Source organism: Melospiza melodia, chromosome 25 (genome assembly GCF_035770615.1).
Source record: "Melospiza melodia melodia isolate bMelMel2 chromosome 25, bMelMel2.pri, whole genome shotgun sequence".
Lineage (NCBI taxonomy): Eukaryota > Metazoa > Chordata > Aves > Passeriformes > Passerellidae > Melospiza > Melospiza melodia.
Window position 1 is genome coordinate 5157048 of NC_086218.1, and position 142612 is coordinate 5299659.

Sequence of the window (142612 nt, forward strand, 5' to 3'; positions counted from 1 at the left end):
GAGTCCCCCCAGGTATGGAGACGCCCATTCCAATGGCACCCCCATTGCCGGATATTCCCCCTCCTCAGGACCCCATTTACCAGTGACCCCATTCCTGCCTCCCCAAAACCACCGAGTTCCCAACTCCTGGGAACCCCATGACACATTTTGTCCCACCCACCCATGTCCCCAGCCTGTGGCCACCCTGCCCCCACCAAGGGCCACCTACGCATGAGGTCAAGACCTCACCTCGCTTCCTTCCCCTTCATCCAAAAAGCTGCCAGCCAGGGGAGCAGTGGCCACAGCAGCGAGTGACAGCCTGTGCACATGGCTGGGGACACCGGGATGGCCGGGAAGGTGGTGCTGCTCCTGTGGGGTGAGTGCCCCAGGCACAGGCATGATACCCCAGGGATGGGGAGGGAAGGGGTCACAGGGGGGCTGTGGGGTCCCCTGAGGTCCCCAATGCCAGCAGAGCCAGTCCATGTTACCCACAGTGGACTTGGGTAGGGCTGGGGATGTAGAGTGGCTTTGGGGACAGGAAGAAGGGGGCAGGTATTTGGTGATGGGGATGTGGGGACAGGAATGTGGGGACTGGCACCTTTGGGCTCAGGGAGCTCTGAGCATAGGGAGAAGGGAACTGGGATGCACGGACAAGAACCATGAGGATGTGGCCATGGGGATGGGATAATGAGCTGGTGGGGGTGACCTGGGCCAGCATGGGCTGTGTCCGTGGTGTCCTTGTGCCCGGGGTGTTCTCAGTGTCCCCATGTTCTGCCTTGTTGTATTCATATTGCTGTATAATTATATTTCCTGAGTCTCATCCCTTCTTGGTGGTTTTCTCATGGCAGATCTTCACAGCAGTGGTGTTGTTGCTTCTCGGTCAGGGCTCCTCTCCCAGGCTCTCCCTGACCACCCCACCCCCTTTTATCTCAGTTACCTCCATGGGCTACAGCTGCTGCCCAATCAAGGACATCACAGCTGCAGCCCATTTACAATAACTAGAATCAGGGCAGGGTCACTAATACAATACAAAGAACTTTTACTGCCATTCATATATTTACAATGCATACAATTACTCAACCCCCTACACTGCCTCAACCCGGGGTGGCCTCCGCGTCCCAGTTCCCAAAGTGTCTGTGCCAGAGGGATGTGGTACACGGGTGGCTGTGACACAGTGTCCCCCTGCCTGTCCAGACTTTTGGGTACCACCCACACACTTTCCCACAAGAGCATCTGTCCCCACGGGGACACTTTGGGGACAGCCACCACACCCCATACCCCATGTGCCTCTGTCCCCATGGTGACACCCCCACTGAGCCCTGTCCCTTCTCCCTTCCAGCCCAGACCCTCGGCCTTGCTGGTGAGTCCTCAGGGGATGCCATGTCCCCACCTCGCTGTCCCCAGCCCAAAGCTGGCCCTGGCAGCCTGGTGTCCCCTGTCACCCACAGGTGCCCAGACCACCCAGATCCTGGTTGAGCCCCCCTGGAGGCCAGCGGTGCTTTGGGACCGGGTGACACTGACCTGCCAGGGCTTGGGGACTGCCGGTGCCACCACCTGGTACAAGGACAGGCAGCGTTGGTGGCAGAAGGGACAGGACCGCCTCAGTGTCACCGAGAGTGGCACCTACACATGTGACAGACCCAGCACTGGGCGCAGCCCCCCCGTGACAGTCTTAGATGGTGAGGGGGGTTCTTTAATGATCATGGGGGCCCCAGAGCATTAAGGGTGGGCTCCATTCCGTGGATGGCCTCACACCCCTCGTGTGACAAGAGCCAGTCCCCTGCACACAGGGACATCCCAGTGCACCCCAGAGCACCCCAGAGCACCCACATGTCCCTAGTGCTATGGGCACCCACCTCAGAACAGTCTCATCAGTGAGATGTGACCTTCCTGTCCCACAGACCAGCTGGTGCTGCAGGTGCCAGCGCGGGCACTGCTGGAGGGGGACACCTTGACACTGCGCTGCCGGTGCCGGCAGGACAACCATCTCACCAGGGTGTGATTTTACCGGGAGGAGAAGGATCTCAGGAGGTCCCTCAAGGGGACCAAGCTGTCCCTTTCACCTCTGCAGCTGCAACACAGCGGCCGCTACCGATGTGAGGGCTTGGTGGGGTCCTGGCAGTCACAGTCAGCAGCAGTGACAGTGACAGTGCATGGTGAGCACCCACACGGCTGGAACTCCAATATCTTGACAACCCCAAAGCCACTTCCCAGTGCTCTCAGACTCACAGTCCTCACCTCTCCTCTCCTTCCCAGAGCTCTTCTCGGTCCCAGTGCTGGAGGGTCCCCGTGAGCTCACTGAGGGGTCCCCCCTGACTCTCAGCTGCCTCAGCACCCCCAGGCCCCTGCGGCCCTGAGCGCCCCTGCTACACGTGTTCTACCGGGACGGGCAGGTGATGGGGGGCCCCCAGGCTTCCCCGCAGCTGCTGGTGCCCACTGTGAGGGTCTTCCACTCGGGGCATTATGGCTGTGAGGTGCACTCCCAGGAGGGGTCAGTGCAGAAGAGCAGCAACCGGCTCCTCGTCACGGTGTGCAGTGAGTGCGGGGATGGGCACGGGGAGCCCCCAAAGATGCCTCGGGTCCCCCACACTGCCTGGCATCTCCCAGCCCTCCCTCACGCCTGCTCTAGGGCACCCAACCTTTTCCAGATCCCTCCCTGCCCCCCCCGTCCTTTCTCGGGTCTCTCCCCGGGAACCCCAGTCCGTACATGGGTACCCTCATCCTTCTCTGGTGCATTTTCTGTGTCCTGCCATCGCTGCCCCGGGTTGCTCCTAAGCTCCCCCCATTCCTGGCTTGTGTTTCCCTCCATCCTTCGTTGGGTCCCCTCCCCCATCCCTGGGCCCCTCCACCCCTCTCTGAGGTCTCTGCACATTGCCCAAGTCTCACCATCCCCTCCCATGGCCCCCGTACCCTTCCTGGTATTGCCCACCTCCCCCTCCAGCTGTTCCCTCCCTGACCCCCTTATCATCCCTCGGGGTTCCTTTCTAAGCCCCCCTCCCCCAATCTCTGCACCCCATCTCCCTCACTGGAATTCCCCTGCCCCTCCTTGACACCCCCCCCCAGGTCCCTCACTGTTGCCTGGTGTCCCACTCTCCCGCAGGGGTCCCGCCCTCGGGGGTGTCCCTGTCAGCACAGCCCCCTGGGGGACAGGTGGCACTCGGGGACCGACTGGTGCTGAGCTGTGCAGTGGCCATAGGGACAGGTCCCCTGTCCTTCTCCTGGCACCGGGAGGGCTCGGGGGCACTGCTGGGCACTGGCCCCCACCTGGAGGTGCACCACGTTGGGGACAATGACAGCGGCCAGTACCGGTGCCGGGTCAGTGACGGGGAAAGCGTGGCCGAGAGTGACCCTCTGAATGTCACCGTCCTGGGTGAGCAGGACCCTCGGGCTGGTGATGACCCCACCCACAGCACCCCATTCCAACTCACCAGGTACAAGTACCGTCTCTGTCCCCGCAGTGCCCGTGGCCAATGCCACCATCAGCCATCATCCCGTGTCACACCAGGTTCATGCGGGTGACAACGTGACCCTGCACTGCTCAGTGCAGGTGGGCTCAGCCCCTGTCACCTTCACCTGGCTGCACAACAGGCAGGAGGTGGCCCGGGGTCCCCTCCTGCAGCTCAGGGACATCGATGTGGGACATTCGGACACCTACCAGTGCGTGGCCACCAACCAGCTGGGACAGGACGAGCACCGCGTGTTCCGGGCACTCAGCCCAGAGCTGGCCCTGGAGGTGACACCTGGCTCATCGTGGGTCACAGGTGGGGTCTCAGGGGGTCACCAGGGTGTTCAGGACTCCTGCAGTTCAGGGTGACCCCAATGTGTCCCCTCTGTCCCCAGCAGTGGCTGTGAATGTCGGCAGGACCCTCCTGTTCCTGCTCCTGCTCCTGGCTGTCATCGGGGGCTGTCACTGGTGGCACCACCGGGGTGGGTGACAATGCGAGGGGTACAAGGTCCTACAGGAACTGGGGGGAAGCCCTACACACTGGGGGGGCCATTGGGGCATCACCCAAATCCCCTGAGCTGGAGGAAGCTGAGCCCCCAGTGACCTTTGCTTGGGGGTCTTTTGAAGGGTCCTGGGCTGTCCCAGGAAGGGCCTTGAGGAATATTGGGGTGACACTGGGATCTCCTGGGGGCTTTTAGGGAGGTGTTGGAGAGTTGTGCAGGGATGTTAAGAGCTCCTCAGGGATTCTGAAGCAGTTTGGAGGCTTCTCTGCATTCCATTCTTGGGGTTCCTGGAGGCTTCAGGGGTGCTCAGGGGTTCAGGGTTCCTGGGGAGGGGGTTGGAGTACCTGGGTGGCTCAGGTGTTCTGGGGCTCCTCAGGGGTGCTTTGGGGTGCAGGGGCCTGGGAGTCCAAAAGAAATCAAGTGTCTGGTGGGGGCTCAGGGGTCCAGAGGGCATTTAAAGGTCCCAGGTGGGGTTGGGGCCCAGGGGACACCACGATCACCCAATCTTCTTTTTCTTGCATCTCTCAGGAAATCCCAGGACAGGAGAGTGGGGAGTTCCAGCCATGACTCTCCCTGACCCCCTCCCCAGACACCCCTCAGACCCCCCTATCCCCACAGGAGCCCCTAGAACCCCCTTATCCCCTGGAGGTGGGGGAGGGGCTGGACATGAGGGGGCAGCGGGTGAGTATGGGGGATGGGTGGGGACACGGACATGTCACCTATGGATGTCACCCCAAGCCAGGTGTCTCTTCCTGTCCCCCCCAAAGGACCCCCAGGTGACCCACACAGAGCTGCCAGGACCACATTGGTGACTGCAGGACACCAGTGACATCCATGGAACGTGCTGTGACAATATGGGACACTGGGAGTCCCCATCCCATGGCTCCCATGGTGGCCCATCCTGCCTGGGGTGATGACCACAAGTCAGGGGGGGCTGCACAGGGCCCCCAGTGCTCCCCTTTCCCCGTCCCAGTGCTCCCAGTACACCCATGGCTCCCCAGGCTCCTCCCAGTGCCAGGGGACACTGGACCCATTTCCTTCTAATTTAGTCCAAAATGCAGCTTTTTGGTTAAACTGGCAGCGATGGTGTTTGTTCAGCTTTGTGGGGCTTTAGGAATGGGATTCTCCAGTTCTGTGTTGCCACTAAAACCAAGGGCTGCTGCCCCTTTCCCTACCGCTCCCCATGGAGGCACAAAGATCCCAAAAGTCTGAGAGAAGAAAAATTTCCTGAATCAGCAATGAAAGAACAAAACCAACAGAAACAGCAACAGGGTTCAGAGTCCAAATTGTCACACAAGAAACGATTCCCAGGGGAAGCCACCAACAAAGAACAATCCCCGAACACTTCCTCCCCCATCACGTTTCCTCCATCAGAGGAATCTGGCAGGGTCCTGGACCTTCCTTGCTCTGATGGCCAAAGTGGCCTTCAGGAGGCTCTGGATTCTCTTGTCCCCTGTCCAAAACCCCTCCTCTGCCATGTTCCTCACACCAGGATGTCACAAAGGCACTGAGGAGGTTCCTGAGCCTCCCCCTTTCCCGGGCAGTCAGAATCAGGCCATGGCACAGGGTGGGGTGTCAAAGACAGGAAAAATTTGAAGTCTGGAGACATTTTGGAACAGATGTGTGTGGCAGGGGTGGGCCAGACCTGGCTTTTGCTGAGACAGGGCCCCGTCTGTCCATCATCTGTCAGCCATGGCACACTGGGGACAGTGTGACACTTTGCCAAAGTCAGGTCCTGAGTAACCAGGTGACCAGAAGTTCCAGCTGGGGAGAGGACCCTTGGTGACACAACTGGCTTAAAAGGCAGAGCATGAGATGGGCAAGTCCCTGACCCTATCTGCTCTTGGGGTGTCTGTCCCCTTCACACTGGAACCCAGAAGTTGGCAACTCATTTAAATGAGAAATATCAGCCAAGGAAACTGGAGAAAATTCCTGGAATGGAAAGAAACCCATCTCAGAAAAGTTTTTTAATTTCAAAGATGATCTGGCTTCCAGGCTAAAGTGTAGGAAAAGGAATAACACCTCTTTGCTAGGAATATGATAAACCAGAACAGAACAAACAACACAAATCCAGAACTTTCCCTCCCGCTCAGCCCTGTTGGTTTTTGTGGCAGTTATAACCGCGGCCAGCAGGGGGCGCTGCAGGGAGCACTCCCGGCCACCGCAACAACATCAGCCACCCCACAATACTTTTCACTATCTGAACAACATGGCAATATTTAATCAACAGTATAATCAATAATGTTATATCAATTCATATAATATCCAGTGAAAGTCAACTTCCATCAACTTGTTTCTGTCAATATATACCAGTAAAGAACAGTTACTCGTATTCCCACCTAAAAGCCCTGTAATTTCAAAGTTATAATAGTTCAGAGAGAAGGGGGTCGTATATTCCACCCCAAGGGAGGTTACCACCTTGTTCAGCTTCATTCACAGAGCTGAACAAAGAAACACCATTTCTGCCAGTTTAACCAAAAAGCTGCATTTTTGTCCCAGGAGCAGGGAACCAGGTCCTGTGTCCCCTTGGAACTGGGATGGGCACCAGTAAGCCACCTCATTGGGAGCACTGGGAGGGGAACTGCAGAGCCACTAAGCACACTGGGCTTAAGAGGATCAAATCTGATTTTGATTTATGTCTCAACATATGCTACACATGAGGTGAAAAATAACTGTGTGGGTTTTACATGTGCTGGGAACCCTGTCCCTGGCGAGGCTTAACACAACAGAGAATCAGGGGAGAGAAAGCTTCAGTGATCGGGCTATGAGTGACCCCCACTGGCTGGTGGGACAGATGCCCGAGGAAATATATCTATGAAAAAATGCCCAGGAAATCAGGCTGTGGGAGGAGCCTTTGCAAATAAAAGCAGATAACTGTGACAAAACAGGAGTGTTTTCCTTTGGGTTTCTTGCAGGGATCAGGGGCTCACTCGGAGGGTCAGTTTGGCCCTCCTCCCCTGTGGGATTCACATTATCTGAACCTGGGAGAAGCAGTGAAAGAGGCAAAGAATGATCCAAACCATTCTTATCTCATTTTCTGCTCCTGTGTTGTTCACACGTGGAATGCATTGTGGAAGATTGCTTACCTGAAGGGAATTTGTGATTGGATTCTGGTGTGAGTGTTTTGATTCACTGACCAGTTGAATCCAGATGTGGGGCGGGGCGGGGGACGACTGTTGGCTGACAGTCATGAGATTGTGTGCAGTGGAGTGCAGCTGAGTGCTTGGCAGATTCAGTTTAGATGTAATGTAATATAATACACAATAATATAGTATAATAAAGTCATTAATTAGCCTTCTGAAAAGATGGGGTCAGATGCATAATTCCTCTTGGTCGTTGGGCAAAAATACCACTGATACTGCCCCCACACCGCCTTTTCCTCACGGTAGTCCTTCTTCCCTGTCCGCATCTGTTCTTCCCTGCTTTGCTGCTTCCCCGAGGCAGCTCATTCCTGCTCGTCCGGGACGTTCCTTCATTGCTTTCCCCAATGGAGCGGATGCTGCCTGCACCCACCCACTGCCTCTGCCGCATTTCCCATGCTGCCCACAGCCCCGAGCCTGCTGCACCTGCCCACCGCAGCCCCAGCCCGCGGCAGCCAGCCCAGAGCCACCAGTGCCGCAGCACCAGCCCGCAGCCAGCCCGCAGCAGCCAGCCTGCAGCCATCGCTCGCCCATGCCAGAGACACGCAGGTGCCGTCCTTGGAATTCACGCCCAGCCACTCACAAAGGCCGTGTGGGCTCGCCCTGGCTTGCAGCACACACACTCCATCTGCCCAGCTGATGCCCACAGAGCGCTCGGGCTCCTTGTGGTAACGCTGTCCCTGTCTTCTGTTTCTGTCTCTATCCTTGTCCCTTTCTACTCCCTTCTCTCCACATTCAGTAAGAACACTTACCCTCCTTTATCAATAAACAGTTCTCTGATATAATGTTGCCACTTTTGTGCTTCATTTTCACCTTAGAAACCTTTCAGCAAGAATCTTCCCCGACTCCCCCATTTACAGCGGGATGGGACAGGGGAAGTGGGAGGGGGAATGGGGAAGCCCTGGGTGCACTGCAAACACTGTGGGCAGAGAATGGGGCAGTCCCTGAGGGTACTTGGGCACTTGGATGGGGCTGGGGAGCCCCTGCAGGTACAAGGAAAGGAATGGGGGAGCCCTTGGGGGTACTGGGAGAGGAAATGGGGAGCACAGGGTGCCCTGTGTAGCCTCCCCCTGAGCCATGACCAACTCCCTTGGAAGGATGGGCAACCACAGGAGCCATGGAGGGACCACCCCCAGTGTCACCCAGTGCCTCCCATTTCCCAGAGCATCACAACATTTTGTGTAGATTGTCATAGATGTTACTGGGTTCCCACAGTTGCCTTTGCAGCTCCATGTACGTCACCTGAGGATCCTCCACCGAGGGTGCCAGGGGGTCTGGGTGGGCCCTGTGGGAATAAGGGGGTGCATGGAAGGGGATGAGAGGTGCTGGGGGTTTGGGTAAAAGGCGTATCATGGCTGTAGGCTGCACTCACCTTTCCTGGTGCTTCCTGGCATCTGCAAAGGAAAACTGGAGGGGTGACTTTGGAGACCCAGGGGCCCCCATCCACCCTTGGGAATGCAGAACCACCACCAGACACACAATTCTCCCCAGGCACCCCAGTATCCCTGATGCCCCCCAACTATCCCTGAACCACCCCACTTGCACCAACACCCTGAGCCCCCAGAACCCCGACCCTAGCATGGAGGGACGCTGACAGAACCCCCAACACCCCTGCAGGAACCTCCAACAGCTCCCAGGGCTCTGAGCCATGGTCACTGGGGGCTCAGCTCCTCCCAAGTCAGGGTCCGTGGGTGCCGCCCTATGGCCCCCCTTTTCTGAGGGCCTTCCCACCTCTCTCCTCGACCATCATCCCCCCATTGTCACCCACCCACATGGTGCCACTGGTACCAGGCCACTATGACACCCACGAGCAGGAGCAGGAACAAAAGGGCCCCACCGACCCCTGCGGCCACTGCAAGAAACAGAGGGGGACACATATGGGTCACCCATCACCCCAGGGGTCCTGCACTCCCTGGTGACCCTGAGTGACCCCACCTGTGTCCCTGTGTGTCCCTGTCTCTGGCAGTGTCACCTCCAGGACACTGGGGATGATGGTGGCATTGTTCACGGGCACTGCGGGGACACAGACAGGGCTGAGGCCGCAGGGAGGGCAGCAAGTGTGAGGGGATAGGGACGGGAGGATCGGTGTCGTGGTAGATGTTGTAGATGGGGTTACACCACAGAGGGGTGAGGGCACCCAGGGCAGATGTGGGGAGACAAAAGAATTATTTCTGGGGGCCATGCATGTGCCCAACCAGGGAAAATGGGGGGTCTCTGGGTGCTCCCCGTGCCCATCCCCACAGTCACTGGGCCCCGTAATGCAAAGCCGAGCAGTGCTGTTCCGCATGGCCCCGTCCTCGGAGATGGAATTCTTCGAGGAGAAGCCCCCCATAGTGGGCACCAGCAGCTGCAGGGACCCCTGCGGGCCTCCCAACACCTGCCCGTCCCGGTAGAACACGTGACGGAAGGGTGCTCGGGGCCGCAGGGGGCTGGGGGTGCTGAGGCAGCTGAGAGTCAGGGGGGACCCGATGGTGGGATCAGGGAGACCCTCCAGCACCGGCACCGAGAAGAGCTCTGGGAAGGAGAGGAGAGGGGAATTTGAGAACCCGAGTGTCTGAGGAGGGGCTGTGGGGGTGTTGGGTTGGGGGCTGTAGGGTGCTCTCCGTGCACTGTCACTGTCACTGGTGCTGACTCCTGCCACCCCCAGGATCCCACCCAGCCCCTGCACCTTTAGTGGCCACTGTGGTGCAGCTGCAAAGGGAACAGGGACAGCTTGGTCCCACCGCAGAGGACCCTCCCAGTTCCATCTCCTCTCGGTGGAAGGACGTCGAGGAAAACGTGCTGTACCACCAGCCCCGGCAGCACACTGTCACCGTGTCCCCCTCCAGTAGTGCCTGTGCTGGCACCTGCAGCACCAGCCAGTCTGGGGGAGAGCACCACAACACCCCATTGGGTCACACACTGTGAACCAGGCTCCCCGATTCCAAAATGAGTTCCACCCACACTTGGATGCTCTGGGATGTCCCCAGACCAGGGGACAGGATCTGGTGACACATGAGGTGACCCATGGAGCGAAGCCCACTCAGAGCCCTCGGGGTCCTTGCGTGTGCCAGCCTGGAGACACCCAAACATCCCCTCATTGTTTGAGACTCTCACGGGGAGGCTGAGCCCACTGCCGGGTCTGTCAAACTTGTAGTTGACACCCTAGTGACACGGACAGTGTTGTGTCCCTGCCATAAATGCTGCCTGTACCTTGTACCAGGTGGTGGCACCGGCGCTCCCCAAGCCCTGGCAGGTCAGTGTCACCCAGTCCCACAGCACCGCTGGCATCCAGGGGGGCTCCACCAGGAGCTGGGTGGTCTGGGTGCCTGTGGGTAACAGGCGACACCAGTCTGCCAGGGCCAGTGTGGGGCTGGGGACAGAGGGGTGGGCCAGGCATTCCCCGAAAACTCACCAGTGAGGCCGAGGGTCTGGGCTGGAAGGGAGAAGGGTCAGGGCTGTGTGAGGGTGGAACCAGGGAGACAGCAGCACAGGGGTACAGGGTGTGAGGACAGTCCCCAAACTGTCCCCATGAAGAAAGAGGTTCTTGTTGGAAAGTGCATGGTGGTGCTCTCCTAAAGACTTAGTGAGGCAGGGGGACATGTCTGCTTCACAGCCACCCATGCATGTCCATGTGGTACAGGCACCTTGGGAGCAGGGACACTGAGGCCACTCTGGGCTGAGGCAGAACATGGGGACACTGTGGACACCCTGGGCATGAGGACACCATGGACACAGCCCATGCTGACCCAGGTCACCCCCACCAGCTCATGATCCCATCCCCATGATCCCATCCCCATGGCCACATCCTCACTGTTTTTGTCCCCTCAAGTCCCTGCATTCCCATTCACTTCTCCCTATCCGCCGAGCTACCTGAGCCCAAAAGTGCCAGTCCCCACATTCCTGTCCCCATATCCCCATCCCCAAATTCCTGCCTCCCTGTTCCTGTCCCCAAAGCCACCCTCCATCCCTGTTCCCACTCAGGTCCACTGTGGGTAACATGGACTGGCACTGCTGGCATTGGGGACCTCAGGGGACCGCTAAGCCACTCTGTGCCCCCTCTCCTCCCCATCCCTGGGGTGTCATGTCTGTGCCCGGGGCACTCACCTCACAGGAGTAGTGCCACCTTCCCAGCCATCGGGGTGTCCCCAGCCATGTGGACTGGCTGTCACACACTGCCAGGAGTGGCTGTCCCCTGGGTGGTGGCTCTTTGGCCAAAGGGGAAGGAAGCAAGGTCACATCATGCGTAGGTGGCCCTTGGTGGGGGCAGGGTGGCCACAAGCTGGGAACAGGCTGTGGGCAGGGAGGCGAGAGGATGGGGACAAACCTGGAGGTGACACAGTGGGACATGGGGTTCCCAGGAGGGTGGGGCTCAGGGGGTTTGGGGTCCCAGAAATGGGTGTCCAGGGGAATGGGGGGTCCCTAAGGAATTGTTGTCCTTGGAAATGGGAGAGCTGAGGAGGAGGAGTCACTGGGGATGGGGTTGCCATGGCTTAGGGGACTCAGGGATGGGAGTCCCAGGGGAACGTGGGCTCCAGGGATTTGGGGTCATGGGATGGAGATGCTGGGGGAATGGGAGTTCCCGTGGGAATGGGAGGTTCCGGAGAGAATCAAGGTCCTGGGGAAAGGAGGATTTCAGGGGATGGAATGAGTAGGAGAGGGTTCCTTGGGAATGAGGGCTCCTGGGCCATGGAGTTCCTGGGGAATATCTCTACTGGGATATGGGTTTCAGAGAGGGTGGGGACATAAGAAATGGAGTACTCATGATTTGATTTCAAGGAGAATGGTGGTGCCAGGGATGAGCAGTGGTTGGATGGGCCCATAGGTCCGAGCTTCATCCCAGACTGCCTTAGATTTTGGGGTGACCCAGGGCCCAGCACAGCCCACACAAGGTGCTCGTTGCCTGGGGGTCACCCCAGACAGATACCTAGGGGGTCTGGGTGTGTGGAGCTGCTGCAGAGGTGAGAATTCTGTGGGGCAAAAAGGCCTGCCTGTGGTTGGCTGAGCCCTGCAAGAAGCACAAAACCCAAAGGGAGCCCAAGCAGTGGCTCTGTGAGGGCCTTTGATGGTTTTCAGAGCAAGGCTGGCTGAAATCGCCCCCCTGCAGGTGCAGCTTTGAGGGAACCAGTCTGGAAATGCAGCAATTGATCATTTGCTCCTCTTGAAAAGGGACTAAGAGAACCACAAAACAACTGCAAATCCCACAGCAATCTGCTCAACATCCTGACCTGGACCCTCCTCCTCCTCCCTGCCTTGCTGTCGATGGACAGTGGCCGGATGCCCTGCACCCACCACAGCCGCTCTCTCACTGCCCTCCACACCTGGATGGGGGGAGAAAATTGAGCAAAGGGTTCCTGGGTTGAGACAAGGACCAGGAGAGATCACTCATCAAATCCTGTCACGGGCAAAACTGCCTCGGAATTAGAGATATTAATTGAATTTATTGCTGACAACATCAGAGCAGGATAAGGAGAAGTCAGATAAACCCTTCAATACACCTTCTGCCTGTTGTGAATAACAATGTAGTCATTGGCTTTCCCTATTCTATTGGTTTTTCCAAATTATTTTGATATAATACAGATTGTAATCAGTTTTTCACTGCTTTTGATTTGACAATTTGTCAGCCTGTTTACCCTAATCCCTGTGTAGAACATATATTTTAGTGTGATAAATACATTATAGTTTAGGCTCTCCCAAAATATCAAGATAGAGACAATGCGCATTGCAACATTAACTGTTGCATAAGTAGTTAATGCCTTTTTTTGTGTAACTAAGTGACAACGGTGAGAATAACTCAGATAATTTTTGAAATAGATATTGTTCATTTAAGGTACTGCTGGAGTATCTCATTTGTATGAGAAGAACACATTGAAAAGTAGCAAATAAATAAACATCCAAAAAGAGAATGCAAAGAGGAACTTACCACTGACTCTTGGGCTATCAAGAACTGTCAAACCACAGAACAGGGGAGCCTTGTGAGGACATGAAATATATAAATTTAATCTGCACTTAGGCATGTACTTCATGAAAATGAATCAAAGATCAAACCAAGCATAAGAATTCCCAGAACATGTGAACTGGAAAGTATGTTTGAATATGTATAACACTCCTGAGTATGTATTTCACCAATACAATGAAAAGGTATGTAAGAAGAATTGCTGTAGTTATCCCTGTGCCTCTGGCAGCTGCCAAGCACCCAGCACGCTGTTTACTGACCCTTTTATCCCTTATTAAACATTTAAGAAATTTACAGAGTGAGCCTTGTTTCTCACACAGTTTGACCAAAAAATTTTGAGTACAATAAGACGGAAAAATGTTGTGTGCTCGTTCAAAACTGGGAGGGGGAATGAGGAGCTCCATGGGGTGCAGTGAAAAGGAAGAAGAGACCCCTGAGGGGAAACGATGCCCCCAATGACCCCCAGTACCCTCCAGTTCCCCCCAGTGCCCCCAGTGTCACAGCATGGTCCTGAAGCCCCCGGAACTTCTGCACCACCGCAGGGCCCAAACCCCCTGGTGCACCCAACTCTCTTTGTCCCCAGAACCCCAAGCCTGGCAGGGAGGGGCATCCCCAAACTCCCCCAGGATCCCAAAAGATCCTCCAACTTTCCTGCACAGCCCTACAGGAGCTTCTCAAACCCTCCAGGAGCTCCCAGTGCACCACAATTTCCTCAAAGCCCAGCCAGGGATGGCCCTGGAGCCCAACCAAGACTCTCCAAATATGCCCCAAATTCCCCAGGACCCCCAGCCAAGGTCACTGCAGGCTCAGTGTCCCCCAGCTCAGGGGCTCTGGGTGCTGCTGATTTCTGCCCCCACTCTTGGAGCTCCCCATCACTCCAGGGCTCCCATCACCCCCATTATCACCCACTCCGGTGATGCCACCAGTGACAGCCCCCGATGACAGCCAGGAGCAGGAGCAGGAACAGGAGGGTCCTGCTGACATTCACAGCCACTGCTGGGGACAGAGGGGGACACACTGTGGTCACCCTGAACTACAGGGGCCCTGAACACCCTAGCAACCTTGTGTGACCCCACCTGTGACCCAGGGTGACCCACGTGTCACCTCTAGGGCCTGCTCATGACTGAGTGCCCGGAACACGCGGTGCCCATCCTGTCCCAGCTGGTTGGTGGCCATGCACTGGTAAGTGCCCAAATGTCCCACATTGATGTCCCTGAGGTTCAGGAGGGGACCCTGGGCCACCTCCTGCCCGTTGTGCAGCCAGGTGAAGGTGACAGGGGCTGAGCCCACCTGCACTGAGCAGTGCAGGGTCACGTTGTCACCTGCATGCACCTGGTGTGCCAGGGGTATGGGTGCGATGATGGTATTGTCCACGGGCACTGTGGGGACAGAGACAGGGCTGATGCCGCAGGAAGGGGCTGGCAGCCGGTGTGGGGGGATAGGGGTGGGGGGGATGGGTGTGATGGGGGATGTTGGGGATGGGGTGAGGGGACACAGGGTAGAGGTGGAGGGACCCCAAAAAGTGTCAGGGGGACATGGAGGTGCCCAAGCAGGGGATCCAGCGTGCTTATCGGAGCTCCCCGTGCCCATCCCTGCTCTCACTGCACACCGTGACACAGAGCCGGGCGCTGCTCTTCCACACGGCCCCCCCCTCGGAGCGCACCTGGCAGCTGTAATTCCCTGAGTGGGAGACCCCCACGGCGGGCACCAGCAGATGCGGGGACCCCTGCGGTACCCCCACCACCTGCCCGTCCTGGTGGAACATGTGCAGGAGGGGGGCTCGGGGCCACAGTTGGCTGGGGCTTCTGAGGCAGCTGAGAGTCAGGGGGGACCCATTGGTGGGCTCAGAGGGACCCTCCAGCACCGACACTGAGAAGAGCTCTGGGAAGGAGAGGGGAGGTGAGGACTCTGACTTTGAATCTGCTGGGAAGTGGCTTTTGGGGTTGTCAGGAGATTGGAGTTCCAGCCGTGGGGGTGCTCACCATGCACTGTCACTGTCACTGGTGCCGACTGTGCCCATGGTGACATTTCAGAGTCCACCAAGCCCCCTGAAGCTGTAGCACCGCTGTGGTGCAGCTGCAGGTGGGATAGTGACAGCTCATTCCCATTGAGGGACCACCCCACCTCCTTGTTCCCACTGTAGAATCGCATTCCAGTGACCAACATGTCCTGCCAGCGCTGGCAGCGCAGTGTCACCGTGTCCCCCTCCAGCAGCTCCCACAACAACATCTGCAGCACCAACCAGACTGTGGGACATGGGTGTCCTGTCACACTGGGGATCCCATTTTCATGGGGATCCCCGCATTGGGTCACATGCAGCACACCAGAGATCCCCAATTCCAACACGAGTCCTCCACACTGAGATGCTCTGGGATGCTCACCCTGCATTGTCACTGTCACCGGCACTGAACCTCCCAGAACCAGGACCTCACCCAGCCCCTGCAGCGATAGTGGCCATTGTGGTTCAGCTGCAAACGTGACAGAGACAGCTTGGTCCCATCGCCGAGCCCCTTCCAGTTTCTTCCCCTCGTGGTAGAAGACATCAATTTGACCGTGCGGTTCTGCCAACACTGGCAGTGCAGTGTCACCATGTCCCCCTCCAGCAGCGCCTCCAACAGCACCTGCAGTACCAGCGAGTCTGGGGGACAGAGGGATGACACACCTGATGGCACCAGGACTCCCCATTGGGTCACACCCAGAGCACCAGGGATCCCCAAATCCAACAAGGGGATCACCCCCACTGGGATGCTCTGGGCTGTCCCCAGAGCAGTGGATGGGCTCTGGTCACACAGGAGGTGACCCATGCAGAGGAGCCCACCTAGAACCCTCAGGGTCCCCACAGTTTCCAGGTTGGAGACACCCAAACATCCTCTCAACATATAAAATGCTCACGGGGGAGCTGTGCCCTGTGCCAGGTCTGTCATACTTGTACGTGCCACTCTCGGTGACAGTGACGTTGTCATGTCCCTGCCCCCAGTGCTGCCCGTCCTTGTACCAGGTGGTGGCACTGGTGGTCCCCGAGAACTGGCAGGTCAGCGTCACCCGGTCCCACAGAACCGCCGGCCTCCAGGGGGGCTCCACCAGGAGCTGGGTGATCTGGGAACCTGTTGGTGACAGGGGAAAACTGCCATGTCCCACCTTGCTGTCCCCAGCCCCACGCTGGGGACTACCAGGACCAGAGTGGGGCTGGGGACAGCGAGGTGGGGACATGGCATCCCCTGAGGACTCACCAGCAAGGCTGAGGGTCTGGGCTGGAAGGGAGAAGGGACAGTGATCAGTGGGGGTACCTCCGTGGGGATAGAGACACATGGGGCACAGGGGGTGGGGGCTGTCCCCAAACTGTCCCCGTGGGGACAGCAGTTCTTATGGGAAAATGTGTGTGAGTGGACCCCAAAACATTTTGAGAGGCAGGGGGACATGTTTGTGTCACAGCCACCCGTGCACCACATCCCTGTGCCACAGACACTTTGGGAACAGGGACACCAAGGCCACCCTTGGCTGAGGCAGAACATGGGGACACTGTGGATACCCCGGGCACGAGGACACCACGGACACAGCCCATGCTGGCCCAGGTCACCCCCACCAGCTCATGATCCCATCTCTATGGCCACATCTTCACCGTTCTTGTCCCGTTCTGTCCCTGCATCCCAATTCCCTTGTCCCTATGTCCACAGCTCCCTAAGTCCAAAAGTGCTAGTCCCCAAATTCCTGTCCCCAGATCCCCATTCCCAAATTCCTGCCCCTTCTTCCGGTCCCCAAAGCCACCCTACATACCCAGCCCCACCAAGGTCCACTGTGGGTACCATGAACTGGCTCTGCTGGTATTGGGGACCTCAGGGGACCCCACAGCCTCCCTGTGCCCCCTCTCCTCCCCATCCTTGGGCTGTCAGACCCTGGGGCACTCACCCCAGAGGAGCAGTGCCACCTTCCCGGCCATCCCAGTGTCCCCAGCCATGTGCACTGGCTGTGACTTGCTGCTGGGTGTGGCTGTCCCCTGGGTGGTGGCTCTTTGGCCAAAGGGGAAGGAAACGAGGTCAGGTCTCATCCTCATGTGTAGGTGGCCTGTGTTGGGGGCAGGGTGGCCACAAGCTGGGCACAGTCTGTGGGCAGGGCAGGAACAGGATGGGGACAAGGTTGGATGTGACACAGTGGGACATGGGGTTCTCAGGAGTGGGGGGCTCAGAGAGTTTTGGGAGCCAGGGCTGGGTGTCCAGGGGAATGAGGGGTCCCAGGGATGGGGGCCCTGGGAATGGGGATCCTGAAGAGGGGGAATCACCAGGGACAGGGGGTGCCATGGGAATGGGGATACCCAGGGCTGGGAGGACTCAGAGATGGAAGTCCCAGGGGAATGTGGGCTCCAGGGATTTGGGGTTCATGCAATTGGGATGGTGGGGGAATGTGGGGTCCCATAGGAACTGGGGTCCTTGGAGAATCAAGGTCCTGGGGAAAGGAGGATTTCAGGGGATGAAATTAATAGGAGAGGGTTCTTTTGGAATGGGATACTGGGCCATAGAGATCCTGGGGAATGGGGTAGAGGTCCCATGCAATGCAGAACATATAGGAATGGGACACCCATGATTTGATTTCCAAGGGAATGGAAGTCCCAGGGATGGGCAGTGGCTGGGTGGACCCATGGGTCTCAGGGTCCTTCCCTGGGTGCCTCAGATTTTTGGGAGACTCGTGGCCCAGCACAGCCTCCACAAGGTGCCGGCAGTCAGGGCGTCACCACAGACAGATTCCAAGGGGCTCTGAATCTGTGGAGCTGCTGCAGAGGTGAGAATTCTGTGGGGGAAAAAGGCCTGTCTGTGGTTTGCTCAACCCTGCAAGAAACACAAAACCCAAAGGGAGCCCAAGCAGCAGTTCTGCGAGGGCCTCTGATGGTTTTCAGAGCAGGCCTGGCTGGAAACTGCCGCTGCAGGGGCACCTGCAGGAGAACCAGTCCAGAAATGCAGCAATTGATCATTTTCTCCCTTTGCCCAAGGTTCTGAGAGAGCCCCAAATACCCTTCAAAGGCAACAACAATCTGTTCAAAAACCTGATCAGGTCTATTATCCTTCCTGTCTCAAACCTGCAGCCCTTTGTAACAGCCTGAGAAGAATTTTTGGGTTCTGACCATGGCTGCTAGACATGAGGGAACAGTGTGGAAATATCGAACAGGGGCTCACCCACAGCAATGGTGGGGCTGTGGGGAGTGACCCTGTCTGGATTCCAGGTGGTCCCAAAGCTGCTCCATCCATGCCCTCCTCACCTGAGTGAAAGGCTGAGGGTTTGCAGGAATTGTGGTGTAAAGCCACCAGAGGTGCTGCTGTGGACCTGAGACCTGCCTGGGGTCAGGTGCTGCCTTCCTTCCATTCAGGATCATAGAGAGTGGTTGTGGGTGTTGTGCAGGGTGTGTGCCTGCCCCAGGACACTGTTACACTGCCCGTGGGCACTGGGATCCAACCTGTTGCCTTGGCGGTTTCTGCCCGCTGCCGGTGGTGGTGCCGGGACCGATTGGTGGCCGCGAGTTTGCAAAAGGAGCGATTTCCCCTCCTGCCTCCCTTCCGAGGCCACCATGGCCCCTGAGGGGATGGAGCTGGACCGGGGCGCCCCCTGCTGGCCGGGAGTGCTCCTTGCAGCGCCCCCTGCTGGCCGCGGTTATAACTGCCACAAAAACCAACAGCGCTGAGCGGGAGGGAAAGTTCTGGGTTTGTGGTTTTTGTTCTGTTCTGGTTTATAAATTTCCCAGTAAAGAGCTGTTATTCCTTTTTCTACAATTTGGCCTGGAAGCCCCATCATTTTTGTAATCAATAAAAGTTTTAGCATGGGTCTTCTTTGTATTCCAGGACAGTTCCCACTTTCTTTGGCAGACATTTCTCATTTAAATGAGTTGCCAACTCCGGGTATGAGACAGACATTCCAAGAAAGACAGGGTCTGGGATTTGGCAACCTCATGCTCTGCGTTGTAAGCCAGTTTAGCTATCAAGGGCCCTCTCTCCAGGTTGCACTTCTGGTCACCCGGCCACTCAGGAGCTGGCTTTGGCAGAGCCTCACACTGTCCCCAGTGTGCCACGGCTGACAGACTGATGGACAGACGGGGCCCTATCTCACTAAAAGCAAAGTCTGACCCATCCCTGCCACACACAGCTGTTCCACAATGTCTCCAGACATCAAACTTTTCTTGTCTCTGACATCCCACCCTGTGCCATGGCCGGATCCTGACCTGCTCTGAAGAAGGGGGAGGCTCTGGAACCCCCACAGGGCTTTGTGACATCCTCGTGGGTGCAACAAGGCAGAGGAGGAGTTTGGGACAGGGCACAAGAGAATCCAGAGCCTCCTGAAGCCCACTTTGGCCATCAGAGCAAGGAAGTTGCAAGTTGCAGGGCCCTCTGGTGGAGGAATTGTGAAGGGGAGAGTTTTCACAGTTTGTTCCTTTTGGGGACTTCCCAAGGAAATTGATCTTTTTGTGAAAATTTGGAATCTAAACATTGTTACTGTAGCTTTTGGTTTTATTCTCTCTCTTTGCTGTTTCAGGAAATTGTTCTTCTCTCAGCCCTTTGGGATCTTTGTGCCTCCACAGGGAGGGGCAGTTTTTAGTGGCAGCACACACACGAGTGGGTGCCCATGGGTGGGGACACCCAGTGCCCCCCAGTTGCCCCCAGTGTCACAGCACAACCTCAATGATGTCACTGGGACTTCTTGGTCGCCCTTGTGATCCCCGCAGCTCCATGTAGGCCACTCAGGGTTACTGGTGGTCGGTGATGCCTGAGGGCCCTGCAGGACAGAACAGTTGGGGGGACCAAAGGGGAAAGGGTGTCACCACTGTCACTGTCCCCCCAGTCCACAGTACTCACGCTGCACATGTTTGGTGCTCACAACGTGGGTGTACACAACCTCTCCCTCCTCTGGGAGGGCCAGGGGATCAGGGGGTTGCTGTGAGGAAAAAGACAATGTGTGGGAGGTGATGGAGACTTGGGACATGCGGGAAAAAGGGGACTCATGGTTGAAGACCCCACTCACCTTTTCTGCTGCTTCCTGGCAGCTGCAAAGGAAAGAGGGTAATGGTGACTGTGAGGTCCCAGGGCCCTGCCCCCTCTCAGGATTCCTGAACCCCCACAGGACCCGCAATTCCTCTCACGACCCCCAAGCATTTCTAAAGCCCCCCAGCTTATGAGCCTCCCCAGTGCCCTGGGCCAACTCAGCCTCAAGAATTCAAAGCCCAGCAGGGACAGACATGCTCCAAACACTGCCAGGGCCCCTGAAAGAACCCCCAACATCCTTGCAGGACCCTCCAGCACCTCCCCAAACCCTACAGGACGCTCAGGCAAGGTGAGTTCTGGGGCTGTGGGTGCTGCCCTATCATGCCCACACTCTGGGGCCCTCTACAGCTCCCTAGGACCCCCTGTCCCCCCATTGTCACCCACCCACATGGTGCCACCGGTGCCAGGCCAAAATGACACCCACGAGCAGCAGCAGGAAGAAAAGGGCCCAACCGACCCCTGCGGCCACTGCAAGAAATAGAAGGGGACACATCAGGGTCACCCAGAACCTCAAGGATCCTTCGACCCCGAATGACCCTGTGTGACCTTACCTTTGTCCCTATGTCCCCACGGTGTCACCAACAGGGCCAGCTCTGGGCTGAGTGCCTGGAACACACGGTGTCCGTCCTGTCCCAGCTCGTTGGTGGCTATGCACTGGTAGGTGCCCGAATGTCCCACATCGACTGCCCTGAGCTCCAGGAGGGGACACCGGGCCACCTGATGCCCATTGTGCAGCCAGGTGAAGGCAACAGGGGCTGAGCCCACCTGCACCAAGCAGCGCAGGGTCACGGGGTCACCTGCACACACCTGGTGTGATAGGCTGCCAAGGGTGATGGTGGCATTGGCCACGGGCACTGTGGGGACAGAGACAGGGCTGAGAGCACAGGGAGGGGCTGGCAGCTGATGTGGGTGGGTAGGGACAAGGGGGGTGGGTGTGATGGGGGATGTTGGGGACAAGGTCACACCACAGAGGGGTGAGGGGACACAGAGCAGAGGCGGAGGACACAAGCATGGTGTCTGAGGGACATGGAGATGCCCAGGAAAGGAGACTGGAGGAGGCTGTGAGGGCTCCCCATGCCCATCCCCGCACTCACTGCGGACCGTGATGCGGAGCTGGGCGCTGCTTTTCTGCATGGCCCCCCTGGGAGCGCACCTGGCAGCTGCAATTCCCTGAGAGGGAGACCCCCACAACGGGCACCAGCAGCTGCGGGGACCCCTGCAGGCCCCCCACGACCTGCCCATCCCAGTAGAACACGTGCAGGAGGGGGGCTCGGGGCCGCAGGGGGCTGGGGGTGCTGAGGCAGTTGAGAGTGAGGGGGGACCCCTGGGTGGGCTCGGGGGGACCCTCCAGCACTGGTCCCCGGACAAGCTCAGGGCAGGAAATGGGGGGCTTTGGGAACGGTGACCCCGAGTCCCTGGTGAGGCACTATGGGGCTGTAAGGGTGGCGTCTGTGAGGTGCTCACCATGCACTGTCACTGTCACAGGCACTGACTCCTGCCATCCCTGTGATACCCCATTGTTCACCCAGGCCTTGCAGTGGTAGCGGCCACTGTGGTTCCGCTGCAGAGGGGACAGGGACAGCTCGGTCCCATTGTGGAGCACTCTCAGTTCCGTCTCCTCGCGGTAGAACACCGGAGTGGCTGACTTTTCCTGCCTGTACCAGCAGCGCAGTGTCAACATTTCTCCCTCCAGCAGTGTCCGCGCTGGCACCTGCAGCACCACCTGGTCTGGGGGGCAGAGGGGTGCTGTCGCATCACAGGTGTCTGGAGGGTCCTGATATCATCAGGACCCCCATATTGGATCAAAGCCAGCACACCAGGTTTCCCCAATTTCAACACGAGTGTCCCCCCATAGTGGGATGCTCTGGGATGTCCCCCTCTATAGGGGACAGGCTCTGGTCACACCCGAGGGTGACCCATGGAATAGAGCTCATCCAGCATCCCCGGGGTTCCCGTGGGTGCCAAGCTCAGGACACAAACAACCCTCACCGTCTGAGACAATCACGGGTGGGCTGCACCCACTTCCAGGTCTCTCACACGTATAGGTGCCATTCTCAGTGACAGTGAAGTTGTTGCCTCCCTCCTGCCCCCAGCGCTGCCCATCCTTGTACCAGGTGGTGTCACCAGCAGTCCCTGAGCCCTGGCAGGTCAGTGTCACCTGGTCCCACAGCACCGCCGGCCTCCAGGGGGGATCCACCAGCAGCTGGGTGGTCTGGGCACCTGTGAGTGACAGGGGACACCAGCCTGCCAGGGCTGTTGCAGGGTTCGGGACAGCAGGGTGGGGACCTGGCATCCCTTGAGGACTCACCAGCGAGGCTGAGGATCTGGGCTGGAAGGGAGAAGGGACAGGGCTGGTGAGGGTCATGGGGCCATTGTGGACACCCTATGTTTGCACTGCCCACCTCCACCAGCCCTACAGCACCTGTCCCCACAGCCAAGTCCTATGGTCCTGTGCCCATGATCCCATTCCAATGGCACCTTTCCCCATGGCCAGGTGACATCTGCATTGTTATATGGCCCCATTCCATGTCCCAGTATCCCTGTTCCCCTGTCCCAATCCCCACAGTCCCCAAGCCCCAAGGCTTCTTCTGCCACATACTTGTCCCCACATCTCTATCCCCCTCTTCCTGTCTCCACATCCCAGTTCCCCTATTTCTGTCCCTAAAGCCAACCTAAATCTCTGCTCACACTGAGCTCCATGCCCTGCTCTGCCTCTGCTGCCATTGGGGACCTCAGGGGACCACACAGCCCCCCTGTGCCCCCTCCCCACCGCTCTCTGCCTCACCACAGCCCATCCCACGGGTGTCAGGCCCGTGCCCGGGGCACTCACCCCACAGGAGCAGCGCCACCTTCCCCGCCATCCCGGTGTCCCCAGCCATGTGTACTGGCTGTCACTCGCTGCTGTGGCCACCGCTCCCCTGGCTGGCGGCTCTTCGGATGAAGGGGAAGGAAGCGAGGTCACGTCTGTCCCCACGTGTAGGTGGCCCTTGGTGGGGGCAGGGTGGCTACAAGCTGGGGACAGGCTGGAGACAAGGCTGCATAGTCTGGGGACATGGTGGGGGATGGTGGGACATGGTGGGGACATTGTATTGTCAGAATTTGGAGTCTAAGGCTGTGTAGGGAGCCTGGGCTGTTTCTAGTAGAATGGGGTACCCAAGGATGGGGTCCCAGGTAAATGGGTGTCCCAAGGGTTGGGTAGACGCAGACTTGGGGATGAGCGTCCCAGAACAATGTGGCCTCCTGGGATTTGTCATCATGAAATGGGGGTGCCAGGGGAAAGGGGGACCTTGTGAGAATGATGTTCCTGGGGGAATCAAGGTCCCCAAGGGCAGTGGTGTCCCAGGGACTGGAATTACTGGGATGGTGTTCCTTGGTGTTGGAGATCCTGGGGAATTGCAGTCCAGGGATGGGGGTCTCAGGGAAGGGGTGGCAGAAGGAAATTGGGTTCCAAGGTTGGGGTCCCAGAGGAATGGGGGTGCCAGGGTTGGGCAGTGTGGGAGGGAACATGGGGGTCACAGCTCCTTCCCTGGGTGCCTCAGATTTTGGGGTGAGGCTAGGCCCTGCATAATCACCCCTGGGGTGTTCGTTTCCTGGCCAGGCATTGCATGGGGGTCCTGGGTAGTTCGGCCTCTGTGTCCTCGCCTGACCCTGACTTTTTCCTCTCTTTATTTCTCTTTCTTCCTTATTCTTCTTACTTTTTGCCATATCCCTTCACCCCCGGTTCCTGACTCAGAAATCCTGGGGTGCACCTGAGCAGGGAACGGGTTGGGGGACCCAGGAGAGGGGGGAAATAGGGAGCAGGGGGTGCAGGGAAGGGTGAGGAGGCTTTGGGGGATGGAGTTGCTAGGCTGTGCCTGCTCAACACTTTCACTTTCTTTGTCCTGGAGGAGAGGGAAGAGGCTGTTTGTGCTGAGAGTCAGATGGGAAAAGGGGTCATTCTCCGTTTCTAGGGGGGCACATACAGGGGGCATCTGTCCTCAAAGGTCTCTCCTCTGGAGTTCAGCTGGGGGATCCTGACCCAGGGGTGACACATCCTGGCATGGGAGTCCTGTCCCGGGGGTGGCAGTTCCAGAAATTTCCCTGCACATTCCTGGCTATGTGCCTGTCCCAGGGGGTGGCACATCCTGGGGACCCCTGTCAATGCAAGGGTGGGGCCCTGCCATGGCCCAGCCCCACTGCACAGGGATGGCCATTGCCCAGCTCTGCTCTGGCCAGCCCCAGGTGGCAGCCAGCACCTGAGGGTCCCCCTTGCCCCCTTGGCGTTGATTCTGGCAGCTTTAGAGCTGCTGCAGAGGTGAGAACTCTGTGGGTGGAAAAAGGCCCCCCCACAGGATGAGCTGAGCTGTGGTTTAGCCAGCCCTGCAAGAAGCACAAAACCCCAAAGAGAGCCCAAGCAGTGGCTCTGTGAGGGCCTTTGATGGTTTTCAGAGCAGGGCTGGCTGGAAAAACCCTTGCAGGGGCACCTGTGAGGGAACCAGTCCAGAAATGCAGCAATTGATCATTTGGACCCTGAGGCACACACAGGCATTTCCACAGATTCCTGTGCACTGTCCCAGGGATGGACAGAGCTTTTCCCCTTCCTACAAGGGAAGTCAATCAAGTTTCAGGGTGGGAATGAGCAAAATGGGGAGAGTTCCTAAAGATGGCCCAAGAAAAGGCTTCCTTCAGGGCTGGGTTGCTACCCAACAGACAGGGAACAATCCCATGGAGCTGTTGGACACTCAGGGAGATTCCCCACTTTGTGTTATCCACAAGCAAACGCTGCTTTGGTATGTACCAATGGCTCCTAAAGAGAACTGAAATCTCTCATTTCATTGTGATTTGTTTGCGGTTTTTTTGTGAGTGATTATTGGGAAAGCAATGGATTCTATAAAGCAGAGCATTTATACCTTGCCAGTTGTATTTTCACTGAGTATTTACATATTGGGAAAATAATGGTGTGGGAAAGATTTTTGGTTGTATTCTATGGCTTTGGTCTGAACCAACTGGTCTTCAAGTGTTGCCTGGGATTGCTGAGCCAGGAAATGGGGGGACCTGACCTGGCGGTGTGTGAGGCAGAGACACAGAGACTCCCAGGACAGCCCTGGAGTGCTTCAGGGATAGCGCTTTGCTGGGCTCTGAGTCACCCCAAAATCTGAGACATCCAGGGCTTGAGCTGTGACCCCCATGCCCACCCAGACACTGCCCATCCCTGAAACCCCGATTCCCATGGGAACCCAACCATGGGACCCCCATTGCCTTGGTCTCTTCTCTGCGGAGACCCCCATCCCAGGACAGCCATTGCCCAGCACCACCATTGCCTTGATCCCATCCCATGGGCTGCTTCTTCCCCCAGAACCCTTATTCCCGAGGTCCCCTTTATTCCCCCTGCACCCCCAACCCTGGCACCCACATTCCATGACCCCAAATCCCTCAGTGGGCATGTTCCCACAGCACTCCCATCCCTGAATGTCCCCAGGCATGGAGACCCCAATTCCCCTGGACCCCCATTCTCCTGGACACCCATCCTTGGTTCCCCACATCCCCTGAGCCCCTTACTCCTGGCAACATCATCCCCACCATGTCCCCATATTATGCAGCCTTGTCCCCAGCCTGTCGCCAGCTTGTGGCCACCCTGCCCCCACCAAGGGCCATCTACACATGGGGACAAGATGTGACCTCTCTTCCTTCCCCTTCATCCGAAGAGCCGCCAGCCAGGGGAGCGGTGGCCACAGCAGCAAATGACAGCCAGTGCACATGGCTGGGGACACCGGGATGGCGGGGAAGGTGGCGCTGCTCCTGTGGGGTGAGTGCCCTGGGCACAGACCTGACACCCCTGGGATGGGGAGGGGAGGGGGCACAGGGGGGCTCTGGGGTCCCCTGAGGTCCCCAATGCCAGCAGTGCCAGTCCATGTTACCCACAGTGGACCTTGGTGGGACTGGGGATGTAGGGTGTCTTTGGGGACCGGAACAGGGGCAGGAGTTTGGGGATGGGGATGTGGGGACAGGAATGTGGGGACTGGCACCTTTGGGCTCAGGGAGCTCTGAGCATAGGGAGAAGGGAACTGGGATGCAGGGACAGAAGGAGACAACAACGGTGAGGATGTGGCCATGGGGATGGGATCATGGGGATGGGATCATGAGCTGGTGGGGGTGACATGGGCCAGCATGGGATGTGTCCAAGGTGTCCTCATGCCCAGGGTGTCCATAGTGTCCCCATGTTCTGCCTCAGCCCAGGGTGGCCTCGGCGTCCCTGTTCCCAAGGTGTCTCTGCCACAGGGATGTGGTGCACAGGTGGCGGTGACACAGATGTGTCTCTGCCTCTCCAAATCTTTTCGAGACCACCCAGACACACTTTCTCAAAAGAACTGCAGTCCCTATGGAGACAGTTTGGGGACAGCCCCCACACCCCATGTTCCAGTGCTGCTATCCCTGCAGTGCCACCCCCAACCAGCCCTGTCCCTTCTCCCTTCCAGCCCAGACCCTCGGCCTTGCTGGTGAGTCCTCAGGGGATGCCATGGCCCCACCCTGCTGTCCTCAGCCCCACAGTGGCCCTGGCAGGCTGGTGTCCCCTGTCACCCGCAGGTGCCCAGACCACCCAGCTCCTGGTGGAGCCCCCCTGAAGGCCAGCGGTGCTGTGGGACCGGGTGACACTGACCTGCCAGGGCTTGGGGACAACCAAGCCACCACCTGGTACAAGGCCGGGCAGCGTTGGTGGCAGGAGGGACATGAGCGCTTTACTGTCACCAAGAGTGGCACCTACACATGTGACAGACCTGGCACTGGCCGCAGCCCCCCCTTGACAGTCTCAAATGGTGAGGGGAGTTCTTTAATGATTCGAGTGGCCCCTGACAAGTCTGGGTCGGCTCCAGTTGGTGGGTGGCCTCACACCCCATGGCTCTGAGGAAAAGAGCCTGTCCCCAGGACACCTGGATATCCCAGTGCATCCCAGCTCATCCCAGTGTACCCAGATGTCCCTGCTGCCAGGGGCACCCACCTCGGAGCTGTCTTGAGCCTCTCAGTGAGATGGGACCCTCCTGTCCCACAGATGATCTGGTGCTGCAGGTGCCGGCACAGGCACTGCTGGAGGGGGACATGGTGACACTGCGCTGCCGGAGCTGGTTTAACAACATGGTCACTCACGTGCGATTTTACCAGGATGAGAAGGATCTGAGGGGGCCCGTCAATGGGACGGAGCTGTCAGTTCCCGTCTGCAGCTGAACCACAGCGGCAGCTACAGCTGCAGGGGCTTGGTGAGGTCCTTTATGTCTCAGTCAGCAGCAGTGACAGTGACAGTGCATGGTGAGCACCCACACGGCTGGAACTCCAATCTCCTCACATCCCAAAGCCCCTTCCCAGTGCACTCAGACTGACAGTCCTCACCTCCCCTCTCCTCCCCTGAGCTCTTCTCAGTGCTGGTGCTGGAGGGTCCCCCCAAGCCCATCGAGGGGTCCCCCCTGACTCTCAGCTGCCTCAGCACCCCCAGCCCCCTGCGGCCCCGAGCCCCCCTCCTGCACGTGTTCTACCGGGATGGGCAGGTGGTGGGGGGCCCGCAGGGGTCCCTGCAGCTGCTGGTGCCCGCTGTTATGATCTCCCACTCGGGGCATTATGGCTGTGATGTGCACTCGGTTCCTCGTCATGGTGAGCAGTGAGTGCGGGGATGGGCACGGAGAGCCCCCACAGATGCCTCGGGGCCCCCACACTGCCTGGCATCTCCCAGCCCTCCCTCACGCCTGCTCTGGGGCACCCAACCTTTTCCAGATCCCTCCCTGCCCCCCCCATCCTTTCTCGGGTCTCTCCCCGGGACCCCCAGTCCGTACATGTGTACCCTCATCCTTCCCTGGTGCATTTTATGTGTCCTGCCATCGCTGCCCAGGGCCTCTCCTAAGCTCCCCCCATTCCTGGCTTGTGTTTCCCTCCATCCTTCGTTGGGTCCCCTCCCCCATCCCTGGGTCCCTCCACCCCTCTCTGAGGTCTCTGCACATTGCCCAAGTCTCACCATCCCCTCCCATGGTCCCCGTACCCTTTCTGGTGTTGCCCACCTCCCTCTCCAGGTGTTCCCTCCCTGACCCCCTTATCATCTCTCGGGGTTCCTTTCTAAGCCTCCCTCCCCCAATCTCGGCACCCCCTCTCCCTCACTGGAATTCCCCTGCCCCTCCTTGACACCCCCCCGGGTCCCTCACTGTCCCCTGGTGTCCCACTCTCCAGCAGGGGTCCCGCCCTCGGGGGTGTCCCTGTCAGCGCAGCCCCCTGGGGGACAGGTGGCACTCGGGGACAGCCTGGTTCTGAGCTGTGCAGTGGCCATAGGGACAGGTCCCCTGTCCTTCTCCTGGCACCGGGAGGGCTCGGGGGCACTGCTGGGCACCGGCCCCCACCTGGAGCTGCGCCACATTGGGGACAATGACAGCGGCCAGTACCGGTGCCGAGTCAGTGACGGGGACAGCGTGGCCGAGAGTGACCCCCTGAATGCCACCGTCCTGGGTGAGTGGGACCCTCGGGCAGGGGATGACCCCACCCACGGTACCCCATTCCAACTCACCAGGTGCCAGCCCTGTCTGTGTCCCCACAGTGCCTGTGGCCGATGCCACCATCGCTCCCAGCTCCCTGGCACACCAGGTGTGTGCAGGTGACAACGTGACCCTGCACTGCTCAGTGCTGGTGGGCTCAGCCCCCGTCACCTTCACCTGCCTGCACAACGGGCAGGAGGTGGCCCAGGGTCCCCTCCTGGAGCTCAGGGACATCGATGTTGGACATTCAGGCACCTACCAGTGCGTGGCCGCCAACCAGCTGGGACAGGACGGGCACCGCGTGTTCCGGGCACTCAGCCCAGAGCTGGCCCTGGAGGTGACACCTGGCTCACCCTGGGTCCCTGGTGGGGTCACAGGGGGTCACCAGGGTGTTCAGGACTCCTGCAGTTCAGGATGACCCCAATGTGTCCCCTCTGTCCCCAGCAGTGGCTGTGAATGTCGGCAGGACCCTCCTGTTCCTGCTCCTGCTCCTGGCTGTCATCGGGGGCTGTCACTGCTGGCACCGCTGGGGTGGGTGACAATGGGGGGGGGACAAGGTCTGACAGGAACTGGGGGGAAGCCCCACACACCGAGGGTACATTGGGGCATCACCCAAAGCCTCAGATATGGAGGAAACTGAGCCCCCAGTGACCTTTGCTTGGGGGTCTTTTGGAGGATCCTGGGCTGTCCCAGGAAGAGCCTTGAGGAATATTGGAGTTACACTGGGATCTCCTGGGGGCTTTTAGGGAGATGTTGGAGAGTTGTGCAGGGATGTTGAGAGCTCCTCAGGGATTCTGGAGCAGTTTGGAGGCTTTCCTGCATTCCATTCTTGGGGTTCCTTGAGGCTTGAGGGGTGCTCAGGGGTTCAGGGTTCCTGGGGAGGGTGTTCGAGTACCTGGGTGCCTCAGGTGTTCGGGGGCTGCTCAGGGGTGCTTTGGGTGCAGGGGCCTGGCAGTCCAGTAGAAATCAGTGTCCGGTGGAGGCTCAGGGGTCCAGTGGGCATTTAAAGGTCCCAGGTGGGGTTGGGGCCCAGGGGACCCTATGATCACCCCATCCTCATTTTCTTGCAGCTCTCAGGAAATCCCAGGACAGGAGAGTGGGGAGTTCCAGCCATGACTCTGCCTGACCCCCTGCCCAGACACCCCTCAGACCCCCCTTATCCCCACAGGGCCCCCCAGAAAACCCCCTTAACCCTGCAGGTGAGGGAGGGGCTGGACATGAGGGGGCAGGGGGTGAGTATGGGGGATGGGTGGGGACACGGACATGTCACCCATGGGTGTCACCCCAAGCCAGGTGTCTCTTACTGTCCCCCCCAAGGACCCCCAGGTGACCCACGCAGAGCTGCCAGGACCACATGGGCGACTGCAGGACACCAGTGACATCCATGGGAACGTGCTGTGACAATGTGGGACACTGGGAGTCCCTGTCCCATGGCTCCCATGGTGGCCCATCCTGCCTGGGGTGATGGCCACAAGTCAGGGGGGCTGCACAGGGCCCCCAGTGCTCCTCTTTCCCCGTCCCAGTGCTCCCAGTACACCCATGGATCGCCTGGCTCCTCCCTGTGCCAGAGGACACAGGACCCATTTCCTTCTTATTTAGTCCAAAATGAGGCTGCTTGGTTAAATTGGCAGAGATGGTGTTTGTTCAGCTTTGTTGAGTTTTAGGAATGGGATTCTCCAGTTCTGGGTTGCCACTATAAACCCAGGGGCTGCTGCCCTTTCCCTACCGCTCCCCATGGAGGCACAAAGATCCCAAAAGTCTGAGAGAAGAAAAATTTCCTGAATCAGCAATGAAAGAACAAAACCAACAGAAACAGCAACAAGGTTCAGAGTCCAAATTGTCACACAAGAAACGATTCCCAGGGGAAGCCTCCGACAAAGAAGAATCCCCGAACACTTCCTCCCCCATCACGTTTCCTCCACCAGAGGAATCTGGCAGGGTCCTGGACCTTCCTTGCTCTGATGGCCAAAGTGGCCTTCAGGAGGCTCTGGATTCTCTTGTCCCCTGTCCCAAACCCCTCCTCTGCCATGTTCCCCACACCAGGATCTCACAAAGGCACTGAGGATGTTCCTGAGCCTCCCCCTTTCCCGGGCAGTCAGAATCAGGCCATGGCACAGGGTGGGGTGTCAAAGACAGGAAAAATTTGAAGTCTGGAGACATTTTGGAACAGCTGTGTGTGGCAGGGGTGGGCCAGACCTGGCTTTTTCTGAGACAGAGCCCCGTCTGTCCATCATCTGTCAGCCATGGCACACTGGGGACAGTGTGACGCTTTGCCAAAGTCAGGTCCTGAGTAACCAGGTGACCAGGAGTTCCAGCTGGGGAGAGGGCCCTTGGTGACCCAACTGGCTTAAAAGGCAGAGCATGAGGTAGCCAAGTCCCTGGCCCTATCTGCTCATGGGGTGTCTGTTCCACGCTGGAACCCAGAAGTTGGCAACTCATATAAATGAGAAATATCAGCCAAGGAAACTGGGGAAAATTCCTGGAATGGAAAGAAACCCATCTCAGAAAAGTTTTTTAATTTCAAAGATGATCTGGCTTCCAGGCGAAAGTGTAGGAAAAGGAATAACACCTCTTTGCTGGGAATATGATAAACCAGAACAGAACAAACAACACAAACCCAGAACTTTCCCTCCCACTCAGCGCTGTTGGTTTTTGTGGCAGTTATACCCGTGGCCAGCAGGGGGCGCTGCAGGGAGCACTCCCGGCCGCCACAACAACATAAGCCGCTCCACAATACTTTTCACTATCTGAGCAACATCGCAATATTTATTCAACAGTATAATCAATAATATAATATCAATTCATATAATATCCAGTGAAAGTCAACTTCCATCAACTTGTTTCTGTCAATATATACCAGTAAAGAACAGTTACTCGTATTCCCACCTAAAAGCCCTGTAATTTCAATGTTATAATAGTTCAGAGAGAAGGGGATCGTATATTCCACTCCAAGGGAGGTTCCCACCTTGTTCAGCTTCCTTGACAGAGTTGATCAAAGAAACACCATTTCTGCCAGTTTAATCAAAGAGCTGCATTTTTGTCCCAGGAGCAGGGAACCAGGTCCAGTGCCTCCTTGGAACTGGGATGGGCACCAGGAAGCCACCTTAGTGGGAGCACTGGGATGGGGACTGCAGAGCCACTAAGCACATCGGGGTAAAGAGGATCAAATCTGATTTTGATTTATGTCTCAACATATGCTACACATGAGGTGAAAAATGACTCTGTGGGTTGTACATATGCTGGGAACCCTGTCCCTGGCGAGGCTTCACACAACCAAGAATCAGGGGAGAGAAAGCTTCAGTGATCGGGATGTGAGTGACCCCCACTGGCTGGTGGGACAGATGCCTGAGGAAAAATATCTGTGAAAAAACACCCGGGAAATCAGGCAGTGGGAGGAGACCTTGCAAACAAAAGCAGATAACTGTGACAAAACACAAGTGTTTTGCTTTAGGTTTCTTGCAGGGATCAGGGGCTCGCTCAGAGGGTCAGTTTGGCTCTCCTCCCCTGTGGGATTCACATTATCTGAACCTGAGAGAAGTAGTGGGAGAGGCAAAGAATGATCAAAACAATTCTTATCTCATTTTCTGCTCCTGTGTTGTTCACGTGTGGAATGCATTGTGGAAGATTGTTTACCTGAAGGGAATCGGTGATTGGATTCTGATGTGAGAGTTTTGATTCACTGACCATTTGAATCCAGGTGTGTGTGTGTTGGGACTGTGGGCTGACAGTCATGAGATTGTGTTCAGTGGAGTGCAGCTGAGTGCTTGGCAGATTCAGTTTAGATGTAATGTTATATAATATAGAATAATATAGTATTAAAAAGTACTTAATAAGCCTTCTGATAAGATGGGGTCGGATGCATCATTCCGCCTGGACATCCGGTAAAAATACCATCGACAATCCCCTCCCTTGCCTTTTCTTTCAGTGGTCCTTCTCCCCTGCCTCTATCCATTCTTTCCTGTAGTGCTGCTTCCATGAGGCAGCTCATTCCTGCTCATCCTGCACGTTCCCTCATTTCTTCCCCGATGGAGCAGATGCTGCCTGCACCCACCCACTGCCTCTGCCGCATTTCCCATGCTGCCCACAGCCCTGAGCTTGCTGCACCTGCCCACCACAGCCCCAGCCCGCAGCAGCCAGCCCAGAGCCACCAGTGCCGCAGCACCAGCCTGCAGCCAGCCCGCAGCAGCCAGCCTGCAGCCATCGCTTGCCCATGCCAGAGACACGCAGGTGCCGTCCTTGGAAATCACGCCCAGCCACTCACAAAAGCCATGTGGGCTCGCCCTGGCTTGCAGCACACACACTCCATCTGCCAAGCTGATGCCCACAGAGCACCCAGGCTCCTTGTGGTAACGCTGTCCCTGTCTTCTGTTTCTCTCTCTATCCTTTTCCCTTTCTACTCCCTCCTCCCCACATTCAGTAACCACACTTACCCTCCTTTATCAATAAAGAGTTCTAAGATATAATATTGCCACTTTTGTGCTTCATTTTCATCTTAGAAACCTTTCAGCAAGAATCCTCCTCGACTCCCCCATTTACAGCGGGATGGGACAGGGGTAGTGGGAGAGGGAATGAGGAAGCCCTGGGTGTACTGCAAGCACTGTGGGGAGAGAATGGGGCAGTCCCTGAGGGTACTTGGGCACTTGGATGGGGCTGGGGAGCCCCTACAGGTACAAGGAAAGGGATGGGGGAGCCCTTGGGGGTACTGGGAGAGGAAATGGGGAGCACAGGGTGCCCTGCGAAGCCTCCCCCTGACCCATGACCACCTCCCTTGGAAGGATGGGCAACCACAGGAGCCATGGAGGGAGCACACCCAGTGTCATCCAGTGCCTCCTGCTTCCCAGAGCATCACAACTTTTGGTGTAGATTGTCATAGATGTCACTGGGTTCCCATGGGTGCCTTTGCAGCTCCATGTACGTCGCCTGAGGATCCTCCACCAAGGGTGTCAGGGGGTCTTGTGGGGCCCTGTGGGAATAAGGGGGTGTGTGGAAGGGGATGGGAGGTGCTGGGGATTTGGGTAAAAGGTGTATCATGGCTGGAGGCTGCACTCACCTTTCCTGGTGCTTCCTGGCATCTGCTAAGGAAAACTGGAGGGGTGACTTTGGAGACCCAGGGGCTCCCATCCACCCTTGGCAATGCTGAACCACCACCAGACACACAATTCTCCCCAGGCACCCCAGTACCCCTGATGCCCCTCCAGTATCCCTGACCCACCCCACTTACACCAACACCCTGAGCCCCAAGATCCCCGAGTCTGGCATGGAGGTGGACCCCTGACAGAACCCCCAACACCCCTGCAGGAGCCTCCAACAGCTCCCAGGGCTCTGATCCAGGGTCACTGGGGGCTGAGCCCTGCCCAATTCAGGGGCTGTGGGTGCCCCCCTATGGCCCCCCTTCTCTGGGAGCCTTCCCACCTCTCTCCCTGACCCCCATCCTCTCATTGTCACCCACCCACACGGTGCCTCCAGTGCCAGGCCACAATGACACCCACAAGCAGGAGTAGGAACAAAAGGGCCCCACTGACCCCTGCGGCCACTGCAAGAAACAGAGGGGTACACATCAGGGTCTGTCATCACCCCAAGGGTCCTGCACTCCCTGGTAACGCTGAGTGACCCCACCTGTGTCCCTCTGTGTCCCTGTCTCCGGCGGTGTCACCTCCAGGACACTGGGGGTGATGGTGGCATTGTCCACGGGCACTGCGGGGACACAGACAGGGCTGAGGCCACAGGGAGGGACTTGCAGCAAATGTGAGGGGATAGGGACGGGGGGGATGGGTGTGGGGGTGGATGTTGGAGATGAGGTCACACCACAGAGGGGTGAAGGGACCCAGGGCAGATGTGGGGGGACAAAAGAAATATTTCAGGGTGACATGGAGGTTCCCAACCAGGGGACCTGGGGTGTCTCTGGGTGCTCCCCATGCCCATCCCCACACTCACTGGGCACCGTGATGCAGAGCCGGGCGCTGCTGTTCGGCATGGCCACGCCCTCGGAGCTGTCAGGCTTCGAGATGCGGTCCCCCATAGCGGGCACCAGCAGCTGCAGGGACCCCTGAGGGCCGCCCACTACCTGCCCGTCCCGGTAGAACACGTGCAGCAGGTGGACTCGGGGCCGCAGGGGGCTGGGGGTGCTGAGGCAGCTGAGAGTCGGGGGGACCCGACGGTGGGCTCGGGGGGACCCTCCAGCACTGGGACCGAGAAGAACTCTGGGAAGGGGAGGAGAGGGGAATTTGAGAACCCGAGTGTCTGTGGAGGGGCTGTGGGGGTGTTGGGTTGGGGGCTGTAAGGTGCTCTCCGTGCACTGTCACTGTCACTGGCGCTGACTCCTGCCACCCCCAGGATCCCACCCAGCCCCTGCACCTTTAGTGGCCACTGTGGTGCAGCTGCAAAGGGAACAGGGACAGCTTGGTCCCACCGCAGAGGACCCCCCCAGTTCCATCTCCTCTCGGTGGAAGGACGCCGAGGAAAACGTGCTGTCCCACCAGCCCCGGCAGCACACTGTCACCGTGTCCCCTTCCAGTAGTGCCTGTGCTGGCACCTCCAGCACCAGCCAGTCTGGGGGAGAGCACCACAACACCCCCATTGGGTCACACGCCGTGAACCAGGCTCCCCGATCCCAAAATGAGTTCCACCCACACTTGGATGCTCTGGGATGTCCCCAGACCAGGGGACAGGATCTGGTGACACATGAGGTGACCCATGGAGCGAAGCCCACTCAGAGCCCTCGGGGTCCTTGCGTGTGCCAGCCTGGGGACACCCAAACATCCCCTCATTGTTTGAGACTCTCACGGGGAGGCTGAGCCCACTGCCGGGTCTGTCAAACTTGTAGTTGACACTCTAGTGACACGGACAGTGTTGTGTCCCTGCCATAAATGCTGCCTGTACCTTGTACCAGGTGGTGGCACCAGCGCTCCCCAAGCCCTGGCAGGTCAGTGTCACCCAGTCCCACAGCACCGCTGGCATCCAGGGGGGCTCCACCAGGAGCTGGGTGGTCTGGGTGCCTGTGGGTAACAGGCGACACCAATCTGCCAGGGCCAGTGTGGGGCTGGGGACAGCGGGGTGGGCCAGGCATTCCCCAAAAACTCACCAGTGAGGCTGAGGGTCTGGGCTGGAAGGGAGAAGGGTCAGGGCTGTGTGAGGGTGGAACCAGGGAGACAGCAGCACAGGGGTACAGGGTGTGAGGACAGTCCCCAAACTGTCCCCGTGAAGAAAGAGGTTCTTGTGGGAAAGTGCATGGTGGTGCTCTCCTAAAGAGTTAGTGAGGCAAGGGGACATGTCTGCTTCACAGCCGCCCGTGCATGTCCATGTGGTACAGGCACCTTGGGAGCAGGGACACTGAGGCCACCCAGGGCTGAGACAGAAGATGGGGACACTGTGGACACCCTGGGCATGAGGACACCACGGACACAGCCCATGCTGGCCCATGTCACCCCCACCAGCTCATGATCCCATCCCCATGATCCCATCCCCATGGCCACATCCTCACTGTTTTTGTCCCCTCAAGTCCCTGCATTCCCATTCACTTCTCCCTATCCGCCGAGCTACCTGAGCCCAAAGGTGCCAGTCCCTACATTCCTGTCCCCACATCCCCATCCCCAAATTCCTGCCTCCCTGTTCCTGTCTCCAAAGCCACCCTCCATCCCTGTTCCCACTCAGGTCCACTGTGGGTAACATGGACTGGCACTGCTGGCATTGGGGACCTCAGGGGACCGCTAAGCCACTCTGTGCCCCCTCTCCTCCCCATCCCTGGGGTGTCATGTCTGTGCCCGGGGCACTCACCTCACAGGAGTAGTGCCACCTTCCCAGCCATCCGGGTGTCCCCAGCCATGTGGACTGGCTGTCACACACTGCCAGGAGTGGCTGTTCCACTGGGTGGTGGCTCTTTGGCCAAAGTGGAAGGAAGCGAGGTCATGTCATGCGTAGGTGGCCCTTGGTGGGGGCAGGGTGGCCACAAGCTGGGAACAGGCTGTGGGCAGGGAGGGGAGAGGAAGGGGACAAAGCTGGAGGTGACACAGTGGGACATGGGGTTCCCAGGAGGGTGGGGCTCAGGGGGTTTGGGGTCCCAGAAATGGGTGTCCAGGGGAATGGGGGGTCCCTAAGGAATTGTGGTCCTTGGAAATGGGGGAGCTGAGGAGGAGGAGTCACTGGGGATGGGGTTGCCATGGCTGAGGGGACTCAGGGATGGGAGTCCCAGGGGGACGTGGGCTCCAGGTATTTGGGGTCATGGGATGGGGATGCTTGGGGAATGGGAGTTCCCGTGGGAATGGGAGGTTCCGGAGAGAATCAAGGTCCTGGGGAAAGGAGGATTTCAGGGGATGGAATGAGTAGGAGAGGGTTCCTTGGGAATGAGGGCTCCTGGGCCATGGAGTTCCTGGGGAATATCTCTACTGGGATATGGGTTTCAGAGAGGGTGGGGACATAAGAAATGGAGTACTCATGATTTGATTTCAAGGAGAATGGTGGTGCCAGGGATGAGCAGTGGCTGGGTGGACCCATAGGTCCCAGCTCCTTCCCTGAGTGCCTCAGATTTTGGGTTGACCCAGGGCTGAGCACAGCCTCCACCAGGTGCTGGTGGCCTGGGGGTCACCCCAGACATATTCTGAGGGGCTCTGGGTGTGTGGAGCTGCTGCAGAGGTGAGAATTCTGTGGGTGGAAAAAGGCCTGCCTGTGGTTTGCTCAGCCCTGCAAGAAGCACAAACCCCAAAGGGAGCCCAAGCAGTGGCTCTGCCAGGACCTTTGATGGTTTTCAGAGCAAGGATGGCTGGAAACCTCCCCTGCAGGTGCAGCTGTGAGGGAACCAGTCTGGAAATGCAGCAATTGATCATTTGCTCCTCTTGGTAGAGGACTAAGTGTACCACAAAACTACTGCAAATCCCACACCAATCTGCTCAACATCTTGACCTGGACCCTCCTCCTCCTCCCTGCCTTGCCATGGATGGACAGAGGCCGCATGCCCCACACCCCCCACAGCCGCTCTCTCACTGCCCTCCACACCTGGATGGGGAGAGAAAATTGAGCAAAGGGTTCCTGGGTTGAGACAAGGACCAGGAGAGATCACTCATCAAATCCTGTCACGGGTAAAACTGCCTCGGAATTAGAGATATGAATTGAATTTATTGCTGACAAAATCAGAGCGGGATAAGTCAGATAAACCCTTCAATACACCTTCTGCCTGTTGTGAATAACAATGTAGTCATTGGCTTTCCCGATTCTATTGGTTTTTCCAAATTATTTTGATATAATACAGATTGTAATCAGTTTTTCACTGCTTTTGATTTGACAATTTGTCAGCCTGTTTACCCTAATCCCTGTGTAGAACATATATTTTAGTGTGATAAACACATTATAGTTTAGGCTCTCCCAAAATATCAAGATAGAGACAATGTGCCTTGAAACATTAACTGTTGCATAAGTAGCTAATGCCTTTATTTGTGTAACTAAGTGACAATGGTGAGAATAAGTAAAATAATTTTGTGAAATAGCTAATGTTGATTTAATGTACTGGTGGAGTATCTCATCTGTATGAGAAGAACACATTGAAAAGTATGAAATAAATAAACATCAAAAAAGAGAATGCAAAGAGGAACTTACCACTGACTCTTGGGCTATCAAGAACTGTCAAACAGCAGAACAGGGGGGCCTTGTGAGGACATGAAATATATAAATTTAATCTGCAGTTTGGCATGTACTTTTTGAAAATGAATCAAGGCTCAAACCAAGCATAAGGATTCCTGGAACATGTGAACTGAAAAGAATGTTTGAATATGTATAACACTCCTGAGTATGTATTTCACCAATACAATGAAAAGGTATGTAAGAAGAATTGCAGTAGTTATCCATGTGCCTCTGGCAGTTGCCAAGCACCCAGCACGCTGTTTACTGACCCTTTTATCCCTCATTAACCATTTAAGAAATGTACAGAGTGAGCCTTGTTTCTCACACAGTTTGACCAAAAAACTGAATTTTGAGTACAATAAGACGGAAAAACGTTGTGTGCTCCTCCAAAACTGGTAGAGGGAATGAGGAGCCCCATGGGGTGCAGTGAAAAGGAAGAAGAGACCCCTGAGGGGAATCGATGCCCCCAATGGCCCCCAGTGCCCCCAGTGTCACAGCACGCTCTCGTAGTCACAGGGGTCCCGCTGTCCCTCCTGGGGTCCCGACAGCTCTATGTTAGTCACTTGTGGATCCCGAGGTGGGGCAGGGCTGGGGGACACCTGTGGGGGCCCTGAGAGTGACACTGGTTGTGGGGACCTGGTAGGGGGGGTGACACATGTTGGTGATGTGTCCCTGTACCCCCCTGGAATTCTCCCACTGCCCACTCAGTGCCCATGATGTGGGTGCTGAGCACAGCCCCCTGCTCCAGGGGGATCCTGTGGGGATGGGGGGGTCTGGGTGGTGTTTGGGGAGGGGGAAAGGGGAGTCCCACCCCGAGTCCGCCACTCACCTGTCCTGGGGCTTCCTGGCGGCAGAAAGGGAAAGGGGAGGGGGTGACTGTGGGGACACTGGGACCCCTGAACCTTCCTGGGACATCAGCAGCTCCAACCACTCACGAGATCCCCAAATCCCCACTGCAGCCCTGGTTCCCACCAGATCCCTATTTCTGCCTCCACTCTGGGGGCTCCCTCTCACTCTAGGACCCCCATCCCCCCCATTGTCAACCACCCTGGTGGTGGCACCAGTGACAGCCCCCGATGACAGCCAGGAGCAGGAGCAGGAAAAGGAGGGTCCTGCCGACATTCACAGCCACTGCTGGGGACAGAAGGGGACACATTGGGGTTACCCTGTACTCTGGGGGACCTGAACACCCCGGAGACCCTGTGTGACCCCACCTGTGACCCAGGGTGAACCAGGTGTCACCTCCAGGACTGGCTCTAGGCTGAGTGCCCGGAACACGCGGTGCCTGTCCTGTCCCAGCTGGTTGGTGGCCATGCACTGGTAGGTGCCCGAATGTCCCACATCGATGTCCCCGAGCTCCAGGAGGGGACCCCGGGCCACCTCCTGCCCGTTGTGCAGCCAGATGAAAGTGACAGGGGCTAAGCCCACCTGCACTGAGCAGCGCAGGGTCACGTTGTCACCTGCACAAACCTGGTGTGCCAGGGGACCGGAGATGATGGTGGCATTGGCCACAGGCTCTGTGGGGACAGAGACAGGGCTGAGGCCACAGGGAGGGTCTGGCAGCCAGTGTGGAGGGATAAGGATGGGGGAGATGGGTGTGATGGGGGATATTGGGGATGGGGTCACACCATGGAGGGGTGAGGGTACACAGGGCAGAGATGGAGGTACTCAAGAAAGGGGTGTGGAGGACATTGATGTCCCCAGGCAGAGACAAGGAGGCTCTAGGGTGTCCCCATGCCCATCCACACACTCACTGCGTGCTGTTACGCGGAGCCAAGCACTGCTCTTCTACACAACTCCACCCTCGTAGCACACCTGGCAGCTGTAATTCCCTGAGTAGGAGACCCCCACAGCGGGCACCAGCAGCTGTGGGGACCCCTGTGGGCCCCCCACCACCTGCACATCCTGATAGAACACGTGCAGGAGGGGGGCTCGGGGCTGCAGGGGGCTGGGGGTGCTGAGGCAGCTGAGAGTCAGGGTGGACCCCTGGGTGGGCTCTGGGAGGACCCTCCAGCACCAGCACCGAGAAGAGCTACGGGAAGGGGAGGGGAGGTGAGGACTGTGACTCTGAATCTGCTGGGAAGTGGCTTTGGGAGTGTCAGGAGATTGGAGTTCCAGCCGTGGGGGTGCTCACTCTGCACTGTCACTGTCACTGGCGCCGAGAGCACTCACAATGACACGTTGGAGCTCACCAAGCCCCCGCAGCTGTAGCGGCCACTGTGGTTCAGCTGCAGAGGGGACAGGGACAGCTCTGTCCCAGCGAGGGACCTCTCCACCTCCTTGTCTTCATGGTAGAATCGCACCTCAGTGACCAACATGTCCTGCCAGCTCTGGCAGCGTAGTGTCACCGTGTCCCCCTCCAGCAGCTCCTCTGCCAGCACATGCAGCACCAAGTGGGCTGTGGGAGAGAGGGGTCCTGTCACACCGGAATATCCCCTTTTGCTGGGGATCCCTCCATTGGGTCTCACCCAGCGCACCAGGGATCCCCAATTCCAGCACAGTTTCCCCCACACTGGGATGCTCTGGGACATCCCCAAAGCAGGGGACAGGCTCTGGTCACACAGGAGGTGACCCATGGAGTGGAGCCCACCCAGAGCCATCAGGGTCCCCACAGTGCCAGGCTGGGGACACCCAAAACCCCCTCACCATTTAAGACTCCCATGGGGAAGCTGAGCCCGGTGCCAGGTCTGTCACACATGTAGGTGCCACCCTCAGTGACAGTGAAGTTGGCAGGTCCCTCCTGCTACCACAGCTGCCCATTCTGGTACCAGGTTGTGGCACCAGTGGTCGCCGAGCCCTGGCAGGTCAGTGTCACCCGGTCCCACAGCACTGCTGGCCTCCAGGGGGGCTCCACCAGGAGCTGGGTGGTCTGGGCACCTGTGGGTGACAGGGGACACCAGCCTGCCAGGGCCAGCCCTGGGCTGGGGACAGTGGGGTGGGGCCATGGCATCCCCCGAGGACTCACCAGCGAGGCCGAGGGTCTGGGCTGGAAGGGAGAAGGGACAGGGCTGGGTGGAGGTGTCACTGCAGGGACAGCACCACCCAGGGGACAAGGTGAGATGTTTGTCCCCAAACTGTCCCCACAGGAACAGTGCTGTGGCACAGACACCTTGAGCACAGAGACATCTTGGTCACCATGGGCTGACAGAGGAAATGGGGACACTGTGGACACCCCATGTTTGTACAGGTCACCTCCACCAGACTTAAAGCACCTGTCATCATGGCCACATCCCCATGGCCCTGTGCCCATGACCCCATCTCGATGGCACCTGTCCCCATGGCCCATTACATGATATGTGGCCCTTGTCCCTGTCCCTGCATCCCTGTGTCCCTGTCCTCACAGCTGCCCCGGCCCCAAGGTTCCTTTTGCCACTTCCTTGTCCCCACATCTCTATTCCCCTCTTTCTGTCCCCACATCCAAGTTCCCCTGTTCCTGGCCCCGTAGCCATCCCACAAGTCTGGTCACACTGGAGTCCATGCCCTGCTGACACTGGGGACACAGGGGACCCTGCAATCCCCCTATGCCCCCTCCCCACTGGTCTCTGCCTCACTGGGGTCAATCCCCAGGGTGTCAGGCCCGTGCCTGGGGCACTCCCCCCACAGAAGCAGCGCCACCTTCCCAGCCATCCCGGTGTCCCCAGCCATGTGCACTGGCTGTCACTCGCTGCCAGGGGTGGCTGTCCCCTGGGTGGTGGCTCTTTGGCCAGAGGGGAAGGAAGCGAGGCCAGGTCTCATCCTCATGCATAGGTGGCACCTGGTGGGGGCAGGGTGGTCCCAAGCCAGGCACAGGCTGTGGGAGGGTGGGGACAGGCTGGGGACAAGACTGGGTGGGACACAGTGGGACATGGGGTTCCCAGGAGTGCGGGGCACAGGGTGTTTGGAGAGCCAGGGATGGGTCCCAGGGATGGGGTCCCTGGGAATGGGGGTCCTGAAGAGGGGGAGTCACCAGGGATGGAGGTGCCATGGGAAGTGGGGTGCCCAGGGCTGGGGGAACTCAAAGATGGTAGTCCCAGAACAATGAGGGTTCCAGGGATTTGGGGTCAGGTGATGGTTCTCCTAGGGATGAGGGTACCAGTGGAATGGGGCATCCCGTGGGCATGAGGGGTCCTGGGAGAATCAAGGTTCTGGGGGAAGGAGGATTTAAGGGGATGTAATGAATGGGAGAGTGTTCCTGGAGAATGAGGTCCTGGGCCATGGAGATCCTGGGGAATGCAAATACTGGGACGGGGGTCCCCGGGACAGGGGGACCGAAGGAATGGGGGTCCCATGGTTGGATTCCCAGGGGAATGTGGTGCCAGGGATGGGCAGTGGCTGGATGGGTGCATGGGCTGGAGCCACTTTCGCTGAGGGCCTCAGATCTTTAGGTGACCCACAGCCCAGCACAGCTCCCAAAGTGTTCCGATGGCCTGGGGATCACCCCAGGGAGAGTCCAAATTGCTCTGGGTGTGTGCCCTCAGCTCCCAGGGGCTTTTTCATCTCTTCATTTCCATTTCCTTCCTTTGATCCCTCAATTTCAAAACACCCCAATTTGTTCCTTGATGATTCTGGGAAAAAACTGAGCAGGGAATGGGCTGGGGGAAGCCCAGGGTGAGGCAAGCAAGGATGAGGGGTCTGCAGGGAGGGCTGGGGAGGTTGTGGGGGATGGGGGTGTCTGGCTGTGCCCCCCCAACACTTTCTCTCTCCTGCAGAAGAAGAAAGAGGCTGTTTGTGCTGTGTGTCACACGGGGATTGGGGGGGGGGGGGGGTTGGGCTCTGTTCTGGGGGGGCACATCCAGGGGGCTCCTGTCCTGGGGGGATCCTGTCCCAGGGCAGACACATGCTGGGGAAGAGGGTCCTGTCCTGGAGCTTGGCAGTTCTGGGCAGGTCCAGACTTCTCCATTCCTGCTCATCCCCTGCAGGATCTGAGCCAGAAAGAGCTGCTGGGGAATGGAGCCTTGGAATGGAGGTCCCAAACTCCTGCTCCTTGAAACAGTGGCCATCCAAGGGTGGGGCCCAGCCATGGCCCAGCCCCACTGCACAGGGATGGCCATTGCCCAGCCTTGCTCTGCCCAGCCCCAGGTGGCAGCCAGTACCTGAGGATCCCCCCTGTCCCCTTGGCTTTGATTCTGGCAGCTTTAGAGCTGCAGCAGAGGTGAGAATTCTGTGGATGGAAAAAGGCCTGCCTGTGGTTTGCTCAGCCCTGCAAGAAGCACAAAGCTCAAAGGGAGCCCAGGCAGTGGCTCTGTGAGGGTCTTTGATGGTTTTCAGATCAGGGCTGGCTGGAAGCTGCCTCTGCAGTGGAAGCTGTGGGGGACCCACTCTAGAAATACAGCAGTTGATTATCTTGTCCCTTTTCCCAAGGGGCTGAGTGAAATCCAGGACTACTGCAAATCCCACAGTGATCTCCTCAAAAACCTGACCTGGACCTCCTTCGTGAACAAAACCAGCAGCCTTTTGGAACATCCCAGAAAGAATGTTTCAGCTCTGTTGTAGCTTGGGTCCCTGCCAATTAATAATTACCACTGACTCCATGATTCCAGAAGGCTGATCAATCACTTTAATGTAATATACTTATTAAGAAACTCATTGCCCTTGCAGACAGTCCAATACAGCTTTAACCTAATTGGTCATTGTTATTAAAACACCATCACCAGGGGCCAATTAAGAAATCACCTGTTGGTAAACAAATCTCCATAACACATTTCACATGTTCAAAACAACAGGTGCAGCAAGTGAAGATAAGAATTGTTTCTCATTCTTTTCACTGATCTTCTCATGGCCTTCACCAGGACAAGGCCTGGGAAAGTTGTGCTTGCTGCTCTCTGTGACCAGAGAGTGGCTGCCACAGAGTTCTGGGTCAGCTGCCAGACAAGAGGGAAAAGTGTGGAAATATCCAGCAGTGGTTGTGCCCTGCTGCTGCTGTGGAGCTGTGGGGAGTGACTGTGTCTTGATTCCAGGTGTTCCCAAAGCTGCTCCATCCCTGCCCTCCTCACCTGCACACACGGAGAATAGACAGGGCACTGCCCCACCCCGGCTGCACTCCTTTCAGGGTACCCCTCCACTTCCCAGAGCTGTGAGGGCCTTACCCTGGCAATGCTCAGTCCCGACACGTCGCGACAGTGGCTTCGGACACCCTGCCACAGTCGATTCAGACACCCCGTGACCGTCCCGGCACTCGCAGCGCGATGGCAGCTGGACCCCTTCCTGGTGCTCCAGGACCACCATTGCTGTCCCCCCTTTCCACAGACCCGACCGCAGGGTCTCTGCTCCCCCCTGTCCCGGGGTCTCCCCTCCACCGTTTCCCTCCCTCCATGCTCGGGGCTTCCCAGTGGGGTCCCGGTCCCTCCATCCCGGCCCCTCCCACCCACTGCCCCCTGGCCCCTCCCGCCGCACCCCCTGACAGCCCCGGGGCCAGCACCGGCAGAGGCTGCCGAGCCCCTGCAGGATGAGATATTCCTGGGACAGCGCCAGCTGAGCGGGGCCCGGCTCCCTCACACCACAGCACTCGGGCTCCAGCCGCCCCGGGCTGCTCCTTCGGGATGTGCCCACTGCTCCTGGAGCGCTGCCCTTTGTTGGGAACAATCCCTGGAGCACCCAAATCATCCCCAAGGCCTGGCCGGGACCTCCTGTGAGGTTGTGCCCAAGCCCGGAGGGGTTTGGGAGCCAGATGGGTGTCACTGCTCTGTCCCAAAATCTGGGGGAAGCAGGCATGGCAAGCGGTGCCCTTTGGCCCTCTTCTGAGCACCCTGTGGAATTCCCGGCACTCCTGCTCCTCTCCATGGCCAGGTGCTGTTCCAGTGGCCCACTTGCTCCAGATGCTGCTGCCTCAGCTACAGGATCCCAAAATCCCTGGGAGAGGCAGCAGAACCCTGTGTTTGTGCACAGGGATGTTTTAGAAGCCTGGCTGAACTTGAGGAACCCCAGCACCAATTATAGCACCTCCTTAATGGCCTGCAGGTCCCAGAGCAGAACAGGGGCATTAGCGCAACCAGCTCCAGTTTTCTTCCCATTTTTCCCTCCCAAGGCACAGCTCCCGGCCAAGGGTGTCCCTGCACTCCAGCGGCTGCAGCAGAGCCCTTGGAGCTGCGGCTCTGCTCTCCATCTCCTCTTCCTCCCTCTGCAGATGCTGTGTGGGGACCAGCAGTGGCCCAGGATGAGCAGGAATGCCAAATGCGCTCTGGAGGCCACTGAGGAGCCCGGGCAGAGCCAGCACTGAGCACCAGCTTTCCTCAATATTCCAGGGCAATTCAACATTTCCAGAGTGGATGTGACAGGGCTGAAAAAGGAAAAGGGGGTGAAAGGCTGAGGATTTGCAGGAATAGTGGTGTAAAGCCTCCAGAGGTTCTGCTGTGGACCCAAGACCTGCCTGGGGTCAGGTGTTTCCTTCCTTCCATTCGGGATCATAGACAGTGGTTGCGGGCTGTTTTGCAGGGCATGTGCCTGGCCCCGGGACACGGCTACACTGCCAGTGGGCACTGGGATCCAACCGGCTGCCTTGGCGGTTCCTGCCCGCTGCCCGTGGTGGTGCCGGGACTGATTGGTGCCCATGAGTTTGCAAAAGGAGCGATTTCCCCTCCTGCCTCCCGTCCGAGGCCGCCATGGTCCCTGAGGGGATGGAGCTGGACCGGGGCGCCCCCTGCTGGCCGGGAGTGCTCCCTGCAGCGCCCCCTGCTGGCTGGGAGCGCTCCCTTCAGCGCTCCCTGCTGGCTGCGGTTTTAACTGCCACAAAAACCAACAGTGCTGAGAGAGAGGGAAAGTTCTGGGTTTGTGTTGTTTGCTCTGTTCTGGTTTATAAATTTCCCTGTGAAGAGCTGGTAGTCCTTTTCCTACACTTTTGGTCTGAAAGCCAAATAATTTTTGAAATGAAAAAAAAATTTAGAGATGGGTGTTCTATCCATTCCAGGAACGTTCCCACTTTCCTTGGTAGATATTTCTCATTTAAACGAGTTGCCAAAACCTGAGTTCCAGGTCCGACCCCTCAAGAGAAGACAGGGTCAGGGACTTGGTCACCTCACACTCTGCCTTTTAAGCCAGTTGGGCCACCAAGAGCCCTCTCCACAGGTGGCACTTTTGGTCACACGGCCACTCAGGGGCTGGCTTTGGCAGAGCGTCACACTGTCCCCAGTGTGTCATGGCTGACAGACTGATGGACGGACAGGGCCCTGTCTCACCGAAAGTAAAGCCTGACCCACCCCTGCCACACACAGCTGTTCCAAAATGTCTTCAGACATCAAACTTTTCTTGTCTCTGGCAGCCCACCCTGTGCCATGGCCTGATCCCGACTGCCCTGGGAAAAGGGCAAGGCTCCGCAACCCCCGCAGGACCTTTGTGGCATCATCGTGTAGGGGAACATGGCAGAGGAGGGGTTTGGGACAGGGAACAAGAGAATCCAGACCCTCCTAAAGGCCACTTTGGCCCTCAGAGCAAGGAAGGTCCAGGCCATGCTGAGGGAAATATCTGGGGTTTGTTCCTTGTTGTGGCTTTCCCTGGAAATCATTCCTTGTGTGACCACTTGGACTCGGAACCTTGTTGCTGTTGGTGTTGGTTTTATTCTCTCTTGTTTCTGTTTCAGGAAATTGTTCTTCTCTCAGCCCTTTGGGATCCTTGTGCTTCCACAAGGAGGGAGAGGGGCAGTTTTGGTGGCAGCACAGACACGAGTGGGTGCCCATGGGTGGGGACCCTCAGTGCCCCCCAGTTCCCCCTCAGTGTCACAGCACATTCCCGTAGATGTCACTGGGTTCCAGCGGTGGCCCCTGGGGTCTCTGCAGCTCTGTGTAGGTCACCTGGGGATCCTGGAGGGTGGTGGCACGGGGGGACGCTGCGAGAGACACGGGCTGTGGGATATGGGTGGGGTGACACTCGTGGGTGACGTGTCCCTCCGTGTGTGTCCCCCCTGTACTCACCCCCTGCTCTCTTGGTGACCACGACATGGGTGTACAGCACCTCCCCCTCCTCTGGGGGGGCCAGGGGATCCAGGGGGGCCCTGAGGGAATAAATGGAATGTGGGGGAGGGAATGAGAGTCTTGGGGATTGGGGTAAAATGGAAGACTGTTGTTTGAGCTCCCCACTCACCTTTCTTGGTTCTTCCTGGCAGCTTCAAAGGAAGGAGTGGACAGGTGTCTGTGGGGTCCCAGGACCCTGAACCCTCTCAGGATTCCTGAACTCCCATGGGACCCGCAATCATCTCCAAAGCCTCCCAGAAATCATGGACCTCTCCAAACCCCCACCCAAGTCAGCCTCAAGAACGCGAGGCTGTTCAGGGACAGGAAAACCCATCATCCTTAGGGTCCCTGAAAAAACCCCAACATCCATGCAGGACTCTCCAGCACCTAACCATACTCTACAGGATGCCCAGACAAGGTCACAATTTTTAGGCTGTGAGTGCTTCCCTATCGCTCCCCAACTCTGGGGGCTGCTACTGCTCCCTGGGACCCCCTGTCCCCCCATTGTCACCCACCCACACGGTGCCTCCGGTGCCAGGTCACAATGACAGCCACGAGCGGGAGCAGGAACAAAAGAGCCCCACCGACCCCTGCGGCCACTGCAAGAAACAGAGGGGGACACATCAGGATCACCCATCACCCCAGGGGTCCTGCACTCCCTGGTGACCCTGTGTGAACCCACCTGTTACCCAGGGTGAGCCAGGTGTCACCTCCAGGGCCAGCTCAGGGCTGAAGGCCTGGAACACGTGGTGCCTGTCCTGTCCCAGCTGGTTGGTGGCCACACACTGGTAGGTGCCTGAATGTCCCACATCGATGTCCCTGAGCTCCAGGAGGGGACCCCAGGCCACATCCTGCCCGTTGTGCAGCCAGGTGAAGGTGACAGGGGCTGAGCCCACCTGCACCAAGCAGTGCAGGGTCACGTTGTCACCTGCATGTATCTGGTGTGACAGGTGACCGGTGGTGATGGTGGCATTGGCCACAGGCACTGCAGGGACAAAGACAGGGCTGAGGCCACAGGGAGGGGCTGGCACCTGGTATGGGGGGATAGGGACAAGGGGATGGGGGATGTTGGGGATGGGGTCACATCAGGGAGGGGTGAAGGGCACAGGAGAGAGGTGGCGGGACCCAAGAAAGGTGTCAGGGAGACCTGGAGGTCTCCAACCAAGGCACTCAGGGCGTCTCTGGGGGCTTCCTGTGCCCATCCCCACACTCACTGCGCACTGTGATGTGGATCCAGGCGCTGCTCTTTCGCACGGCCCCCCCCTCAGAGTGCACCTGGCAGCTATAATTCCCTGAGTGGGAGACCCCCACGGTGGGCACCAGCAGCTGTGGAGACCCCTGAGGGCCCCCCACCACCTGCCCATCTTGGTAGAACACGTGCAGGAGGGGGGCTCGGGGCCGCAGGAGGCTGGGGGTGCTGAGGCAGCTGAGAGTCAGGGGGGACCCCACAATGGGCTCGAGGGGACCCTCCAGCACCGGCACTGAGAAGAGCTCTGGGTAGGAGAGGGAAGGTGAGGACTGTGACTCTGAGTGTGCTGGGAAGTGGCTTTGGGGGCGTCAGGAGGTTGGAGTTCCAGCCATGGGGGTTCTCACCATGCACTGTCACTGTCACTGGTGCCGACTGTGCCCACGATGACATTTCGGAATCCACCAAGCCCCTGCAGCTGTAGTTTCCACTGCGGTGCAGCTGCAGAAGGGACAACAACAGCTCGGTCCCACTACGGGACCCCTCCACCTCCTTGTCTCCATGGAAGAATCGCACCTTGGTGACAGGATAGTCCCGCCAGCGCTGACAGCGCAGTGTCACCGTGTCCCCCTCCAGCAGCTCCCGTGCTGACACCCACAACTCTAACCGGGCTGCAGGACAGGGGGGTCCTGTCACAACAGGGTCCCGTTTGCATGGGGATCCTCCCATTGGGTCACACCCAGTGTAAAAGGGGTCCCCAATTCCAACACGGGTTCCCCCACACTGGGATGCTCTGGGATGCTCACCTTGTACTGTCACTGTCACCTGCGGTGACTCCTGCTGCCCCCAGAATCCCACCCAGCCCCTGCAGCTGTACTTGCCGCTTTGGCTCAGCTGCAGGGGGGACAGGGACAGCTTTATACTATCACGGAGTCCCCTCAGCTTCTTCCCTTCGTGGTAGAAGGACACCGAGGTGACCGTGTTGTTCCACCGGCCCCGGCAGCGTAGTATCAGTGTGTCCCTCTCCAGCAGCGCCCACGCCGGCACCTGCAGCACCAGCGGGTCTGGGGGATAGAGGGGTCCTGTCACACCCAGAGCACCAGGGGTCCCCAGTTCCAACATGGGGGTCCCTCTACACTGGGATGCTCTGGGATTTCCCAAGAGCAGGGGATGGGCTCTGGTCACACAGCAGGTGACCCATGGAGCACAGACCACGCCGAGCCCTCAGACTACCCCTGGGTGCCAGGCTTGGGACACCCAAATCCCCCTCACCGTCTGAGACTCTCATGGGAGAACTGAGCCCGGTGCCGGGTCCTTCACACGTGTAGATGCCAATCTCAGTGACAGTGAAGTGATCGCGCCTTTCCTGCCCCCACTACTGCCCATCCTTGTACCAGATGGTGGCACCAGCAGTCCCTGAGCCCTGGCAGGTCAGTGTCACCCTGTCCCACAGCACCGCCGGCCTCCAGGGGGGGTCCACGACAAGCTGGGTGGTCTGGCCACCTGCGGGTGACGGGACATCAGCCTGCCTGGGCCAGTGTGGGGCTCGGCAGAGCGGGGTGGGGACATGGCATCCCCCGAGGACTCACCAGTGAGGCCAAGGGTCTGGGCTGGAAGGGAGAAGGGACAGGGCTGGGTGGGGATGGCACTGCAGGGAGAGAGGCACAGGGGCATGGGGTTTAGGGGCTGTTGCCAAACAGTCTGTGTGGGGGCACTGGTGTGGCACAGATGTCTCAAGGACAGGGACACAGCAGTCAAGCCATGCTCATGCATGGGGCCCCACGCTGGCACAGGTTACCCCTGCCAGCCCCATCCCCACATCCCCATGGCCCTGTGCCCATCGTTGCGTTCCAATGGCACCTGGACTCATGGCCCAAGCACATGGTACCGGTCCTGTTGTCCCTGTCCCGACATCTTTGTGTCCCTGTCCCCACAGCTGCTCAAGCCCCAAGGTTCCTTCTGCCACATCCTCGTCCCCACATTCCATCCCGCTGTCCCCACATCTGAGTTCTTTGTTCCTGTTCTGTGTTCCTGTCCCCAAAGCCGCCCCACAACTCTGGTCACACTGGGCTCTGTGCCCTGCTGGCATTGGGGACCTCAGGAGACCCCACAGCTCCCTTGTGCCCCCTCCCCTCCCCATCCCCAGAGTGTCAGGCCCATTCCCAGGGCACTCACCCCACAGGAGCAGCGCCACCCTTCCGGCCATCCCGGTGTCCCCAGCCATGTGCACTGGCTGTCACTCGCTGCTGTGGCCACCGCTCCCCTGGCTGGCGGCTCTTCGGATGAAGGGGAAGGAAGCGAGGTCATGTCCGTCCCCACGTGTAGGTGGCCCTTGGTGGGGGAAGGGTGGCCCCAAGCTGGGGACAGGATGGGGACAAGGCTGGGTGGGGCAAGGTGCGATATGGGTTCCCAGGAGTGGGGGGCTTGATGGGTTTGAGGACGTGGTGATGGGTGTCCTGGAGAATGGAGGTCCTGAGGAGGGGGAATCACTGGGGATGGCGGGGCCAAGAGAATGGGGGTGCCCAGGGCTGGGGGGACTCAGGGATGGGAGTCCTGGGGGAACGTGGGCTCCAGGGATTTGGGGCCATGGGACGGGGACTTTGGGGGAATGGGAGTTCCGTGGGAATGGGGATCCAGGGAGAATCAAGGTCCTGGAGGAAAGAGGATTTTGGGGAATGGAAAGAAGTGGAGATGGTTCCTTGGAAATGGGGTGCTGGGCCATGGAGATCCTGGGGAATGTCAGTACTGGGATGGGGGTCCCCGGCACGGTGGGACTTAAGGAATGGGGCGCCCATGGTTGGTATCCAGGACAATGGGGGCTGCCAGGGATGAGCAGTTTCTGGATGGGCACAGGGGTCTCAGCTCCTTCCCTGAATCCCTCAGATTTTGGGGTGACCGAAGGCCAAGCACTGCCCCTCCTGGGGTACTCCTTTTCTGAGCAGGCATCACATGGGGGTCTTGGGTACCTCTGCTTCTGCGCCCTCCCCTGCCTTTGAATTTTCCTCTCTTTATTTCTCTTTTTTCCTTTTTTTCTTCACTTTTGTGCCATGTCCCCTCGCCCCCGGTTCCTGGCTCAGCAATCTCGGGGAGCACCTGAGCAAGGAAGGGGTTGGGGGCACCCAGGGGAGAGGGAAAATGTGGAGCAGGGGCTTCGGGGAGGGAGGGGGAGATTTTGGGGATGGAGGTATTGGGCTGTGCCCTCTCTACACTTTATTTTTCCTGGACAAGAAGGAAGAGGCCGTTTGTGCTGAGAGTCTGATGGGAAACGGGGGAGTTTCTGTCCTGGGGGGCACATCCAGGAGTGTCCTGTCCTGGGGAGATCCTGTCCCAGGGGCTGGAACATCCTGGCATGGGAGGGTCGTGTCCCAAGGGGTTGCTGTTCCAGAAATGTCCCTGCACATTCCTGGCCGGGTGCCTGTCCCAGGGGTGGCACATCCTGGGGACCCCTGTCAATGCAAGGCTGGGGCCCAGCCATGGCCCAGCCGCACTGCACAGGGATGGTCATTGCCCAGCCCTGCTCTGGCCAGCCCCAGGGGGCAGCCAGAACCTGAGGGTCCCCCCTGCCCCCTTGGCTTTGATTCTGGCAGCTTTAGAGCTGCTGCAGAGGTGAGAATTCTGTGGGTGGAAAAGGCCCTGCCTGTGGTTTCCTCACCCCTTAAAGCAGCACAATAACACAAAAGGAGCCCAATTGTTGTTGCCTTTGCAGTAGTTATGGGACTCTCTCAGTCCCTTGGGCAAAGGCACAAAATGATCAATTGCTGCATTTCCAGACTGGTTCCCCCACAGCTGCCCCTGCAGGGGCAGTTTCCAGCCAGCCCTGCTCTGAAAACCATCAAAGGCCCTCACAGAGACACTGCTTGGGCTCCCTTTGGCGTTGGTGCTTCTTGCAGGGTTGAGCAAACCACAGACAGGCCTTTCCCCCCACAGAATTCTCACCTCTGCAGCAGCTCTAAAGCTGCCAGAATCAAAACAAAAGGGACAATGGGGACCCTCAGGTGCTGGCTGCCACCTGGGGCTGGGCAGAGCAGGGCTGGGCAATGGCCATCCCTGTGCAGTGGGGCTGGGCCATGGCTGGGCCCCACCCTTGGATGGCCACTGGCTTCAAGGAGCAGGAGTTTGGGACCTCCTTCCGTCTCAGGGTTCCATTCCCCAGCTGCTCTTGCTGGCTCAGATCCAGCAGGGGATAAGCAAGAATGTAGAAGTCTGGACCCCTCTGAAGCTGCCAAGCTCCAGGACAGGACCCTCTTCCCCAGCATGTGTCCCCCCTGGGACAGGATCCCCCCGGGACAGGAGCCCCCTGGATGTGCCCCCTAAGGACAGAACCCTCCCCCCCATGTGAGAAAGGTGTCAAATGGCCTTTTCCTTCTTCTGCAGGAGACAGAAAGTGAAAGTGTTGGGGGGTAAAAGCTGCACTCCCCCATCCCCCACAGCCTCCCCAGCCCTCCCTGAAGACCCCTCACCCCTGGGCTTCCCCCACCCTGGGCTTCCCCCACCCTGGGCTTTCCCCACCCTGGGCTTCCCCCAGCCTGTTCCCTGCTCCAGGTGCCCCCAAGGACCATCAAGGCACGAACTGGGGGCTTGTGAAATTGAGGGGCAAAATGATGGAAATGGAATAAAGAGAGGGAAAAATCACAGGGGGCTGGCGGACACAGACCCAGAGCAGCTCAGAATCTGTCTGGGGTGACACCCTGGACACCGGCATCATGTGGGGTTGGTGCTGGCTCTGGGTCACCCCAAAATCTGAAGCACCCAGGGAAGGAGCTGCAACCCATGGGCTCACGCAGCCACTGCCTATCCCTGGCACCCCCATTCCCCCAGGAATGGAAACATGGGACCTCCATTCCTTATGTCCCACTCTCTCTGCAGCCCCCATCCCAACACTGACATTCCCTGGGATCGCCATGGCCCAGCACCACATTCCCAAGGAACCCCTTCCCGTTCATTCCATCCCCTGAAATCTTCCTAGCACCCACCATTCTCCCATCCCATGAACTCAAATCCTTGGAGCCCAAATTCCCCCGGGACTCCCATCCCTTAGTCCCCCCAGGTATGGAGACGCCCATTCCAGTGGCACCCCCATTGCTGGATATCCCCCCTCCTCAGGACCCCATTTACCAGTGACCCCATTCCTGCCTCCCCAAAACCACCAAATTCCCAACTCCTGGGAACCCCATGACACATTTTGTCCCACCCACCCATGTCCCCCGCCTGTCCCCAGCCTGTCCCCACCCTGCCCCCACAAAGGGCCACCTACGCACGAGGTCGAGATGTGACCTCGCTTCCTTCCCCTTCATCCAAAGAGCCGCCACCCAGGGGAGCGGTGGCCACAGCAGCGAGTGACAGCCAGTGCACATGGCTGGGGACACCGGGATGGCTGGGAAGGTGGCGCTGCTCCTGTGGGGTGAGTGCCCCAGGCACAGGCCTGACACCCTGGGGATGGGGAGGGGAGGGGGCACAGGGGGGCTGTGGGGTCCCCTGAGGTCCCCAATGCCAGAAGAGCCAGTCAATGTTACCCACAGTGGAACTGGGTGTGACTGGGGATGTAGAGTGGCTTTCGGGACAGGAAGACAGGGCAGGAATTGGGGGATGGGGATGTGGGGACAGGAATGTGGGGACTGGCACCTTTGGGCTCAGGCAGCTTCAGGGATAGGGACAAGGGTACTGGGATGCCGGGACAAGAATGGTGAGGATGTGGCCATGGGGATGGGATCACGGGGATGGGATCATGAGCTGGTGAGGGTGACCTGGGCCAGCATGGGCTGTGTCCATGGTGTCCTCATGCCCGGGGTCTTCTCAGTGTCCCCATGTTCTGCCTCAGCCCTGGGTGGCCTCGGCGTCCCTGTTCCCAGGGTGTCTGTGCCGCATGGATGTGGTGCACGGGTGGCTGTGACACAGACGTGTCCCCCTGCCTGTCCAGACTTCTGGGGACCACCCAAACACTTTCCCACAAGAGCATCTGTCCCCACGGGGACACTTTGGGGACAGCCACCACACCCTGTAACCCATGTGCCGCTGTCCCCATGGTGACACCCCCACTGAGCCCTGTCCCTTCTCCCTTCCAGCCCAGACCCTCGGCCTTGCTGGTGAGTCCTCAGGGGATGCCATGTCCCCACCCTGCTGTCCACAGCCCCACACTGGTCCTGGCAGGCTGATGTCCCCTGTCACCCACAGGTGCCCAGACCACCCAGCTCCTGGTGGAGCCTCCCTGGAGGCCAGCAGTGCTGTGGAGCCAGGTGACACTGACCTGCCAGGGCTTGGGGACTGCCGGTGCCACCACCTGGTACAAGGACAGTCAGCGTTGGTGGCAGGAGGGACAGGACCGCCTCAGTGTCACTGAGAGTGGCACCTACACATGTGACAGACCCGGCACTGGGCGCAGCCCCCCCGTGACAGTCTTAGATGGTGAGGGGAGACCTTTAATGATCATGGGGGCCCCAGAGTGGTAAGGGTGGGCTCCATTCCCTAGGTGGGCTCACACCCCTCGTGTGACAAGAGCCAGTGCCCTGCACACAGGGACATCCCAGTGCTCCCCAGAGCACCCCAGGGCACCCACACGTCCCCGGTGCTATGGGCACCCACCCCAGACCAGTCTCATCAGTGAGATGTGACCTTCCTGTCCCACAGACCCACTGGTGCTGCAGGTGCCAGCGCGGGCACTGCTGGAGGGGGACACCTTGACACTGCGCTGCCGGTGCCGGCAGGACAACCATCTCACCAGGATGCGATTTTACCGGGATGAGAAGGAAATCAGGGGGTCCCTCAAGGGGACCAAGCTGTCCCTTTCACCTCTGCAGCTGCACCACAGCGGCCGCTACAGATGTGAGGGCGTGGTGGGGTTCTGGCAGTCATGGTCAGCAGCAGTGACAGTGACAGTGCAAGGTGAGCACCCACACGGCTGGAACTCCAATATCTTGACAACCCCAAAGCCACTTCCCAGTGCTCTCAGACTCACAGTCCTCACCTCTCCTCTCCTTCCCAGAGCTCTTCTCAGTCCCAGTGCTGGAGGGTCCCCGTGAGCTCACTGAGGGGTCCCCCCTGGATCTCAGATGCCTCAGCACCCCCAGCCCCCTGCGGCCCCGAGCCCCCCTCCTGCACGTGTTCTACCAAGATGGGCAGGTGGTGGGGGGCCCACAGGGGTCTCCGCAGCTGCTGGTGCCCGCTGTGAGGGTCTCCCACTCGGGGAATTATGGCTGTGAGGTGCGCTCCCAGGAGGGGTCAGTGCAGAAGAGCAGCAACCTGCTCCGCATCACGGTGTGCAGTGAGTGTGGGGATGGGCACGGGGAGCCCCCCCAGATGCCTCGGGTCCCCCACACTGCCTGGCACCCTCCAGCCCTCCCTAACGCCTGCTCTGGGGCACCCAACCTTTTCCAGATCCCTCCCTGCCCCCCCCATCCTTTCTCGGGTCTCTCCTCGGGACCCCCAGCCTGTACATGGGTACCCTCATCCTTCCCTGGTGCATTTTCTGTGTCCTTTCATCGCTGCCCCGGGCCTCTCCTAAGGTCCCCCCATTCCTGGCTTGTGTTTCCCTCCATCTTTGTTGGGTCCCCTCCCCCATCCCTGGGCCCCTCCACCCCTCTCTGAGGTCTCTGCACATTGCCCAAGTCTCACCATCCCCTCCCATGGCCCCCGTACCATTCCTGGTGTTGCCCACCTCCCTCTCCAGGTGTTCCCTCCCTGACCCCCTTATCATCCCTCGGGGTTCCTTTCTAAGCCCCCCTCCCCCAATCTCTGCACCCCTCTCCCTCACTGGAATTCCTCTGCCCCTCCTTGACACCCCCGGGTCCCTCACTGTCCCCTGGTGTCCCACTCTCCAGCAGGGGTCCCACCCTCGGCGGTGTCCCTGTCAGCGCAGCCCCCTGGGGGACAGGTGGCACTCGGGGACAGCCTGGTGCTGAGCTGTGCGGTGGCCATAGGGACAGGTCCCCTGTCCTTCTACTGGCACCGGGAGGGCTCGGGAACACTGGTGGGCACCGGCCCCCGCCTGGAGCTGCGCCACGTTGGGGACAATGACAGCGGCCAGTACCAGTGCCGGGTCAGTGACGGGAACAGCGTTGTTGAGAGTGACCCCCTGAATGTCACCGTCCTTGGTGAGTGGGACCCTCGGGCTGGGGATGACCTCACCCACAGCGCCCCATCCCACCTCGCCAGGTGCCAGCCCTGTCTCTGTCCCTGCAGTGCCCGTGGACAATGCCACCATCACCCCTGGCATGCTGCCACACCAGGTGTGTGCAGGTGACAACGTGACCCTGCGCTGCTCAGTGCAGGTGGGCTCAGCCCCTGTCACCTTCACCTGGCTGCACAATGGGCAGGAGGTGGCCCGGGGTCCCCTCCTGGAGCTCAGGGACATCGATGTGGGACATTCGGGCACCTACCAGTGCGTGGCCACCAACCAGCTGGGACAGGACGGGCACCGCGTGTTCCGGGCACTCAGCCCAGAGCTGGCCCTGGAGGTGACACCTGGCTCACCCTGGGTCACAGGTGGGCTCACATGGGGTCACCAGGGTGTTCAGGACTCCTGCAGTTCAGGATGACCCCAATGTGTCCCCTCTGTCCCCAGCAGTGGCTGTGAATGTCGGCAGGACCCTCCTGTTCCTGCTCCTGCTCCTGGCTGTCATCGGGGGCTGTCACTGGTGGCACCTCCGGGGTGAGTGACAATGGGGGGGCACAAGGTCCTACAGGAACTGGGGGGAAGCCCTACACACTGGGGGGTCCATTGGGGCATCACCCAAAGCCCCTGAGCTGGAGGAAGCTGAGCCCCCAGTGACCTTTGCTTGGGGGTCTTTTGGAGGGTCCTGGGCTGTCCCAGGAAGGGCCTTGAGGAATATTGGGGTGACACTGGGATCTCCTGGGGGCTTTTAGGGAGGTGTTGCAGAGTTGTGCAGGGATGTTAAGAGCTCCTCAGGGATTTTGAAGCAGTTTGGAGGCTTCCCTGCATTCCATTCTTGGGGTTCCTTGAGGCTTGAGGGGTGCTCAGGGGTTCAGGGTTCCTGGGGAGGGGGTTCGAGTACCTGGGTGGCGCAGGTGTTCTGGGGCTCCACAGGGGTGCTTTGGGGTGCAGGGGCCTGGGAGTCCAGTAGAAATCAGTGTCTGGTGGGGGCTCAGGGCTCCAGTGGGCATTTAAAGGTCCCAGGTGGGGTTGGGGCCCAGGGGACCACATGATCACCCCATCCTCTTTTTCTTGCAGCTCTCAGGAAATCCCAGGACAGGAGAGTGGGGAGTTCCAGCCATGACTCTACCTGAACCCCTGCCCAGACACCTCTCAGACCCCCCCTTATCCCCACAGGGCCCCCCGAACCCCCTTATCCCCTGCAGCTGAGGGAGGGGCTGGACATTAGGGGGCAGGGAGTGAGTATGGGGGATGGGTGGGGACACGAACATGTCACCCATGGATGTCACCCCAAGCCAGGTGTCTCTTACTGTCCCCCCCAAGGACCCCCAGGTGACCCACACAGAGCTGCCAGGACCACATGGGCGACTGCAGGACACCAGTGACATCCATGGGAACCTGCTGTGACAATATGGGACACTGGGACTCCCTGTCCCATGGCTCCCGTGTTGGCCCATCCTGCCTGGGGTGATGGCCACAAGTCAGGGGGGGCTGCACAGGGCAACCAGTGCTCCCCTTTCCCCGTCCCAGTGCTCCCAGTACACCCATGGCTCCCCAGGCTCCTCCCATAGCCAGGGGACACAGGATCCATTTCCTTCTTATTTAGTCCAAAATGCAGCTTTTTGGTTAAACTGGCAGAGATGGTGTTTTTCAGCTTTGTGGGGCTTTAGGAATGGGATTCTCCAGTTCTGCGCTGCCACTAGAAACCACAGGCTGCTGCCTCTTTCGCTACCGCTCCCATGGAGGCACAAAGATCCCTAAAGTCTGACAATTCCTGAATCAGTAAGGAAAGAACAAAACCAACAGCAACAGCAACAAGGTTCAGAGTCCAAATGGTCACACAAGGAACGATTTCCAGGGAAAGCCACCAACAAAGAACAAACCCCGAACACTTCCCCTGCATCACGTTTCCTCCACCAGAGGAATTTGGCAGAGCCCTGGACCTTCCTTGATCTGATGGCAAAAGTGGCCTTCAGGAGGCTCTGGATTCTCTTGTCCCCTGTCCCAAACCCCTCCTCTGCCATGTTCCCCACACCAGGATGTCACAAAAGCCCTGAGGATGTTCCTGACCCTCCAATTTGCCCAGGGCATTTGGGATCAGGCCATGGCACAGGGTGAGGTGTCAAAGACAGGAAAAATTTGAAGTCTGGAGACATTTTGGAACAGCTGTGTGTGGCAGGGGTCGGTCAGACCTTGCTTTCGATGAGACAGGGCCCCGTCTGTCCATCATCTGTCAGCCATGGCACACTGGGGAAAGTGTGACACTTTGAAAAAGCAAGCTCCTGAGTAGCCAGGTGACCAGAAGTGCCAGCTGGGGAGAGGACCCTTGGTGACACAACTGGCTTAAAAGGCAGAGCATGAGGTAGCCAAGTCCCTGACCCTATCTGCTCATGGGGCAACTGTCACCTCCACGCTGGAACCCAGTATTTGGCAACTCATTTAAATGAGAAATATCGACCAAGGAAACTGGGAAAAATTCCTGGAATGGAAAGAAACCCATCTCAGAAACTTTTTTTTATTTCAAATATGTTCTAGCTTCCCGGCCAAAGTGAAGGAAAAGGAATACCAGCTCTTTCCTGGGAAATTGATAAACCAGAACAGAACAAACAACAAAAACCCAGAACTTTCCCTCCCGCTCAGCGCTGTTGGTTTTCGTGGCAGTTATAACCGCGGCCAGCAGGGGGCGCTGCAGGGAGCACTCCCGGCCAGCAGGGGGCGCCCCGGTCCAGCTCCATCCCCTCAGGGGCCATGGCGGCCTCGGACGGGAGGCAGGAGGGGAAATCGCTCCTTTTGCAAACTCACGGGCACCAATCGCTCCCGGCACCACCACCGGCAGCGGGCAGAAGCCGCCAAGGCAGCAGGTTGGATCGCAGTACCCACTGGCAGCGTAGCAGTGTCCCGGGGCCAGGCACGCGCCCTGCACAGGCACCCGCGACCGCTCTCCATGATCCTGAATGGAAGGAAGGCAGCGCCTGATCTCAGGCTCATCTCGGGTCCACAGCAGCACCTGTGGTAGCTTTGCACCACAATTCCTGCACACACTCAGCCTCTCGCTCAGGTGAGGAGAGCATGGATGGAGCAGCTTTGGGGAAACCTGGAATCCACACAGGATCACTCCCCACAGCCCCACCACAGCTGCAGACAGAGCCACAGATGCATATTTCCACACTTTTCCCTCTTGTCTGGCAGCCACGGCCAGAATCCAAACATTCTTCCCAGGCCATGCTAAAGGGCTGCAGGTTTGAGGCAGGAAGGAGCAGGGACCCGGCCAGGTTGTTGAGCAGATTGTTGCGGGATATGCAAGGCTTTTGGGGCTATCTCAGACCCTTGCTGCAGGGGACAAAATTATCAATTGCTGCATTTGTGGACTGGTTTCTTGCACAGCTGCCCCTGCAGGGGAGGATTTCCAGCCAGCCCTGCTCTGAAAACCACCAAAGGCCCTCACAGAGCCACTGCTTGGCCTCTCTTAGGGTTTTGTGCTTCTTGCAGGGCTGGGCAAACCACAGGCAGGCCTTTTTCCCCCACAGAATCCTCACCTTCGCAGCAGCTCTTAAGCTGCCAGAATGAAAGCCAAGGGGGCAGGGGGGACCCTCAGGTGCTGGCTGCCACCTGGGGCTGGCCAGAGCAGGGCTGGGCAATGGCCATCCCTGTGCAGTGGGGCTGGGCCATGGCTGGGCCCCACCCTTGGATGGCCACAACAACAACATCAGCCACTCCACAATACTTTTCACTATCTGAACAACATTGCAGTATTTAATCAACAGTATAATCAATAATGTAATATCAATTCATATAATATCCAGTAAAAGTCAACTTCCATTAACTTGTTTCTGTCAATATATGCCAGTAAAGAACTGTTATTCCTGTTCCCACATCTTTACCGAAAAGCCCTATAATTTCAAAATTATAATAGTTCAGAGAGAAGGGGGTGGTATTTTCCATTCCAAGGGAGGTTCCCCCCTTGTTCAGCTTCCTTGACAGAGCTGAACAAAGAAACACCATTTCTGCCAATTTAACCAAAGAGCTGCATTTTTGTCCCAGGAGCAGGGAACCAGGTCCTGTGCCCCCTTGGAACTGGGATGGGCACCAGTAAGCCGTCTCATTGGGAGCACTGGGAGGGGGATTGCAGAGCCACTAGGCACACTGGGGTTAAGAGGATCAAATCTGATTTTGATTTATGTCTCAACGTATGCTACATCTGAGGTGAAAAATGACTCTGTGGGTTGTACATGTGCTGGGAACCCTGTCCCTGGCAAGGCTTCACACAACAGACAATCAGGGGAGAGAAAGCTGGTCAGGCTATGAGTGACCCCCACTGGCTAGTGGGACAGATGCCCGAGAAAAAATATCTATGAAAAAATGCCCAGAAAATTAGGCTGTGGGAGGAGCCTTTGCAAATAAAAGCAGCAAACTGTGACACAACAGGAGCGTTTTGCTTTGGGTTTCTTGCAGGGATCAAAGGCTTGCACAGAGGGTCAGTTTGGCCCTCTTTCCCTGTGGGATGCACATTCTCTGAACCTGGGAGAAGCAGTGAGAGAAGCAAAGACTACTCCAATAAATTCTCATCTCATTTTCTGTGCCTGTGTTTTTCACACAGGGAATGCATTGTGGAAGATTGTTTACCTGAAGGGAATTGGTAATTGGATTGTGGTGTGAGTGTTTTGATTCACTGACCAATTGAATCCAGGTGTGTGTGTGTGGAAACTGTGGGCTGAGTCATGAGATTGTGCGCAGTGGAGTGCAGCTGAGTGCTTGGCAGATTCAGTTTAGATGTAATGGAATATAATATAGACTAATATGGTATAATAAAGTACTTAATTAGCCTTCTGAAAAGATGAAGTCAGATGCACCATTCCTCCCAGTCATCCGGCAAAAATATCACAGACACTCCCCACCCACCGCCTTTTCCTCCCGGTGTTCCTTCTTCCCTATCCGCATCTGTTCTTCCCTGCTTTGCTGCTTCCCCGAGGCAGCTCATTCCTGCTCATCCCGGACGTTCCTTCATTGCTCCCCAATGGAGCAGATGCTGCCTGCACACACCCGCCGCCTCTGCCGCGTTTCCCGTGCTGCCCACAGCAGTGAGCCTGCTACGCCTGCCCACCACAGCCCCAGCCCGCGGCAGCCAGCCTAGAGCCACCAGTGCCACAGCACCAGCCCGCAGCCAGCCCGCAGCAGCCAGCCTGCAGCCATCACTCGCCCATGCCAGAGACACGCAGGTGCCGTCCTTGGAAATCATGCCCAGCCACTCACAAAAGCCATGTGGGCTCACCCTGGCTTGCAGCACACACACTCCATCTGCCCAGCTGATGGCCACAGAGCACCCAGGCTTCTTTTGGTAACGCTGTCCCTGACTTCTGTTTCTCTCTCTATCCTTTTCCCTTTCTATTCCTTTCTCTCCCCCTCTGGTAAGAACCATTACCCTCCTTTTTCAATAAACAGTTCTCTCATGTAATACTGCCACGTGTGTGCTTCATTTTCATCCAAGAAACCTTTCAGCAAGAATCCTCCCCAATTCCCCATTTTATAGCGGGATGGGACTGGGCTAGTGGGAGGGGGAATGGGGAAGTCCTGTGTGTACTGCAAGCACTGTGGGGAGAGAATGGGGCAGTCCCTGAGGGTACTTGGGCACTTGGATGGGGCTGGGGAGCCCCTGCAGGTACGAGCAAAGGGATGGAGGAGCCCTTGGGGGTACTGGGAGAGGAAATGGGGAGCACAGGGTGCCCTGTGTAGCCTCCCCCTGAGCCATGACCACCTCCCTTGGAAGGATGGGCAACCACAGGAGCCATGGAGGGAGCACCCCCAGTGTCATCCAGTGCCTCCCGCTTCCCAGAGTATCACAACTTTTGGTGTAGATTGTCATAGATGTCGCTGCATTCCCATGGGTGCCTTTGCAGCTCCGTGTACCTCGCCTGAAGATCCCCCACTGGGGGTGCCAGGGGGTCTGGGTGGGTCCTGTGGGAATAAGGGGGTGTGTGGAAAAGGATGGGAGGTGCTGGGAGTTTGGATAAAAGGTGTATCATGGCTGGAGGCTGCACTCACCTTTCCTGGTGCTTCCTGGCATCTGCATAGGAAAACTGGAGGGGTGACTTTGCAGACCCAGGGGCTCCCATCCACCCTTGGGAATGCTGAACCACCACCAGACACACAATTCTCCCCAGGCACCCCAGTATCCCTGATGCCCCCCCAGTATCCCTAACCCACCCCACTTACACCAACACCCTGAATCCCCAGAACCCCGAGCCCAGCAGGGAGGGGGACCCCTGATAGAATCCCCAATATCCCTGCAGGACCCTCCAACAGCTCCACAGGTCTCTGAGCCATGGTCACTGGGGGCTGAGCCCTGCCCCAGTCAGGGGCTGTGGGTGCTGCCCTTTGGCCCCCCTTCTCTGGGGGCTTTCCCACCTCTCTCCATGATCCCTGTCCTCTCATTGTCACCTACCCACACGGTGCCACCGGTGCCATGACACAATGACCCCTATGAACAGGAGCAGGAACAAAAGGGCCCCTCCGACCCCTGCAGCCACTGCAAGAACAGAGGGGGACACATCAGGGTCACCCATCACCCCAGGGGTCCTGCACACCCTGGTGACCCTGTGTGACCTTACCTGTGTCCCTGTGTGTTGCAGTCTCCGGCAGTGTCACCTCCAGGACACCAGGTGTTACTATGGCATTGTCCACAGGCACTGCAGGGACACAGACAGGGCTGATGCCACAAGGAGGGACTGGCAGCCAGGAATGGGATAATAGTGAACGGGGGATGGGTGTGGTGGGGATGTCCGGGATGGCGTCACACCATGGAGGAGCGAGGGGACACAAGGAGTGATGGCAGGACCTGGTAAAGGTGTCTGGGGGACATGGAGGTGCCCAGGCAGGGCACTCAAGGAGGCTTGTCGGAGCTCTCTGTGCCCAGTCCTGCACTCTCAGCACACCACAACGTAGAGCCGGCTGATGTTCTTCCACAGAGCCCCACCCTCGGAGCGCACCTGGCAGCTGTAATTCCCTGAGGGGGAGACCCACACGGTGGGCACCAGCAGCTGCGGGGACCCCCGCAGGCCTCCCACCACCTGCCCATCCTGATAGAACACGTGCAGGAGGGGGGCTCAGGGCCGCAGGGGACTGGGGGTGCTGAGGCAGCTGAGATTAAGACGGGGACCACTGAGAGGGGTTGGGAGGACCCTCCAGCACCAGGAAGAGCTCAGGGCAGGAGAGGGGAGGGGGATTGATGATCCCGAGTGCCTGAGGAGGGGCTCTGGGGGTGTCGGGGGGGGGGGTGTGGGGTGCTCACCCTGAACTGTCACTGTCACTGGTGCTGACTCCTGCCACCACCAGGGATTCACCCAGCCCTTGCAGTGGTAGCGGCCGCTGTGGTTCAGCTGCGGAGGGGACAGGGACAGCTCAGTCCCATTGGAGACCACCCGCAGTTCCTTCTCCTCATGATAGAAGGACATTGAGGTGATTGGGTTGTTTCGCCAGCCCCGGAAGCGCAGTGTCACCGTGTCCCCCTCCAGCAGTGTCCGTGCTGGCACCTGCAGCACCAGCCAGTCTGGGGGACAGAGGGGTCCTCTCACACTTCTTGGCACTGGGACGCCCCCATTAGGTCACACAGGGGACCCCAGTTCCCACATGGTTTTCCCCACACTGGGAAGCTCTGCAATGTCCTCAGGGCAGGGGACGGGCTCTGGTAACTCCAGGAGGTGATCCATGGAGTGGTGCCCATCCAGGGCCCTCGGGGTCCCCGTGGGTGCCAGGCTGGGGACACCCAAACACCCTCACCATCTGAGATGTTCACAGGGGGGCTGAGCGCACTGCCGGGTCTGTCACAAGTGTAGGTGCCACTCAGGGTGACAGTGAGGCGGTCGAGTCCTGGTTCCCACCAGCGCTTCCCGTTCCTGTTCCAGGTGGTGGCACTGGCAGTCCCTGAGCCATGGCAGGTCAGTGTCACCTGGTCCCACAGCACAGGTGGTGTCCAGGGGGGCTCCACGAGGATCTTGGTGTTCTGAGTGCCTGTGGGTGACAGGGGACACCAGCCTGCCAGGGCCAGTGCAGGGCTGGGGACAGTGGGATGGGACCATGGCTTCCCCCGAGGACTCACCAGCAAGGCCAAGGGTCTGGGCTGGAAGGGAGAAGGGACAAGGCTCAGTGGGGGTGGCACTGCAGAGACAGCAGCATGGGGAACCTGGCCATGGGGGCTGCCCCTGAAAGGTCTCAGTGGGGGCACTGGTGTGGCACAGATGTCTCAAGGACAGGGACACAGCAGCCAACCCATACTAAGGCACGGGTTCCCCATGCTCACAAACGTTATCCCAACCAGTGCCACAGCCACACACCCATGGCCTTGTGCCCATGGTCCAATTCCATTGGCACCTGTCCCATGGTAAAAACACACGGTATTTGTCCCCTTGTCCCTGCCCCTGCATGCCTGTCCCAGTCCCTGTCCCCGCAGCTGCCCCAGCCCCAAGGTTCCTTCTGCCCCATCCTTGTCCTCACAACTCCATCCTCCTCTCCCTGTCCTCACATCTCGGTTCCACTCTTCCTGTTGCTCTTCGGCCACCCCACAACTCTGGTCATACTGGTCTCCATGCTCTGCTGGCATTGGGGATTTCAGGGGACCCCACAGCCCCCCTGTGCCCTCTCCCCTCCCCATCTCAGGGGTGTCAGACCCGTTCACCAGGCACTCACCCCACAGGAGCAACGCCACCTTCCCGGCCATCCCGGTGTCCCCAGCCATGTGCACTGGCTGTCACTCACTGCTGTGGCCACCGCTCCCCTGGCTGGCAGCTCTTCAGATGAAAAGGAAGGAAGCAAGGTCACGTCCGTCCCCACGTGACGGTGGCCCTTGGTGGGGGCAGGGTGTCCACAAGCTGGGTACAGGCTGGGGACATGGGTTGGCATAGTCAGGGGACATGGTTGGGGTTGGTGCAACCAGGAGTAGGGGTCTCAGGGATTGAGGGGAACCAAGGATTGGTGTCCAGGAGAATAGTGGTCCAGGGGAATTGTGTTCTCCATACCTGGGGACATTCAGGGATGGGGGTGCTGTGGGAACATGGTCCCCAGGGATTTGGGGTCATGGCAGGTGGGTGCCAGGGTTGGGAGTGCAGGGGGAAAAAGAGGACCTTAGGGAATAGGGGTTGTGGGGGAAGAACCAGCCCATGGGATGGGATCAAGGCAATGGTGGTAGTGGGGAATGGCAGTCCTGGGATAGGGGTGTCCAGGGAGGAGAGACCAAGGCAATGGGGGTCCCAAGTTGAGTTCCCAGGAGAATGGGGGTGCCAGGGATGGGCAATGGCTGGGTGGGCACAGGGGTCACAGCTCTTTCATGGGATGCCTCAAATTTTGGGATGACCCAGAGCCCAGCACAGTCCCCAGACTAGGGCACCCCAGGGCTGCCCTGGGAGTCTCTGTGTTCCTGCCCCACACACCTCTGGGTAAGGTCCCCTCATTTCCTGAGTCAGCCATCCCATGAAACATTGGATGCCCAATTGCTTGACACAAAATTACACATCCATAGAATAAAAGCAAAAATGTTTCCCTCACCATTATTTTCCCAATAAAGAACAAACTCAGCAAAAATAAAACTGACAAGGTATAAAATGCTCTGGTTTAGAGAATCCATTACTTTCCTGACCAATCTAGCACAATATACACAAAAACAAATCCCAAAAAAATGAGTCTTTCTTGTTCCCTTTAGGAGCCCATTGGTACATCCCACAGCAGTGTTTGCTTGTGGATAACACAGAGTGTGGAATCTCCCTGAGTGTCCAACAGCCCCATGGGATTGTTCCCTGCCTGCTTGGCAGTAACCCAGCCTTAAAGGAAGCTTTTTCTTGGGCCCACATTTAGGAACTCTTCCCATTTTTCTCATTCCCACCCTGAAACTTGACTGAATTCCCATGGAGGAAGGGAGAAAGGGAGGCACTGTCCATCCTTGGGACAGTACACAGGAATCTGTGGAAATGCCCCTGTGTGCCTCAGGGTCTGATTCCCTGGTAAATCCACTCCAGCCTGCCCTGAATTCCCCTGCCTGGGCACTCCCTGCTCCTGCTGTGACACCCCTGTTTCCCAGCCACTCATGAGCAGCCCCTTTTCCCTCTCTTCTGGTGTGCGCATGCAGGACACCAACATTCTCTCTGGGAGTTTCCCTCAAGAAAGACGGTCCAGGTCAGGTTGTTGAGCAGATTGTTGTTAAATTTGTAGAAGTTTTATGGTTTTCTCAGTCCTTTGGGTAAAGGCACAAAATGATCAATTGATGCATTTCTAGACTGGTTCCCTCACAGCTGCCATTGCAGAGGGGATTTCCAGCCAGCCCTGCTCTGAAAACCATCAAAGGCCCTCACAGAGACACTGCTTGGGCTCCCTTTGGGCTTTGTGCTTCTTGCAGGGCTGACCAAACCACAGGCAGGACTTTTTCCCCCACAGAATTCTCACCTCTGCAGCAGATCTAGAGCTGCCAGAATCAAAGCCAAGGGGGCAGGGGGGACCCTCAGGTGCTGGCTGCCACCTGGGGCTGGCCAGAGCAGGGCTGGGCAATGGCCATCCCTGTGCAGTGGAGCTGGGCCATGGCTGGGCCCCACCCTTGCATTGACAGAGGTCCCCATGATGTGCCAATCCCTGGAACAGGTACCCAGCCAGGAATGTGCAGGAACATTTCTGGAACCGTCCCCCTCTTGGATAGGACTCCCCATGCCAGGATGTGTCACCCCCTGGCACAGGTTCCTCCCAGGACAGGACCCCTCTGGATGTGCCTCCCCAGGACAGAACCCTCCCTTTCCCATCTGACTCTCAGCACAAACAGCCTCTTACTTCCTGTTCAGGAAAAGGAAAGTGAAAGGGTTGAGGGGGCACAGCCCAACACCTCCTTCCCCCACAGCCTCCCCACCCTTCCCATCCTGCTCCCCATTTTCCCCCTGCCCTGGCTCCCCCCAATCCATTCCCTGCTCAGGTGCTCTCCAGGACTGCTTATCCAGGAACTAGGAGTGAGGGGAACTGGCTCAAAGTGAGAAAAATAAGGAAAAAAAAAGAAATAAAGAGTGGAAAATTTCAAGGGCAGGGGAGAGCACAGAGGCAGATCTATCCAGGACCCCCATGTGATGCCTACCAATGAAATGAGTACCCCAGGGGGACAGTCTTTTGTGGTGGTGTGCTGTGATGTCCCATTTTGGCCTTCCAGGTCACTTTCCCAGGTGTGCCTATACTCTTTCCCTTCCCCCTTACCCCCATGCTGAGTGAGTCCTGTCACTCAGACTTAGCATTCCAGAAAGGCGTCGTGTGGTTGGTCAAGTTCCAAGGATGCCCCTATGCCCAGAGGTCATTGGCCTGTCTGGGTGTCATCTTCCCCTGAGACCCTGCCCCTCTCACCTGGTTGGTGGCTCACCTGTACCTCCCCTCCCCCTAAACCTGAGCTAAAAAGGTGATCAGACCATGCGGCCGATATTCTGTTGGAGCAGTTGCTCATGTTCAGACCTCTGTAACCATGGAATAAACCTCTGGACATTAAACCCTCCAGCAGAATCCATCTCCTTTTTCTCTTCGCCATCACCTGAAGCTATTCCTCCTGAGGTAAACAGGGTTCCTAACAAGCCTGGACTTGTACAGTGCCCAGCTGCAATCTCCAGCAAGCCAAGGTATCTCTGGGGTGATACACCGCAGTTGCTGCCTTTGGCCCAGCAGCAAGGGTCAGACTGGCCCAGGCACAATCTAACTGATAATATTGGGAGCATTTTTCCAATATTTGGCGTCCTTGAGGTGGGCAAAGCGACTCTGCAGCCCGAGACGGACCCGCAGCACCTCGGAGAACCTTCTGGCAGCCGTGCATCCAGCTGAAAGGGGGTTTGGTTTCATCGCCCTCGGCTAGAGACTTTGGGAATATTCCCAGAAGAAGTTTCCTGGACTGTTCGGCGCCTCTGGAAAGCCCAGCTCCTTTCTGGTGAGCAGATTTTCCAGAGGGAGGACAGGGTAGCCTCTCTCGCCCAAGAGAGGTCCTGTTCCAGTGAAGAGACCTGCCTGTTCCCAGCCAGCTACACCTTCCATTTCGGGTGAGTATCTCTGCTCTCGGTAGGGCAGGAGCTCAAAAACAGACTCTGCCGTGAGTTCTGTTCCTTTTTGCATTTGTATTTTTGGCTGCGCAGCCCCACAGACGGGAATTCATTGATTTCTAGCTATTAGCTTTCTGCCGCGTGTTTTGCTGTCTTTTGGAATTCGCGCGGGAGCTCTCTGCCCTTCCCCCCGGCTCTGCAAGCTCGGCTCTGTCCACGTGGTCGGGAGATCTTTCTCTCTCTCTCTGTGCGGGGGAGGGGGGGCTGTCGGCTCTCTTGCCGCGGGGGACTCTCTCTCTCTCTCTCTCTGTGCGGGGGAGGGGGGGTTCTCTCCACACGCGGCGCGGGGGGCCTCGGTTTCGGCTTGCCACTGGCGGGGCTGCTCTCTCTGCTCCGCGGGGGGCTGCATTCCACAGCGGGGGAGGCTTTGTTTCTGCCTCGGCTCGGAAGGGCGTGCCCTGCTGCTGCTGCCCGGGAATTTTAAAAGCAGTATATACAGCTGCATTGTGAAGCTTTTGTCGGCTCGTTATCGCTTTCCTATTTGTGGTTTTTTTTTAGAAATCGGTAGCTGATTTTGGCTTTATTTTTGGTCAGGCGAGATTTAGTACTTTGCTTTTTACATCTAGCATGGGTTTGAAACTCAGCATTGTACAAAAAGGAGTGTATTATAATTTTGTAAGCATTTTGGACAGTGGTAATGTTAAGTTCTCTAAAGGAAAATTGAAACAGTTTGTAAGATGGCTTTTCCTCCACTTCCCACAAATCTCCCCTGAAGAAATCCACAATATTCAATTCTGGGATAAAGTTGGGAATGAATTGATTACCTTAGGACAATCTGGCAATGCACCCTCAGCTAAATTTGTGTTTTGGAGTTTACAAATTCGTACAGCATTGCTCAAACAAAAGGAAATGGAGAAAAAGCTAAATGTAAAGCCATGTACCTCTGCTCTCCCTGTTTCTCCCTCTCCTAGTTCTAAAACCCCTAAACCTCTTTCTCCAAAACTTAGTATTTTAAACAGATCAAACTCATTGGGAAGTCGACACCCAAAGTCTGTTGAAATGCCTGAGTTGCCCTGTCCACAAGGCCCTGGCCAGGCTGCGTGGAACCTTTCCCAATCCCCTGTGTCCCCTCCTCAGAAACCCACAGCACGTGTTAGCTTTGCAGAGAGTAGTGTTACCCAAAATGGCCCCCAGTCCCTAGGGTGTCCACAAGATGGTGGATGCCACGTGGCATCTTCCCAAACCTGGTCTTCTTCTTCCCAAAATCCCCTTAAGCATCCCAAAACTCCAGCCCCATCCCCCTCTCCTCCTGTTCCTCGTGACACCTTCCCCCCGCCCCCTCCCTTTCCTGCAGTACTCTCGGCTCCACCCCTCTATTCCTCCCAGGGGGCGTCTGCTGACATGATGTCACCAGGTGTCCCCGCCCCCTGCCTGCCCCTGACCCCGCCCATTGTTCCCATGTTTTCCCCGCCCCTTGCCGGCCCCCTGTCCCCGCCCCCTGTCCCCGTTGCGTCCCCGCCCCCTCCCCGGGTTCCAACGGTGGGGACACACCCACTGCCATCCCCCAAACCTGTAGCTGTGATCCCAATGCTTCTGTTTCAAAGGATACAGAGCAGGGAACAGCAGAATCAATCCATAGTCCCATGTTGTCACTGGCTCCTGTTACCTTTCAGCCTGCTGCTCAGGGGGGAGCAGCTCCAACTGCTAATTGGAGTTCTTTTGGACGACAATTGATTAAAGAGATCTGTAAATCTCATAAAGAATATGGTCCACACAGTCCATATTTCCGTGGCCTTTTAAATTTTGAACTGAGTAGGACTGTAGTGATTCCACATGATTTAAAACAGCTTTTTTCCTGTCTCATGACCTCCACGGAATTTAAATTATGGGAAATAGCATGGAAACAAATGCTGAATGATGCTCTCCCAGGCTTGCATGCTGATCCAAACACAGCCAAAGACAACAGTGGTAACCCTATCACCATTGAGCACCTCTGTGGTGAGGGCCAATGGTCTTCTCCCTCAATCCAAGCTACTGCAATTCCTGCAGAAACACTCGAGAAAAGCAGCTGAAAAAGCATTCTTTTCCCTACAACCTGAGGGGCCTTTTGAGCCCTATAGTAAAATTAAACAGCTACCATCAGAGCCTTTTTTGAAATTTGTAGAAAGGTTAACTAGAGCTATTGAAATACAAGTTAAAAAAGAGAATGCTAGGGAAGCAATTTTAGAAGAAACGGCGTTTACAAATGCAAATGAACAGTGTCAAGCGGCAATCCTCAGCCTTCCTCTCGAACCTACCCCTACGTTAAAGGACATGCTTCTAGTGTGTAACAGGAAAGTGCCTCTGATGAGTATGGCTGAAGACACCAGACCAAGGCTGCTGCCAAGACCACCTCAGCGTGTCGCCGTTGCCAGCCCTGCGCCTTTCCCCTCAACACAGCAGTACCCTGGGCAGCAGCGGAGACCAGCAATGGTTGAGCTCACAAAACCATGCCTGCTTTGTAACAACCTAGGGCACTGGAGTAACCAGTGCCCCCTGAAAAGGGAATTTGATGAATTTAGAAATGGCAGGGGAGGAGAACTACAAGCCCTCCCTGGGGGTCAACAACAACAAAAAAACTGAAGAGCCAGCCCTGGCCTGCCAGGCGCGCAGACACAAAAAGAGCAGGTCAAGGGAAGAAGGGTAGCAAAACAAATCAAGCGCGCGATAATATTAATGTTTGTGTAAGTGAAGCACGTGCTTCAAAGACTGTGTATGATTTAGGTGATCCTGTGTTAACCACGTCTTCTGTCAATGAGCCTTACAGGTTGCAGCTGACTGAGTCACTCCATCTGGAGGACACTGATTGGCATTTTGTGTCTGTAAATCCTGAACAGAAAGGTACTTGGAACCGAATTCGTTGTAAGTACATCGTCATTGGGGACACCAAACACACACCACAAGAGATCAAAATTGCTCCAGGAATGACAACATCAGATCCTGAGCAATTAGTTCTCGGCCTGCATTGTTTCCACCCACCCCTATTTCTTCCCAAGGGACAAATTGTTGCACAAGCTATCCCTGTGCCATCTTTACTTCAAAATATTAAAAAACAAGGGCCCACAGTCGCCCGAGTACAAGTTATTGGGAAAGACAAACCCAAATTATGGTGTAATGTCAGTGGGGGTGGGGAGTCTAAACACATTGAGATGCTTGTAGACACAGGTGCAGACTGCACAGTAATTCCAGTACAAGACTGGCCAGCACATTGGCGTTTGCAAAATGTTGCCGGTCACCTTCAAGGTGTAGGAGGTCTGCAATTGGCAAGACAATCCAAAAGCATTATTCAATTTGAGGGACCAAACGGACAATTAGCAAATATCCATCCATTTGTGTTAGATTATTCGGAACCTTTGTTAGGGAGAGATTTAATGGCCCAGTGGGGTGTCACAATTGATATTCCAGACTCTCCACAGCATATCTGTGCAGCAGTCATTGAACAACAGCGCCCCACCCAAAAACTGAAGTGGAAAACAGACAAACCAGTTCAGGTGAAACAGTGGCCGCTCAGTAAACAAAAAATAAAGGTGCTTGAGGAACTAGTGGAAGAGCAACTAAAAAAGGGCCACATTGTAGAGACCATGTCCCCATGGAACTCTCCAGTGTTTGTCATCCAAAAAGCTGTCAAAAAGAGATGGCGGCTCCTCTGCGACCTCCGACAACTTAATAATGTAATTGAAGATATGGGTTCTCCCCAACCTGGTATGCCATCCCCAACAATGCTTCCCCAAGATTGGAAATTAGCTGTTATTGATATTAAGGATTGTTTTTTCCAAATCCCCTTGCACCATGACGATGCACCGCGTTTTGCATTCTCAGTTCCTTCTATTAATATGGAATCTCCTATGAAAAGGTACCATTGGACCGTTCTTCCTCAGGGATTAAAGGTATCTCCAGCTATCTGCCAGTGGTATGTGTCTTCCCTGCTTTCCCCAGTACGTGCAGCTGCAGAGAAGGCCATCATCTATCATTATATGGATGATATCCTTGTGTGTGCCCCCAATGATGATTTACTCACACATGCGCTTGACCTAACGATCGATGCATTGATTGTTGCAGGGTTCGAGCTCCAGGAAAAGAAAATTCAAAAGATGCCACCTTGGAAGTATTTGGGCTTAGAAATTGGAAATAGGACCATTGTTCCTCAAAAACTAGAAATCAATCCAAAGATCAAGACACTTGCGGATGTCCACAAGTTGTGTGGGTCTTTGAATTGGGTAAGACCATGGCTCGGTCTGACTAATGAAGACCTTGCCCCTCTTTTCAATGTATTGAAAGGGGGAGAGGACCCAGGTGCTCCTAGGTCTGTTACCCCAGAGGCAGGGAAAGCTCTAGAAAAGGTTCAGATTGCAATGTCCACAAGACAGGCCAACCAATGCCAGCCTGACCTGCCATTCAAATTTATCATTCTAGGTAAGTTGCCACGCCTCCATGGAATTATTTTCCAGTGGGAGGAAAAACAAACACCTAAGGCAAAGAACACACCAAAAAAGGACCGGGACCAGAAGGACCCTCTCTTGATCATAGAATGGGTTTTCCTCAGTCACAAAAGGTCCAAGAGACTGACAAAGCCTCAGGAGCTGGTAGCAGAACTGATCCGAAAAGCAAGGACTTGGATCAGGGCATTAGCAGGATGTGATTTTAAGTGCATTCACATTCCAGTTGAGACAAAATCAGGTCAAAATACTGTGAAAATCCTGGAACAATTGTTTCAAGAAAATGAAGTGTTGCAGTTTGCTCTGGATTCCTACTCAGGACAAATTTCAGTAGCGCGGCCCGCTCACAAATTGTTCGAACAAGATGTTCAATTTACCTTAAAATTGAGAAGTGCTCTAAGTAGGAGACCTTTAAAAAGGGCTCTAACTGTCTTCACAGATGCATCCGGGAGGTTCCACAAGTCCGTTATGACTTGGAAGGATTCTCAAACCCAGCAGTGGGAGACAGACATTGCTGAGGTGGAAGGTTCACCTCAGGTTGCTGAATTGGCTGCGGTTGTTAGGGCCTTTGAAAGGTTCTCAGAACCATTTAATCTGATTACAGACTCTGCATATGTGGCAGGAGTAGTATCCAGGGCAGATCAAGCAATACTGCAAGATGTCTAACATCGCACTTTTCGAATTGCTCTCAAAGCTGGTAAAGTTAGTCACTCACCGAGAGCAACCTTTTTATGTGATGCATGTCAGGTCACACACTGACTTGCCAGGGTTTATTGCTGAAGGCAACAGAAGGGCAGATGCTCTTGCTGCACCTGCAGTGATGGCCACTCTCCCAAATGTTTTTGAACAGGCAAAAATCAGCCACCAGCTTTTCCACCAAAATGCACCTGGCCTGGTTCATCAGTTTAACATCACTCGAGAACAGGCCAAAGCGATTGTGGCCACATGCCCAAATTGCCAACAACATGCACTCCCTACAGTGAGTACGGGAGCAAACCCAAGGGGACTGAACAGTTGTGAACTGTGGCAAACAGATGTAACACACATACAGTCTTTTGGACGGCAGAAATATGTTCATGTTAGTGTAGATACCTTTTCTGGAGTGGTCTATGCTTCTGCCCACACAGGAGAATCATCTATCGATGCTATTAAGCACCTCTTACAGGCTTTTTCTTTCATGGGCATCCCCAAGGAGCTGAAAACTGATAATGGGCCTGCTTACAAATCCAAGGAATTTGGGAGCTTCCTGCAGCAATGGGGAGTAGAGCACAAAACTGGCATCCCCTACTCCCCTACAGGTCAAGCCATTGTAGAAAGAACTCACTGTGATATTAAAAGGGTCCTGGACCAGCAACAACAGGTTCTGAAGGTAGAACCTCCCCACATCCGGTTATCCAGGGCGCTATTCACAATCAATTTTCTGAACTGTTCTTTTGACAGCCTGAACCCACCCATCCTACGCCACTTTGGGGGGAGCAATCATAAGTTAATGAAAGAAAAACCTCCAGTTTTAGTAAAGGACCCTGAGATTTGGAAAATGGTGGGACCCTACAAATTGGTTACTTGGGGACGTGGATATGCCTGTGTGTCCACCCCCTCTGGTTTAAGGTGGGTTCCTTCCAAATGGGTAAAGCCCTATGTTCCCAAGTTCTCAGAGACATCTACAGAAGCACCCCAGGTTGCTCATGCTGGCTGGAGAAGAAAACGCCGCACTCGTTCTCTGGAGGAAATTCCATTTAAGCCTCCTATCTGGAATAGTTTATAATATATATTTGTTTCAAGTTTTTGTGCCAGTTTAGATCCCACTGTTCGTGTGTAGCCTCTAGACACCATGAGACCGAGCCTCCTTCTCGTCCTACTCGTGATCATCCCACCTGTGACCTCCTGCATAGTTCCTCGGCCCAGACCACATATGGACTACCTTGACAAAGGCTCTCAGACATCAACAGAGAAACTGACAACGGGCTGAATGGACTGTTCAAAGGCTGGGGACTCTCGGGCTGGTTGGGATCTATTCTGAAAACTGTGTTTTTAGTGCTGTTTATTTGAGTTATAGTTATTGTAGTTGTTAGCATTGTTTGGACTAATCAAACGCATGGTTCTCAAGTTAATTTCAAGCTCATCTCCCCCTCCTGAGGTCTACCATTTGGAAGCCCTCAGTGCTACAATGGATGACCTGGAAGCCTCAGTAGAAAACACGGACCCTCCTGTAGAGGAAGAACTGATTTACCAACCATGGTTTGGCAATCATTCTGCACCACAAACATAGTCCTCTTCTTTTTAAACAAAACTAGGGGGAGATGTTGTGGTGTGCTGTGATGTCCCATTTTGGCCTTCCAGGTCACTTTCCCAGGTGTGCCTATACTCTTTCCCTTCCCTCTTACCCCCATGCTGAGTGAGTCCTGTCACTCAGACTTAGCATTCCAGCAAGGCGTCGTGTGGTTGGTCAAGTTCCAAGGATGCCCCTATGCCCAGAGGTCATTGGCCTGTCTGGGTGTCATCTTCCCCTGAGACCCTGCCCCTCTCACCTGGTTGGCTCACCTGTACCTCCCCTCCCCCTGAACCTGAGCTAAAAAGGTGATCAGACCATGCGGCCGATATTCTGTTGGAGCAGTTGCTCACGTTCAGACCTCTGTAACCATGGAATAAACCTCTGGACATTAAACCCTCCAGCAGAATCCATCTCCTTTTTCTCTTCACCATCGCCTGAAGCTATCCTCCTGAGGTAAACCGGGTTCCTTACAAGCCTGGACTTGTTCAATGCCCAGCTGCAACCACCAGCAAGCCAAGGTATCTCTGGGGTGACACACCGCAGTTGCTGCCTTTGGCCCAGCAGCGAGGGTCAGACTGGCCCAGGCACAATCTAACTGGTAATATTGGGAGCTTTTTTATCCAATAGTCTTTGGCCCTTAGTCACCCCAAAATCTGAGACACCCAGGGAAGGAGCTGAGATCCCTGTGTCCATCGAGCAACTGCCCATTCCTGGAACCTCCGTTCCCCTGGGAACCCCACCATGTGACCCCCATGCCGTATGTCCCACCTTGCCTGAGTGCCCCATCCCTGTACTGACATTCCCCAGGATCTCCATGGCCCATGACCCCATTCCCAAGGAACCCTCTCCTGTTCATTCCAACCCCTGAAATCTCCCTTCCCCCAGGACCTTCATTCTCTCAGGACCCCCATTCCCCAACCTGCCACATCCGGACAACCCCCACCACATGACCCCAAATCCCTGGAGCCCACGTTCCCCTGAGATTCCCATCCCTGAGTCTCCCCAGCTCTGGGGATCCCCATTCCCATGTCCCCCCCCCCCGCCCCATCCTAGGTGACTCCCTCTCTTCAGGACCCCCATTGCTCAGGGACCCCATCGCTGGGACCCCCCATTCCCCTGGACACCCATCCCAGGCTCCCCAAACCCATTGAGTCCCCCACTCATGGGAACCCCATGTCCCACCTTGTCCCACTCACCCTTGTCCCCAGCCTGTCCCCAGCTTGTCGCCACCCTGCCCCCACCAAGGGCCACCTACACATGGGGACGGACATGACCTCACTTCCTTCCCCTTCATCCGAAGAGCCGCCAGCCAGGGGAGCAGTGGTCACAGCAGCAAGTGACAGTCAGTGCACATGGCTGGGGACACCTGGATGGCCAGGAAGGTGGCGCTGCTCCTGTGGGGTGAGTGGCCCAGGCACAGGCCTGACACCCTGGGGATGGGGAGGGGGCACAGGGGGACTGTGGGGTCCCATGAGTTCCCCAATGCCAGCAGTGCAGAGAATGAGGTGACCGGAGCCATGGCATGGCTGTGAGGACAGGAGAGAGGAGAGAGGAATGTGGGGACAATAATAGGAGGACCGAGATTTGGGGTGGCATCATGGGGCTGGTGGGGGTGACCTGTGCCAGAACAGGGTGGCCGTAGCGTCCCCAGTTCAGGGGTGTCCACAGTGTCCCTGTGTCGTGCCTGAATAAGGGGTGGTTGAGGTTTTCCTGACCCCAAGGTGTCCATGTCACACAAGGACAGTTTCGGGACAGCTCCCACAGCCCGGAACCCGGTGTGCCTCTGTCCCCATTGTGCCACCCCCACCCAGCCCTGTCCCCTCCCCCTTCCAGCCCAGACCCTCGGCCTCGCTAGTCAGTGTTCAGGGGATGTCATGGCCCCACCCTGCTGTCCCCAGCCCCATGGTGGCCCTGGCAGGCTGGTGTCCCCTCTTACCCACAGGTGCCCAGACCACCCAGCTCCTTGTGGGGCCCCCCTGGAGGCCAGCGGTGCTGTGGGACTGTTAGCGTTCAAAAACACATAATCATGGAGCGATTATATGCGGTGCTTTTTATTAAGAGCTCTGGGAATCGGGGTATATTCAACCCAAATCTGACTCCGACCATACATCTGAAATGATCATGTTTTATACTCTATCGTTACATAACTTTCTTGTTAATTATTAAACTTATATTGTTCTATTGTATACATAAATTTAGCCCCTCTCTGAATTTCCAACATAGTTTCTCACTATTCTTCTTATGGTTATATAATAATTACATTTAATTATTAAACAATCATCACATCTAACAATTACATAATTTATCATACTGCTTATGCAGGTGCAGTTGATCTGGGAAAGGACAAAGTCTAACATTTTAGATTCTATCTTTAACTTTTTCCAGGGTTCCACTATCAGGACCGGGTGACACTGACCTGCCAGGGCTCGGGGACCGCCAGTCCCGCAACTTGGTATAAGGATGGGCAGTGCTGGGGGCAGCAGGGACACAGCCACCTGACTGTCACTAAGCATGGCATCTACACATATTACAGACCTGGCAGTGGGCGTAGGCCCCCCATTAGAGTCTTATATGGTGAGTGGAGATCTTAAATCATCTGGGTGGCTGCTGATATATCGGGGTGGGCTCCACTCCATGGGCGGCCTCACACCCCTTGTGTGGTGCACGGCACACAGTAACATCCCAGTTCATCCCAGTGCACCCACATGTTCCCAGTGCCATGGGCACCCTTCTTGGACCTGTCTCAAGCCCCTCAGTGAGATGGTGTCGGGAGTTTAGTTCAAGCATGGCTTAAAGAAAAAGGCCATGAACATGGCTTAAAGAAAAAGGCCATGAAGCCATACAATTGAGAGAAAAGTAACAGGTAGCTGTGAAGCAGTTCCCAGCCTGACTTCTATAAACAATTAGACTCTTTCGGGCATCACTGTATAAACAATAAAGTTCTCAGGCAGTCTTCTCATAACAAGTGTAACACTCTCTCTGGGAAAAGATGGCATCCTGAGAACAGATGTGGAAGTTTTGGGAACCGTTCGTATCACAGTGAGAACACTGGTTTTGTTTTGTGTAAACAATCAACGGTGTAGTAAAACAAAAGGTGTGGTTAGAGTTTTCTCTGTTAGCCTATCATAAACCTGTATTTCAGAATATGCATGAAGTTTGTTAACACTATTATTTAAGCTGACTGATCGATCAATAAATCGAGTTCGATGCATCAAAGGATTGGTCGTTCTCCCCTCACTTCAACAAGATGGGACCCTCCTGTCCCACAGATAAGCTGGTGCTGCAGGTGTCAGCATGGGCACTGCTGGAAGGGGACACGGTGACACTGTGCTGCTGGGACCAGCAGGACAACACAGTCACCAGGGTGCGATTTTACCATGTGGAGAAGGATCTGAGGGGTTCCCTCAGGGGAACCGAGCTTTTGCTGTCCCCTCTGCAGCTGAACCACAGCAGTCGCTACGGCTGCATGAGCTTGATGAGGTTCTTTATGTCACGGTCAGCAGCAGTGACAATGACAGGGCACAGTGAGCACCCCCAAGGCTGGAACTCCAATCTCCTGACACCTGCAAAGCCCCTACCCAGTGTACTCAGAGTCACAGTCCTCACCTCCCCTCTCCTTCCCTGAGCTCTTCATGGCGCTGATTCTGGAGGGTCCCCCCCATGCCCACCGAGTGGTCCCCCCTGACTCTCAGTTGCCTCAGTCCCCCCAGGCCCCTGCGGCTCCGAGCGCCCCTCCTGCACGTGTTCTACCGGGATGGGCAGGTGGGAGGTGGGGGGGCATGCAGAAGAGCAGAGCCTGGCTCCATGTCAGGGTGCACAGTGAGTGCAGGGATGGGCACGGGAAGCCCTCACAGTCTGCTAGGGTCCCCCATCACCATCTGGGGACCTCCATCTGTCCCAGGAGACCCCATCCCACACTGAGTCCCTTATACCTCCCTAGGTCACCTCACCCCTATCTGTAGTCCCATCACATTCCCCAGGACTCACCGTCCCCTCCTTTGGATTCCTGTACCCTCTCCAGTGTCAGCCCCCTCCTTCACCAGGTGTCCCCTCCCTGAACCCCTAGTCCTTCCTTGGAGTCACTTTCAAGCCTTCCCAATCCCTGCACCCCCTCTCCCTCACTGGGATCCCTGTCCTGCTCATTGATCTCTGGGTCCCTCACTGTCTCCTTCTCTTTCCCCGCTCCCGCAGGGGTCCCACTCTCGGGGGTGTCCCTGTCAGTGCAGCCCCCCAGGGGACAGGTGGCACTTGGGGACAGCCTGGTGCTGAGCTGTGAGGTGGCCGTAGGGACAGGTCCTCTGTCCTTCTTCTGGCACCAGGAGGGCTCGGGGGCACTGCTGGACACCAGATCCCACCTGGAGCTGCGCCACTTTGGGGACAGTGACAGTGGCCAGTACCAATGCCAGGTCCGAAATGGTACTGGTCAGTGTGACCAGGAGTGACCCCCTTAATGTCACCATCCTGGGTGAGCGGGACTCTCAGGCTGGTGGTGACCCCACCCACTGCACCCCCATCCCACCTTGCCAAGTGCCACCCCTGTCCCCACAGTGCCCGTGGCCAATGTCACCTTCACCCCCAGTCCCCTGGCACACCAGGTGTGTGCAGGTGACAACGTGACCCTGCACTGCTCAGTGCAGGTGGGCTCAGCCCCTGTCACCTTCACCTGGCTGAACAATGGCCAGGAGGTGGCCCAGGGTCCCCTCCTGGACATCAGGAACAATGATGTGGGACATTCAGTCAATTATCAGTGCATGGCCACCAACCAGCTGGGACAGGACGGGCACTGCGTGTTCTGGGCACTGAGCCCAGAGCTGGCCCTTGAGGTGACAGCACAGGACACAGAGACACACAGGGTCAATGGGATACTCGGGGGTGCAAGAGCCCTGGAGTGATGGGTGATCCTGATCTGTCTCCCTCTGTTTCTTGCAGTGGCCTCATGGGTCGGTTGGGCCCTTTTGTTACTGGTCCTGCTTGTGGGTGCCATTGTGGCCTGGCACTAAGGGCACAGTGTGGGTGGGTGACAATGGGGGGACGGGGGTCCCAGGGAGATTCAGAGGCCCCCAGAGTTGGGGAATGATAGGACAGCACCCAAAGCCCCAATATTGTGACCTTGGCTGGGGGCCCTATAGGGTTTGGGTAGTTGCTGTTGGGGGTTCTGTCAAGGGCCTTGGAGGTGTTTGGGGGGTCTCTGTCCCAGCTGGGTTTGGGTTTTTAAGGCTGAGTTGGTTGGGGGAACTGGCAAGGTTAATAAATTCTGTGGTGCTTCAGGGATGTTTGGGCATCCCATGGGAGTTCAGGAATCCTGAGATGGGTCAGGGCCCTGGAACCCCACAGTCACCCCTACCCTCACTTCCCTTCAGCTGCCAGAAAGGAATGGGAAAGGGTAGTGGGAGGCTCAAACCACACTCTCCCCTTTCACCCCAACCCCCAAGACCTCCCATTCCCTCCCTCACATCCCCTTTATTCCCTCAGGCCCCCCTCCAGATCCCCCCCCCCCCAGATATAGGGGAGGTGCTGTACACCCACGTCATGGTCACCAAGAGGAGAGGGGATGAGTACGGAGGAGACACATGCAGAGGGAAACATCACCCACGAGTGTCACCCCACCCCACAGTCCCCACAGCCTGTGTCTCTTGCAGTGTCCCCCCGTGCCACCGTCCTCGAGGATCCGCAGGTGACCTACACAGAGCTGTGGGAGCCCCAGGGGCGACCGCAGGAACCTGGTGACATCTACGGGAATGTGCTGTGACACTGGGGGGAACTGGGGAGCACTGGGGATCCCCACCCATGGGCACCCACTCGTGTGTGTGCTGCCACCAAAAACTGCCCGACTCCCTCCCCATGGAGGCACAAATATTCAAAGGGCTGAAAGGACAACTATTTCCTAAAACAGCAATGAGAGAGAATAAAACCAGAAGCAACAGCAACAAGGTTCAGAGTTCTAAGGGTCAGAAAATGAATGATTTCCTGGGAAAGCCCCCAAAACAGAGGCAAATCCCAGATGACTGTACCGCCATCTTTTCTCCACCTGCAGGGCCCTGGACCTACCTTATTCTGATGGCCAAAGTGGCCTTCAGGAGGTTTTGGACTCTCTGGTCCCCTATCCTTAACCACCTTCTGCTGTGTTCCCCACACGAAGATGTCACAATGGCCCTGTGGGGTTCCAAAGCCTCTCACTTTGCCAGCCCCTGCCCTTTGCCAGGATAAGGCCATGGCACAGGGTGGGGTGTCAGAGACAGGAAAACTTTGATGTCTGGAGACATTTTGGAACAGCTGTGTGTGGCAGGGGTGGGTCAGGCCTTGCTTTTGGTGAGACAGGGCCTTGTCTGTCCATCAGTTTGCCAGCCATGGCACACTGGGGGCAGTGTGATGCTCTGCAAAAGCCATCTCCTTAGCGTCCGCATGACCAGAAGTGCCAGCTGGGGAGAGGGCCCTTGATGTCCTAACTGGCTTAAAAGGCAGAGCATAACATGGCCAAGGCCTTGACCATGTCTCCTCTTGGGGTGCCTGTCCTATCTGCTCTGGAACCCAGGAGTTTACAACTCATTTAAATGAGAAATGTCTGCAAAGGAAAATGGGAATATTGCTCGAACAGACAAAAGAACCATGCCTAAAATGTTTTTTGATTTCCAAAATAATGGAGATTCCAGGCAAAAGTGAAGGAAAAGGAATAACAGCTCTTTCCTGGGAAATTTATAAAACAGCAGAACACACCGCACAAACCCAGCTCTTATGCCCCCGGCTCAGGACTATAGATTTTTGTGGCAGTTATAACCGTGGCCAGCAGGGGGGGCTGCGGGCAGCACTCCCGGCCAGCAGGGGACGGCGCAGGGAGCGCTCCTGCCCAGCAGGGGGCGCTGCAGGGAGCACTCCCGGCCAGCAGAGGGCGCCCCGGTCCAGCTCCATCCCCTCAGGGGCCATGGCGGCCTCAGACGGGAGGGAGGAGGGGAAATCTCTCCTTTTGAAAACTCCTGGGCACCAATCGCTCCCGGCACCACCACCAGCAGTGGGCAGAAGCCGCCAAGGCAGCAGGTTGGATCCCAGTGCCCACTGGCAGCGTAGCAGTGTCCCAGGGCCAGGCACACACGCCCTGCGCAACACCCACGATTGCTCTCCATGATCCCCAATGGAAGGAAGGCAGCACCTGACCCCAGGCAGTTCTCAGGTCCACAGCAGCACCTCTGGTGGCTTTACACAACAATTCCTGCAAACCCTCACCCTCTCGCTCAGGTGAGGAGGGAAGGGATTGAGCTTTGGGGAAACCTGGAATTCACAGAGGATTACTCCCCACAGCCCCACCACATCTGCAGCCAGAGCCACAACTCAATATTTCCACACTTTTCCCTCTTGTCTGGCAGCCACGCCCAAAAGCCAAACACTCTTCCCAGGCCATTCTAAAGGGCTGCAAGTTTGAGGCAGGAAGGAGGAGGGACCGGTCAGGTTGTTGAGCGGATTGCTGCAAGATATGCAAGGTTTTTGGGGCTGTCTCAGACCCTTTGCGCAAGAGACAAAATTATCAATAGCTGCATTTCTGGACTAGTTCTCACACAGCTGCCCCTGCAAGGGGCGATTTCTGGCCAGCCCTGCTCTGAAAATCATTGGAGGCCCTCACAGAGCCACTGCTTGGGCTCCCTTTGGGCTTTGTGCTTCTTGCATAACTGAGCAAACCATAGGCAGGCCTTTTTCTACCCACAGAATTCTCACCTCTGCAGCAGCTCTAAAGCTGCCAGAATCAAAGCCAAAGGGGCAGGGGGGATCCTCAGGTGCTGGCTGCCACCTGGGTCTGGACAGAGCAGGGCTGTGTAATGGCCATCCCTGTGCAGTGGGGCTGGGCCATGGCTGGGCCCCACCCTTGGATGGCCACTCCAACAACATCTGCCACTCCACAATATTTTTCACTATCCGAACAATATTGCAATATTTAATAAACAGTATAATCAATAACATATTATCAATTCATATAATATCCAGCGAAAATCAACTTCCAATTGTTTCTTTCAATATATACCAGTAAAGAACTGTTATTCCTCCTCCCACATCTTTGCCTAAAACCCCCATAATTTCAAAGTTATAATAGGTCAGAGAGAAGGGGGTCATACTTTCCATTCCAAGGGAGGTTCCCACCTCCTTGACTGAGCTTGAAAGAGAAACACCATTTCTGCCAATTTAACCAAAGAGCTGCATTTTTGTCCCAGGAGCAGGGACCAGGTCCTGTTCCCCCTTGGAACTGGGATGGGCACCTGTGAGCCACTTTAGTGGGAGCACTGGGAGGGGGATTGCAGAGCTACTAAGCACATGGGGGTTAAGAGGAACAAATCTGATTTTGATTTATGTCTCAACATATGCTACACATGAGGTGAAAAATGACTCTGTGGTTGTACATGTGCTGGGAACCCTGTCCCTGGTGAGGCTTCAGGCAACAGATGATCAGGAGAGAGAAAGCTTCGGTGATCAGGCTGTGAGTGACACCCACTGGCTGGTGGGACAGAGGCCTGGGAAAAATGTATGGGAAAAAGTGCCCAGGAAATCAGGCTGTGAGAAGAGACTTTGCAAATAAAAGCAGATAACTGTGACACAACAGGAGCATTTTGCTTTAGGTTTCTTGCAGGGATCAGGGGCTTGCACAGAGGGTCAGTTTGGCCCTCATCCCCTATGGGATTCACATTCTCTGAACCTGGGAGAAGCAGTGAAAGAAGCAAAGAATGATCCAAATAAATCTTCTCTCATTTACTGCTACTGTGTTGTTCACACGTGGAATGCGTGGTGGAAGATTGTTTACCTGAAGGGAATTGGTAATTGGATTGTGGTGTGAGTGTTTTGATTCACTGACCAATTGAATCCAGGTGTGTGTGTGTGGGGACTGTTGGCTGACAGTCATGAGATTGTGTGCAGTGTAGTGCAGTTGAGTGCTTGGCAGATTCAGTTTAGATGTAATGTAATATATTATAGAATAATACAGTATAATAATGTATTTAATTAGCCTTCTGATAAGATGGAGTCAGATGCATCATTCCTCCCGGATGTTGGGAAAATATCACCGATACTACCCCCACTCGCCTTTTCCTCCCGGTGGTTCCTTCTTCCCTGTCCGCATCCATTCTTCCCTGCTTCGCTGCTTCCCCGAGGCAGCTCATTTCTGATTGTCCTGGATATTCCTTCATTTCCTCCCTAATGGAGCAGATGCTGCCTGCACCCACCCGCCACCTCTGCCACGTTTCCCATGCTGCCCACAGCACCGAGCCTGCTGCACCTGCCCACCGCAGCCCCAGCCCGCGGCAGCCAGCCCAGAGCCACCAGTGCCGCAGCATCAGCCCGCAGCCAGCCCGCAGCAGCCAGCCTGCAGCCATCGCTCGCCCATGCCAGAGACACGCAGGTGCCGTCCTTGGAAATCACACCCAGCCACTCACAAAAGACATGTGGGCTCGCCCTGGCTTGCAGCACACACACTCCATCTGCTGAGCTGATGGCCACAGAGCGCCCGGGCTTCTTGCAGTAATGCTGTTCCTGTCTTCTGTTTCTCTCTCTATCCTTTTCCCTGTCTACTCCTTTCTCTCCCCCTTTGGTAAGAACATTTACCCTCCTTTTTCAATAAACAGTTCTCTCATGTAATATTGCCATGTTTGTGCTTCATTTTCATCTGAGAAACCTTTCAGCAAGAATCCTCCCCAACTCCCCCTTTTCCAGTGGAATGGGACAGGGGTAGTGGGAGGGGAAATGGGGAAGCCCTGGGTGCATTGCAAGCACTGTGGGGAGAGAATGAGGCAGTCCCTGAGGGTACTTGGGCACTTGGATGAGGCTGGGGAGCCCCTGCAGGTACGAGCAAAGGGATGGGGGAGCCCTTGGGGGTACTGGGAGAGTAAATGGGGAGCACAGGGTGCCCTTTGTAGCCTTCCCCTTAGCCATGACCACCTCCCTTGGAAGGATGGGCAATCACAGGAGGCATGGAGGGAGCACCCCCAGTGTCACCCAGTGCCTCCTGTTTCCCAGAGCATCACAACTTTTGGTGTAGATTGTCATAGATGTCACTGGGCTCCCACGGTTGCCTTTGCAGCTCCATGTACGTCGCCTGAGGATCCTCCACTTGGAGTGCCAGTGGGTCTGGGGGCGCCCTGTGGGAATAAGGGGGTGTGGGAAAGGGGATGGAAGCTGCTGGGAGTTTGGGTAAAAGGTGTATCATGGCTGGAGGCTGCACTCACCTTTCCTGGTGCTTCCTGGCATCTGCTAAGGAAAACTGGAGGTGTGACTTTGGAGACCCAGGGGCCCCCATCCACCCTTGACAATGCTGAACCACCACCAGACACACAATTCTTCCCAGCCCCCCCCCCCACTATCCCTGAAGACCCCATTTGCACCAACACCCTGAGCCCCCAGATCCCCAAGTCTGGCATGGAGGGGGACCCCTGATAGAACCCCCAAAATCCCTCCAGGACCCTCCAACAGCTCTGAGCCATGGTCACTGGGGGTTCAGCCCTCCCAAGCCAGGGCCTGTGGGTGCCGCCCTATGGGCCCCCCTTCTCTGGGGGCCTTCACACCCCTCTCCATGACCCCCATGCCTCATTGTCACCCACCCACACGGTGCCACCGGTGCCAGGCCACAATGACATTCACGAGCAGGAGCAGGAACAAAAGGGCCCAACTGACCCCTGCGGCCACTGCAAGAAACAGAGGGGTACACATCAGGGTCACCCAGAACCTCAAGGGTCCTTCGACCCCGAATGACCCTGTGTGACCTTACCTTTTTCCCTGTGTCCCCATGGTGTCACCAACAGGGCCAATTCTTGGCTGAGTGTCTGGAACACGCGGTGCCCATCACGTCCCAGCTGGTTGGTGGCCACGCACTGGTAGGTGCCCGAATGTCCCACATCGACTGCCCTGAGCTCCAGGAGGGGACCCTGGGTAAACTCCTGCCCGTTGTGCAGCCAGGTGAAGGTGACAGGGGCTGAGCCCACCTGCACCGAGCAGCGCAGGGTCACGGTGTCACCTACAAGCACCTGGTGTGAGAGGGTGCCAAGGGTGATGGTGGCATTGGCCACGGGCACTGTGGGGACAGAGATAGGGCTGAGAGCACAGGGAGGGGCTGGCAGCTGGTGTGGATGTGTAGGGACAAGGGGGGTGGGTGTGATGGGGGATGTTTTGGACACACCACAGAGGGGTGAGGGTACACAGGGCAGAGGTAGAGGACACAAGCATGGTGTCCGGGGGACATGGAGATGCCCAGGAAAGGAGACTGGAGGAGGCTGTGAGGGCTCCCCGTGCCCATCCCCACACTCACTGCACACCGTGATGCTGAGCTGGGTGTGGGTTTTCCGCACGGTTCCCCCCGGGAGCGCACCTGGCAGCTGTAATTCCCCGAGTGGGAGACCCCCACAACGGGCACCAGCAGCTGCGGGGACCCCTGCAGGCCCCCCACGACCTGCCCGTGCTGGTAGAACACGTGCAGGAGGGGGGCTCGGGGCCGCAGGGGGCTGGGGGTGCTGAGGCAGTTGAGAGTGAGGGGGGACCCCTGGGTGGGCTCGGGGGGACCCTCCAGCACTGGTCCCTGGACAAGCTCAGGGCAGGAAATGGGGGGCTTTGGAAACAGTGACCCCGAATCCCTGACGAGGCGCTATGGGGCTGTCGGGGTGGCGGCTGTGAGGTGCTCACCATGCACTGTCACTGTCACCGGCACTGACTCCTGCCATCCCTGTGATACCCCATTTTTCACCCGGGCCTTGCAGTGGTAGCGGCCGCTGTGTTTCAGCTGCAGAGGGGACAGGGACAGCTCGGTCCCATTGTGGAGCCCTCTCAGTTCCGTCTCCTCGCGGTAGAACACCAGAGTGGCCGACTTTTCCTGCCTGTACCGGCAGCGCAGTGTCAGCGTTTCCCCCTCCAGCAGTGCCCGTGCTGGCACCTGCAGCACCACCTGGTCTGGGGGGCAGAGGGGTGCTGTCGCATCACAGGGGTCTGGAGGGTCCTGATATCATCAGGACCCCCATATTGGATCAAAGCCAGCACACCAGGTTTCCCCAATTTCAACACGAGTGTCCCCCCATAGGGGGATGCCCTGGGATGTCCCCCTCTATAGGGGACAGGCTCTGGTCACACCCGAGGGTGACCCATGGAATAGAGCTCATCCAGCATCCCCGGGGTTCCCGTGGGTGCCAAGCTGAGGACACAAACAACCCTCACCGTCTGAGACAATCACGGGTGGGCTGCAACCACTTCCAGGTCTCTCACACGTGTAGGTGCCATTCTCAGTGACAGTGAAATGGTTGCCTCCCTCCTGCCCCCAGCGCTGCCCGTCCTTGTACCAGGTGGTGTCACCAGCAGTCCCCGAGCCCTGGCAGGTCAGTGTCACCTGCTCCCACAGCACCGCCGGCCTCCAGGGGGGATCCACCAGCAACTGGGTGGTCTGGGCACCTGTGAGTGACAGGGGACACCAGCCTGCAAGGGCCATTGCAGGGTTGGGGACAGCAGGGTGGGGCCATGGAATCCCCTCAGGACTCACCAGCAAGGCTGAGGGTCTGGGCTGGAAGGGAAAAGGGACAGGGCTGGGTGAGGGTCATGGGGACACTGTGGACACCCTATGTTTGTACTGCCCACCTCCACCAGCCCTACAGCACCTGTCCCCACAGCCAAGTCCTATGGTCCTGTGCCCATGATCCCATTCCAATGGCACCTTTCCCCATGGCCAGGTGACATCTGCATTGTTATATGGCCCCATTCCATGTCCCAGTATCCCTGTTCCCCTGTCCCTATCCCCACAGTCCACAAACCCCAAGGCTTCTTCTGCCACATACTTGTCCCCACATCTCTATCCCCCTCTTCCTGTCTCCACATCCCAGTTCCCCTATTTCTGTCCCTAAAGCCACCCCAAATCTCTGCTCACACTGAGCTCCATGCCCTGCTCTGCCTCTGCTGCCATTGGGGACCTCAGGGGACCTCACAGCCCCCCTGTGCCCCCTCCCCACCACTCTCTGCCTCACCACAGCCCATCCCACGGGTGTCAGGTCCGTGCCCAGGGCACTCACCCCACAGGAGCAGTGCCACCTTCCCGGCCATCCCGGTGTCCCCAGTCATGTGCACTGGCTGTCACTCGCTGCTGTGGCCAACGCTCCCCTGGCTGGCGGCTCTTCGGATGAAGGGGAAGGAAGCGAGGTCACGTCCGTCCCCACGTGTAGGTGGCCCTTGGTGGGGGCAGGGTGGCTACAAGCTGGGGACAGGCTGGGGACAAGGCTGCATAGTCTGGGGACATGGTGGGGGATGGTGGGACATGGTGGGAACATTGTATTGTCAGAATTTGGAGTCTAAGGCTGTGTAGGGAGCCTGGGCTCTTTCTAGTAGAATGGGGTACCCAGGGATGGGGTCCCAGGTAAAATGGGTGTCCCAAGGGTTGGGTAGACTCAGACTTGGGGATGAGCGTCCCAGAACAATGTGGCCTCCTGGGATTTGTGATCATGAAATGGGGGTGCCAGGGAAAAGTGGGACCCTGTGAGAATGGTGGTCCTGGGGGAATCAAGGTCTCCAAGGGCAGTGGTGTCCCACGGTCTGGAATTACTGGGATGGTGTTCCTTGGGGTTGGAGATCCTGGGGAATTGCAGTCCAGGGATGGGGGTCTCAGGGAAGGGGTGGCAGAAGGAATTTGGGTTCCAAGGCTGGGGTCCCAGAGGAATGGGTGTGCCAGGGTTGGGCAATGTGGGGGGGAACATGGGGGTCACAGCTCCTTCCCTGGGTGCCTCAGATTTTGGGGTGAGGCTAGGCCCTGCATAATCACCCCTGGGGTGTTCGTTTCCTGGCCAGGCATTGCATGGGGGTCCTGGGTAGTTCGGCCTCTGTGTCCTCGCCTGACCCTGACTGTTTCCTCTCTTTATATCTCTTTTTTCCTTATTCTTCTTACTTTTTGCCATATCCCTTCACCCCCGGTTCCTGGCTCAGAAATCCTGGGGTGCACCTGAGCAGGGAACGGGTTGGGGGACCCAGGAGAGGGAGGAAATGGGGAGCAGGGGGTGCAGGGAAGGGTGAGGAGGCTTTGGGGGATGGAGGTGCTGGGCTGTGCCTGCTCAACACTTTCACTTTCTTTGTCCTGGAGGAGAGGGAAGAGGCTGTTTGTGCTGAGAGTCAGATGGGAAAAGGGGTCATTATTCTCCATTTCTAGGGGGGCACATACAGGGGGCATCTGTCCTCAAAGGTCTCTCCTCTGGAGTTCAGCTGGGGGATCCTGACCCAGGGGTGACACATCCTGGCATGGGGGGTCCTGTCCCGGGGGGTGGCTGTTCCAAAAATGTCCCTGCACATTCCTGGCCGGGTGCCTGTCCCAGGGGTGGCACATCCTGGGGACCCCTGTCAATGCCAGGCTGGGGCCCAGCCATGGCCCAGCCCCACTGCACAGGGATGGCCATTGCCCAGCACTGCTGTGCCCAGCCCCTGGTGGCAGCCAGCACCTGAGGGTCCCCCCTGCCCCCTTGGCTTTGATTCTGGCAGCTTTAGAGCTGCTGCAGAGGTGAGAATTCTGTGGGTGGAAAAAGGCCCCCCACAGGATGAGCTGAGATGTGGTTTGCTCAGCCCTGCAAGAAGCACAAAACCCCAAAGAGAGCCCAAGCAGTGGCTCTGTGAGGGCCTTTGATGGTTTTCAGAGCAGGGCTGGCTGGAAAAACCCTTGCAGGGGCACCTGTGAGGGAACCAGTCCAGAAATGCATCAATTGATCATTTGGACCCTCAGGCACACACAGGCATTTCCACAGATTCCTGTGCACTGTCCCAGGGATGGACAGAGCTTTTCCCCTTCCTACAAGGGAAGTCAATCAAGTTTCAGGGTGGGAATGAGCAAAATGGGGAGAGTTCCTAAAGATGGCCCAAGAAAAGGCTTCCTTCAGGGCTGGGTTGCTACCAAGAAGGCAGGGAACAATCCCATGGAGCTGTTGGCCACTCAGGGAGATTCCCCACTCTGTGTTATCCACAAGCAAATGCTGCTGTGTTATGTACAAATGGGCTCCTAAAGGGAACTGAAAACTCTCATTTCATTGTGATTTGTTTGCGGTTTTTTTGTGAGTGACTTATTGGGAAAGCAATGGATTCTATAAAGCAGAGCATTTATACCTTGCCAGTTGTATTTTGACTGAGTTTTTACATATTGGGAAAATAATGGTATGGGAAAGATTTTTGGTTTTATTCTATGGCTTTGGTCTGAACCAACTGGTCTTCAAGTGTTGCCTGGGATTGCTGAGCCAGGAAATGGGGGGACCTGACCCAGGGGTGTGTGGGGCAGGGACACAGAGACTCCCAGGACAGCCCTGGGGTGCTTCAGAGATAGGGCTTTGCTGGGCTCTGAGTCACCCCAAAATCTGAGGCACCCTGGAAAGGAGCTGTGACCCCCATGCCCACCAAGCCACTGACCATCCCTGGCACCCCCATTCCCATGGGAACCCAACCATGGGACCCCCATTCCCGTGGGAACCCAACCATGGGACCCCCATTCCCATGGGAACCCAACCATGGGACCCCCATTCCCGTGGGAACCCAACCATGGGACCCCCATTCCCATGGGAACCCAACCATGGGACCCCCATTGCCTTGGTCTCCCCTCTTTGGGGACCCCCATCCCAGGACTGCCATTGCCCGTCACCACCATTGCCTTGATCCCATCCCACGGGCTGCTTCTTCCCCCAGAACCCCTATTCCCAAGGTCCCCTTTTTCCCCCTGCACCCCCCACCCCTGGACCCACATTCCATGACCCCAAATCCCTCAGGGGGACAATGTTCCCACAGCACCCCCATCCCTGAATCCCCCCAGGCATGGAGACCCCAATTCCTCTGGACCCCCATTCTCCTGGACACCCATCCTTGGTTCCCCACATCCCCTGAGCCCCTTACTACTGGCAACATCATCCCAGCCATGTCCCCATATTATGCAGCCTTGTCCCCAGCCTGTCCCCAGCTTGTGGCCATCCCGCTCCCACCAAGGGCTACCAACGCATGGGGACAGAAGTCACCTCGCTTCCTTCCCCTTCATCCAAAGAGCCGCCAGCCAGGGGAGCGGTGGCCACAGCAATGAGTGACAGCCAGTGCACATGGCTGGGGACACCGGGATGGCCGGGAAGGTGGCGCTGCTCTTGTGGGGTGAGTGCCCTGGGCACAGGCCTGACACCCAGGGATGGGGAGGGGAGGGGCACAGGGGGCCTGTTGGGTACCTTGAGGTCCCCAATGCCGGCAGCACCAGTCCTTGTTACCCACATGGGACCTGGGTGGGAAAAGGGATGTTGAGGCGGCTTTGGGGAAAGGAACAGGGGTCAGGAATTTGGGGATGGGGATGTGGGGACAGGAATGTGGGGACTGGCACCTTTGGGCTCAGGCAGCTTTGGGAATAGGGACAAGGGAACTGGGATGCAGGGACAGAAGGGGACAAGAACAGTGAGGATGTGGCCATGGGGATGGGATCACGGGGATGGGATCATGAGCAGGTGGGGGGCCCTGGGCCAGCATGGGCTGTGTCTGTGGTGTCCTCATGCCCAGGGTGTCCACAGTGTCCCCATGTTCTGCCTCAGCCCACGGTGGCCTCAGTGTCCATGGTCCCAAGGTGTCTCTGGCACAGGGATGTGGTGCACGGGTGGCTGTGACACAGACATGTTCCCCTGCCTCTCCAAATCTTTTGGGGGCCACTCTGACACACTTTCCTACAAGAACTGCTGTCCCCAGAGGGACAGTTTGGGGACAGCCACCACACCCTGTGCCCCTGTGCTGTTTTCCCTGCAGTGCAACCCCCACCCAGCTCTGTCCCTTCTCCCTTCCAGCCCAGACCCTGGTCTTTGCTGGTGAGTCCTCGGGGGATGCCATGGCCCCACCCTGCTGTCCCCAGCCCCACGCTGGCCCTGGCAGGCTGGTGTCCCCTGTCACCCGCAGGTGCTCAGACCACCCAGCTCCTGGTGGAGGCCGGCAGTGTGGTGGGACCGGGTGACACTGACCTGCCAGGGCTCACAGACCGCCAGTGCCACCACCTGGTATAAGGATGGATGGCGCTGAGGCAGCAGGGACCTGACCGCCTCACTGTTACAAAGAGTGGCACTTACACCTGTGACAGACCCGGCACCGGGCGTAGGCCTGCTGTGAGAGTCTTAGATGGTGAGGGGGCTTCAGGTGTCCCCAGGCTGGCACCTGCAGGGACCCCAAGGGCTCTGGGTGGGTTCCCCTCCATGGGTCACCTCCTGTGTGACCAGATCCTGTCTTCTGCTCTGGGGACATCCCAGAGCATCCCACTGTGGGGAAACCATTTGTTGGAACTGGGGACTCCTGGTGCACCCAATGGGGGGATCCTGGTGCCATCAGGTAGCACAGGACCCCTCTGCCCCCTAGACGGGCTGGTGTTCCAGGTGCCAGCACAGATGCTGCTGGAGGGGGACACGGTGACACTGCACTGCCGGAGCTGGCAGAACAACACGATCACCACGGTGTCATTTTACCACAAGGGGAAGAAACTTCAGGGGCTCCGTGATGGCACCGATCTGTCCCTGTCCCCTCTGCAGCAGCACCACAGCGGCAACTACCACTGTGAGGGCTGGGTGAGCTAAGGGGTGTCAAAGTGGAGCGTGTCGAAGATGATGACAGTGACAGTACACAGTGAGTGCAACGATGGGGACAGGGATGCCCGACATCCTCCAAGGATTTCCTGTCACTGCCTGAATCCTTTATCCCTCCCTTTACTCCTCCCTGGGTCATACAAAATTTCCCACGTCCCTCTTGGTTTCCCCCATGACTGCCCAGTTCGCCCTCCTGATCCCTCATCCCTCTCTTTGTCCTTCCCATTCCTCCCTGGATTCCCCACCCTTTCCAAGGTCTCCGCTCCACCCTCGGCTCTCCCTTCCTTCCATGGGTCCTCCGGCCTATCTATAAACCCCAAATCATTCACTGAGACTCCTCAGTCTCTGTTGTGGTTCCCCATCACTGCCTGGGTCTCTGCACCTTTCCAGGGGGTCTCACCAATGTCCTTAGGTCCACACCTGCCTCCCAGGGTTCCCTTCTGCTAACTGGGATCCTGTCTGTGCCCTTCCAATCCCCTCTTTCCCTCCCGTGTCTCCCATCCTTCCTGGGTCACCAATCCCTTCTGGGTCCATCCACAGGGGTCCCGCCCTCGGGGGTGTCCCTGTCAGCGCAGCCCCTTGGGCGACAGGTGTCACTCGTGGACAGCCTGGTGCTGAGCTGTGAAGTGGCCATGAGGACAGATCCTGTGTCCTTCTCCTGGCACCGGGAGGGCTCGGGGGCACTGCTGGGCACCGGCCCCCACCTGGAGCTGGGACATGTTGGGGACAATGACAGCGGCCAGTACTGGTGCCGAGTCAGTGATGGGAACAGGGTGGCCGAGAGTGACCCCCTGAATGTCACCGTCCTGGGTGAGCGGGACCATCGGGCTGGGGGTGACCCCACCCACGGCACCCCCTTCTCACCTCGCCAGGTGCCAATGCTGTCTGTGTCCCCACAGTGCCCGTGGCCAATGCCACCATCACCCATGGTCTGCTGTCACACCAGGTGTGTGCAGGTGACAATGTGACCCTGCGCTGCTCAGTGCAGGTGGGCTCAGCCCCTGTCACCTTCACCTGGCTGCACCACGGGCAGCAGGTGGTCCAGGGTCCCCTCCTGGAGTTCAGGGACATCGATGTGAGACATTCAGGCACCTACCAGTGCGTGGCCACCAACCAGTTAGGACCGGATGGGCACTGCATGTTCCAGGCACTCAGCCCTGAGCTGGCCCTGGAGGTGACACCTGGCTCACCCTGGGTCACAGCTGGGGTCACATGGGGTCACCAGGGAGTGCCGGTCTCCTGGGCTAATGGGTGATCCTGATGTGTCCCCCTCTGTTTCTTGCAGTGGCCACAGGGGTTGGCAGGGCCCTTTTGTTCCTGCTCCTCCTTGTGGGTGTCATTGTGACCTGGCACCGGTGGCACCGTGTGGGTGGGTGGCAATGTGGGGACAGGGGTCCCAGTGTGCTGTAGAGGCCCCCAGAGTTGGGGAACGATAGGGCAGCACGCACAGCCCCAGAATTGTGAGCCTGTTTTAGGGTCTAGAAGCATTTGGGGAGACACTGGAGGGTCCTGCAGGAATGTTGAGGGTTCTTTCAGGAGCCCTGGGGGTATCTGGGGGTCTCTGCCCCTGCTGGGCTTTGCGTTCTTGAGACTGAGTTGGTCGAGGCTACTGGGGATGTTCATTAATTCTGGGGGGTTCAGGGATGCTTGGGGGTCCTGAGGGAAATCGAGGGTTCAGTGGAGGTTCAGGAATCCTGAGAGGGGTCAGGGCCATGGGACCCCAAAGTCACCCCTTTCTCTTTCCTCTGCAGCTGCCAGGAAGAACCAGGAAAGGTGAGTGGGGGACTCAAACCACACTCTCCCCTTTTACCCCAACCCCCAAGATCTCCCATTCCCTCCCCCACATCCCCTTTATTCCCTCAGCACCCCCCGGATCACCCGGCTCCCCCATTGGAGTGGGAGGTGCTGTACACCTACATCGTGGTCACCAAGAGGCCAGGGGGTGAGTACGGGGGGAACACACACAGAGGGACACGTCACCCACCAGTGTCACCCCACCCAGATCCCACAGCACGTGTCTCTCACAGTGCCCCCCGTGCCACCACCCTCCAGGATCCCCAGGTGACCTATGTGGGGCTACGGAGACCATGGGAGACATGGTGACCACTGGGAACCCGGTGACATCTACGGGAATGTGCTGTGACACTGGGGGGAACTGGGGGGCACTGGGTGTCCCCACCCATGGGCACCCACTCGTGTCTGTGCTGTCACCAAAACTGCCTCTCTCCCTCCCTGTGGGGGCACAAGGATCCCAAAGGGCTGAGAGAAGAACAATTTCCTTTTACAGCAACCAGAGAGAATAAAACCAACTGAAACAGACAACAAGGTTCAGACTCCAAATGGTCATGCAAAGAACGATTTCAAGGGAAAGCCACCAATAAGGAACTGGGATTTCCCAGAAATTTCCCCCACCACGTTTCCTCCACTAGAGGAACCCAGCATTGTCCTGGACCTGCATTGCTCTGATGGCCAAATCAGCCTTCAGGAGGCTCTAGATTTTCTTCTCCCCTGTCCCAAACCCCTCCTCTGCCGTGTTCCCCACATCAGGATGACACAAAGGCCCTGAGGGGGTTCCAAAGCCTCCCCCTTTTCCAGGACAGACAGGATCAGGGCAGGGCACAGGGTGGGGTGTCACAGACAGGAAAAGTTTCATGTCTGAAGACATTTTGGAACACCTGTGTGTGGCAGAGATGGGTCAGGCCTTGCTTTTGGTGAGACAGGGTTCCATCTGTCCATCAGTCTGTCAGCCGTGGCACACTGGGGACAGTGTGACGCTTTGCCAAAGCCGGCTCCTGAGTGGCCGAGTGACCAGACGTGCCGCCTGAGAATAGGGTCCTTGGTGTCCCAACTGGCTTAAAAGGCAGAGCATGAGGTGGGCAAGTGCCTGACCGTGTCTCCTCTTCGGGTGTCTGTCCCATCCATGCTGGAATCTAGCAGCTGGCAACTCATTTAAATGAGAAATATCTGCCAAGGAAAGTAGGAACCTTCCTGGAATAAGAAGACCCATCTCTAAACCTCCTTTTTAATTTCCAAGATTTTGGGGATATCAGGCCAAAGTGTAGGAAAAGGAATACCAGCTCTGTAGTGGGAAATTTACCAAGCAGATCAGAACAAACAACACAAACCCAGAACTTTCCCTCCCGCTCAGCGCTGTTCATTTTTCTGGCAGTTATAACCGCAGCCAGCAGGGGGCGCTGCAGGGAGCACTCCCCGCCAGCAAGGGGCGCTGCAGGGAGCACTCCCGCCCAGCAGGGGGCGCCCTGGTCCAGCTCCATCTTGTCAGGGGCCGTGGCGGCCTCGGACGGGAGGCAGGAGGGGAAATCGCTCCTTTTGTAAACTCACGGGCACCAATCACTCCCGGCACCACCACGGGCAGCGGGCAGAAGCCGCCAAGGCAGCAGGTTGGATCCCAGTGCCCACTGGCAGCGTAGCAGTGTCCTGGAGCCAGGCACACGCCCTGCACAACACCTGCGACCGCTCTCCATGATCCCCAATGGAAGGAAGGCAGCACCTGACCCCAGGGAGGTTTTGAGTGCACTGCAGCACCTGTGATGGCTTTACACCACAATTCCTGCAAGCCCTCAGGCTTTCAGTCAGGTGAGGAGGGCAGGGGTTGAGCAGCTTTGGGGACACCTGGAATCCACACAGGGTCACTCCCCACAGCCCCACCATGGCCACCGGCAGAGGCGCTGACCAATCCTTCAACACTTTTCTAATTTTGTGGACAAAGTCGGAATCCAAGCATTCTTTCCATGACGTTCCTCAAGGCTGAAGATTTTGTTCAAGAAGGAGGTTCCCAGGAAGGTTGTTGGCATATTGTTGTGCGATTTGCAGTAGTTTTGTGGTTCTCTCTGTCCCTTACAAAGAGGAAAAAAGGATCATTTGCTGCATTTCCAGGCTGGTTCTACCAAAGCTGCCCCTGCCGGGCGGGTTTCCAGACATCCCTGCTCTGAAAACCATCAAAGGCCCTCACAGAGACACTGCTTGAGCTCCCTTTGGGTTGTGTGCTTCTTGCAGAGCTGAGCAAACCACAGGAAGGCCCTTTCCGCCCACACAGAATTCTCACCTCTGCAGCAGCTCTGAAGCTGCCAGAATCAAAGCCAAGGGGGCAATGGGGACCCTCAGGTGCTGGCTGCAACCTGGGGCTGGGCAAAGCAGGGCTGGGCAATGGCCATCTCTGTGCAGTGGGGCTGGGCCATGGCTGGGCCCCACCCTTGGATGGCCACTGGCTTCAAGGAGCAGGAGTTTGGGGCCTCCTTCCTGCTCAGGGTTCCATTCCCCAGCTGCTCTTGCTGGCTCAGATCCTGCAGGGGATAAGCAAGAATGGAGAAGTCTGGACCCCTCCAAAGCTGCCAAGCTCCAGGACAGGACCCTCTTACCCAGCATGTGTCCCCACTGGGACAGGATCCCCCCAGGACAGGAGCCCCCTGGATGTGCCCCCTAAGGACAGAACCATTCCCCCCCATGTGAGAAAGGTGTCAAATGGCCTTTTCCTTCTTCTGCAGGAGACAGAAAGTGAAAGTGTTGGGGGGTAAAAGCTGCACTCCCCCATCCCCCACACCCTCCCCAGCCCTCCCTGCAGACCCCTCACCCCTGAGCTTCCCCCACCATGGGCTTCCCCCAGCCTGTTCCCTGCTCCAGGTGCCCCCAAGGACCATCAAGGCACGAACTGGGGGCTTGTGAAATTGAGGGGCAAAATGATGGAAATGGAATAAAGAGAGGGAGAAATCACTGGGGGCTGGCGGACACAGACCCAGAGCAGCTCAGAATCTGTCTGGGGTGACACCCTGGACACCGGCACCTTGTGGGGCTTGTGCTGGCTCTGGGTCACCCCAAAATCTGAAGCACCCAGGGAAGGAGCTGCAACCCATGGGCTCACCCAGCCACTGCCCATCCCTGGCACCCCCATTCCCCCGGGAACGGAAACATGGGACCTCCATTCCTTATGTCCCACTCTCTCTGCAGCCCCCATCCCAACACTGACATTCCCTCGGATCTCCATGGCCCAGCACCCCATTCCCAAAGAACCCCTGCCCGTTCATTCCATCCCCTGAAATCTTCCTAGGACCCACCATTCTCCCATCGCATGAACTCAAATCCTTGGAGCCCACATTCCCCTGGGACTCCCATCCCTGAGTCCCCCCAGGTATGGAGACGCTCATTCCAATGGCACCCCCATTGCTGGATATTCCCCCTCCTCAGGACCCCATTTACCAGTGACCCCATTCCTGCCTCCCCAAAACCACCAAATTCCCAACTCCTGGGAACACCATGACCCATTTTGTCCCACCCACCCGTGTCCCCAGCCTGTCGCCAGACTGTCCCCACCCTGCCCCCACCAAGGGCCACCTACACAGGAGGTCGAGATGTGAGCTCGCTTCCTTCCCCTTCATCCGAAGAGCCGCCAGCCAGGGGAGCGGTGGTCAAAGCAGCGAGTGACAGCCAGTGCACATGGCTGGGGACACCGGGATGGCCGGGAAGGTGGTACTGCTCCTGTGGGGTGAGTGCCCTGGGCACGGGCCTGACACCCTGGGGATGGGGAAAGAGCACAGGGGGGCTGTGGGGTCCCCTGAGGTCCCCAATGCCAGCAGAGCCAGTCCATGTTACCCACAGTGGAACTGGGTGTGACTGGGGATGTAGGGTGGCTTTGGGGACAGGAAGAGGGGGCAGGAATTTGGGGATGGGGATGTGGAGACAGGAATGTGGGGACTGGCACCTTTGGACTCAGGCAGCTCTGGGGATAGGGACGAGGGAACTGGGATGCAGGGACAAGAACGGTGAGGATGTGGACATGGGGATGGGATCACGGGGATGGGATCATGAGCAGGTGGGGGTGACCTGGGCCAGCATGGGCTGTGTCCGTGGTGTCCTTTTGCCCGGGGTGTTCTCAGTGTCCCCATGTTCTGCCTCAACCTGGGGTGGCCTCGGCGTCCCTGTTCCCAAAGTGTCTGTGCCACATGGATGTGGTGCACGGGTGGCTGTGACACAGACATGTCCCCCTGCCTGTCCAGACTTTTGGGGACCACTACACACTTTCCCACAAGAGCATCTGTCCCCACGGGGACACTTTGGGGACAGCCACCACACCCCATACCCCATGTGCCTCTGTCCCCATGGTGACACCCCCACTGAGCCCTGTCCCTTCTCCCTTCCAGCCCAGACCCTCGGCCTTGCTGGTGAGTCCTCGGGGGATGCCATGGCCCCACCCTGCTGTCCCCAGCCCCACACTGGCCTTGGCAGGCTGGTGTCCCCTGTCACCCGCAGGTGCCCAGACCACCCAGCTCCTGGTGGAACACCCCTGGAGGCCAGCAGTGGTGTGGGACCGGGTGACATTGACCTGCCAGGGCTCAGGGACTGCCGGTGCCACCACCTGGTACAAGGACAGTCAGCGTTGGTGGCAGAAGGGACAGGACCGCCTCAGTGTCACCGAGAGTGGCACCTACACATGTGACAGACCACGCACTGGGCGCAGTTCCCCCTTGACAGTCTTAGATGGTGAGGGTAGACTTTTAATGATCATGGGGGCCCCAGAGCGGTAAGGGTGGGCTCCATTCCGTGGATGGCCTCACACCCCTCGTGTGACAAGAGCCAGTCCCCTGCACACAGGGACATCCCAGTGCACCCCAGAGCACCCCAGAGCACCCAGATGTCCCCAGTGCTATGGGCACCTACCTCAGCCCGATCTCATCAGTGAGATGTGACCATCCTGTCCCACAGACCCACTGGTGCTACAGATGCCAGCACGGGCACTGCTGGAGGGGGACACCTTGGCACTGCGCTGCCGGTGCCGGCAGGGCAAGCATCTCAGCAGGGTGCGATTTTACCGGGAGGAGAAGGATCTCGGGATGTCCCTCAAGGATACTGTGCTGTATCTTTCACCTCTGCAGCTGCACCACAGCAGCCGCTACAGATGTGAGGGCTTGGTGGGGTCTTGGCAGTCACAGTCAGCAGCAGTGACAGTGACAGTGCATGGTGAGCACCCACATGGCTGGAATTCCAATATCTTGACACCCCCAAAGCCACTTCCAGTGCACTCAGTCTCACACACCTCACCTCTCCTCTGCTTCCCAGACCTCTTCTCAGTGCTGGTGCTGGAGGGTCCCCGCGAGCTCACTGAGGGGTCCCCCCTGAATCTCAGCTGCCTCAGCACCCCCAGCCCCCTGCGGCCCCGAGCCCCACTCCTGTACGTGTTCGACCAGGATGGGCAGGTGGTGGGGGGCCCACAGGAGTCCCCGCAGCTGCTGGTGCCCGCTGTGAGGGTCTCCCACTCGGGGCATTATGGCTGTGAGATGCACTCCCAGGGGGGGTCCGTGCGGAAGAGCAGCAACCGGCTCCACATCACGGTGTGCAGTGAGTGTGGGGATGGGCATGGGGAGCCCCCACAGATGCCTCGGGTCCCTTATACTGCCTGGCACCCCCCAGCCCTCCCTGACGCCTGCTCTGGGGCACCCAACCTTTTCCAGATCCCTCCCTGCCCCGCCCCCGTCCTTTCTCGGGTCTCTCCTCGGGACCCCCAGTCCGTACATGGGTACACTCATCCTTCCCGGTGCATTTTCTGTGTCCTGCCATCGCTGCCCCGGGTCGCTGATAAGCTCCCCCCATTCCTGGCTTGTGTTTCCCTCCATCCTTTGTTGGGTTCCCTCTCCCATCCCTGGGTCCCTCCACCCCTCTCTGAGGTCTCTGCACATTGCCCAAGTCTCACCATCCCCTCCCATGGTCCCCATACCCTTCCTGTTGTTGCCCACCTCCCTCTCCAGGTGTTCCCTCCCTGACCCCCTTATCATCTCTCAGGGTTCATTTCTAAGCCTCCCTCCCCCAATCTCTGCACCTCCTCTCCCTCAATCTCTGCACCCCCCCTCCCTCACTGGAATTCCCCTGCCCCTCCTTGACACCCCCCGGGTCCCTCACTGTCCCCTGGTGTCCCACTCTCCCGCAGGGGTCCCGCCCTCGGGGATGTCCCTGTCAGTGCAGCCCCCCGGGGGACAGGTGGCACTCGGGGACAGCCTGGTGCTGAGCTGTGAGGTGGCCATAGGGACAGGTCCCCTGTCCTTCTCCTGGCACCGGGAGGGCTCAGGGGCACTGCTGGGCACTGGCCCCCACCTGGAGCTGCGCCACGTTGGGGACAATGACAGCGGCCAGTACTGGTGCCGGGTCAGTGACGGGAACAGCGTGGCTGAGAGTGACCCCCTGAATGTCACCGTCATGGTTGAGTGGGATCCTCGGGCTGGGGATGACCCCACCCACAGCAACCCCATCCCACCTTGCCAGGTGCCAGCCCTGTCTCTGTCCCCACAGTGCCCGTGGACAATGCCACAATCAGCCATCGTCCCCTGACACACCAGGTGCCTGCAGGTGACAACATGACCCTGCGCTGCTCAGTGCAGGTGGGCTCAGCCCCTGTCACCTTCACCTGGCTGCACAATGGGCAGCATGTGGCCCAGGGTGCCCTCCTGGAGCTCAGGCACATCGATGTGGGACATTCGGGCACCTACCAGTGCGTGGCCACCAACCAGCTGGGACAGGACAGGCATCGCGTGTTCCGGGCCCTGAGCCCAGAGATGGCCCTGGAGGTGACACCTGGCTCATCCTGGGTCACAGGTGGGGTGTCACAAGTGAGGTCACCAGGGAGTGCAGGACCCATGGGGTGATGAGTGACCCTGATGTGTCCCCCTCTGTTTCTTGCAGTGGCCACCGGGGTCAGTGGGGCCCTTTTGTTCCTGCTCCTGCTCGTGGGTGTCATTGTGACCTGGCACCGATGGCACAGTGTGGGTGGGTGACAATGGGGGGATGGGGGTTCCAGGGAGCTGTAGAGGCCCACAGAATTGGAGAAACCACAGGGAAATACCCACAGCACCACAATTGTGACTTTGGCTAGAGATCTTGTAGGGTTTTAGGAGGTGCTGAATGGTCCTGCAGGGATGTTGGGGATTCTTTCTAAGGCCCTGGGTGTTTTTGGGGAAGTCTCTGTCCCTCCTGGGATTTGGGTTCTTGAGTGTGAGTTGTCTGGGGACACTGGGGAGGCTCATGGATTCTGGGGGGCTTCAGGAATACTTGGAGGTCTTGAAGGGGTCCAGGAATCCTGAGAGGATTCAGGGCCCTGGGACCCCACAGTCACTCCTCCCCTTCTTCTATTGCAGCCACCAGGAAGAACCAGGAAAGGTGAGTGGGGGGCTCAAACCACACTCTCCTGTTTTACCCCAACCCCCAAGACCTCCCATCCCCCCCCCACATCCCCTTTATTCCCTCAGGGCCCTCCCGGATCTCCCGGCCCCCCCAGAGGAGGGGGAGGTGCTGTACACCCACGTCATGATCACCAAGTGGGCAGGGGGTGAGTACAGGGGGGACACACGCCAGGGAACACATCACCCATGAGTGTCACCCCTCCCAGATCCCACAGCCCGTGTCTCTCGCAGTGTCCCTCTGTGCCTCCGCCCTCCAGGATCCCCAGGTGACCTACACGGAGCTGAGGGGAACCCAGGGGCAACCACGGGAACCCGGTGACATCTACGGGAATGTGCTGTGACACTGGGAGGACACTGGGGGTCCCCATCCATGGGCACCCACTCGTGTGTGTGCTGCAAATAAAACTGTCCCTCTGCCTCCCTGTGGGGGCACAAGGATCCCAAAGGGCTGAGAGACCAATTTCCTGAAACAGCAACAAGAGATAATAAAACCAACAGCAACAGAAACAAGGTTCAGAGTCCAAATTGTCACACAAGGAACGATTTCCAGAGAAAGAACACTAAAAGGAACAAACCGCAAACACTCCCCCAGGCACGTTTCCTCCACCAGAAGAACATTGCAGGGCTCTGGACCTTCCTTGCTCTGATGGTCACAGTAGCCTTCAGGAGGCTCTGGATTCTCTTGTCCCCTGTCCCAAATCCCTCCTCTGCCATGTTCCCCACACGAGGATGTCACAAAGGCCCGGTGAAGGTTCCAGAGCCTCCCCTTTTGCCAGGGCAGTTGGGTTAAGGCCATGGTACATGGTGGGGTGTCAGAGACAGGAAAAGTTTCATGTCTGAAGACATTTTGGAACATCTGTGTGTGGCAAGGATGGGTCAGGCCTTGCTTTTGGTGAGACAGGGCTCCATCTTTCCATCAGTCTCTCAGCTGTGGCACACTGGGGACAGTGTGATGCTCTGCCAAAGCCAGCTCCAGAGTGGTCGGATGACCAGAAGTGCCATCTGAGGAGAGGGCCCTTGGTGCCCCAACTGGCTTAAAAGGCAGAGCATGAGGTGCCCAAGTCCCTGATCCTGTCCCTTCTTGGGGTGTCTGTCGCATCCACGCTGGAACCCAGGAATTGGCAACTCATTAAAATGAGAAATATCTACCAAGGAAAGTGAGAATGTTCCTGGAATGGAAAGACGACCCATCTCTAAACTTCTTTTCATTTCCAAGTTTATGGGGATACCAAAGTGTTGGAGAATGAATAACAGCTCTTTACTGGGAAATTGATAAACCACAACAGAACAAACAACACAAACCCAGAACTTTCCCTCCCACTCAGCGCTGTTGGGTTTTTGTGGCAGTTATAACCGCGGCCAGCAGGGGGCGCTGCAGGGAGCACTCCCGGCCAGCAGGGGGCGCCCCGACCCAACTCCATCCCCTCAGGGGCCATGGCAGCCTCAGACGGGAGAGAGGAGGGGAAATCGCTCCTTTTGCAAACTCACGGGCACCAATCGCTCCTGGCACCACCACCGGCAGTGGGCAGAAGCCACCAAGGCAGCAGGTTGGATCCCAGTGCCCACTGGCAGCGTAGCAGTGTCACAGGGTCAGGCACACGCCCTGCGCAACACCCACGACTGCTTTCCATGATCCCGAATGGAAGGAAGGCAGCACCTGATCCCAGGCAGGTCTTGGGTCCACAGCAGCACCTCTGCTGGATTTACACCATAATTCCTGCAAAGCCTCAGCCTTTCACTCAGGTGAGGAAGACAGGGATTGAGCAGCTTTGGGGACACTGGGAATCCAGACAGGGTCACTCACCACCCAAGCACAGCTGTGGGCAGAGCCCCTGCTTGGTATTTCCACACTTTTCCCTCATATCTGGCAGACACATCCTGAACCCAAACATTCTTTCCATGAGGTTCCAGAAGGCTGCAGGTTTTGTTCAAGAAGGAGGGTCCAGGTCAGGATGTTGAGCAGAACGTTGTGGATTGTGCAGTAGTTTTGTGGTTCTCTCTGTCCCTTACAAAGAGGAACAAATGATCAATTGCTACATTTCCGGGCTGGTTCCCTCACAGCTGCCCCTCCCGGGGGGGTTTCCAGCCAGGCCTGCTCTGAAAACCATCAAAGGCCCTCCCATAGCAGAGCCCACTGCTTGGACTGCCTTTGTAGTTTTGTGCTTATTGCAGGGCTGGGCAAACCACAGGCAGGCCTTTTTCCTCCACAGAATTCTCACCTCTGCAGCAGCTCCATGTCGCCCTGGTTTTCTAGGATTTTCTAAGCCTTCTGATGTTGACATTCTTGTAGTGAACTTTCCCACACACTTTCTGTAAACAACTCATTGTTTTTTCATTCCTTTATGGAGGAGGAGAGAGTTGATGGATGGTTGGTTTGACCTGTGGCATTGCAGAGGTGTCACTGTCACCTTCCAATCCACTGTCACTCTTGTAAAACTATAAATAGTGGTGTCAGAGAATAAAACTTTCCCTTTTTTCCCTTCACCTGAAAGCGGTGGTGTGTGTGTTCTTTCGTGTCGGTCGGCAACAGCTCCACACACCCAGAGCCCCTCAGAATCTGTCTAGGATGATGCCCAGGCTGCAGGCACCTTGTGGGGGCTGTGCTGGGCTCAGGGTCGCCGAAAAATCTGACACACTCAGGGAAGGAGCTGGGACCTGTGTGCCCACCCACCCACTGCCTGTCCCTGGCACCTCCATTCCCCTGGAAATCAAATCAAGGGTACCCACATATCTTATGTCCCCACCCTCTGTGGAACCCATATCCCAGTACTCACATTCCCCAGGATCTCCATGGCCCAGGAGCCCTCATACTCAAGGAACCCTCTGCTCTTTATTCCATCCCTAAAATTCCTTTCCCACAGGACCTTGATTTTCACAGGACCCCCATTCCCACAGGATCCCCCATTCCCCCAGCATCCCCACCCCATGACCCCAAATCCCTGGAACTCACATTGCTCTGGCACTCCCATCCGAGACCCCTCAGTTTTGGGGACCCCCATTCCAAGTGTCTCCCCCTCCTCAGCAACCCCATTCCCAGGAACCCCATCCCTGGGACCGCCAATACCCCTGGACACCGATCCCCACATCCCCAAACCCGCTGAGCCCCCCACTCCGGGAGACCCCATGTCCCACTGTGTCACACCCAGGCTTGTCCCCATCCTGTCCCCACCCTGCCCACAGCCTGTGCCCAGTTTGTGGCCACCCTGCCCCCACCAGGTGCCACCTACACGCGGGGATGAGACCTGACCTCGCTTCCTTCCCCTTCATCCGAAGAGCTGCCAGACAGGGGACAGCCACCCCTGGCAGTGAGTGACAGCCAGTGCACATGACTGGGGACACCAGGATGGCCGGGAAGGTGGCGCTGCTCCTGTGGGGTGAGTGCCCCGGGCACGGGCCTGACACCCCAGGGATGGAGAGGGGAGGGGCACAGGGGGTCTGTGGGGTCCCCTGAGGTCCCCAATGCCAGCAGAGCCAGTCCATGTTACCCACAGTGGACCTTGGTGGGACTGGGGATGTAGGGTGGCTTTGGGGATGGGGATGTGGGGACAGGAATGTGGGGACTGGCACCTTAGGGCTCAGGGAGCTCTGGGCATAGGGACAAGGGAACTGGGATTCAGGGACAGAAGGGGACAAGAACAGTGAGGATGCAGCCATGGGGATGGGATCATGGGGATGGGATCATGAGCTGGTGGGGGTGACCTGGGCCAGCATGAGCAGTGTTTGTGGTGTCCTCATGCCCAGGATGTGTACCCATGTCCCCATGATATGCATCATGGGGTGAGTATGCCTCATGAGGTGAGATATGCCTCAGCCCAGGGTGGCCTCAGTGTCCATGGTGCCAAGGTGTCTGTGCCACACAGATGCAGTGCACGGGTGGCTGTGACACAGACATGTCCCCCTGCTTTGCCAAATATATTTTGGGGACCACCCAGACACACTTTCCCACAGGATCTGCTTTCCCCAGCTCCACTCTGACCCTGGCAGGCTGGTGTTCCCTGTCACCCGCAGGTGCCCAGACCACCCAGCTCCTCGTGGAGCCCCCCTGGAGGCCGGCGGTGCCGTGGGACCGGGTGACACTGACCTGCCAGGCCTTGGGGACCATCGATGACACCACCTGGTACAAGGATGGGCAGCGCTCGGGGCAGGAGGGGCGTGACCACTTCACTGCCCACGTGAAAAGCACCTACGTGTGTGACTGACCCGGCACCGGCACACAATGGTGGGTGCAGCCCACCATTGACAGTCCCAGACGGTGAGGGGACTTTGGGTCTCCCCAGGCTTGCACTCACTGGAACTCCAAGGGCTCTGGGTGAGCTCTGCTCCATGGGTCACCTCCCGTGTGATCAGAGCCCATTCCCTGCTCTAGGGACCTCCCAGAGTGGGGGAATCCCAGTGTTGGAGTTGGGGACTCCTGGTGCGCTGGGTGTGATCCAGTGAGGGGATCCCTATGAAAATGGGACCCCCAGTGTTACAGGACACCCATGTCACCCCGACTGGCTGGTGCTGCAGGTACCGGCACGGGAGCTGCTGGAGGGGGACACGGTGACACTGCGCTGCCGGTGCTGGTGGGACCGGAGTGCGATTCTACCATGAGGACAAGGAGGTGGGGAGGTCCCGCTATGGGGCCAATCTGTCCCTGTCCCCTCTGCAGCTGAACCACAGTGGCCACTACACCTGCAGGGGCTTGCTGGAGGCTGAAATGTCAATGTGGGCACAGTCGGTGCCAGTGACAGTGGCAGTGTATGGTCAGCACCCCCATGGCTGGAACTCCAAACTCCTGACAACTCCAAAGCCACTTCCCAGCACACTCAGAGTCCCAGTCCTCACCTCCCCTCTCCTTCCCAGAGCTCTTCTCAGTGCTGGTGCTGGAGGGTCCCCCTGAGCCCACTGAGGAGTCCCCCCTGACTCTCAGCTGCCTCAGCACCCCCAGCCCCCAGCAGCCCCAAGCCCCCCTCCTGCACGTGTTCTACCGGGACAGGCAGGTGGTGGGGGGCCCACAGGGGTCCCCGCAGCTGCTGGTGCCCGCCGTGGGGGTCTCACACTTGGGGAATTCCAGCTGCCAGGTGCGCTCTGAGGGGGCGGCTCTGTATCATGGTGCGCACTGCTGAGTGTGGGGTGGGCATGGGGAGTCCCCACAGCCTCCTTGGCTACCCCAGCACTGCCTATGTACCTTCAGCCCTCCTTGACACCTGCCCTGTGGCCCCCAACCTTTCCTAGATCCATCTCTGCCTCTCCCAGTATTTCTCGGGTCTTTCCCCGGGTACCCCAGCCCTACATGTGTACCCCCATCCTCCCCAACACCTCTTCTCTGTCCTGCCATTCCTGCCCTGGGTCCCTCCCCAGGTCTTCCATTCCTGGCCCGTGTCTCCCTATCGCTCACCAAGTCCCTTCACTCCTCTTTGCATCCCCCCACCCCTCTCTGAGGTCCCCACACATTCCTCAGGTCACACCATCCTCTCCCTGGGTCCCCATACCCTTCCTGGTGTCGCCCCCCTCCCTCTCCAGGTGTCCCCTCCCAGAACCCTCTATCTCCCTTTTTCCAAGTCCCCCAATCTCTGTGCCTCCTCTCCCTCACTGTGATCCTCCTGCCCCTCCCCGACCCCCCCAGGTCCCTCATTGTCCCCTCCTGTCCCCCCCCCTCCTGCAGGAGTTCATCTCTCAGGGGTGTCACTTTGGGCGCAGCCCCCCGGGGACAGGTGGCACTCGGGCACTGCCAGATGCTGAGCTGTAAGGTGGCTGCTGGGACAGATCCCCTGTTCTTCTCCTGGCACCGGGAGGGCTTGGGGCCACCACTGGGCACCAGCCCCTGCCTGGAGCTGCGCCACGTTGGGGACAATGACAGCGGCCAGTACCGGTGCCGAGTCAGCGACGGGGACAGTGTGGCCGAGAGTGACCCCCTGAATGTCACCATCCTGGGTGAGTGGGACCATCGGGCTCGGGGTGACCCAGGGTGTGCCTCAGGATCTGATTCCCCGGTAAATCCACTCCAGCCTGCCCTGAATTCCCCTGCCTGGGCATTCCCTGCTCTTGCTGTGACACCCCTGCTCCCCAGCCCCTTGTGTGCAGCCCCTGCTCAATATTGCCACACTTTCCCCTCTCTTCTGCTGTGCATATCCAGATCACAAACGTTCTTTCTTGGAGGTACCAAAGGGCTGCAGGTTTTGTTCAAGAGGGAGGGTCCAGGTCAGGTTGTTGAGCAGGTTGATGTGGAATTTGCAGTAGTGCTGGGGCTCTCACAGTCCCTAGCTGAGAGGGACAAAATGACCAATTGTCACATTTTCGAACTGGTTCCTCCACAGCTGCCCTTGCATGGGGAGTTTCCAGCCAGTCCTGCTGTGAAAACCATCAAACGACCTCACAGAGCCACTGCTTGATCTCCCTTTCGGGTTTGTGCTTCTTGCAGAGCTGAGCAAACCACAGGGAGGCCTTTTTCCCCCACAGAATTCTCACCTCTGCAGCAGCTCTAAAGCTGCCAGAATCAAAGCCAAGGGGGCAGGGGGGACCCTCAGGTGCTGGGTGCCCCCTGGGGCTGGCCAGAGCAGGGCTGGGCAATGGCCATCCCTGTGCAGTGGGGCTGGGCCATGGCTGGGCCCCAGCCTTGCATTGACAGGGGTCCCCGGGATGTGCCACCCCTGGGACAGGCACCCAGCCAGGAATGTGCAGGGACATTTCTGGAACTGCCACCCCTGGGACAGGACACCCCCCATGCCAGGATGTGTCACCCCCTGGACTGGATCCCCCCAGATCAACCCCACAACAGGGACCTCACAGGGCAGGACCCTCCCGAATGTGCCCTCCCAGGACAGACACTGCTTCCCTTTGCCCTCTGACTCTCAGCACAAACAGCCTCTTCCTTTTTGTCCAGGAAAAAGAAAGTGAAAGTGTTGAGGGGGCGCAGCCCAACACCTCCATCCCCCACAGCCTCCCCACCCCTCCCTGCTCTCCTTACTCCCCATTATCCCCCTCCCCTGGCTCCCTCCAATGCGTTCCCTGCTCAGGTGCTTCCTCGGATTGCTGACCCAGGAACTGGGGTTGAGGAGACATGGCATAAAAGTGAGGAAAATAAGGAAAAAAATAGAAATAAAGAAAGAAAAAATCAAGGGCAGGGGATGGCACAGAAGCAGAGCTACCCAGGACCCCCATGTGATACCTGCACAAGGAATGAGCATCCCAAGGGGGCAGCACCTGGCCACGGGTCACCCCAAAATCTGAGGCACCCAGGGAAGGAGCTGTGACCCCCATGCCCCCCCAGCCACTGCCCATCCCTGACACCCCCATTCCTCTGGGACCCCAACCATGGGAATCTGATTTCCTTTTGTCCCTCCTTCCCTAAGACCCCTTCCCTGGACTGCAGTTCCTCACAATCTCCGACCCCAAAGAACCCCAACCCTGTAATTCCAGTCCCTGGGAGCCCCATTCCCTTGGGGACATTGATTCCACCAGGGCCCCCATTCTCACAGGGTTCCCCTTTCCCCTGCCACCCCCATCCCTTGGCCCCCATCCCATGATCACAAATCCCAGGAGGCTATATTGTTCTGGCACCTTCATCCCCAAGTCTGAGTCCATCCATCCACTGGGACCCCCATTCCCATGGGACCCCATCCTGGGGCACCCCATTGCTCTGGACACCCATCCCTGGCACCCTACACCACCTCAGGCTCCAAATTCTGTCCCCACCATGTCCCACAAGGTCCCCACCCTGCCCCCACCAAGGGCCACCTACACATGGGTACGGACGTGACCTCGCTTCCTTCCCCTTCATCCGAAGAGCCGCCAGCCAGGGGAGCGGTGGCCACAGCAGCGAGTGACAGCCAGTGCACACAGCTGGGGACACCGGGATGGCGGGGAAGGTGGCGCTGCTCCTGTGGGGTGAGTGCCCCGGGCATGGGCCTGACACCCTGGAGATGGGCCCTGGTGAGGCAGAGACTGGTGGGGAGGGGGCACAGGGGGGCTGTGCGGTCCCCTGAGTTCCTGAAAGGCCGCTGAGGCAGAGCATGAGGTGACCAGGGCTGTGGGGACAGGAGAGGGGGGACAATAATGGGGGGACAGGGATTTGGGGAACTATCATGGGGCTGGTGGGGGTGACCACTGCAACCACTACTGAGTTTCCATTTCCGGGTGTCCAATGTCCTAACTGAGCAAGGGCTAGCCGGTGTGTGTCTGTCCCCAAGGGGTCCTTGCCACATTATGACAGTTTATGGACAGCTCCCACACCCAGTCCCTCCCTGCCAATGTCCCTGTGATGCCACCCCCACCCAGCCCTGTCCCTTCTCCCTTCCAGCCCAGACCCTTGGCCTTGCTGGTGAGTCCTCAGGGGATGCCATGGCCCTTCCTGCTGTTCTCAGCCCCACACTGGCCCTGGCAGGCTGGTGTCCCCTGTCACCCACAGGTGCCCAGACCAGCCAGCTCCTGGTGGAGCCCCCCTGGAGGCCGGTGGTGCTGTGGGACCGGGTGACACTGACCTGCCAGAGCGTTGGGACAGCCACAATCTGGTACAAGGACGGGCGATGCTGGAGGCAGGAGAGACACGATCAGTTCACTGTCACTGAGAGTGGCACCTACACATGTGACAGACCTGGCACCGGGCTCAGCCCCCCCGTGACAGTCTCAGATGGTGAGGGGGATTTGGGTGTCTCCAGCCTGGCACCTGTGGGGACCCCGAGGGCTCTGTGTGGGCTCTGCTCCATGGGTCACCTTCTGGTGTGACCAGAGCCTGTCCCCGGCACACGGGGACATCCCAGAGCATCTCAGAGTAGAGGGACCCAAGTTCTGGATTCAGGGACCCCTGGTGCAATGGATATGTTCCAGTTTGTGGGTTCTTTGAGAAAATTGAATGCCCGAGGTGTCCTAAGACTCCCGTGTCTCGCAGCTCGGTTGGTGCTGCAGGTGCTGGCACAGGAGCTGCTGGAGGGGGACACAGTGACACTGCGCTGCCGGCGCTGGGAGAACATGTCGGTCACTGGGGTGCAATTCTACCATGGGGACAAGGAGGTCGAGAGGTCCCTCAGTGGGACCGAGCTGTCCCTGTCCCCTCTGCAGCTGAACCACGATGGCCGCTACAGTTGCAGGGGCTGGGTGGACTCTGAGGTGGCACCATGGGCACTCTCGGATCCAGTGACAGTGACAGGGCACGCTGAGCACCCCACAGCTGCCACCTTGACAACCCCACAGTCCCTCCCCAGGGACTCGGGCTCACAAATCTCCCTCCCCTCTCCTTCCCAGAGCTCTTCATGGTCCCAGTGCTGGAGGGTCCTTCCAAGCTCACCGTGGGATCCCCCCGTCTCTCAGCTGCCTCAGCACCCCCAGCCCCCTGCAGCCCCGAGCCCCCCTCCTGCACGTGTTCTATCGGGATGGGCAGGTTGTGGGGGGCCCGCAGGGGTCCCCGCAGCTGCTGGTGCCCGCTGTGGGGGTCTACCACTCAGGGAATTGCAGCTGCCAGGTGCAATCCGAGGGTGGGGTCGTGCAGAGAGCAGCGCCCAGCTCCGCATCACGGTGTGCTCTGAGTGCGAGGATGGGCACGGGGATCCCCCACAGCCTCCCTGGGTCCCCCACACTGCCTGGGTTCCCCCATAAATGCCAGGGTCCCCCATCCTTTCCTGGGTATCTCACCGAAACCCCTAACATCTATGTGGGTACCCCCTATTCCCTTGTAATCTTTTTCCACATCCTCTCATTACTGCTGGGATCACCCTCTGTGTCCCCCCATTCCTCACTGGGATCCCTTCATCTCTCCCTGGTTCAACCACAGCCCTCTCTGATCTCCCCCCATGGTCCTCAGGTCTCACCATTCCCTCCCTGGGTTTACATACCCTTCCTGGGGTCTCCCCATCTTCCTCTCCAGATGACAGGTCCCTGAACCCTCCATCCTTCCTTGGGGTGTGTTTCCAAGCGCCCTTCCATCTCTGCGCCGCCTCTCCCTCACTGGGGTCCCCCTTCCCCTCTCCCACTTCCCCCCACAGGCCCCCATTGTCCCCTGCAGTCACCCCCTCCCGCAGGGGTCCCGCTCTCACTGTGGGTGCAGCCCTCCAGGGGACATGTGGCACTGGGGCACCACCTCATGCTGAGCTGCGCGGTGGCCATGGGGAGAGGTCCCCTGTCCTTCTCCTGGCACTGGGAGGGCTCGAGGGCACCACTGGGCACCACCCTCACCTGGAGAAGGGCCACGCTTGGGACAATGACAGCGGCCAGTACCAGTGTGGGTACAGCGACGGGGACAGTGTGGCCGAGAGTGACCCCATGAATGTCACTGTCCTGGGAGACCAGGACCCTTGGGCTGAGGATGACCACTCCCACAGCACCCCCATCTCCATCCTACCTCTCCCAGTGCCAGCCCTTTCTGTGTCCCTGCAGTGCCCGTGACCAATGCCACCATCACCACTGGTCCCCTGTCACACCAGGTGCATGCAGGTGACAACGTGACCCTGCACTGCTCAGAGCAGATGGGCTCAGCCCCTGTCACCTTCACCTGGCTGCACAACGGGCAGGAGGTGGCCCGGGGTCCCCTCCTGGAGCTCAGGGACATCCATGTGGGACATTCGGGCACCTACCAGTGCGTGGCCACCAACCAGCTGGGACAGGATGGGCACCGCGTGTTCTGGGCACTCAGCCCTGAGCCGGCCCTGGAGGTGACACCTGGCTCACCCTGGGTCACAGCTGGGGTCACACAGGTTTGCTGGGATGTTCAGGGCCCCTGCAGTTCAGGGTGACCCCAGTGTGTCCCCTCTGTCCCCAGCAGTGGCTGTGAATGTCCGGAGGACCCTCCTGTTCCTGCTCCTGCTCCTGGCTGTCATCGGGGGCTGTCACTGGTGGCACCGCTGGAGTGGGTGACAATGGGGGACGGGGGTCCTGGATTGAGGGGAAGCCCCCAGAGTGGGGACAGAGATCAGCAGCACCCAGTGCCCCTGAGATGGGGGACACTGAGCCCGCAGTGACCTTGGATGGGTGTCCAGGGGGATTTGGGGGGAACTTGGAGGGTCTTTGTTGGGCTCCAGGGCCATCCCCAGATGGACTTTGAGGAACATAGAAACGTTGTGGTGCATTGGGAGATCCTGGAGTGTTTGGGGAGGTCCTGTAGGGCTGTGCAGGGATGTTGGAGGATCTTTTTGGGTCCTGGTGGTGTTTTGGGGGTCCCCCTCCCTGCCAGGCTTGGGGTTCTCAGGACACAGAGAGTGGTAGGCAACAGGGGGAAACTGCAGTGATGCAGAAGTTCTGGGAGATTCAGAGGTGATCAGAGTATTCAGGGGGAATCAGGGGTCCATTGGGAATTGGGGTTGCAGTGGGGATTTGGGGGTCCCGTGGGTGGTTGGAACTACTGAGGTCTCAGGAAGGTTCAGGGATCCTGGGCTCCCCCTGGTCACCTCCTCCCCTTTCCCTTGCAGCCACCAGGAAACTCCAGGACAGGTGAGTGGGGGGCTCAGGCTGGGGCTCCCCCTTTCCCCCTCCCCATCCCCCTTAGACCACTCCCCCAGAGGAGGGGGCTGTGAACCGAGTGGGCAGAGGGTGAGTACAGGGGGGGACAGGGACATGTCACCTACAGCTGTCACCCCCACCCAGGTCTGCACCGGTGTCACTCTCAGGGTCCCCACGAGTGTCCCACAGTCCTACCCCACCTCGGGATCCACAAGTGACCAATGAGGAGCTGTTGGGACCCTACAAGGGGCAACAGGACCCCCGGGACTACGATGACGTGCTGTGATATGGGGGGCACTGGGGGGCACTGGGGGCATCGATTCCCCTCAGGGGTCTCTTCTTCCTCTTCACAGCACCCCACAGGGCTCCTCATTTACCCTTCCAGTGCTGAGGGAGCACACAACGTTTTTCCCTCCCATTGTACCCAAACTCAATTTTTTGGTCAAACTATGTGAGAAACAAGGCTCACTCTTTCAAATTTGTAAATGTTTATTAAGGGATAAAATGGACAGTAACCAGCCTGCTGGGTGCTTGGCAACTGTCAGAGGCACACTGTTAACTACAACAATTCTCCTTACATACCTTTTCATTGTATTGGTGAAATACATACTCAGGAGGATTATACATATTCAAACATTCCTTCCAGTTCACATGTTCCAGGAATCCTTTTGCTTGGTTTGACCCTTGATTCATTTTCATAAAGTACATGCCATAGTGCAGATTAAATTTACATATTTTATGTCCTCACAAGGTTCCCCTGTTCTGTGGTTTGACTGTTCTTGATAATGGAAGAGTCAGAGGTAAATTCCTTTTTGCACTCTCTCTTCTGATGTTTTTTCACTTGCTACTGTTCAGTGTGTTCTTCTCATACAGATGAGATACTCCACCAGTACATTAAATCAACATTAGCTATTTCACAAAATTATCTGAGTTATTCTTATCATTGTCACTTAGTTACACAAATAAAGGCATTAGCTACTTCTGTAACAGTTAATGTTATATTACACAGCACATTGTCTCTATCTTGATCTTTTGTGTGAGCCTAAACTATATTATTTATCACACTAAAATATATGTTCTACACAGGTATTAGGGTAAAAGGGCTGACAAATTGTGGTGTATCAAAAGCAGTTAAAAAGTGATTACAAACTGTATTGTATCAAATATTTTGAAAAAAATATATATTAGTGAAAGCCAATGACTACAAAGTTATTCATAACAGGGGGAAGGTGTATTGAAGGGTTTATTTGACTTATCCTTCTCCTGCTCTGATTTTGTCAGCAATAAATTCAATTCATATCTCTAAATCATAGGCAGTTTTACCCGTGACAGGATTTGATGAGTGATCTCTCCTGGTCGTTGTCTCAACCCAGGAACCCTTTGCTCAATTTTCTCTCCCCATCCAGGTGCGGAGGGCAGTGAGAGAGCGGCTGTGGTGGGTGCCGGGCATCCGGCCACTGTCCATGCACGGCAAGGCAGGGAGAAGGAGGAGGGGGGTCCAGGTCAGGTTGTTGAGCAGATTGTTGTGGGATTTGCACACCAGTCTGGGACTCTCTCAGTCCCCTGGGGACAGGGACAAAATGATCAATTGCTGCATTTCCAGACTGGTTCTCCCACAGCTGCCCCTGCAGGGGGGGGTTTCCAGCCAGCCCTGCTCTGAAAACCATCAAAGGGCCTCACAGAGCCACTGCTTGGGCTCCCTTTAGGGTTTTTGCTTCTTGCAGAGCTGAGCAAACCACAGGCAGCCCTTTTCCGCCCACACAGAATTCTCACCTCTGCAGCAGCTCTAAAGCTGCCAGAATCAAAGCCAAGGGGGAAATGGGGGGCCCTCAGGTGCTGGCTGCCCCCTGGGGCTGGGCAGAGCAGGGCTGGGCAATGGCTATCCCTGTGCAGTGGGGCTGGGCCATGGCTGGGCCCCAACCTTGCATTGACAGGGGTCCCCAGGATGTTCCAGCCCTGGGACAGGCACACGGCCAGGAATGTACAGATCCAGGAATGTGCAGGGACATTTCCAGAAGTGCCACCCCCAGGACAGGTTCCCTCATGCCAGGATGTGTCTCTCCCTAAGGCAGGATCCTCCCAGGAAACGATCCTCCTGGATGTGCCCCCCCCCCAGGACAGAACCCCCTCCCTTTCCCATCTGACTCTCAGCACAAACGGCCGCTTCCCTCTTTTCCAAGGAGGAGAAAGTGAAACTGTTGAGAGGGCACAGCCCAACACCTCCATCACTCACAGCCTCCCCGTCCTTCCTGGCACGCCCTAAACCAATTTTTTCCCTGCCCCTGTCTCCCCCAAACCCACACCCATCTCAGTTGCTCCCTGGGATTGCTAAGCCAGGAACTGGGGGTGAGGGCCTCTGCCACAAAAGTGAGGAAAATAAGGAAATAAGAGAAATAAAGAGAGGAAAAATTCAGGGGCAGGGGAGGGCACAGAGGTATAGCTATCCAGGACCCCCCATGTGATGCCTGCACAGGAAAAGAGCACCCCAGGTTGCCTTTGCTAGGCTGTGGGTCACCCCAAAATCTGAGACACCCAGGGCAGGAGCTGTGACCCCTGTGTCCACCCAGCCACTTCTCAGCCCTGAAACCCCCATTCCCCTGGGAACTCAACCATGGGACCCCATTACCCTAGTTTCTCTCCTCCCTGGGGACCCCCATCCCAGGACTGCCTTTGCCCAGCACCACCATGGCCTTGATCCCATCCCATGGGCTGCTTCTTCTTGCAGATCCCCTATTCCCGAGGGTCCCCTTTTTCCCCCTGCACCCCCAACCCTGACACGCACATGCCATGACCCCAAATCTCTGGGGACCATGTTCCCACAGCACCCCCATCCATCAATGTCCCTAGGCATGGAGACCCCAATTCCCCTGGACCCCCATTCTCCTGGACACCCATCCTTGGTTCCCCACATCCCCTGAACCCCCCACTCCTGGCAACACCATCACCCACCACATCCCCAGACTATGCAGCCTTGTCTCCAGCTTGTCCCCAGCTTGTGGCCACCCTGCCCCCACCAAGGGCCATCCCCACGTAGGGACAACATGTGACCTCGCTTCCTTCCCCTTCATCCGAAGAGCCGCCAGCCAGGGGAGCGGTGGCCACAGCAGCGAGTGACAGCCAGTGCACATGGCTTGGGACACCGGGATGGCTGGGAAGGTGGCGCTGCTCCTGTGGGGTGAGTGCCCTGGGCACAGGCATGATACCCCTGGGATGGGGAGGGGAGGGGAGGGGAGGGGAGGGGAGGGGGCACAGGGGACTGTGGGGTCTCCTGACGTCCCCAATGCCAGCAGAGCCAGTCCATGTTACCACAGTGGACCTTGGTGGGACTGGGGATGTAGAGTGGCTTTGGGGACAGGAAGAGGGGCAGGATTTGCGGATGGGGATGTGAGCACAGGAATGTGGGGACTGGCACCTTTGGGCTCAGGTAGCTTTGGGAATAGGGACAAGGGAACTGGGATGCAGGGACAGAAGGGGACAAGAATGGTGAGGATGTGGCCATGGGAATGGGATCATGGGGATGGGATCATGATCTGGTGGGGGTGACATGGGCCAGCATGAGCAGTGTCCAAGGTGTCCTCATGCCCAGGGTGTCCATAGTGTCCCCATGTTCTGCCTCAGCCCAGGGTGGCCTTGGTGTCCCTGTTCCCAAGGTGCCTGTGCCACAGGGATGTGGTGCACAGGTGGCTGTGACACAGGTGTGTCTCTGCCTCTCCAAATCTTTTTGAGACCACCCAGACAAAGTTTCTTACAAGAACTGCAGTCCCTATGGAGACAGTTTGGGGACAGCCCCCACACCCCATGCTCCCGTGCTGCTATCCCTGCAGTGCCACCCCCAACCAGCCCTGTCCCTTCTCCCTTCCAGCCCAGACCCTCGGCCTTGCTGGTGAGTCCTCAGGGGATGCCATGGCCCCACCCTGCTGTCCCCAGCCCCACACTGGCCCTGGCAGGCTGGTGTCCCCTGTCACCTGCAGGTGCCCAGACCACCCAGATCCTGGTGGAGCCTCCCTGGAGGCCGGCGGTGCTGTGGGACCGGGTGACACTGACCTGCCAGGGCTTGGGGACAACCAGTGCCACCACCTGGTACAAGGACGGGCAGCGTTGGTGGCAGGAGGGACATGAGCGCTTTACTGTCACCGAGAGTGGCACCTACACGTGTGACAGACCTGGCACCGGCCGCAGCCCCCCCGTGACAGTCTCAAATGGTGAGGGGGGTTCTTTAATGATTCGAGTGGCCCCGGACAAGTCTGGGTCGGCTCCAGTTGGTGGGTGGCCTCACACCCCATGGCTCTGAGGACAAGAGCCTGTCCCCAGGACACCTGGATATCCCAGTGCATCCCAGCTCATCCCAGTGTACCCAGATGTCCCTGGTGCCAGGGGCACTCACCTCAGAGCTTTCTTGAGCCTCTCAGTGAGATGGGACCCTCCTGTCCCACAGATAATCTGGTGCTGCAGGTGCCAGCACAGCCACTGCTGGAGGGGGACACGGTGACGCTGCGCTGCCGGAGCTGGTTGAACAAGATGGTCACTGAGGTGCGATTTTACCAGGATGAGAAGGATCTGATGGGGCCCATCAATGGGACCGAGCTGTCCCTGTCCCGTCTGCAGCTGAACCACAGCGGCAGCTACAGCTGCAGGGCCATGGTGAGGTCCTTTATGTCTCGGTCAGCAGCAGTGACAGTGACAGTGCATGGTGAGCACCCACACGGCTGGAACTCCAATCTCCTCACATCCCAAAACCCCTTCCCAGTGCACTCAGACTCACAGTCCTCACCTCCCCTCTCCTCCCCTGAGCTTTTCGCGGTGCTGGTGCTGGAGGGTCCCCCCAAGCCCATCGAGGGGTCCCCCCTGAATCTCAGCTGCCTCAGCTCCCCCAGCCCTCTGCGGCCCCGAGACCCCCTCCTGCACGTGTTCTGCCAGGATGGGCAGGTGGTGGGGGGCCCGCAGGGGTCCCTGCAGCTGCTGGTGCTCAACATGGGGGTCTCCAACTCGGGGAATTACAGCTGCCAGGTGCGCTCCGAGGGGGTGTTGTGTGGACGAGCAGCGGCCAGCTCCGCGTCACGGTGTGCAGTGAGTGTGGGGATGGGCATGGGGAGCCCCCACAGCCTCCTCGGATGCCCTGCCTGGGGACCTCCACATCCCCCTGAAACCTTTCTTTGGTCCCTCCACCCCTGCTCTGTGTCCCCTCACCCCTCTGTGGTGTGACTCCATCCCTGACATCCCCCATCACACCCATCCCCCCATCCCTATCCCCCCACACTGGCTGCCAGCCCCTACCTGTGGCGTCAGCCCTGTCTGTGTCCTCACAGTGGCCGTGGCCAATGCCGCCATCACCACTGGTCCCCTGTCACACCACGTGCGTGCAGGTGACAACGTGACCCTGCGCTGCTCAGTGCAGGTGGGCTCAGCCCCTGTCACCTTCACCTGGCTGTACAATGGGCAGGCGGTGGCCCAGGGTCCCCTCCTGGAGCTCAGGGACATCGTTGTGGGACATTCAGGCACCTACCAGTGCGTGGCCACCAACCAGCTGGGACAGGACAGGCACCGCGTGTTCCGGGCACTCAGCCCAGAGCTGGCCCTGGAGGTGACACCTGGCTCACCCTGGGTCACAGGTGGGTTCACACAGGGTCACCAGGGTGTTCAGGACTCCTGCAGTTCAGGATGACCCCAATGTGTCCCCTCTGTCCCCAGCAGTGGCTGTGAATGTCGGCAGGACCCTCCTGTTCCTGCTCCTGCTCCTGGCTGTCATCGGGGGCTGTCACTGGTGGCACCGCCGGAGTGGGTGACAGTGGGGGATATGGGGGTCCTGGAGTGAGGGGGTGCCCCCAGAGTGGGGGCAGAGATCAGGAATCTGGTGGGAACCAGGGCTACTGTGGTGATTTGGGTGTCCTGTGGGTCGTTGGATCTGCCGAGGTCCCGGGAAGGTTCAGGGGTCCTGGGGTCCCCTCGGTCACCCCCTCCCTTTTCCCTTGCAGCTGCCAGGAAGCTCCAGGACAGGGGAGTGGGGGACTCGGGCTGGGACTCCCCTTTCCCCCTCCCCAGACACCACCCCGAGCGCTCCCCATCCTCCTCAGATCCCCCCAGAGGAGGGGGCTGTGCTCAACACCCACATCATGGGCACTGAGTGGGCAGAGGGTGAGTACAGGGGGGGACAGGGACACATCACACACGGGTGTCACCCCCACCCAGATGCCCACAACTGCTGTCACTCTCTGGGCCCCCACAGGTGTCCCCCAACCCTGCCCCACCTCAGGATCCAGAAGTGACCAACGCGGAGCTGTCGGGACCCCACGAGGGACAGCAGGACCCCCGTGACTACGATGATGTGCTGTGACACTGGGGGCACAGGGGGGCACTGGGTGCATCGATTCCCCTCAGGGGTCTCTTATTCCCCTTCAGAGGACCCCTTGGGCTCCTCCTTCCCTCTCCCAGTGTTGATGGAGCACACAACGTTTTTCCCTCTTACTGTACCCAAAATGATGCTTTTGATTAAACTGTGAGAAACAAGGCTCACTCTTTAAAATTATTAATGTTTAATAACAAATAAAAGGGACATTAAACAGCATACTGGGTGCCTGCAACTGCCAGAGGCACATCGTTATCTACAACAATTCCTCTTCCATACCTTTTCATTGTATATATTTTGAAATATATAATTGGAAGAGTTATACATATTTAAACATTCTTTCCAGTTTATGCGTTACAGGAATCCTTTTACATGGTTTGACCCTTGATTAATTTTCATAAAGTACGTGCCATACTGCAGATTAAATTTACATATTTTATGTCCTCACAAGGCCCCCCTGTTCTGTGGTTTGACAGTTCTTGATAACTGAACGGTCAGTGTTAAATTCCTCTTTGCATTCTTTCTTTTGATGTTTTTTCACTTGCTACTTTTCAATGTGTTCCTATCGTACAGATGAGAAACTCCACCAGTACATTAAATCAACATTAGCTATTTCACAAAGTTATCTGAGTTATTCTCACCATTGTCACTTAGTTACGCAAAAAAAGGCTTTAGCTACTACTGCAACAGTTAATGTTGTAATACACAGCACATTGTCTCTATTTTGATATTTTGGGAGGGCCTAAACTATAATATTTTTATCACATTTAAATATATATTCTACACAGAGTTTAGAGTGAAAAGGCTGACAAACTGTAGTGTACCAAAAGCAGTTAAGAACTGATTGCAAACTGTATTGTATCAAAATAATTTGCAAAAACCCAATATAATAGTGAAAACCAATGACTACATAGTCATTCATAACAGGGGAAAGGAGTATTGAAGCATTTATTTGACTTATCCTTATCCTGCTCTGATTTTGTCAGCAATAAATTCAATTCGTATCTCTAATTCCGAGGCAGTTTTACCCGTGGCAAGATTTGATGAGTGATCTCTCCTGGTCCTTGTCTCAACCCAGGAACCCTTTGCTCAATTTTCTCTCCCCATCCAGGTGTGGAGGGCAGTGAGAGAGCGGCTGTGGTGGGTGCCGGGCATCCGGCCACTGTCCATGCACGGCAAGGCAGGGAGGAGGAGGAGGGTCCAGGTCAGGTTGTTGAGCAGATTGTTGTGGGATTTGCACACCAGTCTGGGACTCTCTCAGTCCCCTGGGGACAGGGACAAAATGATCAATTGCTGCATTTCCAGACTGGTTCTCCCACAGCTGCCCCTGCAGGGGCGGTTTGCAGCCAGCCCTGCTCTGAAAACCATCAAACGACCTCACAGAGCCACTGCTTGGGCTCCCTTTGGGTTTTGTTCTTCTTGCAGGGCTGAGCAAACCACAGGCAGGCCTGTTTCTACCCACAGAATTCTCACCTCTGCAGCAGCTCTAAAGCTGCCAGAATCAAAGCCAAGGGGGCAGGGGGGACCCTCAGGTGCTGGCTGCCACCTGGGGCTGGCCAGAGCAGGGCTGGGCAATGGCCATCCCTGTGCAGTGGGGCTGGGCCATGGCTGGGCCCCAGCCTGGCATTGACAGGGGTCCCCAGGATGTGCCACCCCTGGGACAGGCACCCAGCCAGGAATGTGCAGGGACATTTCTGGAACTGACACCCCCTGGGAAAGGTCCCCCCATGGCAGGATGTGCCACCCCTGGGACAGGATCCCCTCAGGACAGGAGCCCCTGGATGTGCTACCCTAGGACAGAACCCCCCACTTTCACATCTGAAATTGAGCACCAATAGCCTCTTCTTTCTTGGCATGGAAAAGGAAAGTGAAAGTGTTGAGGAGGCACAGCCCAACGCCTCTATCACCCACAGCCTCCCCCCGCCATCCCTGCATGCCCCACACCCCATTTTATGCCTCCCTGGTCCCTCCAACGCCTTCCCTGCTCAGGTGCTCCCTGAGATTGCTGAGTCAGGAACAGGGGTGAGGGGACATGGTACAAAAATGAGGAAAATAAGCAACAAAGAGAAATAAAGAGAGGAAAAATTCAAGGGCGGGGGAGGGCACAGAGGTAGAGCTATCCAGGACCCCCATGTGTTTCTGCCCAGGGAATGGGCACCCCAGGTTGGCTTTGCTAGGCTCTTAGTCACCCAAAATCTGAAGTACCCAGGGAAGGAGCTGAGATCCCTGTGTCCATTGCACCACTGCCCATCCCTGGTACCCCCATTCCCCTGGCAACCCAACCATGGGACCCCCATGGCCTTGGTCTCTCCTCCCTGGGGACTCCCATCCCAGGACTGCCATTGCCCAGCACCACCATTGCCTTGATCCCATCCCATGGGCTGCTTCTTCTTGCAGATCCCCTATTCCCGAGGGTCCCCATTTTCCCCCAGCACCCCCAACCCTGGCACCCACATGCCATGACCCCAAATCCTTGGGGACCAGGTTCAGGGGATCGCTGAATCTCCCCAGGCATGGAGACCCCAATTCCCCTGGACCACCATTCTCCTGGACACCGATCTTGGTCCTCCACATCCCCTGAGCCCCCCACTCCTGGCAACACCATTCCCCACCATGTCCCTAGACTATGCAGCCTTGTCCCCAGCTTGTGCCCAGCTTGTGGCCACCCTGCCCCCACCAACGGCCACCTACATGTGGGGACGGACCTGACCTCATTTCCTTCCCCTTCATCCGAAGAGCCGCCAGCCAGGGGAGCGGTGGCCACAGCAGCGAGTGACAGCCAGTGCACATGGCTTGGGACACCGGGATGGCCGGGAAGGTGGCGCTGCTCCTGTGGGGTGAGTGCCCTGGGCACAGGCCTGACACCCTGGGGATGGGGAGGGGGCACAGGGGGCTGTGGGGTCCCCTGAGGTCCCCAAGGCCAGCAGTGCCAGTCCATGGTACTCACATGGACCTTGGTGGGACTGGGGATGTAGGGTGGCTTTGGGGACAGGAAGAGGGGGCAGGAATTTGGGGGTGGGGATGTGGGGCCAGGAATGTGGGGACTGGCACCTTTGGGCTCAGGTAGCTCTGGGGATAGGGACAAGGGAACTGGGATGCAGGGACAGAAGGGGACAAGAACAGTGAGGATGTGTCCATGGGGATGTGATCATGGGGATGGGATCGTGAGCTGGTGGGAGAGACCCGGGACAGTATGGGCTGTGTCCATGGTGTTCTTGTGCCCGGGGTGTCCACAGTGTCCCCATGTTCTGCCTCAGCCCAGGGTGGCCTCGGTGTAACTGTTCCCAAGGTGCCTGTGCCACATGGATGTGGTGCACGGGTGACTGTGACACAGACATGTCCTCGTGCCTCTCCAAATCTTTTGAGGACAGACACACTTTCCCACAAGAACTGCTGTCCCCAGAGGGACAGTTTGGGGACAGCCACCACACCCTGTACTCCAGGTGCTGCTGTCCCTCCAGGGCCAGCCCCACCCATCCCAGACCCTCGACTTCACTGGTGAGTCCTCAGGGGAAGCCATGGCCTCACCCAGCTGTCCCCAGCCCCACACTGGCCCTGGCAGGCTGGTGTCCCCTGTCACCCACAGGTGCCCAGACCACCCAGTGGTGGAGCCCCCCTGGAGGCCAGCAGTGCTGTGGGACCTGGTGACACTGACCTGCCAGGGCTCGGGGTCCACCGTTGCCACCACTTGGCACAAGGACAGGCAGCGCTGGTGGCAGGAGGGACGCAGCAACATCATTGTCACTGCAATTGGCACCTATATGTGTGACAGACCTGGCAGTGGGTGCAGCTCTGCCGTGAGGTCTTAAATGGTGAGGGGGGTTTGGGTGTCCCCAGGCTGGCACCCGTGGGACCCGAAGGGCTCTGGGTGTGTTACGGTGCATGGGTCACAAGAGTGGGAGACGCCAGTGTTGGAACTGGGGACTCCTGGTGTGCTATGTGTGACTCAATGAGGCAGTCCCAGTGCAATCAGGTGTGACAGGACCCCTCTGTCCCCTAAACTATCTGGTGCTGCAGGTGCCGGCGCAGTCGCTGCTGAAAGGGGACACGATGACACTGCACTGCCGGGGCAGGTGGAACCACACGGTCACCTTGGTGTCCTTCTACCACAAGGGGAAGGAACTGCAGGGGATCTGCAAAGGGACAGAGCTGTCCCTGTCTCCTCTGCAGCTGAACGACAGCAGCAGCTACAGCTGCCGTGGCCAGGTGGGATCCTGGGGGTGGAACGAGTCAGCACCAGTGACAGTGGCAGTGCATGGTGAGCACCCCACAGCCCCCACCCTGACACCCTCACAGCCCCTCCCCAGAGATTCAGGCCCACAAATCCCCCTCCCCTCTCCTGCCCTGAGCTCTTCCCGGTGCCGGTGCTGGAGGGTCCCCCCAAGCCTCCTCAGCAGTCCCCACTGACTCTCAGCTGCCTCAGCACCCCCAGCCCCCTGCAGCCCCCAGCCCCCCTCCTGCACATGTTCTACCGGGACAGGCAGGTGGTGGGGGGCACGCAGGGCTCCCCGTAGCTGCTGCTGCCCACCGTGGGGGCCTCCCACTCATGGAATTACAGCTGCCAGGTACGCTCTGAGAGGAAGAGCAGGACCCGGCTCCACATCACGGTGCAAAGTAAGTGTGGGGATGGGCTCGAGGAGCGCCCAAACCAAACCCCCCCCCAGGTCCTTTGGTTGGGCACCTCCATGTCCCCCAGACACCTTCCTTGTGTCCCCTCACTTCTCTCCTGTGACCCCTCATATATCCATAGTGTAACCCCATCCCCAACCTTCTGATTCACACCCATTCCCCAGTCCATATCCCTCCACACTTGCTGCCAGCCCCTCCCTGTGGCCTCAGCCCTGTCTGTGTCCCCGCAGTGCCTGTGGCCAATGCCACCATCTCCCCTGGTCCCTGGGCACAGCAGGTGTGTGCAGGCGATAACATGACCCTGCGCTGCTCGGTGCAGGTGGGCTCAACCCCTGTCACCTTCACCTGGCTGCACAACAGGCAGGAGGTGGCCCGGGGTCCCCTCCTGGATCTCGGGGACATCGATGTGGGACATTCGGGCACCTACCAGTGCGTGGCCACCAACCAGCTGGGACAGGACGGACACCGTGTATTCCGGGCACTCAGCCCAGAGCTGGCCCTGGAGGTGACAGCTGGCTCACCCTGGGTCACAGGTGGGGTGACACAGGTGGGGTCACAAGGGAGTGCAGGACACCTAGGGTGATGGGTGATCCTGATGTGTACCCCTCTGTTTCTTGCAGTGGCCTCAGAGGTCGGTGGGACCCTTTTGTTCCTGCTCCTGCTTGTGGGTGCCATTGTGCCCTGGCACCAGGGGCACCGTATGGGTGGGTAACAATGGGGGTACAGGGCTCCCAGGGAGCTGTAGAGGCCCACAGAATTGGAGAAACCATAGAGAAATACCCACAGCACCACAATTGTGACTTTGGCTAGGGTTCCTGTAGGGTTTGGGGAGGTGCTGGATGGTCCTGCAGGGATGCTGGGGATTCTTTCTAAGGCCCTGGGGGTTTTGGGGGAAGTCTCTGTCCCTCCTGGGATTTGGGTTCTTGAGTGTGAGTTGTTTGGGGACACTGTGGAGGCTCATGGATTCTGTGGGGCTTCAGGGATACTTGGAGGCCTTGAAGGGGTTCAGGAATCCTAAGAGGTGTCAGGGCCCTGGGACCCCACAGTCACTCCTCCCCTGCTTCTATTGCAGCTGCCAGGAAGAAGCAGCAAAGGTGAGTGGGAGGCTCAAACCTCACTCTCCAGTTTTACCCCAACCTCCAAGACCTCCCATTCCCTCCCCCACATCACCTTTATTCCCTCAGGGCCACTCCGGATCCCCTGACCCCCCCAGAGGAGGGGGAGGTGCTGTACACCCACGTCGTGGTCACCAAGAGGGCGGGGGGTGAGTACGGGGGGGACACACGCAGAGGGACACGTCACCCACCAGTGTCACCCCACCCAGATCCCACAGCCTGTGTCTCTCGCAGTGTCCCCCCGTGCCACCACCCTCCAGGATCCCCAGGTGACCTACGCAGAGCTGCGGGGACACCAGGGGCGACCGTGGGAACCTTGTGACATCTACAGGAATGTGCTGTGACAATGGGGGGATCTGGGGGGCACTGGGGGTCCCCACCCATTGGATCCCATTTGGGTGTGTCTTGCCACTAAAAACTGCCCCTCTGCCTCCCTGTGGGGGCACAAGGATCCCAAAGGGCTGAGAGAAGAACAATTTCCTTAAACAGCAACCAGAGAGAATAAAACCAACAGCAACAGCAACAAGGTTCAGAGTCCAAATGGTCACACAAGGAAAGATTTCCAGGGAAAGCACACCAAAAAAGAACAAACCCTGAACACTTCCCCCAGAACGTTTCCTCCAGCAGAAGAACCTGGCAGGGCCCTGGAACTTCCTTGCTCTGATGCCCACATTAACCTTCAGCAGGCTCTGGATTCTCTTCTCCCCTGTCCCAAACCCCTCCTCTGCCGTGTTCCCCACACGAGGATGTCACAAAGGCCCTGTGGGGGTTCCAGAGCCTCCCCCTTTGCCAGGGCAGTCGGGTTCCAAAGCCACGGTACTTGGTGGGGTGTCAGAGACAGGAAAAGTTTCATGTCTGAAGACATTTTGGAACACCTATGTGTGTCAGGGGTGGGTCAGGCCTTGCTTTTGGTGAGACAGGGCTCCATCTGTCCAACAGTCTGTCAGCCGTGGCACACTGGGGACAGTGTGATGCTCTGCCAAAGCCAGCTCTGCAGTGGTCGGGTGACCAGAAGTGCCGCCTGAGAATAGGGCCCTTGGTGTCCCAGCTGGCTTAAAAGGCAGAGCATGAGGTGGGCAAGTGCCTGACCGTGTCTCCTCTTCGGGTGTCTGTCCCATCCATGCTGGATCCCAGGAGTTGGCAGCTCATTTAAATGAGAAATATCTGCCAAGGAAAGTAGGAACCTTCCTGGAATAAGAAGATCCATCCCTAAACCTCCTTTTTAATTTCCAAGATTTTGGGGATATCAGGCAAAAGTGTAGGAAAAGGAATAACAGCTCTTTTCTGGGAAATTTATAAACCACGACAGAACAAACAACACAAACCCAGAACTTTCCCTCCCGCTCAGCGCTGTTGGTTTTGGTGGCAGTTATAATCTGGCCAGCAGGGGGCGCTGCAGGGAGCACTCCCGGCCACCAGGGGGCGCCCTGGTCCAGCTCCATCCCCTCAGAGGCCATGGCGGCCTCGGACGGGAGGGAGGAGGGGAAATCGCTCCTTTGGCAAACTCACGGCCATCAATCGCTCCCGGCACCACCACCGGCAGCGAGCAGAAGCCGCCAAGGCAGCAGGTTGGATCCCAGTGCCCACTGGCAGCGTAGCAGTGTCCCGAGGTCAGGCACGTGCCCTGCGCCACACCCACGAGTGCTCTCCATGATCGTGAATGGAAGGAAGGCAGCACCTGACCCCAGACAGGTTTTGAGTGCACAGCAGCACCTCTGCTGGATTTACACCAGAATTCCTGCAAAGCCTCAGCCTTTCACTCAGGTGAGGAGGGCAGGGATGGAGCAGCTTTGGGGACACCTGGAATCCACACAGGGTCACTCCCCACAGCCCCACCACGGCCACCGGTAGAGGCGCTGACCGATACTTCCACATTTTTCTCTCTATTTTTGTGGACAAAGTCGGAATCCAAGTACTCTTTCCATGATGTTCCTCAAGGATGCAGATTTTGTTCAAGAAGGAGGTTCCCAGGAAGTTTGTTGGCATATTGTTGTGCAATTTGCAGTAGTTTTGTGGTTCTCTCTGTCCCTTACAAAGAGGAACAAAGGAACAATTGCTACATTTCCGGGCTGGTTCCCCCACAGCTGCCCCTGCAGGGGGGGTTTCCAGTCAGCCCTGCTCTGAAAACCATCAAAGGCCCTCACAGAGACACTGCTTGAGCTCCCTTTGGGTTGTGTGCTTCTTGCAGAGCTGAGCAAACCACAGGCAGGCCTTTTCTGCCCCCACAGAATTCTCATCTCTGCTGCAGCTCTGAAGCTGCCAGAATCAAAGCCAAGGGGGCAATGGGGACCCTCAGGTGCTGGCTGCCACCTGGGGCTGGCCAGAGCAGGGCTGGGCAATGGCCATCCCTGTGCAGTGAGGCTGGGCCATGGTTGGGCCCCACCCTTGGATGGCCACTGGCTTCAAGGAGCAGGAGTTCGGGAGCTCCTTCCTGCTCAGGGTTCCATTCCCCAGCTGCTCTTGCTGGCTCAGATCCTGCAGGGGATAAGCAAGAATGAAGAAGTCTGGACCCCTCCAAAGCTGCCAAGCTCCAGGACAGGACCCTCTTCCCCAGCATGTGCCCCCTGGGACAGGATCCCTCCAGGACAGGAGCCCCCTGGATGTGCCCTCTAAGGACAGAACCCTTCCCTCCCATGTGAGAAAGGTGTCAAATGGCCTTTTCCTTCTTCTGCGGGAGACAGAAACTGAAAGTGTTTGGGGGTAAAAGCTGCACTCCCCCATCCCCCACAGCCTCCCCAGCCCTCCATGCAGACCCCTCACCCCTGCTTCCCCCACCCTGGGCTTCCCCCACCATGGGCTTCCCCCAGCCTGTTCCCTGCTCCAGGTGCCCCCAAGGACCATCAAGGCACAAACTGGGGGCTTGTGAAATTGAGGGGCAAAATGATGGAAATGGAATAAAGAGAGGGAAAAATCACTGGAGGCTGGGGGACACAGACCCAGAGCAGCTCAGAATCTGTCTGGGGTGACACCCTGGACACCGGCAACATGTGGGGGTGGTGCTGGCTCTGGGTCACCCCAAAATCTGAAGCACCCAGGGAAGGAGCTGCAACCCATGGGCTCACCCAGCCACTGCTCATCCCTGGCACCCCCATTCCCCTGGGAACGGAAACATGGGACCTCCATTCCTTATGTCCCACTCTCTCTGCAGCCCCCATCCCAACACTGACATTCCCTAGGATCTCCATGGCCCAGCACCCCATTCCCAAGGAACCCCTTCCCGTTCATTCCATCCCCTGAAATCTTCCTAGGACCCTCCATTCTCCCATCCCATGAACTCAAATCCTTGGAGCCCACATTCCCCTGGGACTCCCATCCCTGAGTCCCCCCAGGTATGGAGACGCTCATTCCAATGGCACCCCCATTGGCGGATATTCCCCCTCCTCAGGAACCCATTTACCAGTGACCCCATTCCTGCCTCCCCAAAACCACCGAGTTCCCAACTCCTGGGAACCCCAGGACCCATTTTGTCCCACACACCCGTGTCCCCAGCCTGTCCCCAGCCTGTTCCCACCCTGCCCCCACCAAGGGCCACCTACGCATGAGGTCAAGACCTGACCTCGCTTCCTTCCCCTTCATCCGAAGAGCCGCCAGCCAGGGGAGCAGTGGCCACAGCAGTGAGTGACAGCCAGTGCACATGGCTGGGGACACCGGGATGGCCGGGAAGGTGGCGCTGCTCCTGTGGGGTGAGTGCCCCAGGCAGGGGCCTGACACCCTGGGGATGGGGAGGGGAGGGGGCACAGGGGGGCTATGGGGTCCTCTGAGGTCCCCAGTGCCAGCAGAGCCAGTCCATGTTACCCACAGTGGACCTGGGTAGGGCTGGGGATGTAAGGTGGCTTTGGGGAAAGGAACAGGGGCAGGAATTTGGGGATGGGGATGTGGAGACAGGAATGTGGGGACTGGAACCTTTGGGGTCAGGCAGCTCCGGGTGTAGGGACAAGGGATCTGGGATGCAGGGACAAGAACCATGAGGATGTGGCCATGGGGATGGGATCACGGGGATGGGATCATGAGCTGGTGGGGGTGACCAGGGCCAGCATGGGCTGTGTCCATGGTGTCCTCGTGCCTGGGGTGTTCTCAGTGTCCCCATGTCCTGCCACAGCCCTGGGTGGCCTCGGCGTCCCTCTTCCCAAAGTGTCTGTGCCACATGGATGTGGTACACGGGTGGCTGTGACACAGACATGTCCCCCTGCCTGTCCAGACTTTTGGGGACCACCCACACACTTTCCCACAAGAGCATCTGTCCCCATGGAGACAGTTTGGGGACAGCCACCACACCCTGTACCCCATGTGCCTCTGTCCCAATGGTGACACCCCCACTGAGCCCTGTCCCTTCTCCCTTCCAGCCCAGACCCTCGGCCTCGCTGGTGAGTCCTCAGGGGATGCCAGGTCCCCACCCTGCTGTCCCCAGCCCCACACTGGCCATGGGAGGCTGGTGTCCCCTGTCACCCACAGGTACCCAGACCACCCAAGTCCTGGTGGAGCCCTCCTGGAGGCCAGCAGTGCTGTGGGACCAGGTGACACTGACCTGCCAGGGCTCGGGGACTGCCGGTGCCACCACATGGTACAAGGACCGGCAGCGTTGGTGGCAGGAGGGACACAACCGCCTCACTGTCACCAAGAGTGGCACCTACACATGTGACAGACCCGGCACTGGGCGCAGCCCCCCCGTGACAGTCTTAGATGGTGAGGGGAAACCTTTAATGATCATGGGGGCCCCAGAGCGGTATGGGTGGGCTCCATTACGCGGAGGGCCTCACACCCCGCGTGTGACAAGAGCCAGTCCCCTGCACACAGGGACATTCCAGTGCACCCCAGAGCACCCCAGAGCACCCGCATGTCCCCGGTGCTATGGGCACCCACACCAGAACAGTCTCATCAGTGAGATGTGACCTTCCTGTCCCACAGACCAGCTGGTGCTGCAGGTGCCAGCGCGGGCAGTGCTGGAGGGGGACACCTTGGCACTGCGCTGCCGGTGCCGGCAGGAAAACCATCTCAGCAGGGTGCGATTTTACCAGGATGAGAAGGAAATCAGGGGGTCTCTCAGGGGGAACAAGCTGTCCCTTTCACCTCTGCAGCTGCACCACAGCGGCCGCTACCGATGTGAGGGCGTGGTGGGGTCCTGGCAGTCACGTTCAGCACCAGTGACAGTGAGAGTGCATGGTGAGCACGCCCATCGCTGGAACTTTAATATTTTGACACTCCCAAAGCCACTTCCCAGTGCCCTCAGACTCACAGTCCTCACCTCTCCTCTCCTTCCCAGAGCTCTTCTCGGTCCCAGTGCTGGAGGGTCCCCCCAAGCTCACCGTGGGATCCCCCCTGACTCTCAGCTGCCTCAGCAGCCCCCAGCCCCCTGCGGCCCCGAGCCCCGCTCCTGTACGTGTTCTACCGGGACAGGAAGGTGGTGGGGGGCCCACAGGGGTCCCTGCAGCTGCTGCTGCCCGCTGTGAGGGTCTCCCACTCGGGGCATTTTGGCTGTGAGGTGCGCTCCCAGGGGGGGTCCGTGCAGAAGAGCAGCAACCGGCTCCGCGTCACAGTGCGCAGTGAGTGCGGGGATGGGCACGGGGAGCCCCCACAGATGCCTCGGGACCCCCACACTGTCTGGCACCCCCCAGCCCACCCTGACGCCTGCTCTGGTGCACCCAACCTTTTCCAGATCCCTCCCTGCCCCCCCCGTCCTTTCTCGGGTCTCTCCTCGGGACCCCCAGCCCGTACATGTGTACCCTCATCCTTCCCTGGTGCATTTTCTGTGTCCTGCCATCGCTGCCCTGGGCCTCTCCTAAGCTCCCCCCATTCCTGGCTTGTGTTTCCCTCCATCCTTCGTTGGGTCCCCTCCCCCATCCCTGGGTCCCTCCACCCCTCTCTGAGGTCTCTGCACATTGCTCAAGTCTCACCATCCCCTCCCATGGTCCCCGTACCCTTCCTGGAGTTGCCCACCTCCCTCTCCAGATGTTCATTCCCTGACCCCCTTATCATCTCTCGGGGTTCCTTTCTAAGCCCCCCTCCCCCAATCTCTGTACCCCCTCTCCCTCACTGGAATTCCCCTGCCCCTCCTTGACACCCCCCCAGGTCCCTCACTGTCCCCTGGTGTCCCACTCTCCCGCAGGGGTCCCGCACTCAGGGGTCTCCCTGTCAGTGCAGCCCCCTGGGGGACAGGTGGCACTCGGGGAGAGCCTGGTGCTGAGCTGTGCAGTGGCCATAAGGACAGGTCCCCTGTCCTTCTCCTGGCACCGGGAGGGCTCAGGGGTACTGCTGGGCACCGGCCCCTGCCTGGAGCTGCGCCACGTTGGGGACAATGACAGCGGCCAGTACTGGTGCCGGGTCAGTGACGGGAACAGCGTGGCCGAGAGTGACCCCCTGAATGTCACCATCCTGGGTGAGCAGGACCCTCGGGCTGGTGATGACCCCACCCACCGCACCCCCATCCCACCTCGCCAGGTGCCAGCACCGTCTCTGTCCCCGCAGTGCCCGTGGACAATGCCACCATCACCCCTGGCCCGCTGCCACACGAGGTGTGTTCAGGTGACAACGTGACCCTGTGCTGCTCAGTGCAGGTGGGCTCAGCCCCTGTCACCTTCACCTGGTTGCACAACGGGCAGGAGGTGGCCCAGGGTCCCCTCCTGGAGCTCGGAGCCGTCGATGTGGGACATTCGGGCACCTACCAGTGCGTGGCCACCAACCAGCTGGGACAGGACGGGCACCGCGTGTTCCGGGCACTCAGCCCTGAGCTGGCCCTGGAGGTGACACCTGGCTCATCCTGGGTCACAGGTGGGTTCACACAGGGTCACCAGGGTGTTCAGGACTCCTGCAGTTCAGGGTGACCCCAATGTGTCCCTTCTGTTTCTTGCAGTGGCTGTGAATGTCGGCAGAACCCTCCTGTTCCTGCTCCTGCTCCTGGCTGTCATCGGGGGCTGTCACTGGTGGCACCACCGGGGTGGGTGACAATGCGGGGGGCACAAGGTCCTACGGGAACTGGGGGGAAGCCCCACACACTGGGGGTCCATTGGGGCATCACCCAAAGCCCCTGAGCTGGAGGAAGCTGAGCCCCCAGTGACCTTTGCTTAGGGGTCTTTTGGAGGGTCCTGGGCTCTCCCAGGAAGGGCCTTGAGGAATATTGGGGTGACACTGGGATCTCCTGGGGGCTTTTAGGGAGGTGTTGGAGAGTTGTGCAGGGATGTTGAGAGCTCTTCAGGGATCCTGGAGCAGTTTGGAGGCTTCCCTGCATTCAATTCTTGGGGTTCCTGGAGGCTTGAGGGGTGCTCAGGGGTTCAGGGTTCCTGGGGAGGGGGCTGGAGTACCTGGGTGCCTCCCGTGTTCTGGGGCTCCTCAGGGGTGCTTTGGGGATCAAGGGCCTGGCAGTCCAGTAGAAATCAGTGTCTGGTGGAGGCTCAGGGCTCCAGTGGGCATTTAAAGGTCCCAGGTGGGGTTGGGGCCCAGGGGACACCATGATCACCTCATCCTCTTTTTCTTGCAGCTCTCAGGAAATCCCAGGACAGGAGAGTGGGGAGTTCCAGCCATGATTCTGCCTGACCCCCTCCCCAGACACCCCTCAGACCCCCCCCTTATCCCCACAGGGCCCCCCAGAACCCCCTTATCCCCTGGAGGTGGGGGCAGGGCTGGACATGAGGGGGCAGGGGGTGAGTATGGGGGATATATGGGGACATGGACATGTCACCTATGGATGTCACCCTAAGCCAGGTGTCTCTTCCTGTCCCCCCCAAGGACCCCCAGGTGACCCACGCAGAGCTGCCAGGACAGCATGGGTGACTGCAGGACACCAGTGACATCCATGGGAACGTGCTGTGACAATATGGGACACTGGGAGTCCCCATCCCATAGGTCCCAGGGTGGCCCATCCTGCCTTGGGTGATGGCCACAAGTCAGGGGGGGCTGCACAGGGCACCCAGTGCTCCCCTCTCCCCCTCCCAGTGCTCCCAGTACACCCATGGCTCCCCAGGCTCCTCCCAGTGCCAGGGGACACAGGACCCATTTCCTTTTTATTTAGTCCAAAATGCAGATTTTTGGTTAAACTGGCAGAGATGGTGTTTGTTCAGCTTTGTGGGGCTTTAGGAATGGGATTCTCCAGTTCTGGGTTGCCACTAAAACCAGGGGCTGCTGCCCCTTTCCCTACCGCTCCCTATGAAGGCAAAAATATCCCAAAAGTCTGACAGTTCCTGAATCAGTAATGAAAGAACAAAACCAACAGCAACAGCAACAAGGTTCAGAGTCCAAATGGTCACACAAGGAACGATTTCCAGGGAAAGCCACAAACAAAGAACAACCTCAAACTCTTCACCCCCCCTCACGTTTCCTCCACCAGAGGAATGTGGCAGAGCCCTGGATCTTCCTTGCTCTGATGGCCAAAATGGCTTCAGGAGGCTCTGGATTCTCTTGTTCCCTGTCCCAAACCCCTCCTCTGCCATGTTCCCCACACCAGGATCTAACAAAGGCCCTGAGGAGGTTCCTGAGCCTCCCCCTTTCCCAGGGTAGTCAGAATCAGGCCATGGCACAGGGCAGGGTGTCAGAGACAGGAAAAATTTGAAGTCTGGAGACATTTTGAAACAGCTGTGTGTGGCAGGGGTGGGTCAGGCTTTGCTTTTGGTGAGACAGGGCCCCGTCTGTCCATCATCTGTAAGCCATGGCACACTGGGGACAGCGTGAGACTTTGACAAAGCCAGCGCTTGAGTAGCCAGGTGACCAGAAGTGCCACCTGGGGAGAGGGCCCTTGTTGACCCAACTGGCTTACAAGGCAAAGCATGAGGTAGCAAAGTCCCTGGCCCTATCTCATGGGGTGTCTGTTGCATCCACGCTGGAACCCAGAAGTTGGCAACTTTAAATGAGAAATATCTGCCAAGGAAACTGGGAAAAGTTACTGGAATGGAAAGAAACCCATCACAAAAACTTTTTTTAATTTCAAAGATGATCAGGCTTCCAGGACAAAGTGAAGTAAAAGGATTAACAGCTCTTTCCTGGGAAATTTATAAACCAGAATAGAACAAACAATACAAACCCAGAACTTTCCTTCATGCTCAGTACTGTTGGTTTTTGTGGCAGTTATAACGCCTGGCCAGCAGGGGGCACCCCAGTCCAGCTCCATCCCCTAAGGGGCCATGGCGGCCTCAGACGGGAGGGAGGAGGGGAAATCGCTCCTTTTGCAAACTCACTGGCACCAATCAGTCTCGGCACCACCACCGGCAGAAGCCGCCAAGGCAGCAGGTTGGATCCCAGTGCCCACTGGCAGCGTAGCAGTGTCCCGGGGCCAGGCACACACCCTACCCAACACCCATGAGCGCTCTCCAGGATCCTGAATGGAAGGAAGGCAGCGCCTGATCTCAGGCTCATCTCGGGTCAACAGCAGCAACAGGTGGCTTTACACCACATTTCCTGCAAGCCGTCAGCCTTTCACTCAGGTGAGGAGGGCAGGGATGGAGCAGCTTTGGGGAAACCTGTAATCCACACAGGGTCACTCCCCACAGCCCCACCACAGCTGCAGCCAGAGCCACAGCTCCATATTTCCACACTTTTCCCTCTTGTCTGGCAGCCATGCCCAAAAGCCAAACACTCGTCCCAGGCCATTCTAAAGGGCTGCAGGTTTGAGGCAGGAAGAAGGAGGGAACCGGTCAGGTTGTTGTGCAGATTGTTGCAGGATATGCAAGGTTTTTGGGGATATCTCAGACCCTTGCTGCAAGGGACAATATGATCAATTGCTGCCTTTCTGGACTGGTTCTCACACAGCTGCCCCTGCAGGTGCCGATTTCCAGCCAGCCCTGCTCTGAAAACCATCAAAGGGCCTCACAGAGACACTGCTTGGGCTCCCTTTGGGGATTGTGCTTCTTGCAGAGCTGAGCAAAACATAGGCAGGCCTTTTCCTCCCACAGAATTCTCACCTTTGCAGCAGCTCTAAAGCTGCCAGAATCAAAGCCAAGGGGGCAGGGGGGACCCTCAGGTGCTGGCTGCCACCTGGGGCTGGGCAGAGCAGGGCTGGGCAATGGCCATCCCTGTGCAGTGGGGCTGCGCCATGGCTGGGCCCCACCCTTGGATGGCCACAACAACAACATCAGCCACTCCATAATACTTTTCGCTATCTGAACAACATTGCAATATTTCATCAACAGTATAATCAATGATGTAATATCAATTCATATTATATCCAGCAAAAGTCAACTTCCATTAACTTGTTTCTGTCAATATATACCAGTAAAGAACTGTTATTCCTGTTCCCACATCTTTACCTAAAAGCCCTGTAATTTCATACTAGCTCAGAGAGAACAGGGTGGTATTTTCCATTCCAAGGGAGGTTCCCACCTTGTTCAGCTGCCTTGTCAGAGCTGAACAAAGAAACACCATTTCTGCCAGTTTAACCAAAGAGCTGCATTTTTCCCACCTTACTGGGAGCACTGGGAGGATGCTTGCAGAGCCACTAAGCACATGAGGGTTAAGAGGATCAAATCTTATTTGGATTTATGTCTCAACGTATGCTACACATGAGGTGAAAAATGACTATGTAGGTTGTACATGTGTTGGTGTTGTGGTGTGCTGTAATGTCCCATTTTGGCCTTCCAGGTCATTCCCCCAGGTGTGCCTATACCTCTCTCCCTTCCCCCTTGCCCCCATGCTGAGTGAGTCCTGTCAATCAGGCTTAACATTCCAGCAAGGCGTCGTGTGGTTGGTCAAGTTCAAAGGACGCCCCTATGCCCAGAGGTCATTGGCCTGACTGGGTGTCGTCTTCCCCTGAGACCCTGCCCCTCTCACCGGGTTGGTGGCTCACCTGTACCTCCCCTCCCCCTGTCCCTGAGCTTAAAAAGGTGATCAGACGATGCAGCCGGGCACTGTTGGAGCAGTTGCTCACCTTCAGACCTCTTTAACCATGGAATAAACCTCTGGACATTAAACCCTCCAGCAGAATCCTCTCCTTTTTCTCTTCACCATTGCTTAAAGCTACTCCTCCTGAGGTAAACGGGGTTCCTAACAAGCCTGGATTTGTTCAGTGCCCAGCTGCAACCACCAGCAAGCCAAGGTATCTCTGGGGTGATACACTGCAGTTGCTGCCTTTGGCCCAGCAGCAAGGGTCAGACTGGCCCAGGCACAATCTAACTGGTAATATTGGGAGCCTTTTTTCCAATATTTGGCATCCCTGGGGTGGGCTAAGCGACTCTGAAGCCTGAGACGGACTCGCAGCACCTCGGAGAAGCTTCTAGCAGCCGTGCATCCAGCTGAAAAGGGCTTTGGTTGCATCGCCCTCAGCTGGAGAGTTTGGGAATATTCCCAGAAGAAGTTTCGTGGACTGTTTGGCACCTGTGGAAAGCCCAGCTCCTTTCTGGTGAGCAGATTTTCCAGAGGGAGGACAGGGTAGCCTCTCTCGCCCACAGAGAGGTCCTGTTCCAGTGAAGAGACCTGCCTGTACCCAGCCAGCTACAGCTTCCATTTCGGGTGAGTATCTCTGCTCTCTGTAGAGCAGAAGCTCAAAAACAGACTCTGCCGTTAGTTCTGTTCCTTTTTGCCTTTGCATTTTTGGTTGCGTAGCCCCACAGACGGGAATTCATTGCGTTCTAACTTTTAGCTTTCTGCTGTGTGTGTTACTCTCTTTTGAAATTCGCGCCGGAGTGGGAGATCTCTGCCCTTCCCCCCGGCTTTGCAGCGCAGCATGCTCGGCACTCTCCATGTGGTCGGGGGATCCCTCCCTCTCTCTCTGTGCGGGGGCGGGGGGGCTCGGCTCTCTTGCCGCGGGGGACTCTCTTTCTCAGCTCTCTGTGGGGGAAGGTAGGGTTCTCTGCACACGCGGCGCGGGGGACTCTCTCTCTCTCTCTCTGTGTGGGGAAGGGGGGGTTCTCTGCACACGCGGCGCGGGGGACTCTCTTTCTCAGCTCTCTGTGCGGGGGAGGGGGGTTCTCTGCACACGCGGCGCGGGGGGCCCCGGTTTTGGCTTGCCACGTGGCGTGGCTGCTCTCTCTGCTCCGCGGGGGGGTGCATTCCACGGCAGGGGAGGCTTTATTTCTGCCTCTGCTTGGCAGGGCGTGCCCTGCTGCTGCTGCCCGGGAATTTTAAAAGCAGTATATACAGCTGCATTGTGAAGCTTTTGTCTGCTCGTTATCGCTTTCCAATCTGTGGGGGGTTTTTTTTCAGAAATCGGTAGCTGATTTTAGCTTTGTTTTTGGTCAGGCGGGATTTAGTACTTTGCTTTTTACATCTAACATGGGTTTGAAACTCAGCTTTGTACAAAAAGGAGTGTTTTATATTATTGTTAGCATTTTAGACAGTGGTAATGTGAAGTTCTCAAAGGGAAAATTGAAACAGTTTATAAGATGGCTTTTCCTCCACTTCCCACAAATCTCCCCTGAAGAAATCCACAATATTCAATTCTGGGATAAAGTTGGAAATGAATTGATAACCTTAGGACAATCTGGCAATGCACCCTCAGCTAAATTTGTGTTTTGGAGTTTACAAATTCGAACAGCATTGCTCAAACAAAAGGAAATGGAGAAAAAGCCAAATGTAAAGCCATGTACCTCTGCTCTCCCTGTTTCTCCCTGTCCTAGCTCTAAAACCCCTAAACCTCTTTCCCCAAAACTTGGCATTTTAAAGAGAGCACACTCATTGGGAAGTCGACTCCCGGAGTCTGTTGAAATGCCTGAGTTGCCCTGTCCAAAAGGCCCTGGCCAGGCTGCGTGGAACCTTTCCCAATCCCCTATGTCCCCCCCTCTGAAACCCACAGCACATGTCAGCTTTTCAGAGAGCAGTGATGCCCAAAATGGCCCCCAGTCCCTAGGGGGTCCACAAGATGGTGGATGCCACGTGGCATCTTCCCAAACCTGGTCTTCTTCTTCCCAAAATCCTCTTAAGCATCCGGAAACTCCAGCCCCATCCCCCTGTCCTCCTGTTCCTCGTGACACCTTCCCCCCTCCCCCTCCCTTTCCTGCAATACCCTCAGCTCCACCCCTCTATTCCTCCCAGGGCGCGTCTGCTGACGTGATGTCACCAGGTGTCCCCGCCCCTTGCTTGCCCCCTGACCCCGCCCCTTGGTCGCACGGTGTCCCCGCCCCCTGTTCCCACGGTTTCCCCGCCCCTTGCCGGCCCCCTGTCCCCACCCCCTGTACCCGTTGTGTCCCTGTCCCCTCCCCGGGTTCCCATGGTGGGGACACACCCACTGCCATTCCCCAAACCTGTATCTGTGATCCCAATGCTTCCAATTCAAGGGATACAGAGCCGGGAACAGCAGACCCAATGCATAGTCGCATGTTGTCACTGGCTCCTGTTACCTTTCAGCCTGCTGCTCAGGGGGGAGCAGCTCCAACTGCTAATTGGAGTCCTTTTGCATGACAATTAATTAAAGACATCTGTAAGTCTCATAAAGAATATGGTCCACACAGTCCATATTTCTGTGGCCTTTTAAATTCTGAACTGAGTAGGACTGTGGTGACTCCACATGATTTAAAACAGCTTTTTTCCTGTCTCATGACCTCCACAGAATTCAAATTATGGGAAATAGCATGGAAACAAATGCTGAACGATGCTCTCCCAGGCTTGCATGCTGATCCAAACACAGCCAAAGACAACAGTGGTAACCCTATCACCATTGAGCACCTCTGTGGTGAGCGCCAGTGGTCTTCTCCCTCAATCCAAGCTACTGCAATTCCTGCAGAAACACTCGAGAAAGTAAAAGAAGCAGCTGAAAAAGCATTCTTTTCCCTACAACCTGAGGGGCCTTTTGAACCCTATAGTAAAATTAAACAGCTACCATCAGAGCCTTTTTTGAAATTTGTAGAAAGGTTAACTAGAGCTATTGAAATACAAGTTAAAAAAGAGAATGCTAGGGAAGCAATTTTAGAGGAAATGGCATTTACAAATGCAAATGAACAGTGTCAAGCGGCAATCCTGAGCCTTCCTATAGAACCTCCCGCCACCATAAAAGACATGCTTCTAGTCTATAACAGGAAAGTGCCTCTGATGAGTGCGGCTGAAGACACCAGACCAAGGCTGCTGCCAAGACCACCTCAGCGCGTCGCCGTTGCCAGCCCTGCGCCTTTCCCCTCAGCACAGCAGTACCCTGGGCAGCAGCGGAGACCAGCAATGGTTGAGCCCACAAAACCATGCCTGGTTTGTAACAACCTAGGGCACTGGAGAAACCAGTGCCCCCTGAAAAGGGATTTTGATGAATTTCGAAATGGCAGGGGAGGAGAACTACAAGCCCTCCCTGGGGGTCAACAACAACAAAAAACTGAAAAGGGAGCGCCCGCCTGCCAGGCATGCAGACACAAAAAGAGCAGGCCAAGGGAATAAGGGTAGCAAAACAAATCAAGCGCGCGATAATATTAATGTTTGTTTAAGTGAAGCAGGTGCTTCAAAGACTGTGTATGATTTAGGTGATCCTGTGTTAACCACGTCTTCTGTCAATGAGCCTTACAGGTTGCAGCTGACTGAGTCACTCCATCTGGAGGACACTGATTGGCATTTTGTGTCTGTAAATCCTGAACAGAAGGGTACTTGGAACCGGATTTGTTGTAAGTACATCGTCATTGGGGACACCAAACACACACCACAAGAGATCAGAATTGCTCCAGGAATGACAACATCAGATCCTGAGCAATTTGTTCTCGGCCTGCATTGTTTCCACCCACCCCTGTTTCTTCCCAAGGGACAAATTGTTGCACAAACTATCCCTGTGCCATCTTCACCTGAAAATATCAAAAAACAAGGGCCCACAGTCGCCCGGGTCCAAGTTATTGGGAAAGACAAACCCAAATTATGGTGTAATGTCAGTGGGGGTGGGGAGTCTAAATGCATTGAGATGCTTGTAGACACAGGTGCAGACTGCACAGTGATTCCAGTACAAGATTGGCCAGCACATTGGCCTTTGCAAAATGTTGCAGGTCATCTTCGAGGTGTAGGAGGTCTGCAATTGGCAAGACAATCCAAAAGCATTATTCAATTTGAGGGACCAAACGGACAATTGGCAAATATCCGTCCATTTGTGTTGGATTATTCGGAACCTTTGTTAGGGAGAGATTTAATGTCCCAGTGGTGTGTCACAATTGATATTCCAGACTCTCCACAGCATATTTGTGCAGCAGTCATTGAACAACAGCGCCCCACCCAAAAACTGAAGTGGAAAACAGACAAACCAGTTGATGTAAAACAGTGGCCGCTCAGTAAACAAAAAATAAAGGTGCTTCAGGAACTAGTGGAAGAGCAACTAAAAAAGGGCCACATTGTGGAGACCATGTCCCCATGGAACTCTCCAGTGTTTGTCATCCAAAAAGCTGACAAAAAGAGATGGCGGCTCCTCTGCGACCTCCGACAAATTAATAATGTAATTGAAGATATGGGTTCTCCCCAACCTGGTATGCCATCCCCAACAATGCTTCCCCAAGATTGGAAACTGGCTGCTATTGATATTAAAGATTGTTTTTTCCAAATCCCCTTGCACCCTGATGATGCACCGCGTTTTGCATTCTCCGTCCCTTCCATTAATATGGAATCACCTATGAAAAGTTACCATTGGACCGTTCTTCTTCAGGGATTAAAGGTATCTCCAGCTATCTGCCAGTGGTATGTCTCCTCCCTGCTTTCCCCTGTACGTGCAGCTGCAGAGAAGGCCATTATCTATCATTATATGAATGATATCCTTGTGTGTGCCCCCAATGATGATTTACTCACGCATGCGCTTGACCTAACGATCGATGCATTGATTGTTGCAGGGTTCGAGCTCCAGGAAAAGAAAATTCAAAAGAGGCCACCTTGGAAGTATTTGGGCTTAGAAATTGGAAATAGGACCATTGTTCCTCAAAAACTAGAAATCAATCCAAGGATCAAGACCCTTGCGGATGTCCACAAGTTGTGTGGGTCTTTGAATTGGGTAAGACCATGGCTTGGTCTGACTAACGAAGACCTTGCCCCTCTTTTCAATTTATTCAAAGGGGGAGAGGACCCAGGTGCTCCTAGGTCGGTTACTCCAGAGGCACAGAAAGCTCTAGAAAAAGTTCAGATTGCAATGTCCACAAGACAGGCCAACTGATGCCGGCCTGACCTGCCATTCAAATTTATCATCCTAGGTTAGTTGCCACACCTCCATGGAATTATTTTCCAGTGGGAGAAAAAACAAACACCTAAGGCAAAGGACACACCAAAAAAGGACCGGGACCAGAGGGACCCTCTCTTGATCATAGAATGGGTTTTCCTCAGTCACAAAAGGTCCAAGAGACTGACAAAACCTCAGGAGCTGGTAGCAGAACTGATCCGAAAAGCAAGGACCCGGATCAGAGAGTTAGCAGGATGTGATTTTAAGTGCATTCACATTCCAGTTGAGTTAAAATCAGGTCAAAATACTATGAAAATACTGGAACAATTGTTTCAAGAAAATGAAGTGTTGCAGTTTGCTCTGGATTCCTACTCAGGACAAATTTCAGTAGCGCGGCCCGCTCACAAATTGTTCGAACAAGATGTTCAATTTACCTTAAAACTGAGAAGTGCTCTAAGTAGGAGACCTTTAAAAAGGGCTCTAGCTGTCTTCACAGATGCATCCAGGAGGTCCCACAAGTCCGTTATGACTTGGAAGGATCCTCAAACCCAGCAGTGGGAGACAGACATTGCTGAGGTGGAAGGTCCACCTCAGATTGCTGAATTGGCTGCAGTTGTTAGGGCCTTTGAAAGGTTCTCAGAACCATTTAATCTGATTACAGACTCTGCATATGTGGCAGGAGTAGTATCCAGGGCAGATCAAGCAATACTGCAAGATGTGTCTAACATCGCACTTTTCGAATTGCTCTCAAAACTGGTAAAGTTAGTCACTCACCAAGAGCAACCCATTTATGTGATGCATGTCAGGTCACACACTGACTTGCCAGGGTTTATCGCTGAAGGCAACAGAAGGGCAGATGCGCTTGCTGCACCTGCAGTGATGGCCACTCTCCCAAATGTTTTTGAACAGGAAAAAATCAGCCACCAGCTTTTCCACCAAAATGCACCTGGCCTGGTTCATCAGTTTAACATCACTCGAGAACAGGCCAAAGCGGTTGTGGCCACATGCCCAAATTGCTAACAACATGCACTCCCTATAGTGAGTACGGGAGCAAACCCAAGGGGACTGAACTGTTGTGAACTGTGGCAAACAGACGTAACACACATACAGTCTTTTAGACGGCAGAAATATGTTCATGTTAGTGTAGATACTTTTCTGGAGCGGTCTATGCTTCTGCCCACACAGGAGAATCATCTGTTGATGCTGTTAAGCACCTCTTACAGGCTTTTTCTTTCATGGGCATCCCAAAGGAGCTGAAAACTGA

At 57.3% G+C, this 142612-nt stretch overlaps 1 protein-coding gene and 1 long non-coding RNA gene across 2 annotated transcripts; one reads left to right on the forward strand and one right to left on the reverse strand.

Moving 5' to 3' along the window:
- Nucleotides 1-269: 269 nt before the first annotated feature.
- Nucleotides 270-80109, forward strand: LOC134429289 (Fc receptor-like protein 3; the record flags this gene model as incomplete). The annotated part of the gene is given in 9 exon segments (XM_063176419.1): nt 270-336; nt 1319-1339; nt 1428-1658; nt 1881-2135; nt 55203-55481; nt 56041-56310; nt 56399-56694; nt 63134-63149; nt 80039-80109. Coding segments are annotated over 9 exon segments (1506 nt in total), but the record flags the coding sequence as incomplete, so codon positions are not given.
- Nucleotides 46670-47283, reverse strand: LOC134429138 (uncharacterized). The gene is made up of 3 exons (XR_010030528.1): nt 47168-47283; nt 46999-47078; nt 46670-46913 (listed from the first exon to the last, which is right to left on the reverse strand). It is a non-coding gene; the product is annotated as an uncharacterized LOC134429138 (long non-coding RNA).
- Nucleotides 80110-142612: the final 62503 nt, after the last annotated feature.